This window comes from Silene latifolia, chromosome Y (assembly GCF_048544455.1).
Source record: "Silene latifolia isolate original U9 population chromosome Y, ASM4854445v1, whole genome shotgun sequence".
Taxonomy (NCBI): domain Eukaryota; kingdom Viridiplantae; phylum Streptophyta; class Magnoliopsida; order Caryophyllales; family Caryophyllaceae; genus Silene; species Silene latifolia.
Window position 1 is genome coordinate 10,341,595 of NC_133538.1, and position 144,179 is coordinate 10,485,773.

The 144,179-nt window shown below is 36.8% G+C and overlaps 6 protein-coding genes, 1 long non-coding RNA gene and 1 other non-coding gene across 8 annotated transcripts in view; 4 read left to right on the top strand and 4 right to left on the bottom strand.

Annotated features, from left to right (window-relative positions):
• Positions 1–27,037: 27,037 nt before the first annotated feature.
• LOC141636352 (small nucleolar RNA R71) lies at positions 27,038–27,144 on the bottom strand. Its single transcript, XR_012540971.1, has one exon. It is a non-coding gene; the product is annotated as a small nucleolar RNA R71 (small nucleolar RNA).
• Positions 27,145–28,023: 879 nt separating this feature from the next.
• Positions 28,024–29,137, top strand: LOC141627583 (uncharacterized). The gene is made up of 2 exons (XM_074440819.1): positions 28,024–28,146; positions 28,262–29,137. Exons 1-2 carry the CDS (start codon positions 28,024–28,026, stop codon positions 29,135–29,137), a joined length of 999 nt encoding a protein of 332 aa, XP_074296920.1.
• A 7,803-nt stretch (positions 29,138–36,940) lies between these two features.
• On the top strand, positions 36,941–71,789 carry LOC141627584 (uncharacterized). Its single transcript, XM_074440820.1, has 8 exons — positions 36,941–37,054; positions 45,582–45,773; positions 45,871–46,008; positions 46,059–46,505; positions 46,575–46,958; positions 47,235–48,431; positions 52,105–52,180; positions 71,593–71,789. The coding sequence occupies exons 1-8, from the start codon at positions 36,941–36,943 to the stop codon at positions 71,787–71,789; spliced, it is 2,745 nt and encodes a 914-aa protein (XP_074296921.1).
• A 12,340-nt stretch (positions 71,790–84,129) lies between these two features.
• LOC141627585 (uncharacterized) lies at positions 84,130–84,639 on the bottom strand. The gene has a single exon (XM_074440821.1). It carries the CDS (start codon positions 84,637–84,639, stop codon positions 84,130–84,132), a length of 510 nt encoding a protein of 169 aa, XP_074296922.1.
• Positions 84,640–87,510: 2,871 nt separating this feature from the next.
• Positions 87,511–88,230, bottom strand: LOC141627587 (uncharacterized). The gene has a single exon (XM_074440822.1). It carries the CDS (start codon positions 88,228–88,230, stop codon positions 87,511–87,513), a length of 720 nt encoding a protein of 239 aa, XP_074296923.1.
• A 5,142-nt stretch (positions 88,231–93,372) lies between these two features.
• LOC141627098 (uncharacterized) lies at positions 93,373–97,018 on the top strand. Its single transcript, XR_012536659.1, has 3 exons — positions 93,373–93,901; positions 94,190–94,318; positions 96,632–97,018. It is a non-coding gene; the product is annotated as an uncharacterized LOC141627098 (long non-coding RNA).
• A 13,213-nt stretch (positions 97,019–110,231) lies between these two features.
• LOC141627588 (uncharacterized) lies at positions 110,232–117,723 on the top strand. The gene is made up of 4 exons (XM_074440823.1): positions 110,232–110,316; positions 110,475–111,206; positions 111,380–111,996; positions 117,640–117,723. Exons 1-4 carry the CDS (start codon positions 110,232–110,234, stop codon positions 117,721–117,723), a joined length of 1,518 nt encoding a protein of 505 aa, XP_074296924.1.
• Positions 117,724–140,811: 23,088 nt separating this feature from the next.
• Positions 140,812–144,179, bottom strand: part of LOC141634236 (uncharacterized) — an 8,991-nt gene continuing 5,623 nt past the window's right edge. The window contains exons 4-6 of the mRNA XM_074446469.1: positions 142,029–142,194; positions 141,800–141,905; positions 140,812–141,320 (exon numbers count right to left, since the gene is read on the bottom strand). Of these exons, the coding sequence (XP_074302570.1) occupies positions 141,128–141,320; positions 141,800–141,905; positions 142,029–142,194 (465 nt within the window). The 3' untranslated portion in view covers positions 140,812–141,127. The remainder of the gene's footprint in view (positions 141,321–141,799; positions 141,906–142,028; positions 142,195–144,179) is intronic.

A 144,179-nucleotide genomic window follows, 5' to 3' on the forward strand; every position in this document is an offset into this window, starting at 1 on the left:
AGCCACTCCCGCAAGTGACTCCACTCAGCCGAGAACGCATCTCGAGAACCAGAGACAAACAATCACAATCACAGTCGTCACAATACAATTACGATATTAAACAATCATTCTCAACACATCAACAATCATCCCATTATGGGACTAATACTGAGTAGGAAATCCTACCTAGAGAGCACAACAGTCAGACGGTATCAACAGCTGTATCAAAAAGCCTCTTCTACAAAACCTCCTCCTATCATACAAACACATAGACACTACCAAATCACAATCTACACAAAAACCCCCAAATCCCCATATTAGGGTTTAACCAACTTTAAGGAAAAACTATAAAAACGGTACATAGATCTTACCCTCGAAGCAAGGATCTCAACGGTATAACGAAAGGTGATATCCGACCTTCCAAACTCCAGGATTTGCTAACAATGCGATTAAAGTGATGAACGTACTTTGCTTTCTCTCTTGACAGTAATTTAGGTTTTGAAAAGTGTTTAAGAACAATGACGGAAAAGATTATATACCTTAATCGCATAATTAACAAAACCCGAGAAATAACTCCCCGTAAACCGGCTACTCGATCGAGTAGCTACGGTACTCGATCGAGTGCCCCCTTACTCGATCGAGTATCATAGTTACTCGATCGAGTACCCAACAGGTCAGAAACTATTTTAAAACGCAACTCACCCTTACTCGACAGAGTAAGGCCTACTCGATAGAGTACCCAGAGACTCATAAAACTGTAGTATTATAGTCTTCCCACCTTAAAAAGAACTTCGTCCCCGAAGTTCAACCCATACTAAAAACCAACCATACTAACTCGATCAAGACACAACAACGTGACTAAGAACTCAAAACAAAACTCCAACCAAACATGAACTCGTAACACCAACTCCACTAACTATTCCTACCTCCACAACATGGCTCACGATATCGTATAAACTCCATTATATCTCTCTCAACAGTAACTCCATATACTACCAACTAGCTCCGTAATATATCATCCACTAGCAAATCCAATATCAAACTACCCATAACATCAAACGGAATGTAACATTCTACCACCCTTAAAAGGAACTTCGTCCTCGAAGTTTACTCACACTCATAACATCATCATCCAACCGTCAGCACTACATAAAATATTCTCACACTCCGAAGCATCACACTACTACAAGCACGACCATGGCCTTTTAACAGTATCAACCACAAAACAAATCCCTCCTTTACGCTACGCTAAAACTCTACTTCCAAATATATTACAACATGCATAACCATGAAACTCTCTTTTATCGCATCCTACTCCTCTTAAGATAAATGTTACGTCCTCGTAACTCAATAATACTAAATCTTTAGCTATATCTTCTCCATATTGTCATCACCACGACATGTCAAAGATAACCGCCTATAATCTAGACACTCTCCCTTCCTATATCCACGGCTCTCTTACTTAAACAGTTCTCCCACCTCAATTCACTCGGCACACCACCTAACCTATACCACAAACCCTTAGCTTAACCCAAAACTTCACTTGTTCCCTATTACCGCCAAAATGACCTAATCTTCTATACGTGCACCATTTCCATACTCATAACTCACTATCCACAATTATGACATACACTCACACTAGATCTTCGATTTCTTTTCTTTTATTACCACAAAACTCATTCATCACTTAACATGATACTATTCTCCAACACCCTATACTCACTGTCCCAAATAGAGATTATGAACCACTTACAGCTTCCATATCAGTACAACACCTATTCCACAAATCACTTGTCATGACTATGTCTACCGATACCTCATCCTAAAACAAGATCAAAATTACTGTAACAACTTCTCACAACTGTGTCCCATCAACAGAATATCACTATACCATGACAACAACGGAAACATGCACAACTATCTTTCATATCATACTCTACCTTCATTCCCAAACCGAAACTGGTCAGAAACATCAACAAACAAAACAACAGTCCACTTGTTCAACCAAAACTCGCAAGGAACAATAGCAAACAAACAACAACGATCTATGTATGACTGGTATGTACTTTCGAAATTCAAATCATAATCATCCTGCCTACTCCACCACAACCGGTGTCGGCATCGTAACACCGCCACCAACAGCCACACCGCAGTGCGAAAATACCCACATCACAACACTAAATACCGTGCCCGGATCACCACCCGAGGCACCACGACCACATCGATAGACATCACAACTACATACAATTCCATAAACACTGACTCGGCAATAATTTTTCGGACAAGAAAACTTACTCAAATCCACTTTACTCAATCACAACGCAACATATTATATGAATAAATGGATAAGCACCTCATGAGCATTATTCCTACCATTTCACGGAATACATATGTATTATAAATACACATACAATTATAACTAACCATGCTAGATCAATCAAATTATTACCTTTTTTAATATCGTTCAATTAGATTAGCGTACCCAACATGCATTACAGAACATTCAAATAACAACTCAATGATAATCACACCATACCACGTCTTGTGAGGTCAAAACCTCACACAAACATTTATATATATATATATATATATATATATATATATATATATATATATATCCCAGACCCATAATCACATTCAACCAGTCAATCCTGATCACGTAAGTTACCACCTGATAAAAGTTACCTCTCACCCGAGCTTAACTCGTATACACCTCATAACATATTCTCCCATTCGTATATCCATCACCGTCTGCCAAATGCAGCCACACCATTAATACTCAATTACTAACAACCGCCTCATATAACCACATCTTATACTCTTTCATAACCATATTTATCAATCTGGTCTCTACTAAATCAACCTCTTTAGAATTGCTACCTTTCTAATATACCACCACCCTTAACCACTAGTCACAAACCATGACACTACCACTGTCCGGACATCAAACCTCTTCACTCATCTCTAAACATCACGATTTCTTTCCTATCTTTGGTTAACATCCCAAACAACGAACATCGAATCCATGAATAAAATTACCCCAACATTCTTCCTAATACTATCCTTAATTGTATCATCATCTAACTCTCCACCAAAATCCCATATCATGCAGATATTCTACCAACTTCTTACTTTCCTTAATTTCTCAAAACTCAAGACTAATCATGTTGTTCCGAAACTCCTATATAACCATTAATTCAATTCCTCATGATAGTATCATGCATTTCGACGATTCCTTACTTTTATATCACATAACTCCGGTGAACATTTCCTTAGTTTTACTCCCCTCATTCTTTTCTTTTTACACTCGACAAAAGCAATTAACCATTCAACTCCTTATTACTTCTTCCTAACTTTTTAGTGCTCCGATCACCTTCTCATTGCTCCAAAACTCCAATCTCATTATTTCTTATCGATATTATCTCACTCTTCCTTACCATGGGTCCCTTCTCATCACTCCACTCACTCACACTTGCCACTAATTTGTCCATAGAATCAACGTTTAATATTCAAACAACTACATCTCCCTTTTTATATCTCTAGAGATCAAAATTCTTTTTATACCGTTAATTGCCCAAGGAAATCACACATTAGTTTCGTCCCTCGATAACACAAATTTCCAAACTCAGTCACTATCTGCAAATCCACGTCGCGACATGTCTCCATTAAGTTCACTCAATTCCTCTGAAACGACCTTTAATTACATATATTCTTAATCAAAACTATTCCTAACCATCTCCCTCCATAAATCGTTATACGTCTCAGGTTGCTACTATCCACATCCTTTCTTTCAATCTTTTCATTCTCACGTTCCTTAAACTTACATCATCCCTTGCCCACATTCACTTACATTTTCATTACTCAACATACAATCATGTCACTCATCTCGTCTTACACAACATGCTCTAAGCCTCAATTAAGCCTTATCAAACTCCCTATTCTTTTTCCTCTACCTATCACAACACATATAACTCATGTCCTCCCCACCGAACTCATACTCATCATAGATGTCACTCTTTACATCATAAGATTGGGTAACTTACGCTTCAGGACCAACACATACGTAAAACAATGCATAAAGAAATAATTTAACACCTTTGTATTAAACATAATATGCAACGAAAGTCAAAAGATAAGCACATGACCCGAAACATGGGTCACTAGATCGAGTACAGGCCACTCGATCGAGTAAGTGACGTACTCGATCGAGTAGGTGAAGATCAGAAGAACGTAAAACAAATTACCAGGGCCACTCGATCGAGTAACTGACGTACTCGATCGAGTACCCCCCTACTCGATCGAGTACCAATGCTACTCGATCGAGTACCTACACATTTCTCAGCACTGCCCAGTTTTCGTAAAACAACCATAACTCACTCATTTCTTGGTCGTTTTGGGCGTGTGACCTATCGTTAGAATCGTAAAAGAACAAGCTATCACCTCCAATTAGAATTACATTAAAATCATTTATGCATCTCAAGTTATAACAGTTTAAAGACAACCTCTTTATAATCGAAAAAAACATAACTACTTGATTTTACTTCCAAACAACTTAAACGACAACAAGGTAAACAAAAACAACCCAATACTCATGAAACCAGTAGTCCCAATCACATATTACTATTTTCGAAAGCAAAGCAACAACATTCATCATGCACTACCCACATGCTTTTATTCTATAGCCTTTCGTAAGACAAATCATACTCATACATTACAAATCCAATTCCATGTTACTAATACATCAATATTACAAATACACTTCGTCACCTAAACATATTCATAATCACAAAATTCGTATTCTCATGCTATTGCCACTCCATCTTTTCCAATCAATTTATCCATTTCAACCACATTCTTCATGCAACATATACATATGATCAATAGTAGGCATGTATATGAAATCATTATATAAAATTACACAAACAAAATTATGTATAATCATATCACATATGAACTACTCCCTTTTTCCACCACATTACTCATCATTCTCATACACTTTTCTAACAATTCCAACCAACATTGTAAACCAACTATCATGCAACATGCTTTCAATCAACAACAGTTCTATATACTTCACCAACCTTTCATTCACAAACTCGACCTTCTACTCCAAACATCCAACAATTACAACATACATCATCACATTCTCATACGAGTCAACAAGCATCACATACGACCTTGACATACACCCCCATGTGACCGGTTCAAAATTGTAGGGCAAGTTCGCGACTTTAGGACGTCTCCCAAGCCTTTGCATTAGTTCCTACAACCTTTACCCCGGGTTCATTTTAATTGACTCCCTATATTCATTAGATTTATTGGTTACAGGTTTCAGGATCGTCGCTCTGATACCATTTGTAACACCCCCATACTCCAAGTGCCTTACCAGGACCACTCAGGTATAAGGATGCCACCATCTCGGTTACCCGAGGCATGATATTCATAAGACAATAACGAAACAACTTTAAATAATATAAGTTTAGTGAAAGGTTACAACTGAAACCAAATACCAAAATACGATACATGTTCTCAAAACCAACTGTCATCAATTAATCGAAATGTTATAAAACTAGCAAAGCTACAAAAAGACTTCTATCGTCGACGGTGGCACATCCCACTATCCCAAAGTCTAACTCAAACTCCGCTCACCATTCGCTCACCATCCCCGAATGGATCACCGCGGGTTTTACAAACAACAACACGGGGTCAGTACTAATCACACAATCTATATTTATATTCACAATACGTTAAACAGATATTCACACCGTCACACACAAAATCACACCAGTCCCATCAATCTCAATCACCGACTGTCCACTGGACCAGCCCTGCCAGTGGGGGACCGCAGCCGTTCCCACCTAAGCCCCGCTCATCATACCGAGCGATAACCTTGTCCATTAATGTGCACATCCCTCCTGTGGCGGGTTCCACAGGAGGCGAAACTAGGGCGTGAAGCCACTCCCGCAAGTGACTCCACTCAGCCGAGAACGCATCTCGAGAACCAGAGACAAACAGTCACAATCACAGTCGTCACAATACAATTACGATATTAAACAATCAATCTCAACACATCAACAATCATCCCATTATGGGACTAATACTGAGTAGGAAATCCTACCTGGAAAGCACAACAATCGAGACGGTATCAACAAATTTGTATCAAAAGCCTCTTCTACAAAACCTCCTCCTATCATACAAACACATAAACACTACCAAATCACAATCTACAAAAAACCCCCAAATCCCCATATGAGGGTTTAACCAACTTTAAGGAAAAACTATAAAAACGGTACATAGATCTTACCCTCGACGCAAGGATCTCAACGGTATAACGAAAGGTGAAATCCGACCTTCCAAACTCCGGGATTTGCTAACAATGCGATTAAAGTGATGAACGTACTTTGCTTTCTCTCTTGACAGTAATTTAGGTTTTGAAAAGTGTTTAAGAACAATGACGGAAAAGATTATATACCTTAATCGCATAATTAACAAAACCCGAGAAATAACTCCCCAGAAATGGCTACTCGATCGAGTAGCTAAGGTACTCGATCGAGTGCCCCTTTACTCGATCGAGTATCATAGTTACTCGATCGAGTACCCAACAGGTCAGAAACTATTTTAAAACGCAACTCACCCTTACTCGACAGAGTAAGGCCTACTCGATAGAGTACCCAGAGACTCATAAAACCGTAGTATTACACTGGGTGCATGAAAATTTTTACATGCATAAAAATGATTACTAGGTGCATGAAAATAACGGGCTCTACATGCACGAAAACGAGTTCTAGGTGCATGAAAATTTTCAGATACGAGAAAATGAGTAGTCGGTGTATGAAAATTAATAAAATGTATTTTGCCTCGATTTGCGTCAATAATTTATAATATTTGGACCAAGAAATATGTTTTCTAGCCATAAAATTCAATGCCGAATCCAAATATGTCATTATTTTTTTAAAAAAAATTCCGTAAGATGGAGTTCTCACGGTTCTCATTATGTTGGTGGTTCTCTTAGGATCCCAAATATATATATATATATATATATATATATATATATATATATATATATATATATATATATATATATATATATATATATATATATATATATATATAGAGAGAGAGAGAGAGAGAGAGAGAGAGAGAGAGAAGAGATCAACTAAGGCCAACATATGTATTTGAGTCCATAAGTCCTTCTAAGGGCCATTGGATCAAGGCAATGGAAGGCTAGGATTTGATGTCAATATGTTGCTACAAATTAATCCCTCCACCTTTTCTCTAATTAACTCATCAATTCAATAAAACAACCTCACTAATCATTCATCATCTCATTATCACAACTCCTCCTCCTCCTCTCTACATCTCACTTTTCTCTCTTCTCTAAAAAAAACCCAAAAATCCCAATAAACCAAAATCCAAATAAATCACCCACTCCTTTCATCTTCATTCACCACCACCCACCACCACCCCACCCGACACCAACTCACCACCCACCACCCCCGCCGCCGCCACCCCACCGCCGCCACCTCGGTTTTTTTTTTTCGTTTGGTGTTAATTTTTATGTTTTGAGTTGTTTTTTTCATTCATTTTTTTTTGTTGTCTTTTATTTTTTTTAATTTGTTACTTCTCGTTTTTTATTCATTTTCTCAAATCTCTTCTTGTTATACTTTTTTTTTTAAGATTTCGGGTTTTAAATCTCGTTTTTTTTTATGAGATACTTTTTTTTTAAATCTCGTTTTTTTTTATGAGATATTTTTGTTGTCTTTTATTTTGTTTATTCTTGTCTTTTTATCTATTTTCTCATTTCTCGCTTTTTTTACATTTTTTTTCTTAAGATTTTAGGTAAAATAAATCTCATTTAATAAGTTAATTTTAATATTTTGAAAAAATAACTTTATTATCTCGTTTTGTGGTGGTAGTTTGGTGGTCTAAAGTTATACAAAAATGGACTAAAGTTATACAAAAATGGACTAAAGTTATACAAATATGGATTAAAGTTATACAAATATGGACTAAAGTTATACAAAATTGGACTAAAGTTATACAAAAATGGACTAAAGTTATACAAATATGGATTAAAGTTATACAAATATGGACTAAAGTTATACAAAAATGGACTAAAGTTATACAAAAATGGACTAAAGTTATACAAAAATGGACTAAACGTATAACTCCACTCAGTAAATGTATAACTTATACTCAGTAAATGTATAACTCTAGTAACGATATGAGTAACTTCTACTCAATGAATGTATAGCTCCAGTAGGAATGTGTGTAAATTTTGTATAACTTTAGTCAATTTTTTGTATAACTTTAGTCCAATTTTTGAATAACTTTAGTCCTTTTTTGTATAACTTTAGTCTATTTTTGTATAACTTTAGTCATTTTCTGTATAACTTTAGTCCATTTTTGTATAACTTTAGTCCATATTTGTATAACTTTAGTCCATATTTGTATAACTTTAGCCCATTTTAAAATAACTTTAGTCAGTTTTTGTATAATTTTAGTCCTTATTTATATAACTTTAGTCAGTTTTTTTATAACTTTAGTCCTTATTTGTATAACTTTAATCCTTATTTGTATAACTTTAGTCTTTATTTGTATAACTTCAGTCCAAATTTGTGTAATTTTAGTCCAAAATTGTATAACTTTATTCCATAAGAGTATAACTTCAGTCATTTTTTGTATAACTTTAGTCCAAATTTGTATAACTTTAGTTCAAAATTGTATAACTTTAGAACTATAAATTCAAATTTGAAACAACACATAAGAAGATGATATTAAAAAAACCAATAAGTCAAAAAAGTACAATAAAAAAACCTCAATAACAATAATAAAAAATTAACCAATAATTAAAAAAAAAAACAAATAACAAAAAAAAAACCAAAACCAACAAAACAAACTTGAATGGTTGTTTAACTTCAATTTATACAATGTATAACTTTAGATGTTAATAGTGTAACTTTAATGTAAAAAGTGTATAACTTTAGTCGTAAATAGTATAACTTTAATGTTTTAAGGGTATAACTTTAGTCGTAAATAGTGAACTTTTATAAAAAAACAAAAAACAAAAACAAAAACAAGTTAAAAATAAACCCTTAAAAAAAACTCTTAACTAAAAAACAAAAAAAAACAAAAAAAACAAAAAACCAAAAACCAAAAACAATATATACAAAATCCGAAATAAATGATCACTGAAGTTACACATAAGGGCATTGAAGTTGTACACAATGACCACTGAAGTTGTACGAAATCTGAAATAACAAAAAAAATTATATATCGTGTGTATAACTTTAATGCACACAGTGTATAACTTTAATAGACAAGATGTATAACTTTAGTTCAAAATTTGTGTAACTTCAATTTATACAATGTATAACTTTTAGACATTAACAGTATAACTCTATTTTGATTATTGTATAACGTTAGCCCAAAATATGAAACTTAAAAAAAAACTTTAAAAATAACAAATAACCAAATACCAATAATAAAAACCAAATAACAATAATAACAATAATAAAACAAAAAAACAAATAACAATCACAAAAAAACAACACCCTCAAATCCTAAAGCAAATCTAAAATCTAAAAAAAAAAAAAAACCAAATGAAAATTTTTTAAAAAAAAAAAAAAACAAATCTGAAATTTGAAATTTGAAATTTGAACGAATATAAGGACTTTGGTGACCCGGTTTAGGGCTTCGTTTTTGAAGGGGTTCCGGGTTGGTTTGGGTATGGGTATGGACAAATCTAGGTCGAGGGTGGTGAGAGGAGTCAAGTGGTGGTTCTGGGTGGCCGTGAGGGTGGCTGTAGGTGGCGGGAAATGGGAGAGAAAGAGGGATGTCGGATTGGTTGTGGTTGTAAGGGTGACAACACCAACGACAACGACAACACGAACGACAACTCCAACGACATCAACACCAACACCAACGACAACGACAACACCAACGACATGAACACCAATGACAACACCAACGGCGGGAAGGAGGAGGCGGCGAATCTGGAGGGGGCGAGGGGAAGGCCGGTTGTTGTTGGGTTGTTGGTTGTTGCTGGTTGTTGTTGCTGGTTGTTGTCGTTGTTGTTGGTTGATGGAGGTTGGTGGTGTTGTTGTTGGTTGTTGTTGGTCGTTGTTGTCGCTGGTGTTGGGTTGCGGGTGGAGGAAGGTGGTGGGGGTAGAAGGAGGAGAGGTGTGGAGGAAAGGAGGTGCGGGATCTGGAGGGAGAAAGGTGGTACGGGTGGCCGTGGGGTGGTTGGCGGCAGGAGGAAGGACGGAGGTGAGGTGGTTGGCGGCAGGAGGTGGGTGGTTGGCGGCAGGAGGAAGGACGGAGGGAATATTGGTGGTGTTTTGTTTTTGTTTGGTTTTTTTTTGTATGGCTTTTTTTGTATGGTTTATGAAATGAGAGAAGTGAGATAGAGAGAAGTAGTGTGGTTGTGATAATGAGAGGAGAGGAATGATTAATGAGGGGAATAATTGAGTTGAGGAGGAAATTAGAGTAATAAGCATTTTGTTTAGTGAGATTAGTTTGTAGCCTTTCATTTTGATTGAATCTCATCCCTCCATCCACTATATCCAAAGGTTTCTATAAAGACTTAGGGACTCATTATATATGAGGGCCTTAGAAGAACCCTTTTCTCTCTCTCTCTCTCTCTCTCTCTCTCTATATATATATATATATATATATATATATATATATATATTTAGGATCCGGTGAGAACGATCATTCGGTGAGAACGGTGAGAAAGAGATAAAAGTCTAAGATCACACAAAAATCACCCCACATCTCTCATCTTCATCAACACACTAACACTGCCTAACACCATATTCACAACCAGCCATCGCCGGCAGCCACCACGACCAATGCTGGCCACATCACCAACCGCCCCATATGTCACCAACGACGTCACCGATCACCGCTAACAATGCCGTCGACCACGACCTACCCTGCACAGCCCCCAGTATATTGTCGAACTGACGCCTACCCCACAACCGAACTTAACCTATTTGGCGCGTTTTTCCGACCAGAAACCACCTCCTTCCAACTCGTCCTTTCCACCGTCGTCGCTATCAAGTTCTCAGCTCTTCTTTTTTAGATCAATCAATTGCGAATAGTAAATCGTAATATTGGCATAATCAGAGGAATTTAATCCTAAAATATCATTTTCGTCTGATTATAGAATGGTGGTTTCGATGGTGACGACATGACGTCGGCGTTGATGGCGAGGAGACAGACAAGTGGTGCTGAGGAACGAGCGTGGGAGCCGACAACTGTCACCATGTGGTTTGGCGTGGTGTTTATCGGCGAGGTGGGGTGATGGTGGGTGGTGTGATAGTGAACTGGGAATGATGGTGGTGGACGGTGGGTGCTTGTGTAAAATAAAAGAATGGAGCTGTTGAATATGAAGTATGGGTAAATTGCTGCAAATATTCGGACATATAAAATATGTACAACATGACTTGAGTAGACTATTCCAAGGACGTACAAGTATTTTTTTTTCACTCTCTTTTAATAGATGTGTCTCACTTTGTATTTATTGGAACTTGGAAGTAGTATACTAGATTAAGTGTTTTTCATATAAAAATATAATTAGAAAGTATTTGCTTTTTGAAACATAAAATATAGTATGAGATACCTTAGTTATATTATTAGACGCATTAATCTTGTGTTGGGGAAAGTGTACCTAGGAACAAAAAAAATTGTATCTGCATTGTTATAAAACGTATCTAAAATTTAATTCAAAGTGTACCTATGATAATTTAAAGTGCACCTAGCAACTGTATACTTTTATAGGAGTTCTAGATACATTTTATAACAATGTAGATACATTAATATTCCATTAAATTTAAAATTTAGGACACATGACAAGTTATTTAAATTTAATATAATATATATTTTATACTTATAATTAACGTACCATTTTATTTTTGTAAATATTTTTTATATTTAAATTTAAATAATTGAAGGTAAAATTTCACTTTAACTATAACTTATCCTCATTTCCCGCTCAAACCCATTTTTTAATTAATCTCTTACCATCTTTCGACGTTTCATTTCTCGTTTATAAATATCCGACATATTTAGGCGTGACTGACGAATGTCGGTGTCGGACACAGGACAGCTGTTAAGAGGAGTGTCCTTACTACCTAACTATTAGATATATTGAAATATATCTTAGCTACACTTTATACTATTATAGGCACGCTTTTTACATAAATTTCTAGATACAGCTTAAAACCGTGACGATATAATTTTTTTAATCCTAGGTACACTTTTCTGTACAAATAATTATACACAAGTATAATAAAACAGGGAATGAATCTTGACAAATCAAAGTAATCAATTAGAACCAACATTTAATTCGCGCTCAACATCCACTAATTCACGTGAATAAGCACACCAAATTCAACTTTGCCATTTAATTATCAGGTCCATTATCTAGCTACTCAAGTAAATCAGGATAGACTAGCATCAGCAACGACCGACGGGTCCACTAACAACTGCCATCACCCACACGCCCAGATCTAATAGAACCAGCAACCACCGACGGTGATGATCAGAACAACAAAAAGTAATGAAGAAGGATAAAGTGAAAAGGCGATGAGATATATTGATGACCGTTGAGAGTCCAGGCTGGTTGTCAATGATCCGCCAGAATCGACGGTGATCGGCCTGAGTTATTCCGGCAACAGGTGAAAAGAGTGGGGATAAGAGTTGATGGGAGGGAGGTTATGGATTAAGGGGGGCGAATACAAGGTGTCATCGGTGCATCGATGATGCCACCGTAGTCCGTGGTGTGGCCAGTATTGTGGTGGGACCGTCGACAGTGAGGTTGGTGGTGGAGCCACCGACAATGAGTGTGGTGGTGAGGTATTAGAGAGGACGAGTGGTGAGATTATGTTGAGGAGTGGGGATATTTTGTTTTAATAAAGACCATTAGATTGTTTTGATCCTATGGATGATGTGTGTTCTCACCGTTCTCACTGAGTGATCGTTCTCACTGGATCTTGACTCTCTCTCTCTCTCTCTCTCTCTATATATATATATATATATATATATATATATATATATATATATATATATATATATATATATAGGGTTGGGGTCGAGTGCGAACTAAAGTACGGTGCGAACCGTACGAACTAGCTTCAACTTTTTTTTTTTTTTTTTTTTTTTTTTTTTTTTTAAATATTTAGATACACTTTATTTCTTTACTAGATACACCTCTTATTCACATATATTTTATAACATATGTAGATACACTTTTTCCACCCTAAAATTCTAAATGCACTTTTATACTTTTTTTAACACTAATTTTTTTGGGAGTTTTAAGGCTACTCCGAGATACATTTTATACTATTTGCGGATACACTTTATATTATTAGTGAATACACTTTGTGGAAATTGCAACAAGTTTTAACACTAACTCTCGGATACGTTCTATATTTTTTGCGGATACATTTTATATTTTTGGCGGATACACATGACATTAAAGCTAGATACACGTCTTTTCAAACCCAGATACACATGTCATTAAAAGTCGGATACTTGATACAAATGATATAACTACTAGATACACATGTATCCCGCAGTAATGCCATGTGTATCCAGGCCGATATTATGTGTATCTAGGTGGTATTTTGCGTATCCACCGCCACCACTGCCTTACCACCGCCACAACACTAGCCTCTCTGGACAACTCCAATCCACCGCCACCACCACAGCAGCAACTACTACCACTACATAGAAACACCAATGCTGCCAACACCACCGCTGCTTCCAGCCCACCACCACCGCTATACTACCACCACCACCATCGAGAAACACCACACCCACTAGAGACATCACCATCCCCGCCATCAGACACGCACATCAGCGACATCACCATCACTCACCCCACCTATGACCCAGATCCACGCCAACAACCTCTCGCCATTACACCACCACCACGAACACCACCGGCCACCTCCAGTCCAACCCCAACAGTGACTAACACCACCTGACGACCACGACCAACCCCACCCTCAAGCAACTCAAGACAGACCCCGCAATGACGACATCAAAGACGCCCCTATGCTACCAGATCCATGCCAACAACCTCCCGTGACTTCTCTGGCAACACTCCTCTATCGCGTTTCAATTCTATTCGCTCCTCTGCCCCTCCCTAATACACGACAACACCTCCACACACCACGCTCTTCGATCAAACTCCGAGGATCCACGGCGCACCACCCTCCTTTCCCGGCCTCAGAAACCGACAACAATTCCAACCATATTCAAGATCCATGTTTCTTTAGAGAAATTCGAAATTTAAGAGCTAGATCTACAACAAACTAAGAACAAATTAAAAAGACTAAAACCTTCACAGAGTTGTCGGAATGTGGTGGCCGGAGAAATAGCCGTAAGATCTGGAAATTGGCTGGTTCATGGCGGCGAGGTGGTGGCGGCGAGGTGTTGCTCGTCGATGGCGTCATAAAATGAAGAGGTTGGTACGAGAGAAGAAAGTCGCATGTGAGGCTTGTTGTCGGAGATCTGGTATATGAATGGTGGCCGGACCTCCTTTTCCGGCGAGAGTTTATTGCGGGGAAGGGGAGGAGATTAGTAGAGGAGGGTAGTTGAATGTCAGGTGGTGTATAATAGTCTTTGTTGAGAAAGGAAAGGTGGACCTATCTTTCATAAGGGGGTGTTTTAAATTAGTTCGTACAGTTCGCACCTAACTATAGGTTCGCACGAGATCCTATTTCTATATATATATATATATATATATATATATATATATATATATATATATATATATAGAGAGAGAGAGAGAGAGAGAGAGAGAGGAGTTCTTATGAGTCCTCCTCTTCCGTTGAGTCCCTAAGTCCCTCTAAGGGCCATTGGATGGACTCAATAGATGGTTGAGATGGATGGAGAGGAAATTGATTAAGGCGTACCAAAAAAAAAGGAAAAAAAATGTGGATGGTTGGATTAATATGGATGGTTGAGATTGAAAATAAAAAAAAATTATCACTAATCAATTTTCTATACACTAATTAAATTTTCTTTCTCTCTCTAGCCCTTAATTAATCAGTTTTGAGTTTCAGATTTTATGAGTGTAAATGTAATATTGTATGAGTTTTATGAGTGTAACTTTGATTTTTTTTTTTGTTGTGACGGAAAATTTGATTTTTTTGGTGACAGATTTTATGGCGGTTTTGTATACAAAAAATTGAATTTATACAATTTTAACATTTTACGAGTGTAAATGTAATATTTTTTTAGTGTAATTTTGATTTTTTTTATGACGGAAATTTTGAATTTATATAATTTTAACATTTTATGAGTGTAACTTTGATGTTTTACGAGTGTAAATGTAATATTTTAAGAGTGTAATTTTGATTTTTTTATGGCGGAAATTTTGAATTTATATAATTTAACATTTTACGAGTGTAACTTTGATGATTTACGAGTGTAAATGTAATACTTTAAGAGTGTAAATTTGATTTTTTAGGCAATTTTCTATATAAAAATTTGAATTTATATAGTCTTAAAATGTTACGAGTGTAAATTTGATGCTTTACGAGTGTAAATGTAGTAATTTAAGTGTAAATTTGAAGGTCTACGAGTGTAAATTTGAAGGTTTAAGAGTGTAAATTTAATGCATTACAATTGTAACTTTGGTCCTTTAAGTATAACTTTGGTCCTTTAAGAGTGTAACTTTCGTATGAGTGTAACTGTAGTCCGACCACCGACAAACACCACCACCGTCCTTCACCACCAACTCACCCTCATAAAAAGGTAGACCTATTAAAAAAACATGAAAAATAAAGCAAGAAAACTAGATCTGAAACCAAAAAAATTGAGTACAAGTGTAACTCTGAGGTAATACGAGTGTAACTCTGATGAAATACGAGTGTAAATCTTAAAAAAAATATATAACAAGACGAATTTAACAAGCCGAGATTAAAAAAAATATATAAAACAAAAAGAGATTTGAAAAAATATAAAACTAGTGTAACTTTAAGGAAATACGAGTGTAAATTAGAGGAAATATAAGTGTAAATTTAAAGAAATACGAGTGTAAATTTAAAGAAATACGAGTGTAAATTTAAAATCAGATCTGAAAACACCACATTTACACTTCATAATGCGAGTGTAACTTTGATGGAGTACAAGTGTAAATTTAAAGAAATATGAGTGTAAATTTAAAGAAATACGAGTGTAAATCTGAAAAAAAAAATCTTGAAAAATGAAAAACGAAGCCAACAAAACCAGATCTGAAACCTAAATCAAAAAAATATATATAATAAGACCATTTTTTATAAGACGAGATTTGAATAATTATAAAACAAGACGATATTTGAAAAAAATACCAGATTTGTGAAAAATTGAAAACAACAAACTCCAATCTGAAAAAACAAAAAAAAAACCAAAATATAAACAACAAAAAAATCAGAGAGAAAAAAACAAAATCTTAAAATGAAATTAGAGATGCACAAAATCTGCAAACATGCGAAAACTATAGAAAAAAAAAACAAGAAGAGAGAAGACGGAGGCCCCCTTGTTTGCCTCTTTATTTCTTCTTCACCAGATCTGGACTGCCGAGGCCGAGGGTGATTGTGGGTGTGAGTTGTTGTTGCAGCCGAGGCCGAGGTGTGGGTGGTTGTGGGCGTGGGTTGTTGTGGGTGTGGTACGGAGTCTCAGATCTGGAAATGGTGGGGATGGTGGAGGTCGGGATGGTGAAGACGAGGGAGTGATTGTTGTTGTTGGTGGTGGTGGGTGTAGGGCAGCAGGTAGTGCGTGGTGTGCGTGAGGGAGAGTGGTGGTGGTAGTCGGGTTGGTGGTGGTGTGTGTCGGGTTGTGAGAATGGTGGGCAGGTCATGGGTGGCGGAGAGGAGCGTGGTGGTGGGATGCGTCGTGCGTGGTTGTCGGTTTATGGTGGTGGCGGTTGGAGAACGAAAATAGAAGGTTGCCGGGTTGCAGATCTGGGGCGGTTGTCGGGTTATGAGGTTGTCGTCGTTGGTGTTGTGGTGGCCGACGGAGGAGAGGGTGAGGGTGGTGCGTGGTGGGTCGTGGGCTGCGGTGGTGAGGTAGGTCGGGCGTGGGGTTGTGGTGGCGGATATGAAGGAGGAGGCGATGGGGGAGGTCGGGGTAGGATGAGATGTGTGATTTTTTTTTTGGTTTTTTTTTTTGTTTTTAGAGAGATGAGAGGAATAATATTTGTGTGATAGGAAAGAGAAGTGAGTGGAAAAAGAAGGCTTATATAGTGAAATTAGGGTTTGATTAGTGATGGTAGAGAGGGAAAGTGATTAATTAGCATCAATCCCCCCCTTTTAGCATTAATCCCCTATTTTTTCCTTTTATTCTAAGCCTTCCATCTCCCCCATTCAAGGGTTTTAAAGAGGACTTATGGACTCAATGATTTTAGGTGGACTCACTTGATCCTTCTTCTATATATATATATATATATATATATATATATATATATATATATATATATATATATATATATATATATATATATATATATATATATATATATATATGTTGGGATTCATTAATCTCATTTGTTTACATATTGAAAATGTGAATAATTAATTTAGTCATAAAATTAATTCAAGATCTTATGCATGCAAAACAAATACAAGAGTAAGGAGAAAATCGGTTCCTTACATATGATATTTCGGATATATGGGCACTAGTAATACCTTAGCTAGTTCTTGAGCTTTTCTTATGGATGAACAAGATTCAAGTGTAGAATCTCTCCCCAAGGATTGTACCAAGATAATACCCTTAATAGTTTAAATTAATATGAGACTAGTATTAATAAAAACTACCTTAAAATAGACACAAAATAATTTGTATTTTGCTCTTGAAAATTTCGGTCAAGAGAAGGATTTTATGAGCTCTCTTGTTCTCTCAAAAAATGTAGAGTAAAAGGAACCACTAGTAAAAATATATCATGTATCTTTTTACAACTTATAGAATGAATAAAAAAAATGTAAGAGAAAAAACTCTTCTTTTTCTCTTTGGGAAACCGGGTAGCATGGGAGGAGAGGAGCCAATGCATGAGCTTATTTTCTTCCCAAGAATAATAGGTTTGCATGGCTATGAAATAGGTCATCATTGTGTTTCTTTTGAATAAATAAATTAGACAACACAAACCTAATACTCCCTCCATAAAACCGGTTATTACCCATAAAAGGGAGGTCCATTTTATTTTTGTCATTTGTCAATTGTGACATATATGACATGTTACTTGACATGTTACATTATAATGTATTTTTAACATATTAAAAATCATCATATAATTAAATATGTCACATACAAAAATAATTAGTAATTCATAATTACTTGTACCAAAATGGGTCATATAATTATAAACTACAACAACTTGTATTTATAATAAATTATTCATTCTATTTTTAATTGTTTCATAAACAATAAATTAATCTAATTAATAAAATTATTCAATTACTTAGACCGAATCTTATTTAATCAGATTACAATAAGACACGTAATTTTACTCGCAAAATCACTCGTCAATTTTAAAGAATTTAATTAACCCGTATCGTCATACGATTAATTAAATAATCAATTAAGAGCATTATCCTATAGGTATGACCTTAGGGGATCAACTGGTCACCAACGTCGTACGACAGTAATGTCAAACTCTAATCAGCCAATCATTACCGATATGTGTGGACCAGTTGAATAAGAAGTATTACTTTCCCTCATGTATTCTTAATATGAGATTTAAATATGTGATCTCAGAATGATCAACAATGTGATCGCATTATTGTCGGGGACACTCCAACAATCTCCCACTTGTCTGTGCGTCACCAATTCTCTTATCCTATTACTATCTCCCACTCAATGCAAGGTGTCTTTTAGGTCGTATTTGCAAGTGATCATATCGAGAGTGGTTTCCTCGATATGGAGAATAACTGATTGACCGGAATTATCTACCATAGATAACTTCTGAGCGTGGCCACGCATTTCCAGTTCATTACTCCTCGAGTGACCCTAAGATATTGTTATAACCCTGACAAGGGGTGGACAATTCCTATCGCACTATTCCCTTCGACTAGCCACAACTCATCATAACCCAAAATAAGCCCTTTTAACCCCATTTACGAAGGTCATAGGAACATAAATCAAAGTTACTCTGAAATTGTGCCACCTTGAGCGAACATTCTTTAGTCAAAAGAATCGACTCATTAGAATACTACAGTAGCTCTTGCCACGACCAGGCCATATAATTTGCTAGAACTCCATAAGCGGTCATTAGGCCCGACAGAATGTTCCAAACTGTCTGCCTATGTGATCGACTAGTCATCTCTTATGACGCTATGGCACTTGAACTTGCCATCAATCGCATCACACTTTAGTCACTTCGAGACGTCACCTCATACAACTGACTATGGGCGATTACTATGTCAATTTAGTTCACTTTAATGGGGTTCAATCTTGTCTTTATAACCCATTTGAATATGACAACGTAATGAAAAATTAAAAGACAAATGTGATTATGCATATGAACAAATAAAACAACTCTTTTATTTCATATCAAAATCTAACATAAAACTGGCATGCGTTTAAGTCCCATAGACACAACATGTCCATCATGTTTAGCCTGCGATAAAGGCTTGGTGAACGGATCAGCAATGTTATCATCCGTCCCAACCTTAAAAATCGCAATTTCCTTCCTTTCAATGAAATCTCTAATTACATGGAATTTTCTAAGTACATGTCTAGATCTATTACTAGACTTGGGCTCTTTAGCTTGGAAGATTGTCCCATTGTTGTCACAATAGAGAGTAATGGGATCATTGGCGGTAAGTACTACATTTAACCCTTCCAAGAATTCCTTGATCCACATAGCTTCCTTGGCAGCTTCTGATGCTGCTATGTACTCAGCCTCCGTTGTAGAATCCCCAGTCACAGCTTCCTTGAAGCTTCTCCAGCTTACGGCACCACCATTGAGCATGAAAACAAATCCAGCCTGTGATTTTATGTCATCTCTATCTGTTTGAAAACTGGAGTCCGTGTAACCCTTAACACAGAGCTCGGAGTCACCTCCAAACATTAAGACAAAATTCTTAGTCCTTCGCAAGTACTTAAGGGTGTTCTTGACGGCAATCCAGTGACTCTCACCTGGATTTCCTTGATATATACTCGTCATGTTCAAAGCATACGAGACATCTGGACGAGTGCATATCATGGCATACATGAATGATCCAACGGCGGAAGCATAAGGGATCAACTTCATGCGTTCAACATCTTTGGGTTCGGTGGGTGATTGAGACTTGCTCAATGTGGTCCCACTAACCATAGGAACCAAGCCTCTTTTGGATTGGTCCATGCTGAAGCGTCGAAGAATATTATCAACATAATATTCTTGACTTAATGCCAATATCCTTTTGGGTCTATCTCTATAGATCCGGATACCTAATATGCATTGTGCTTCTCCTAAATACTTCATTTGGAAATGATTTCCTAGCCACTCCTTGACGGAAGACAACATAGGAATGTCATTTCTAATAAGTAGTATGTCATCCACATACAATATTAGGAACACAACATTGCTCCCACTGAACTTCATGTATAAACATGGTTCCTTAATACTTCGAGTAAAACCATTTTCTTTTATGACATGATTAAATCGATGGTTCCAACTTCTTCATGCTTGCTTAAGACCATAAATGGATCTCTTAAGCTTGCATACTTTGTTAGGATTTTTAGGATCCACAAAACCTTTGGGTTGTATCATGTACACCTCCTCTTCTAAATGCCCATTCAGAAAAACGGTCTTGACATTCATTTGCCATATTTCATAGTCATGAAATGCGGCGATTGCTAACAGTATCCGAATTGATCTTAGCATAGCCACGGGGGCAAAGGTTTCGTCATAGTGAAGACCATGAACTTGAGTAAAATCTTTTGCCACTAACCTAGCCTTGTAGACATCATCATGTCCTTCTATGCCATTCTTTACTTTGAAGATCCATTTGCACTGAAGAGGTCTTACCCCTTCAGGCAAATCCACCAAGTTCCATACTTGATTTTCATGCATAGAACTCATTTCGGATTTCATGGCTTTAAGCCATAAAGTTGAATTGGGACTAGAGATTGCAGCTTTGTAGGTGACGGGTTCGTCACTTTCTAAAAGTATCACACCGAGGGTCCCATCCTCTTCGATAAGTCGAACATATCTATCAGAATGGTGAGAAACTCGACCCGACCTCCTCGGTTTAGGAATAACAACAGAATTAGACGACGAACGAAGGAACGTCTTCTTGCGTCTCTACTTCGGTTTGTGGCTTTTGAACTTCATTAAGTTCAAAATTTCTCCCACTCTGTCTCTTAGAAATAAACTCACTTTCTAAGAAGACAGCCTCACTAGACACAAACACTTTATTTTCATGAGGTTTGTAGAAGTAATATCCTCGGGAGGTAATGGGGTAACCTACAAAGATGCATTTTTCGGATCGTGGGGCAAGCTTGTTGTCGGTCTTTGCCTTGACGTAAGCATTACATCCCCAAATCTTCATATAGGATATATTAGGAACCCTTCCTTTCCACATCTCATATGGAGTCTTTTCGGTTGCCTTTGTTGAACTATTATTCAATGATTTGATTGCGGTTTGGATTGCAAATCCCCAAAACGAGTCGGATAACTCGGTTTGACTCATCATGGATCGAACCATATCTAGTAGGGTTCGATTTCTCCTTTCGGCAACACCATTAAGTTGTGGTGTACCGGGTGGAGTGAGTTGTGACACGATGCCACAACCTTTCAAGTGTGAATCAAATTCATTACTAAGATACTCTCCACCATGATTGGATCGTAGTGCCTTTATCCTTTTGTTCAATTGGTTTTCTACTTCATTTTGAAATTCTTTAAATTTCTCAAAAGTTCCACTCTTATACTTCATTAAGTAGATATACCCATATCTACTTAAATCATCGGTGAAGGTTATGAAGTAATCATAATTTTCCCTAGCGGTGATAGTCATTGGTCCACATACATTGGTATGTATAAGTCCCAATAGTTCACTAGCTCGAGTCCCTTTACCACTAAAAGGATTACGAGTCATTTTTCCTAGGAGGCAACATTTGCATATACCATATGATTGAAAATCAAATGGTTTAATAACATTAGTGGAAACTAAACTTTTGATGCGATTCTCGTTGATATGACCCAATCGACAACGCCAAATGTATGATTCATTTGGATCACTTGATTTGAGTTTCTTTGATTGTATATTATGGATTTCCTTACTGGGATTAGAAGTTTCTAGAACATAAATGATTACAAGCACATAAGTTCCCTTGGATGTAGCCGCTACCCTAGCTCCATTCCCAAGACGGAGATCAACATCGCCCTTGCTCATCTTTTCTACGTTTCTTATCCCCTGTAAATGATTACAAAGGTGAGAACCGCAACCGGTATCTAATACCCACGTTGTGGTGGAAGTAAAATTTACACCAATAACATAAATTTCAGAAGGAATTTTACCGAGTGGAATAACAAGTCCATCCCTAATATTTTCCAAATATATGGGGCAATTCCTCATCCAATGTCCCATGCCATGACAATAATGGCATTCATCATCAACTTTGGCTCCTTTGCTAGTCCACTATCTATCTTGTTTCCATTGTTGAATCTTCTACATTTATTTCCCTTCCTTTTGAACCACTATCCTTTAGTTGCAAGAGCTTGCTTGCTAGAACTCCCACTAGTTTCGGCATCCCTTTCTTCCAAAGATAAGGATCTCATAGATTTAGCGAGATGGTCTTCCCGAGACACATTCACAAAAGATCTAGTCATAGTAGGAGGTATGGTGGAAGTAATGAAATTAAAGTTTCCATCGAAACCGATCCCAAAATGAAGCTCTCTAGTAGTATCGAGATTGGTTGGAGCAAATATCGTCAAATAAGTTATGACAAGAGTCAATGGTAATAGGTGTTGTTGCATTAGTAGGATCCATTGCGATATATAAACTACAAACATGGAGGTAAAGGAAATATTAACATTTGTCATTTGATCAAACTTGCAAACATTTTTAAACAACTTTTAAACATTTATATAGTGACCTCCACCCAACTATTATAAATGAACCCGAGATCCAAATTCATATCAATTCGGGCACGGTGAGCCGATTCATCCCTTATCAATATAACTCAGTGGATTAACACTTTAATCGATTCTACTTCTAGAACTCTCAGTCGATAAAATTACTCTAATATTTATCTTTAGCCCGGAACACATGCGACTATGGTCACGAATACTTCCGTTGAGCTCAATCCAAATTTCAATGTAATAACTGTTTATTACCCACTTACCCAACGTAACAAGTTTAGCACCCCGGTGAGCCGAGCCTACTTCCTTATGAAATTGGGATTCATGGTTTCTACTATTTGGTAAGGCTAATTATCAATTATTATTTAGTGAGAGGTCTTGCCAATTTCTTATCTATCACGTTTTAAGTGAACTAAAGCGGTGAACTACGATAATTATAATTGACACAGTCGATGACTCGATAAAATAAAATGCATGTTTAGTTATGGCGATTTAGCGATGCATGCAAACATATAAATAAATGCAAAACATAAAACATAAAATCCTAGTATGGCCTTCCTAAAAAAAAATTTAATTAACTATTACAAATTCGGAAACCAACTCCAATGGTCCCTTAAACTTCACTTGGCACGCATTCCATGGCAACACCGTCTTGTCGGAACGCCTTTCCTAATGGCACCATCTTCAAGGATCTCCGGAATTACAAGTAATAATTAAAAATTACATAACTTCCTATTATACATTTGTAATAAAAATTAAATCTATTAAATTACAAAATGCTGATACGAGATCACAATAATTACAACCGAATCGATATTCCCATACATTCCGGGTAATAACAATTAAAAACTAAGGCCATATTAAGTAAAATTACATAATTCAAAAATTATATAAATCAAAAATATGACAATCATAAATAAAATGCAGCATTAAAATATGTATGAACATGCTTAATTTTATACCAAATCGCCTTTAAAAAGCTAATATCGTATATTTTTCTCGGTTTTATGGATTTGTATGATTATTAACTATTAAAATCATGAAACATTTCATAAATCACATTTATGTTCAAGTTAATTATCCTAACCTTTTAGGACTCAAAATTTAGTCTTCATAAAAATTTCGACAATAATTCAACTTGAATTTCTAATATTGTTCATTTGGACTCAATATATATAAAATCTCCAAATTAAATTAAAATAATTTCAAATAATTTCAAAATTTGAAATTTAAACTCTTGAATATTCTAGAATAATTCCATGACATTCATAATATTCAAAACTTAGGTTAAAAATTTCGAAAATCTTCCGAGAAAAACATCGTTGCGGTTTATCGAAATTAACAAATAAAATCATTAAAGCATAAGAAAAAAATAATTTAATCAACTTTTCACTTTTAGATATGAAAAATGGGATAAATAAGCAACATTGGACATTTTTCTTAAGTCATGAAATATGTTTTAGCATTATAGGCTAATTTAAGTCACTATTTATTGTTTTATTTTTACTCAAAAATTCATAAATCATGCATAATGAGTTCAATCTGTCTATGATTTTTACACACACTGAGTAAAAATGCATGTGACAACATATTAAATTTTCATAACCAGATTCGAAATTTAACTCATATTAACCTAATAACCCTTTTAAATGCAACTTTAACTTATAAAATTCATATTTTATGCAAAATGACTTTATTTTACACGAAATTTAACATGCAACTAGTAGATTATATTTCTGAAATCATATCCAAAAATCACTGAAAAATTCGGACTATTTTTCGTCCAAAATTGACATTTTTCTCATAAAAATCACATTTTAATGCCAATAATATATATATTGAACAATAAAATCCATAAATCATCCCATATGACCTAAAATACATTTAGGAACAGAAACTTTTAACATGTGACAAAAATTATTTCGTGATTTATCTTCAAAAATCCTAAATAACAAGTTTTATTTGTTAACTAATTAACTCGGAAAAACAAACCCGATTTTGCATGCAACAACCTTGTGCTCTGATACCACTTGTTGGGATTCATTAATCTCATTTTTTTTACATATTGAAAATGTGAATTGATGAGTCATTCTTGTATACACTTTTATGCCTCCCCTTTATATTATTTGAGACGATTTCCGTGCTATTTTATGCCATTTACATGCTTATTAAGTTAGAATCTAGTTACTATCGTATTTTGGTGTTTAAATGCAGGAATCATGCATTTGTGGAGCAAACGAGCATACCGGAGCACCACGGAGCTGGCATATAGGACACACGCTGCATGGCACGGATTTCTAGGAGATAAAGACAAGATTTGACATGGGTTCGTTCGAAGAACCGAAGACCAGAAGCCAAACTCGACCGAGTTTCACCAAACTTGATCGAGTTTCGGCCTGAACCGGCTGACGTGTCTTTTATTTCCGGATATTCTATTTTACCTAATTTCTATAATATGTACTCGGACGAATTAATTTAAGTTACGCTTTTCATACCTGGAGAACGCTTAGAATAACTTTTTTAGCAGTAAGAAAACTTTCTTAGCATTCAGATCTAGAATTCTTTGCATCCGAATTTACGGTACTTTGTTTATCTTTATTTACTATTAATCAATTTAGTTTCTGTTCAATTATTAGTATCTCTTATTTTCTTTCATGCTTTCAATCATGTCTTCTATAATTATTATTGTTGTTGTTTTAATTAGTATGTGTAGCTAAATCCTTCATCTAGGGAGAAGGGGGATCTAGGTTGATTAAAAGGGGATTAATGAACTAACTATTAGTAAGACCGCTTAGGTTATCGTTTGATTATTGTTTTCTTCTAATTATTTGATTTAGGCTTGAATCTCTAATTAGTATAGCGAATTGATATTTCACCGACCGGGTTATATTCAATATAGGCTAGATAGGTAAAGGTTAATTATAGCGATCTCATGTTAATCTGAATCTAAAGGGAATAATTGAATCGATAGATCTTGTGACCTTAGATAACTTGGTTGACCTTCTAATTCACTAAATTGCATCCCCGGATAACCAACTTAGCGAACCCGATTCCCAAGACTTTTAATCTCTATTGTTTACAAACTTTATTTATTTGCTTAATTAGTCACTTAGATACAAACAATCAAAACCTTCAAGAAACTGTTACTTTTCAGACGGGCTTAATTAGTAAGCAAGCTAGACTTTACAGCCTCCCTGTGGATGCGATACCTTTCTTGCCACTAGCTATTGTTAGTAGTATCATAGGTTTTACTTTGATTTTGGGAAGACGATTTTTCCCTTATCAAATTTGGCGCCGTTGCCGGGGAGGCAACAATTTCCTGTTTGTTTTATTATTTAGTTTGTCTTTTGTCTCAGGGAACTTTAGTTCCTTGAGACCGTTTCTCACACTTCTCTTGTTAGTTTCGTTTATGCCCAGGTCTCAAAGGTCTGAACTTGTTTCTCCAGATCCAGAACCTGAGAGGACTTTTCGCTACAGACGACAGTTTGAAAGAGAAGTTGGTCAAGTGGAAGACTTGAGTACATTTGCGGTGATACTGAGCATTCACTTACTTCAGATAATCCGTCTTTTGAAGAAGACATTGACTTTTCTGATACTTCTGTTCCAGTTCCTACAACAATCAAGATGCCTACTTTAGCAAGTCACTATGAGCCAATTTTGGATTCCATTCCAAAGGGATTCAAACTTCCTACTGGTGATAAGGGAAGTTTTGAAATTCGTCCATCTTATATCAATCTGGTAGAGCGGAATATGTTTGGAGGAAGATCTGGAGAGGATCCTGCCAAGCATATGGAGAAGTTTGTCACATATTGTTGCTCTATTCCTTTGACTGCTGGGGTGACTCAGGATCAAGTGAAGCAAAATTTGTTTCCTTTCTCTTTACAAGATGATGCAGCGGAGTGGCTACGTGATCTGGATATGGAGTCTAATTCCATCACTAACTGAAATTCTCTAGCTCTTGCATTCTACAAGAGATACTTCCCTCCATAAAAGACGAATAATCTAAGGACTCAGATTACAAGTTTTAAACAAGGTCCTACTGAAGACCTTAATGAAGCATGGATACGCTTCAAAAGATTGGTACGTTCAGTTCCTCACCATGGCTTTCCGATTTGGTTCCTGTGTAACCAATTTTGTAATGGACTATATGATGACCACCGTGCCTTGCTTGATGCTTCTGCAAATGGGAGGTTCCAAAAGAATACTAATGATGATAGTGAATAGAAGCTGATTGATGATATGGCTACTCACACTGCTGAGTATGGTAATCCAAGAGGAAGTACTAGAGGTAGTGGAACTGATAGTACAGTTGCTGCAAAGTTAGATATTATAACTGCTGCAATTGCTGAGTTGCAGACGACCCAATCTTTGGGAAACAAGCAGACGATTAATGCTATGACTCAGCAAGAGGAATCTTGTGCTCGTTGTGGTTTTGATGGTCATATTGCTGTTGAATGTTTAGTACAATCGAGCAAGTTAATGCCTTCCAATCTTATAAGCAAGGTAATCCTTTCTCTAATTTCTATAATGAAAGGACTAGAGAGCATCCGAACCTCCAATGGTCAAGCCAGAATGTGCAGAAGCCGCAACCACAACAACAAAATTCAACATATACTATTCCTCAAAACCGTGGGAATCCAAGGCCGAATCAAAGGGGAAATCAGTTCAATAATCAAGGGGGTAATCAATTCAATAATCAACGTCAACAACAGTTTCAGCCGTTGCAACCTCCTCCCCCGGCTCCTAATAATGATATGGCCGAGTTGAAAGCTATGTTGCAACAAAGTTTACAGAATCAGCAGAAGCAAGCATCTCAAAATAACGAGCTCATAGCACACAACAAGATTCTAGATACCCAAGTTGCTCAGATGGCTGCCCAAAATCACTCTAAACAGCCCGGTACCCTTCCTCCATAAGGGAAGCAAGCTCATGAGCATGAAAATGTAGTTCATTTGAGGAGTGGCACTACCTATGAAGGTCCGAAAATGCCCGTTGAGGAAGAAGAGCATCCATTTATGCATTCTAGAGGATTGGTGAATTTGGAATTGAGCGACGATGAGAAAGATGCCAGTAATGATACTGCACTTCCTACGACAAAGAAGAACGAGGCAGAAGCTATTTTAGCTAAAACTCGACAGATTTCCAAAAAACTCGATCGAGTTTCATCTCAAATTGTTACTGATGTTACTGGAAGTGACGTGGGTCATGATACTGGAGTTTCAGATGAAACTCGATCGAGTTTTGTCTCATGTAGCTCCTGATGTGCCTGCTTCGTCGAGTTCTGCAAAGGAAGCCGTGCCAATTACTATTACACTACCTTTTCCGCATCGACAACAGAAGTCAAAACTTGATACGCGACTGAAGCGATTCATGGAAGTAGTGAAGAACTTGCAAGTGAGTGTTCCATTTACTGATTTGATCACTCAAGTGTCGGCTTATGCGAAGTTTATGAAAGAGATATTGACAAGGAAGAGTTCCTTTGATGAAGTAGAGACGGTTGCATTCACTCAGAAGTGCAGAGCTGCGATGCACGCTACCATTCTACCAAAGCTAAAGGATCCAGGGAGTTTTTCTATCCCTTGTCATATAGGTCATTTAGCTATTAGTAAAGCTCTTTGTGATTCTAGAGCTAGTGTCAATGTTATGCCATATTCAATATGTAAAAAGCTTAATATAGGTCAACTTAATATCACTAATATGACTCTACAGATGGCTGACCGTTCTCTACAATGCCCTCTAGGTGTTTTAGAAGACGTGCCAGTTAGAATAGGGAAATATTTCATTCCAGTTGACTTCGTTATTCTTGATATGGCTGAAGATGTCCACATCCTCATCATTCTAGGCAGTCCATTCCTTTATACCACAGGGGCCATTATAGATTTGGGGAGAGGCCGACTGACATTAGTTTTAGGAGATGAGAGGATCACTTTTGATTTAGAAAAAGCATTAAAGCAACCCATGATTGAGGAAACTTGTAATAGAATTGATATTATTGATTTGACTGTTGATGATTCTCTTTCTTTAAACTTGGATAGGGATCCTCTGGAGATTGCCCTACTGACTGATCAAGCTATTGAGACGGGCTCATGGAGTCCATAAGTTTTCTTAATAGAGAAGTTGCTAACTGGAGAGGAATGCAAAGAAAATAAGGTTTTGAGCTTAGGTAGCCCCTCAAAGGCTGCCAAGGTACAGAAACCTGAACTTAAACCCTTTCCCCCTCATCTTAAGTATGTATTTCTGGACACTTGTGAGATGAATCCTGTAATTGTCAATGCTAGCCTAACAAAAAACCAACTCTCTGCTTTGTTGGTTGTTTTAAGAACTCATAAGAAAGCTATTGGGTATAGCATTGACGATTTACAGGGTATTAGTCCTGATTTTTGTATGCACCGTATTTATTTGGAAGAAGGTCAAAGGCCTAGTGCGCAAGGTCAGAGACGGCTAAATCCTTCTATGCATGAGGTGATAACGAAAGAGGTACAGAAATTACTTGATGCTGGTATTATATATTCTATATCTGATTCAAAATGGGTTAGTCTAGTCCAGGTTGTACCTAAGAAGGGAGGTACTACAGTAGTTTCTAATGATAAAAATGAATTAATTGCTACTAGACTTGTGACGGGATGGAGGATGTGTATAGATTACATGAAGCTGAATTCAGCTACTAGAAAAGACCTTTTTCCCTTACCTTATATTGATCAGATGTTAGAAAGACTTGCGTGTCATAGTTATTTATGTTATCTAGATGGCTAATCCGGTTTCTTTCAGATACCCATACACCCTGATGATTAGGAAAAGACCACATTCACATGTCCATATGGTGTGTTTGCTTATAGGAGGATGCCTTTTGCCTTATGTAATGCCCCAGCTACTTTTCAGCGTTGTATGATGGCCATATTTTCTGATTACATAGAGTCTATCATGGAAGTCTTTATTGATGATTTTAGTATTTATGGTACTGATTTTGATGTTTGCTTGAGAAACTTGTCTAAGGTTTTGCAGCGCTGTGAGGAGGCTCATCTTTTACTGAACTGGGAGAAGTTCCACTTTATGGTGACTAAAGGAGTGGTGCTTGGTCACTTGGTGTCTGGACGTGGTATTGAGGTAGATAAGGCTAAGGTTGAGGTAATAAAAAAACTTCCGTACCCGGTTAATGTTAAAAGTGTGCGTAGTTTTCTTGGTCATGCAGGATTTTATCGCCGCTTTATTAAAGATTTTTCTAAAATTGCTCAACCTTTAACGAGGCTCCTTCATAAGGATGCCCCGTTTGTGTTTAATGATGAGTGTGTTAAGTCTTTTGATAGGATTAAACAAGCTCTTATTTCAGCTCCCATTATCCAGTCTCCTGATTGGGATCTACCGTTTGAAGTTATGTGCGACGCCAGTGATTATGCCCTTGGAGCTGTTTTGGGGCAGCGGAAAGATAAAGTGCTTAATGCTATTTACTATTCTAGTAAGACACTTGATGATGCACAGATCAATTATGCTACTACAGAGAAGGAGTTGCTTGCAGTTGTCTATGCTTTAGATAAATTCAGAGCCTATCTTGTGGGTTCTAAGGTGACTGTGTATACTGGTCATTCCGCTTTGAAGCATTTCTTAGCCAAGAAGGAGGCTAAACCGAGGCTTATTCGTTGAATTCTATTGCTGCAAGAATTCGACTTGTCAATTAGGGATAAGTCTGGTGCTGAGAATGTTGTTGCTGACCATTTATCTCGGTTGAGATTTGACGGAGGGGATGTGATTGATGATTCTTTTCCAGATGACCATCTATTGGCTATTACAGCAAATACTCTATGGTTTGCTGATTTTGCCAACTACTTAGTAGGAGGTATTCTTCCTCCTGACTTATCATATCAATAGAAGAAGAAATTTATGCATGATGTGAAGCGGTATTTTTGGGATGACCCGTATCTGTTTCGTGAATGTGCTGATGGTATTTATTGACGGTGTATCCCGGAGAGTGAAGTATATGCTATTTTATCTCATTGTCATTCTTCTTTTTACGGTGGTCATCATGGTCCGTCTAGGACCTTTGCTAAAGTAATGCAGTCTGGCTTCTTTTGGCCAACTATTCTGAAGGATGCTACTACTTTCGTCCGTTCTTGTGATGTATGTCAAAGGACGGGTAATATTACACAAAGGCATAAAATGCCTCAAACTGGGATCTTGGAAGTTGAGATTTTTTATGTTTGGGGTATAGACTATCAAGGGCCGTTCCCGTCATCTCATGGGAATCAGTATATCTTGATAGCTGTGGATTATGTATCCAAAAGGGTGGAAGTTGTTGCCACTCCTACTTGTGATGCTAAATCAGTTGTAAAACTATTTCAGAAGATTATATTCCCTCGGTTTGGAGTCCCTCGTGCTGTGATTTGTGATGGAGAGAAGCATTTTAATGAACGTCATCTGAATTCTTTGTTGAAGAAATATGGCGTTACACACCGTAAAGGATTGGGTTATCATCCCCAAACAAGTGGGCAAGTGGAGGTTTCTAATTGAGAGCTGAAATCTATTTTGGAGAAAGTAGTTAGCAAGAATAGAAAGGATTGGAGTCGTAAGCTTGATGATACTCTGTGGGCTTACCGAACTGCATTTAAAACTCCAATCGGTACATCTCCTTACCGTCTGGTTTACGGGAAGTCGTGTCATCTTCCAGTAGAACATGAGTACCGGGCTATGTTGGCCATTAAAGAGCTGAATATGGATCCCTCACTGGCGGGTGAGAAAAGATTGATGCAGTTGAATGAGCTGGATGAGTTTCGTCTGCATGCTTATGATAGTGCTCGAGTTTACAAAGAACAAACCAAGAAGTGGCATGACAAGCACATTTTGCAGCGGGAATTCCATGTTGGAGACAAGGTATTATTATTTAACTCTCGTTTGCGATTGTTTCCAGGTAAGCTCCGTTCTAGGTGGTCAGGACCGTTTACTGTTGCTGAAGTAAACAAATTTGGGTCGGTTATGCTGAAAATCGACAAAGGAGAGACTTTTAAAGTGAATGGGCAAAGATTGAAGATCTATTATGATGGTGCATTTGTTGGAGTGATAGAGGCCGTTGACCTCTTCACTATTGATTCCTCTTGCTGATGAGGTAATCCGGTCGTGTGGGACCGCTTAAACCAGCGCTACCGGGAGGCAGCCCGAATTTTATTGTATAAATTTTGTAATTTAGGATTTTAGTTGTATTTTAGTTAAGTATTTAATTGATTTAGAGTGAAGTGAGGGAGAGAATTTCATGTTTTTATTAAGTGCTTTTGCAGATTATTTGAGAAATTTGACGTAAAGAGACGTTGGGCACTTGGAAGACGTCCTATTCCAAACTTCGATCTAGTTTTAGTCGAACCCGATCGAATTTCAAACGGAAAATTAAAAAGAGTTTACGCCGTAGCAAAAGAAGTTGGTCAAAGTCAAACTCGACCGAGTTTCAAGAAACTCGATCGAGTTTCGTTCTGAACCGGGTTCCGTGTTTCCGTTCAGCGCTTATAACGCGAGAGCCATCTTCTTCTTCTACTTGCTATTTCGTCTTCCCTAAACTTCTTATCTCTCTAAATCTCTCTACTCCTTCACTCTAATTGCTTCAAATCATCATCTATCGTGTGTTTAATTGTTCCGAGGTTGATTGCTTGCTAATTTATTCACTCCTTTGTCTTCAACTTTGCTAATACTCTTGCATCTTGAGGTAAATTGCTATTTTTAGATTTGTTGTAGATGCTTATTCATGGTGTTTCTTGCTTCCTAATTGTTCTAAGTTCATTCTAATTGCTATTCCCTTGCTTATTTTACCCTTTATTGTTGAATTTAAGCCCAAAAACTGACAATTTCAGAATTAGGGTTCTTATTTTCGGGATTAATTTAAGCATTAAATTGGGGGATTTGTAGGTTTATTTGCTGGAAATCTTTAATGTGAATGTTATAATTGCAATTTCCCTAGCTTGAGCATTGTTTATGTGTGATTTTTCGACTAAAAATCGAATTTTCAGACGGTCTCCTGCTGAAGAACGAGACCCGTGTTTTGCTATTAAATTGGATTGTGATTGCTTTTCTTGAAATTGTAGGTATGACAAACCCCGAATCCAGCACTCGGAGACCTAGACGGAGGCAAGCACCCGCTTCCCCACCAATTGAAGTTGTTGAGGAAGATGAATATAAGGAAGAAGAAGAGGAGGAGGAGGATGATGAGATTGAGTATCCATTTCTTGAATTTCGAGATGCAAAACAGCGGCTCAAATTTCTTCGTTTAGCACAACGTCCGATGAGACCCACTCGGTGCGTTGACCGTTCTATTTTACGCACCTTGAGAATTGAAACTACCATGGACAATTTATTCAATGAAATTGGGTTAATTGGGTTATTTAACCTTCGTGAGCTTTCTTATCGTCCCCTGACCTTGGAATTTGTGAGTTCTTTTTATTATGATTCATTGGGACGTAGAGTTAGTTTTCGGTTGCTTAACCAAGAATTTGAGTTATCTTGTGATGAACTAGCTCAACACTTAGGTTGTGACCCTCATGAAGAGGGTAATATATTTGAGGTTCCTGTTGATGTTTATCCTTCTCGATTCTTTCCCCTCCTTACGGGGAATACCGATGTGGATACTAGTGCTATGCTTTTGAGTGATGTTCAACATGTGTGTTTGAAGTTGTTTTTGAGAATGTTGGGTCACTTGTTATTTGCTCGGAGGGATATGAGCAAATTACAGTCTCTGGAGGTTCTCCTTTGTGCTAGTTATTTAAACCCTTATCAGGAAGAACCGTTTGTCTTTAGTCTTCCTGCTGTTATTTGTGCTGCTTTGGAATGCATGACCAAAAGTCGTGCTGTTTTAGAATGTGGGGCCCTTATTACACGTTTAGCCCGGAGGCTTGCTGGGTTTAATGGGCGGGAGCCCTATGAACCTATGACTGAGTTGCATCCTCCTCTCTTTGATGAGGACTATTTGAGATACGGTATTCAGTTTATGAAAGTGTTGCATGGCAATGATTATTATTGGCGAGTTAGGGGTGAGCTTTATCTGTGGCTCCCTTTTGATAACTTGCCTCCTCTTATTCCTTTGGAGGATGTCCCGTTTCCTGCTCCCACTTATTTGCTTCCTGATGATATTTTGGCTCCTTTACCTACTGCTGCTATTGTTGGTACTGCTAGTGGCTTACGACGCCACCGCCGCCGTGATCCCATTCATGTCCTTCCTGCTGTTTTTCCTCCGCCTCCTAGTTCTTCTTTATATCTCGGCTACTCTTTTGATGCTGATACAGCCCGGGATGTACGAGTCCATGAGAGTATTATTTCTGCTTTGGCTACTAGGCGTTTGTGGGAGAATATGGAGGCTACCACACCTGCTTTGGCACGACCTTTCTACACACCTATTAGGCCAGATTTGTCGGTAGGTGGTTTTGGAGGGCCCACTGGTGCTCCCTTTGTTGATGTGCCTACTCGTGGTTATAGCTGTGGTGGTTATGGAGGTGCTGGACCTTCCTATTCTAGAGGTGATGGTGATGATGAAGCCGCTCAGTAGTGACAGTTGGTCACTACTTCTCCCTTTTCTGCAGCTGGTTTGGGGAAGCTCTTATACATACAGCTGGTACTATCTTTCCTTGTACTTTCTTCTATTGTACTTAGTTAGTTGCTTTTCTCCTTTCTTTATTTGTTAGTAGTGTCCTTTAGGTTGTTGTTGTTGTTGTTGTTGGATTTATGTGATTGCTCTGCTGTTAGCGTCACACTGAGGACACTGTGACATTTAGGTTTGGGGAAGGGTCTTTATTTGTTAAGAGACTATATGGGTTTTACTAGAGTCTAATGCATATTTGGGGAGTGGCTCATTGCCTCCCATATGTTGTCAAAGTTGAGATTATTCCTCTAGTTGGGATTGTTTATGTTTCTATGTGTATTGTTAGAATTGGTTTTGGTTATTGTAGCTGCGACTACCGTCTTAGCCTCACATGTCCATAACGTGCTTCGGCACAAGCCTTTTCTACCTAGCCCATTTACCACCCTTGTTGTCCTAGATACATGTACTTTTGTCTATATATGAATGCGTATTAGTTGGGGAAATTTTTATCACATTCGATTGCATGCATGTTTCATAAGTTGAGTGAGTGTACTATTTCTTTCTATCTCACATAAACTCACCCTTTACATATACTTATGAGTGAATGAGTGAATCCGCGAGAATCCGACTATATTTTTGTCTAGCAAGATTGAACGGTAATTGGATTTTGTCTACAATACACTGTTATGTAAATCTTGTGACTTGAGCTGCATTTTCTATTTTCCCGTGCCTTTGAATTTGTTTCATTGGTACACTTTGGTCATTACTTCGTTCCAGATATGGATAGCTTGGGATTTGTATGTGCTTTAGCATTAGCTCGGAGTTATTCCTTTTTACCTATTATATGTTTGCAATTGGTAATTTGTGATAATTTGCTTGAGGACAAGAAAAAAGATGGTTTGGGGAAGTTTGATGAGTCATTTTTGTATACACTTTTATGCCTCCCCTTTATATTATTTGAGACGATTTCCGTGCTATTTTATGCCATTTACATGCTTATTAAGTTAGAATCTAGTTACTACCGCATTTTGGTGTTTAAATGCAGGAATCATGCATTTGTGGAGCAAACGAGCATACCGGAGCACCGCAGAGCTGGCATATAGGACACACGCTGCATGGCACGGATTTCTAGGAGATAAAGACGAGATTTGACATGGATTCGTTCGAAGAACCGAAGACCAGAAGCCAAACTCGACCGAGTTTCACCAAACTCGATCGAGTTTCGGCCTGAACCGGCTGACGTGTCTTTTATTTCCAGATATTCTATTTTACCTAATTTCTATAATATGTACTCGGACGAATTAATTTAGGTTACGCTTTTCATACCTGGAGAACGCTTAGAATAAATTTTTTAGCAGTAAGAAAACTTTCTTAGCATTCAGATCTAGAATTCTTTGCATCCGAATTTACGGTACTTTGTTTATCTTTATTTACTATTAATCAATTTAGTTTATGTTCAATTATTAGTATCTCTTATTTTCTTTCATGCTTTCAATCATGTCTTCTATAATTATTATTGTTGTTGTTTTAATTAGTATGCGTAGCTAAATCCTTCATCTAGGGAGAAGGGGGATCTAGGTTGATTAAAAGGAGATTAATGAACTAATTATTAGTAAGACGGCTTAAGTTATCGTTTGATTATTATTTTCTTCTAATTATTTGATTTAGGCCTGAATCTCTAATTAGTATAGCGAATTGATATTTCACCGACCGGGTTATATTCAATATAGGATACGGTAATCAGATAGGTAAAGGTTAATTATAGCGATCGCATGTTAATCTGAATCTAAAGGGCATAATTGAATCGATAGATATTGTGACCTTAGATAACTTGGTTGACCTTCTAATTCACTAAATTGCATCCCCGGATAATCAACTTAGAGAACCCGATTCCCTAGACTTTTAATCACTATTGTTTACAAACTTTATTTATTTGCTTAATTAGTCACTTAGATACAAACAATCAAAACCTTCAAGAAACTGTTACTTTTCAGACGGACTTAATTAGTAAGCAAGCTAGACTTTACAGCCTCCCTGTGGATTCGATACCTTTCTTGCCACTAGCTATTGTTAGTAGTACCATAGGTTTTACTTTGATTTAGGGAAGACGATTTTTCCCTTATCATGAATAATTAATTTAGTCATAAAATTAATTCAAGATCTTATGCATGCAAAACAAATACAAGTGGAGGCCAAAACAGCCTGTAGGAGGGGTGACTATGGACCCAAAGGAGTTTCCTCCTTTACCTGGGGTGAATAATGCTGGGAGTATGGTTGGGGTAGTTGTCACTCCTACGGTGACTCCTGCATAGCAATGCCCTGGGTCTGTATTTACTCTTGCTAAGATTATTACACGTATGACTAGGCATGAATCCAGAGTGACTGGTGATCCAACATCAGGTTTTACAGTGAACTATAATGCTGAAATGGCCAAGGCTAGTGGTAAAAGAGGTCCAATGGTTACTGAATTGGTTGATAAAGGAGGAGGGGGAGGGGATCCCTGCTCTTCCAATGATTAATTTTGGAATGTGGAATGTTAGGGGCCTTAACAGTGAGACCAAACAAAAAGACATCAAATGGTTTCTGCATCAATCTGGTGTGGAACTGTTTGGGCTCCTTGAGACTAAGTGTAACACCCCCATACTCCAAGTGCCTTACCAGGACCACTCAGGTATGAAGATATTACCATCTCGGTTACCCGAGGCATGATATTCATAAGACAATAACGAAACAACTTAAATGATATAACTTTTAGTGAAAAGTACAATCAAACCAAATCCCACAATACGGTACAAGTTCTTAAAACCAACTGTCTCTTGAAATCCTGAAATGTCATAAAACTAAAAGACTACAAATGGAAGACTTCTATCGTCAGACGGTGGCACCTCCCAGCTATCCCAGTACTCAACTCAAACCTGCTCAATTACTGCTCACCATCCCCGAATGGATCACCGCAGGTTTACAAAACAACAACCGGGGTCAGTACTAATCACACAACTCAATATATATCATCAATAAGATAAACAGACAGCTTAACCGTCACACACACAACCACACCAATTCCAACAATCTCAATCACCGACTGTCCACTGGACCAGTCCTGCAAGTGGGGGACCGCAGCCGTACCCACCAAATCCCCGCTCCTCATAACGAGCGATAACCCTATCCATTAATGTGCACATCCCCTTCCGTGGCGGGTTCCACGAAGGGCGAAACTAGGGCGTGAAGCCACTCCCGCAAGTGACCCCACTCAGCCGAGGACACGCCTCGAGAACCAGAGACAAACAATCACAATCAACAACCATCACAATACAATTACTATATTATTCAATCAACCACAACACATCAACAATCATCCCATTATGGGACTAATACTGAGTAGGAAATCCTACCTGGAAAGCACAACTATCAGACGGTGTCTACAGCTGAATCAAAAAGCTTCTTCTACGAACCCTCCTCTTATCATAACATACAAATGCTACCAAATCACAAACTACTCAAAAACCCCCAAATCCCTAGATTAGGATTTAACCAACTTAAATGAAAGACAACAAAAAGGGTACATAGATCTTACCCTTGACGCAAGGATCTCAACGGTATAACAAACGATGAAAACCGACCTTCCAAACTCCGGGATTTGCTAACAATGCGATTAAGATGATGAACCTACTTGCTTTCTCTCTTTAACAGTAAATTAGGTTTTGCAAAAGTGTTTAGTATAATGACGAAGAAGGTTATATATCTTAATCGCATAATTAACAAAACCCGAGAAAAACTCCCCGTAACCTCAGAGTAGGCTACTCGATCGAGTACCCAAGGTACTCGATCGAGTACCCCCTTACTCGATCGAGTATCCTAGTTACTCGATCGAGTACCCAACAGGTCAGAAACTATTTTAAAACGCAACTCACCCTTACTCGACAGAGTAAGGCCTACTCGATAGAGTACCCAAAGACTCATAAATACGGAGTATTACAGTCTTCCCTCCTTAAAAAGAACTTCGTCCCCGAAGTTCAAACCACTACTAAACAAAGGTACTCCCTCAACACTTCCGACTCAACAACCGAAACAAAACTCAACATAAAACGTGTTACTAACCTAACTCATCCCGACACACATACCGACACAACATACAAAAAGGGTATGAAACTCTTAAAAACTCGTCGCGATCATCTCCTACCCCCCTAAAAGAAACAAGGTTACCTCCCGTAACCATACATACCTGATAAAAAAGAAAAGGGTAACGCTCTTTCATAGCTTCCTCTGGCTCCCATATAGCTTCCTGAGTCTCGTGGTTAGACCAAAGGATCTTAAGCAAAACTGTCTCACCACTCCTGGTCTTCCTAACCTTTCGATCAAGAATCTGCTTAGGCACCTCAAGATATGATAAGGACTCATCTAGCTCTAAGTTCTCTTCCTCTAACACATGTAACGGGTCACTTACATACTTCCGCAGCTGCGATACATGAAACACATTATGCACTCTCTCCAAATAGCACTGTAGTAAGCCGACGATATGCAACTTCCCCAACTCGCTCTAAGATCTCATAAGGCCCGATAAACTTCTGACTTAGCTTGCCTTTCTTCCCAAATCTCATAACTCCACGCATAGGAGACACTTTCAAAAGAACCTTGTCCCCCACTTGAAACTCTATGTCCCGACGATGTAGATCTGCATAACTCTTTTGCCTATCCTGAGCTGCCCTCATCCGTTCCCTGATCATCTTAATATGTTCCACCATCTCATGCACCATCTCTGGTCCTAAAACCACTGCCTCAGCACTATCGTCCCAATAAATCGGACTCCTACATCTCCTCCCATACAAAGCCTCAAACGGTGCCATACCAATACTAGTGTGATAGCTGTTATTATAAGAGAATTCTATCAAGTCCAACCTCTGTTCCCATCTACCACCAAAATCCATCACACAAGCTCACAACATATCCTTAAGAGTCTTGATTGTTCTCTCAGTCTGTTCGTATGTCGCAGGATGAAATGCTGTACTCATCTTCAAAGTTGTTCCCAATGATTCCTGCAACTCTTTCCAAAACCTTGATATAAATCTCGCATCTCTGTCAGACACTATGTCCTTAGGGACTCCATGGAACTTAAGCATGTTCTTTCGATAGGCCATAGCCAATTGTGCTTTAGTCCATGTATCTTTCATTGGAACAAAGTGAGCTGACTTGGTCAGTCGATCCACTATTACCCAAATCATGTTATTACCTTGTTGACTCTTTGGCAAACCCACGATAAAATCCATGGAAATGGATTCCCACTTCCACTCAGTGCCGTTAAAGACCGAATCTTACCTTGTGGTCGTCGTTGTTCCCCCTTAACTCTCTGGCATGTCAAACAACGGGCCACAAACTCAAATTGTCTCTTTCTTCATCCTAGGCCACCAAAACGTGTTCTTCAAATCCTTATATAGCTTGTCACCACCTGGATGTACTGAATACGGTGTGCAATGTGCCTCTGTCATGATAGTCTTTTTCAACTCCTCATCATTAGGAACACACCACCTACCGTCAAACCTCAAACTACCATCTGTGTGAATGGAGAATCGAGACACTGTCCCTTTCTCTACTCCAGCTCTCCACTCCACTATCTTAGGATCCAACGCCTGCTTACTTCGAATGTCATCATAAAAATCACGCTGCACTGTCATATCACCCATGGCATCTCCTTTCTGCATCATATGTATCCTAAATCTCGCTACCTCATCTCTCAACCTCATCAAAGATAGAGCTGTACACAGAGAATGTACACTCTTCCTACTCAAAGCATCAGCAACTACATTGGCCTTCCCTTCATGGTAGATAATTTTCATGTCATAATCGCCAATCAGCTCCATCCACCTCCTCTGTCTCATGTTCAACTCCTTTTGAGTGAAAATATACTTGAGACTCTTGTGATCAGAAAATACCTTAAAGATTGCTCCATAAAGGTAATGTCTCCATATCTTGAGAGCAAACACCACTGCACCCAACTCCAGATCATGAGTAGGGTAGTTCTCCTCATAAGGCTTCAATTGCCTAGAAGCATAGGCAATCACTTTACCGTTCTGCATCAACACACATCCTAACCCGTTCTTTGAGGCATCTGTATAAACCTCAAAGTTCTCGATCCCTTCAGGCAATGCTAAGACAGGAGCTGTGGTCAAACGCTCCTTTAACGTTTGGAACGCCGTCTCACAACTCTCATCCCAAGGAAACCTGTTCTCTTTCCTCATCAACGCTGTCATAAGTCTAGCTATCTTGGAGAAGTATTTCACGAACCGTCTGTAGTACCCAGCTAAACCCAGAAAACTCCTAATCTCAGCAACATTCTTTGGTGCTTCCCACTTTGTCACTGCCTCAATCTTCGCCGGATCCACAGCTACTCCCTCCTTAGAGATCACATGCCCCAGAAAAGCAACTTTCTCTAACTAGAACTCACACTTGGATAGCTTAGCATATAGCTCATGCTCCCTCAAAGTTTGCAACACGATCCTCAGATGGTCCTCATGCTCCTCCTTAGTCTTAGAGTAGACTAAGATTTCATCGATAAACACCACTACAAACTTGTCCAAAAACTGTCTAAAGATCCTATTCATCAAATCCATAAACACTGCCGGTGCATTAGACAACCCAAACGGCATCACCACATACACATAATGGCCATACCTCGACGTGAAAGCTGTCTTTGGTATGTCCACCTCTCTAATCTTCACCTGATGGTACCCCGACCTCAGATCGATCTTGGAAAAGACCGATGCACCACTCAACTGATCAAACAGGTCATATATCCTTGGCAAAGGATACTTGTTCTTCACCGTCACTCGGTTCAGCTCCCTGTAATCTATGCACAACCTCAAACTCCCATCTTTCTTATTCACGAAAAGAACTGGTGCTCCCCACGGCGATACACTAGGTCTAATGTATCATTTCTCTATCAGATCATCCAACTGTTTCCTAAGCTCCTCCATCTCCTTAGGACCCATATGGTATGGTGCCTTAGAGATTGACCCCATCCCTGGTTTCAACTCTACTGTGAAATCTATCTCTCTTCTCGGCGGCAACCTCGGAATCTCCTCTGGAAACACATCCTCAAACTCTCCCACCACCGGTATCTGATCAACTGTCGGACTCTCTATCCGGTCATCTCTCACATGGCACAAGATCAAAGGACATCCCTTCCTCAGGTAAGACTTCAAAGTGACAACTGCAATCAACTTAACTTTGGGTTTGACTAGAAACCCACGATAAGACACACTAACACCCTTAGGACCTCTTAAAGACACTTTCTTTTGATGACAGTCTATCTTAGCTTTATACTTTCCCAGCCAATCCATCCCAACTATCATCTCAAAACCGTCAAAAGGAAACTCTAGCAAGTCTACAGGGAAATCAACTTGCCCAACTATCATAGGTACATCCCTATATAACCTCCCACAAGATACAGACTCACCCGAAGGTATAAAAACTTGCTCACTCACAGACTCATATACCCTCAAACCCAACCGTTTAACATGACTCGAAGATACAAACGACTGAGAAGCCCCCAAATCAAACAAAACAAAGGTATGAATACCATTAACAAGAAAAGTACCGGTGATAATGTGTGCATCCTCCTCAGCTGGTTTCTTCTCCATCATGAATAACTTTCCACTGGTCTTCTGTCCACCTCCCCGGACAAGATCTTGGCCGATATGGTCGGCTTAGCACCCGACCCTTGATTGTTGTTGTTGTTCGTTGGTGGTTTCGATAAGAATTACCGCCGTTGCGGTTGCCTCCACTCGGTAGCTCGACTTCCCGGTTTGGCCATGACCCGCCCGGTCTATTGCTCGCATAGCTCGCGCAGGTCTCTGGAAAGTTCCCGGTGCACTTGTGCACTCATGTCTCTTGTGGCCTACACCACCACAACTATAGCAGGTCACTCCCTAACTACCACTAACACTTCCACGGCCACACCCAAAGGAAGCCCCTGCACTGAACCCTGACCCAGAAGAAAACCCTTTAGACTGATTGTGGTTGCCTTTATTGTGATTAGATTGGCCACCACCCTCGCTCTCAGACTTCCTTTTCTCACCACCCGACCTCTTCGAGCCATCTCCACCAACCTCTCGGCTCTCCCGACCTCTCATAAGCTTCCTTAACATCAGTAAGGACTCCCACGGGTAACTTATCCATAATCTTAGGGGTCAACCCCTCTCAAACCTCGGCAAATTCTTCTCACTCAAACCCATATCCTCGGATACCTAGACTTGTCATTGAACACTGTAGTACTCGGCCAGAGACATCTCGGCGGTCATCTTAAAACTGTCAAACTCTTCCCTCAACTTACTCCTCACATGCTCCGGTACAAACTCTTTTCTCATAGCCCTACGAAACTCTTCCCAAGGTATAGCAGGTAAACCTTGGTTCACATACAACTCCTTAGCACTCACTTTCACCGTATCCCACCACTTTCCAGCTGCCTCCCTCGGATAGAATGCAGCTGTTCCACTCTCATCTCATCGGACAAGAACCAAATCTAATATGTTCTCCATCTCTCTAAGCCAGCTATCAAGAAGGTTCGGCTCCCCAACTCCCTTGTACTCTTTCGGGTTAAACCTCGCTTTATAGAGGCTGATTTTAGAGTGATCAACCTCTTTCTCCTTATCCTTATCCTTATCTTTCCCCACAGTCTTTAAAGCCTCAGTAAGAGCATCCTGATGCTCCAACATCTTAACGATGTCATCTATGTTCATAAGCTCAGCTCTCGCATACAACGCATTCTTCTTGGGCGGCATCTTGAAACTATAACAGAAAAATGGGTGGATATAAACATACGCGCCAAAACCTCAAAACACGAAAACAAGCTGCCCAGACCCTACTCGATCGAGTTCCCAAACATACTCGATCGAGTAACAGGCCACTCGATCGAGTGCCCACTATACTCGATCGAGTGCCCCAACCTCAGACCCCAAACAGACCTTCTGATCTCTAATATACTCGACCGAGTAGCTAGGCTACTCGATCGAGTGACCCCCTACTCGATCGAGTGCCCGAGGTACTTGATTGAGTGCCCAAAAACACGATTCTGGACTCAAAATCGTCAAAAACCCACCCGATCAAGTCAGTCCCACTCGATCGAGTCACGCTAACTCAGAAACGCTACCCGCAAGCTATATCATATGCTAACATGCTAAAAACTTTATAAAACCAACATTATATCATAACTAAGCATATAATGCTACGCATCTTTTCATACGATCTACGAAATCATTATATCATGTTATTAAACGTCACATTGTAAACACCCAACATGTTTTCGTTCCAACTACAATTCTACATATATCATCAACCTTTCTTTCACATTCCCAACTTCCTACCGCAAACACCCAACAGTTACACACACTTCATCACATTCACACACCGGCTAACCAAACAACGCATTCGACCTTGACATACACCCCCCATGTGACCGGTTCAAAATTGTAGGGCGAGTTCGCGACTTCAGGACGTCTCCCAAGCCTTTGAATTAGCTCCTACAACCTTTACCCCGGGTTCATTTTAATTGACTCCCTATGTTCATTAGGTTCATTGGTTACAGGTTTCAGGATCGTCGCTCTGATACCATTTGTAACACCCCCATACTCCAAGTGCCTTACCAGGACCACTCAGGTATGAAGATATTACCATCTCGGTTACCCGAGGCATGATATTCATAAGACAATAACGAAACAACTTAAATGATATAACTTTTAGTGAAAAGTTTAACTGAAACCAAATCCCACAATACGGGTACAAGTTCTTAAAACCAACTGTCATCTCTTGAAATACTTTGAAATGTCATAAAACTAAAAGACTACAAATGGAAGACTTCTATCGTTAGACGGTGGCACCTCCCGGCTATCCCGGTACTCAACTCAAACCTCGCTCAATTACGCTCACCATCCCCGAATGGATCACCGCAGTTTACAAAACAACAACCGGGTCGACTAATCACACAACTCAATATATATCATCAATAAGATAAACAGACAGCTTAACCGTCACACACACAACCACACCAATTCCAACAATCTCAATCACCGTCCACTGGACCAGTCCTGCCAGTGGGGGACCGCAGCCGTACCCACCAAATCCCCACTCCTCATAAAGAGCGATAACCCTGTCTATTAATGTGCACATCCCCTTCCGTGGCGGGTTCCACGAAGGGCGAAACTAGGGCGTGACGCCACTCCCGCAAGTGACCCCACTCAGCCGAGGACACGCCTCGAGAACCAGAGACAAACAATCACAATCAACAACCGTCACAATACAATTACTATATTATTCAATCAACCACAACACATCAACAATCATCCCATTATGGGACTAATACGAGTAGGAAATCCTACCGGAAAGCACAACTATCGGACGGTCTCTACAAATTTGAATCAAAAAGCTTCTTCTACGAACCCTCCTCCTATCATACAACATACAAATGCTACCAAATCACAAACTACTCAAAAACTCCCAAATCCCTAGATTAGGGTTTAACCAACTTAAAGGAAAGACAACAAAAAGGGTACATAGATCTTACCCTTGACGCAAGGATCTCAACGGTATAACAAACGATGAAAACCGACCTTCCAAACTCCGGGATTTGCTAACAATGCGATTAAGATGATGAACCTACTTGCTTTCTCTCTTTAACAGTAAATTAGGTTTTGCAAAAGTGTTTAGTATAATGACGAAGAAGGTTATATATCTTAATCGCATAATTAACAAAACCCGAGAAAAACTCCCCGTAAACCGGCTACTCGATCGAGTACCCAAGGTACTCGATCGAGTACCCCCTTACTCGATCGAGTATCCTAGTTACTCGATCGAGTACCCAACAGGCCAGAAACTATTTTAAAACGCAACTCACCCTTACTCGACAGGGTAAGGCCTACTCGATAGAGTACCCAAAGACTCATAAATAGGGAGTATTACACTAAGGTTAAGCCTGAGTCTCTAAATAGGGTTGCTGGTAACGTTTGTCAGAACTGGAATTACATTACTAATACTGCTTGTCACTCAGGTGGTAGAGTTTGGATTCTTTGGAAACATAATAAGTTGGATGTTGTTCTCATTGATATGGATGCACAATTTATTCATGTCTCTGTTACTAACAAGCTAGATGGATCTCAGTTTTTTGCTACTTTTGTTTATGCTTTTAATAAACTAGAGGATATGGTGCCACTTTGGAATGCACTCATTTGGTTTACTGGGTGTGCTAGGAGATTTCAATAATGTTATGTTTGCTAATGAAAGAATTGGGAAAATTGTGAAGGATGAGGAGATGCTACCTTTTCGGAGTACTGTGGCTCTTTGTGACCTTCAGGATATTAAGAGTACTGGGGCATTCTTTACTTGGAACAACAAGCAGCCTAGTGAGACCAGGATTTTTAGTAGGATTGACAGGGTCTTGGTAAATGTTGAGGGGTTAATAGATGGCCTGATTGGTTTGCTCATTTTCAGCCTGAGGGATCCTTTGATCATTGCCCTTGCCTTGTCTCTAGTGGGGGTGAATGCCAAGGGAGGAGAAAACCTTTCAAGTTTTTTAATATGTGGACTAAAGTGCCAGATTTTCAGAGTATAGTCTTGACAGGGTGGAATACTGCTTTCAATGGTACTGCTATGTTCAGAATTGTGAAAAAATTAAAGTTGCTGAAATCTAATCTCAAAAGACTGAATAGGGGGTTGTTCTCTAACATTGAAAGGAATGCTGATGTTGCCTATAAACTCCTTGTGGACTGTCAGTTGTCTCTGCAAAAGGATAAATCTAACAAAGAACTTATGGATAAGGAAAGAGAGTTGAGACAATCTTACTATATGTTGGCTGCTGCTAGAGAGGATTTCTTGAGGCAAAAGGCTAACAGTGATTGGGTTAAGGATGGTGATACTAACTCAGCTATGTTCCATCAAGTTATTAGTTAAAGACATGTTCATAATAAGGTTTTACAAATTGAGGATAAAAATGGCATACTTTGTAAGGATCCTGATGAAGTCTTGAATTCCTTTGTTGAGTATTATGAGGAGCTTATGGGTACTAAAGGTAATCCTACCCCTGTCCTTGAGCACATTATCAGGCAAGGACCTCTTGTGTATGAGTCTGAATGGGAAGATCTATGTAGGATACCTACTGAACAAGAGATTAGGGCTACCTTATTCTCTATCCCTGAGGACAAAAGTCCAGGCCCGGATGGTTATACTAGTGGTTTTTTTAAGCCCAGCTGGGATATTGCTAAAGGGGACATCTGCGAAGCAGTTAAGAATTTTTTTGAGAATGGTGCTCTCCTCAAGCAAGTTAATTGTACTACTCTGGTTTTACTCCCTAAGGTGGACAATCCTGTGAGTGTTAGAGAGTTCAGACCTATTGTATGTTGTAATACCTTATATAAACTGATCTCTAAGCTCCTTTGTGCTAGATTGGGTGACCTTCTTCCTAGGCTGATTAACCCTGCTTAGTGTGCATTTGTTAAAGGCAGGAGCATACTTGGTAACATTTTAATTAGCCAGGACTTGGTTAGGTTATACACTAGGAGGAGCATTTCTCCCAGATGCCTTATGAAGATTGACCTCAGGAAAGCTTACGATTCTATTGAATGGGTATTCATTGAACAACTGATGACTTTCTTAAATTTTCCTCCTCAGTTTATCAAGCTTATTATGGCCTGTGTCAGCACTACCTCATTCTCTATTGCTCTTAATGGTTTCCTGCATGGGTTCTTTCCTGGCAAGAGGGGACTGAGGCAAGGGGATCCCATCTCCCCCTTACTCTTCACCCTTTGTATGGAATACCTGAGCAGACTCTTGAATGTTGTTACTACCTTGCCTGGTTTTCACTTCCATCCTCTATGTAAACAAATGAAGTTGTCACATCTGATGTTTGCAGATGACTTATTGCTATTTTGCAAAGGTGACGTTCAATCCATCTTCATCATTATGGAAACTTTCAAAAGATTCTTCTCTGCTTCTGGTCTGTCTATTAATTCTGAAAAGTCTGATTTCTATTGTAATGGAATCAGTCAGACTGTAATCCATAGGGTACTCCAGGGCACTGGTTTTAAGAGTGGGCAGCTTCCTTTCAAGTATCTTGGGGTTAAGATTTCACATAAGAGGCTTACTAAGATTGATTGTAACATTTTAGTGGATAGGATGATTGCCAGAATACGAGGTTGGAATAGCAGAAAAATTTCTTATTCTGGTAGGTTGATTTTGGTCAAGTTTGTGCTCTCTACTATCCACAATTATTGGTCCCAAATTTTTGTACTTCCTGCTGGCATTATGGATAGAATTCAGGCCCTCTGTAGGACCTTTCTTTGGGAAGGTACTGATACTTATTCTAAATCTCCTTTGGTTTCCTGGAATGTGCTATGTATGGACAAAAAGCAAGAAGGTTTGGGGTTAACAGATAGCAAACTCTGGAATTATGCAGCCATTGGAAAATTAGTTTGGTGGATTGCAAGTAAACAGGACCATCTTTGGATTAAATGGGTGGATCACATTTATCTAAAAGGTACCCCCTGGTTTCATTATGAACCTACCAACTACAGCTCTTGGGCTTGGAGGAAGGTTTGCCAAATTAAATCTATGTTTCAGAGTGGGTATATTAATGGGTTATGGCAAGGTGATGCTAAGGATTATACCATAGTTGAGGGTTACAAATGGTTACAAAGCACTGCAGGGACTAAAGTTCCATGGTTTACTGTTGTCTGGAACCGTTATAATGTTCCCAAATGGAATTTCACAATGTGGTTAGTGCAGCATGAACGGTTGCTCACTTTGGACAGACTAAGGAAGTGGGGAATGGCTGTACCTTCTGAATGTTTCATCTGTGGACAAGCATCTGTAACACCCCCATATTCAGAGGAGCCTTAACTAGGCCTTCCTTAGCATATAAGGGCGTTACCATCTCGGTTGCCCGAGGAAAGTAACTATCAAACATCAATAAAAGAACCATTAAGTGGTATTACAAGTGATTTAAACCAAAATACAATACAAAGGTACAACTCAAGGACTACTCGCTATGACCATCATAACTCGTGAAGACTCATCCCTGCCCGGACTCCAGCTATCATCAACACCAACACCTGCTAAGACCGACTGCTCACCATAAGGGATCACGGCAGACACATAACAAACAAACAACCACACAAGGTCAGTACTGAGACAAGACGAGACAACTACAAACGACAATACAAGCAATGACACCGGTCCCAACCGCAACCTCAACAATCCAACCAAACTCACATCGATCGTCCACTTTGGACCCGATCCTGCCGATGGGGACCGCAGCCGTTCCCACCTAAGCCCCGCTCATCATACGAGCGATAACCCTGCTCATTAATGTGCACATCCCCTTTCGTGGCGGGTTCCACGAAGGGCGAAACTAGGGCGTGAAGCCACTCCCGCAAGTGACCCCACTCAACCGAGAACGCATCTCGAGAACCATCAACAGCCATCACAACCACAATCACAACACACACAATTACTATATCAAACAACCACAATACTACCACAACGACCGACACACTAGACCATCCACGTAAACCGAGTAGGCGAACCTACCTTTAAGCAACCGCAACCAATCCATGCGACGGATAACATATCCAAATGACCAAGCAAAGCCTATAACCACCATACAAATATCTATTACTACAAGCAAACCCTAACTATAGAGACAAAGGCACGGATGATGATTATGACATACCTATTAGGGAGAGACAAGGCAAAAGACCGCTACCCGACTCAAGGGACGCCCTCCTAAGGCATAAGAATCTTCAAGAGGCATCCATGGTGGTTTTGAGGTGAAAGGGAAGGGAAAGGAGCGACTGAAGGATAGGAGGAAAGTGGCGGAAGTGATATGCGGATTTAACAAAACGCGATATAAAACCCTCACTGAAATCCCGGCACTCGATCGAGTACCCAACCTACTCGATCGAGTGGCCCCCTACTCGATCGAGTAGCCTCTACTCTATCGAGTACCACTCTTACACGCAGCTCATACAGGTTTTTGGCATACTTTTCTAAGACTACTCCCGTTCCCAAGGACAGTCAAAGATGGTCAAAGGGTACCTAAAAGGGCGGGTATTACAGTCTTCCCCCCTTAAAAAGAACTTCGTCCCCGAAGTTCAACTCACCTCTCCCGCTCACGACATGGAAACAACACGACCTTACTAAACTTCCCGGCCAAACCATTACCTCCTGAAAATACCATCCCCCCCCATGTCATCATCATCACCGACCACATTTACACCTATCGACTCTTGTCACTATCATGCAAGCTTTATCATAGTCAACCGTTATTTTACATATATATAAAGCATTCATCCAACTCGCAACGCGAATCGTCGCTCACGATTTCCCAACATACATTAACAATCACAAACTCACAATCTAAAACATGTCTCCATCAACTTTCTTGTGGTACAACTAATGTCACCATGTTACTTGGCAACGTGACTCGAGTACGATTTATCACCCTATAACTATTTTTCATGACCGTCTCTTGCAACATACAACCCCTTCACTTTAAATGACTAAAGTAGTTCGTTATATCTCGGAAATTTTGTAATCAAAGCAAAACATAATACCGACAACACTATAAGCAAGCAAAGCATTATTCAAAGATAGCCTTTTTATTTCGCGACATTACTCTTCCCCTCTAAAAAGGAACTTCGTCCCCGAAGTTCACCACCCAACATCAACACGTATTACTTATTATGGCATCAAAACATGAAAGAAAACCACATTATTATGGACATTACTCACTAACTGTATACTTGTTAAAGTAAAATCACACACACGCCACCGGAATCACTAGTCACCGTTGATAACATATATTAATATGGTAAGCACAAATGTACGAGAAGCTACAACTCCGATAAACTGATCGTAATGAGGCGTATACAAAATAAAAGTAACAAGAAATGATTACCGCCTTACTAATCGTGACAAATGCGCTTACAAAACTGCAATCGTGACTTGTAACATATGAAATTAACGGTTCAAAGGTGCTACTACACACTAATAACCACACTAAACAATAAACTTGCAATTATAAAACAATTGAACATTTTTAATTTTCAAAAACCTCCTCAGAATAAAGTGCTACTCGATCGAGTAGGTAGCGGTACTCGATCGAGTGCCATGCTACTCGATCGAGTGTCTAGGCTACTCGATCGAGTGGCTTACAGGTCAGAAACTTTTCCCTCTTCTCATCCTGTAGCTACTCGATAGAGTACGGGGTACTCTGTCGAGTACCTACAGGCCAATTCCTCATAAAAACTCACACGAGTTAACACCCATGCGCATACTTGTCATATAAAATCGAGTCGGGTCGACTCCCCGACTTCAATATCCTGCAATCGCTTAGAGTATCAAATTCGGCCTTATGGCCAATCATACAGATCCAACTAAGTCTCAAAACAAAAGGAAACAACTACCAAAGTCTAACAACAATATCACCATCTAACATCAACTACTATCAACAAATATAAGAACGAGGAGTATCACTCCTCCTGCCGTCGCTAAGCCTCTACATCACCTCATCATCACCACCACCCGAAGTACCTGCTCCCGATGTCCCAATCCCCGCATCCACTCCTGCTCCTGCTCCTCCCGCTCTCGGGCGTGCATACCATGGAGTCAAGCCGCCGTAAGGGAAGGACCGAGGTGTCCCCACGTCGATCGCTCCACCCCGTAGGAATGGAATACCCCCGAGTAGTCCCCAACTCCACTCCACCAAACTGGATGCGGTCCCTTCAGTGCCTATCCCCGAGCGTACGCCATCTCGTGCATGTTCCGGAGTGTCAAGGTAGATGACACTCTCTCCGCTAGGTAATTGGATCGCGTCTCCGGGGTGTCGAGGTAAGGGTAGTACGGGAAAGGCTGCTGCTGCGCTCGTGCTCGGGCCGTGGCCTGACTCCGAGGCCCTCTCCCTCACTCGACGGGGCCCCCTCACCACTCTGGGTCTCTCCACCCTCTGGACCTCCGCATTCTCGCCCTTCGTCGGCTCCGGCATCTCCTGGAGGATCGTGCCATCAATGAGATAGGTCTGCAGCCGGTGGGGGGTGTATCCTCATCCTCCTCCTCCTCCTCCTCCTCATCGTCCCCATCCACATCCACCACCGCTAAAGGCTCAAGGGCTCTGTGGGTGGGAGGTGCTCGAGAGCCGGAATCTTCATCCAACTCATGCCATACACTCTCCATGCTAGGCTACCGTCAGCCAAGGTTCTCAACCATTTCAGGTCGAGATAGTATTCACGATCCATGGTAGGCACAGGGGTAACTAGAGGCACGTACGCTGAAGAAGCCTCAAAGGAGGTTAGCTTTTCACCAACCGAGTGGCAATAGCACCACATCTCGGTATCGAGAAGTAGAAGAAGCCATCAAGGCAAGAGCAAAGACAAACTATGGAAGGAGCGTTGAAGACCACTTTCTTGGTCCGCTCCGGGTTCGTGCACGACATCGAAGTAAGACCTCATGGTTGTTCAACTTACTGATATCCTTTCTATCATAGAGGAGGTTTGAAAGAGAACGGAGGAAGATTCTCAAGGTGATGTCTTTGAACGTCGTTAATCAAGATATTGCTCGAGGTGGGAGCTTGCTTCCCGATCAAGCAAGGCATTAGGCGGACGCCGCACTCAGTGGAATGTCGGTGATGGAGTCCTTGGGAGGCTTGCCAACCCAAGGTGAGAGGCAAACAGTCCATGGTCAACAAGAAGTGGTATTCATCAATCTAAACTGACAATCGACCCTGGGTCATAGTTAAAAGAGCTCATGAATTCTAGGGTAAGAAAAGGGTAAGTGTGCTTCCTTAGCCTGTACAAACCCGTAAACCCCAAGGTCTCGAAAATATGACGGACATCCGTCTCTATTTCCAACTCTTCTAGCACACCGGTGTCTATACACTTTGTGGGTCTCATCTTGCGTTTTTGTAAAGCTACAAAACGCTCTCTTTGCTTAAAGTCAACGAAAACAACAGATGGGTACTCGAAATGCGGGTACTACCGGTCCACTAGCCTCCCCCCTCTCAAGTGGATCAACCCTTCCCCGTTTACTCTGACGGGTTCCAAGGTTTAGTCTCGGCATCTGCTTTAGACATATGTTCAAACAATTTATATAAACATGCAAGCATATACTTCATGTAATTTGGGTTCTATATACTTAGTAAGTCTACTAATTCATCAACCAGTTCCAAATATGAAGCACATAAATCATGTCACCAAACTTAGTTGCTCACTAGATACACACAAATTTTCCAACCATTCTCGGATGTGAAGCACATATTTCACGTTGTTACTTTGGGTATGGAAATAAGTATACATGTTCTTTAGCGCTTTATACGATTTCAACACACAAGTTCATATTATTACTACTCATAAGGCATAGGGGTGAAAGTAATTATCATGATGGCCGCATATGTTCAGCGAATTTGAATACCCTATCACGCTTCTAAGGGTTGTTCTAGTACATTGCTAGTTACATGTTACTAGTTCAAGAGAATGAATAATTTATGACAAATCAATATCACCCTTCACCATTATGTAAAACAACTCAATCAAAACTTTCGAGATTTTCTTTACAAATTTGTGAAAATTGTGTCATGTATTCATCAATCATTGTTCCTATTATCATATTGAAGTTTAATTCATGCTTATATTGTCAATTACAACATCAATTTTCTAATTCTAAGTCACGAATTTCCCATAAGGCACTTTTAAGACGGAGTTTTAAGGCAACTTTCTAAGGGTAAAATCATCAAAATCTATCTTTCAACATGTTATAGTCAAGACTTAAGGCTCAATACTACCATTTATCCATTGTAAAACAACCAAAAATCGTTTTCAATTTTGGAAACCCTAGAAATTTCGGGTTCAATTTTGCAATTTCTAATCTAATTTACAGCAATTAACCACCAACAAACATAGCAAGAAAGCATGTGAATCATGTTTCAACAATTAAGAGCACCAAATTGACCATTATAATCGAAAATTTCAGATTATTACTCTATTTTAACACATTTAAAGTAACAAATCACATAAATTAAGAAGAATCACATACCTTGATTGATTAGTAAAGTAAAGAAACGAATTAAACAAGAAAATCAACCCCTTAATCACTATTAACCCAAGAGAAAGAGAGAATCTGAGAGGAAATAAGGAATTGAGAGTGGTTTAGGTGTAAAAGTGTCGAGATATAGAGGAAATAGAAGAAGAAATAGAAAGATGAAGGGTTTTAAGAAAACCCGTAGGAATTATCGCAAGACAAGAACCTACTCGATCGAGTGCCTTGGGTACTCGATCGAGTACCACCCTACTCGATCGAGTAGGAGCTAAATCGTCGAGTGTCTGCAGGAATTTTCCCACACTCCGACGTTATAGTCTCCTAACTAGATCGAGTAAGGTCTACTCGGTCTAATACGCACTTGCACTCGGTCAAGTATAATTAAGTGCTCGATCATAGGTACGAAATAATTTGAAGATTCCTGCAAAAACAACATCGCGTGTCGATTCCAACTAAGTTCGGAATTCGACACAAATCATCACATTCAATCACGTTTTATAACCATCGTCACACAAACTACAACTCTCCAACAACTAAGAGACATATCACGTTACGTTATACAAATTACCCAACTCGGTCTACATCACACCGAGTTATGTATAAATCTAGCCGTGTCATTTTATTACATTTAAACTTACTTTTCATGCCATTACTAAACTCGTGTTTACATCAACTTGAAACGTATAGTTCACATTAATTCTCCATATTCACTTATCACATAATTATATACTTTGCAAATCACTTAATCAATTATGCCTTACATGTTATTCTAAGCAATCTATTTTGCATAATTCAAATATTTCGCAATGGAAAAATTCCAACTAGCTAATAAGGCATATACACATTACCATATACCGTGATTCGAATCATTACTCATCCATACTATAATTATCATTAATTTTATGACAAACACTTACATGTTCGCTACTCATATTACACATTCAAATGCACACTTTCACGCATCTCCGTGACGTATAATCTCGTCACATAACTCCTAGCTATCCTATAAGCTCACTAATCATCCAACGAGCTTCAATAATCCCGTCACTAATTACCATACTCGGCCCAAACATTACTATCACACCTCTATTAATTCTAACAAAACTTAACCGGAGGTAGCTCCGGCACAATTAACATACATAGCGCACATAGACACACGGACTCCACCTTCCCATCCCATGTGATCGGCTTAAGTGTCATGGGGCCAAAATTTTGAAATGAGGGCGCCTACTCACCCAAAATCTAGCATCAACCGGGGCTCCCATTACACATACACCAGGTTCATTTTATTAGACTCTCTACATTCATTATGTTCATTTGTTACAGGTTCCAAAATCGTCGCTCGATACCACTTTGTAACACCCCATATTCGAGGAGCCTTAACTAGGCCTTCCTTAGCATATAAGGGCGTTACCATCTCGGTTGCCCGAGGAAAGTAACTATCAAACATCAATAAAAGAACCATTAAGTGGTATTACAAGTGATTTAAACCAAAATACAATACAAAGGTACAACTCAAGGACTACTCGCTATGACCATCATAACTCGTGAAGACTCATCCCTGCCCGGACTCCGCTATCATCAACACCAACACTCGCTAAGACCGATCGCCACCATAAGGGATCACGGCAGACACATAACAAACAAACAACCACACAAGGTCGATGCGAGACAAGACGAGACAACTACAAACGACAATACAAGCAATGACACCATCCCAATCGCAACCTCAACAATCCAACCAAACTCGCACATCGATCGTCCACTGGACCAGCCCCAGCCAGGGGACCGCAGCCGGTCCCACCTAAGCCCCGCTCATCATACGAGCGATAACCCTGCTCATTAATGTGAACATCCCCTTTCGTGGCGGGTTCCACGAAGGGCGAAACTAGGGCGTGAAGCCACTCCCGCAAGTGACCCCACTCAGCCGAGAACGCATCTCGAGAACCATCAACAACCATCACAACCACAATCACAACACACACAATTACTATATCAAACAACCACAATACTACCACAACGACCGACACACTAGACCATCCACAGAAACTGAGTAGGCGAACCTACCTTTAAGCAACCGCAACCAATCCATGCTGACAGATAACATATCCAGCGACCAAGCAAAGCCTATAACCACCATACAAATATCTATTACTACAAGCAAACCCTAACTATAGAGACAAAGGCACGGATGATGATTATGACATACCTATTAGGGAGAGAAAAGGCAAAAGACCGCTACCCGACTCAAGGGACGCCCTCCTAAGGCATAAGAATCTTCAAGAGGCATCCATGGAGGTTTTGAGGTGAAAGGGAAGGGAAAGGGGCGACTGAAGGATAGGAGGAAAGTGGCGGAAGTGATATGCGGATTTAACAAAACGCGATATAAAACCCTCGCTGAAATCCCGGCACTCGATCCAGTACCCAACCTACTCGATCGAGTGGCCCCCTACTCGATCGAGTGCCCTAGCTACTCGATCGAGTAGCCTCTACTCTATCGAGTACCACTCTTACACGCAGCTCAAACAGGTTTTTGGCATACTTTTCTAAGACTACTCCCGTTCCCAAGGACAATCAAAGATGGTCAAAGGGTACCTAAAAGGGCGGGTATTACAGCATCTGAGGATCATCAGCACCTGTTTCAGTTTTGTCCTTTTACTCAACAATGTTTTCAACTCCTATCTTGCTGGTTGGGCCTGGCTCCAAGTATTTTGATTAAACCTGAAAGTCTGCTGAGACAAAGATCCTTATCTCTGTATGTTAGGAAAGTAAGTTGTGCTGCTGTGGTTGGTCTCTATTATGGCATTTGGCGTTGCAGAAATGTTTGCAGATTGGAGAACGTTGTTCCTACTCCTGCTATGCTGTTTATAAAAATTCAAGAAGACTGTAAACGCAGAATTCAGGGTTGCTTCCAAGGTTCATTGACACAAGGTGATAGGGAATGGAATAGGTTGCGTAATATAAGTTTATAACTCTTACTTGTGCATAATGTATAGGTTTTTTGGGTAAGTTCGTATGATACTAGCTTGGTGTAAATGGTTATGATTGACTACTTTTTTGAGATTAATGAAATTCACATTTCACCAAAAACAAATACAAGAGTAAGGAGAAAATCGGTTCCTTACATATGATATTTCGAATATATGGGCACTAGTAAGGTCACCTAACTTAGCTAGTTCTTGAGCTTTCCTTATGAATGAACAAGATTAAAGTGTAGAATCTCTCCCCAAGGAGGTACCAAGATAATACCCTTAATAGTTTAAATTAATATGAGACTAGTATTAATAAAAACTACCTTAAAATAGACACAAAATAATTTGTATTTTGCTCTTGAAAATTTCGGTCAAGAGGAGGATTTTATGAGCTCTCTTGTTCTCTCAAAAAATGTAGAGTAAAAGGAACCACTAGTAAAAATATATCATGTATCTTTTTACAACTTATAGAATGAATAAAAAAAATGTAAGAGAAAAAACTCTTCTTTTTCTCTTTGGGAAACCGGGTAGCATGGGAGGAGAGGAGCCAATGCATGAGCTTATTTTCTTCCCAAGAATAATAGGTTTGCATGGCTATGAAATAAGTCCTCATTGTGTTTCTTTTGAATAAATAAATTAGACAACACAAACCTAATACTCCCTCCATAAAACCGGTTATTACCCATAAAAGGGAGGTCCATTTTATTTTTGTCATTTGTCAATTGTGACATCTGTGACATGTTACTTGACATGTTACATTATAATGTATTTTTAACATATTAAAAATCATCATATAATTAAATATGTCACATACAAAAATAATTAGTAATTCATAATTACTTGTACCAAAATGGGTCATATAATTATAAACTACAACAACTTGTATTTATAATAAATTATTCATTCTATTTTTAATTGTTTCATAAACAATAAATTAATCTAAGTAATAAAACCATTGAATTATTTAGACCGAATCTTATTTAATCATATTACAATAAGACACGTAATTTTATTCACAAAATCACTCGTCGATTTTAAGGAATTTAATTAACCCGTATCGTCATACGATTAATTAAATAATCAATTAAGAGCATTACCCTATAAGTATGACCTTAGGGGATCAACTGGTCACCACCGTCGTACGACAGTAATGTCAAACTCTAGTCAGCTAATCATTACCGATATGTGTGGACCAGTTGACTAAGAAGTATTACTTTCTCTCATGTATTCTTAATATGAGATTTAAATATGTGATCTCAAAATGATCAACAATGTGATCCCATTATTGTCGGGGACACTCCAACTATATATATATATATATATATATATATATATATATAGAGAGAGAGAGAGAGAGAGAGAGAGAGAAAGAGAGAAAGAGAGAGATAGGTTCACATAAGTCCTTAAAACAAGTTTAAGTCCCTAAGTCCCATTTCATATCATTGGATTAATCTTACATTCTTTCTCACGTTTTTCATTCTCATTCATTCTTAATCATTCATCTTCTTCTTCCTTTTACATTCCTTCTTCTTTTTCTTCTGCATTCTTTTTTTTAAGACCTTAATATTGCTTGCAACAAAATAATAAAGCAAAGAAAATAATTGGGGAAAATCGAAAACCATTGTTAAGTATTCATCTTCTTCGTTGTGACATATAAAGCGTCTTTGGGTTTTTATCGAATATATTGAACAATATTGACAGTGAACATGGACGATATGTGAATTGTAGAAGTCAACAATGATAAGTCCATTCTTTTTCTTCATTGTTGTTGTTTGTAATTTTTTTTGTCCTGTTTATGTAGATGAGATCTTGAAATTTTAGTGGAAGATGAGTAATTTGACGTGAAATCACTTGATATGGAGGAATGGAGTATTATTATTAATATTACGGCGTAGATAAAGTTATGGGTAATTTTTTTGGTTAAAGTGGCAGAACTAATGAAGTGAAGTTACACTAAGAGGGTAGAAGTTACACATTTTTTTGTTGTGTGACAATTGTCGTTAAAGTGAAACAGTTTTGGTGTTGAAATCACAAAAGATTAGGGTTGAAGGTAAACAAAGCGATTATTTTTTTTGAATTTTTTTTTTCCTAATTGATCATTTGTTGAAGTTAAAATGTTATACCAAAGAAATTACAGTTACAGCTTATTAGAGTTACGTTGTATGTTGTAATTAATATTTTTTATTTGCAACTTATTCAATTTGACTACAACTTTGTTGAAATGCAGTTGGCAAAATAGTCTCATAACAGGAATTAATGGAGTTATACTAGTTTAGCATTGAAGTTACACAATTATGTCTTTGATATTACACCAGTTTAGCATTGAAGTTACACAAGAGGGGTACACACTATAAGCTTAAAGTTACACAATTTAAAAATTGAAGTTACACATTATATATCTAAAGATGCACTCTTTACCAATTGAAATTACACATTATACAATAAAGATACACACTTTAAAAATTAAAGTTACACATTATACACTTAAAGTTACATTCTTTAAAAATTGAAATTACAACAAAATTAAAAAAAAGATATCAATATGATTCCTTCCTTCTCTACCGTGCCTTACCTACATCCACCCATTTTCGTGTATACGTGCCAAATTACAATTAAAATCCCAAATGAGCAACCCTTCGACTTCTCACGCATCTCGTCCCAACCTTTACTTCTCTTGTCGCCATTAACCACAAGCGACAATTTCACTAGCGTGCTTCTTAGCAATCGAAACAAGTTAAGCGCTAATTTGAGCTTTTAGATTGGGAAGAATAGCTTTGAAGTGTCGTACTAAAAATATGCAGAAAACTATTAAAACTAATAATTAACGTCCAAATCAAACGTTAAGTGAAACTATAAAAAAGGTGAGTGAAACTAGAAAAGCGAAAATTCATTCCTGGGTAAATTGAAAGCAGTTTCATAAAAGGTTACGTAAATCTTCATTCGGATTCCGATTAAAGCGAAACAAAATCTTAAATTTATTATTTTTTCGAGCCCGTCGCAGTGGTACTATTTTTGTGTACCATTAAGTTTTCGAAATTTTCAGCACTGGTAGTTAATATTTTCATATATTAGTATCCAAATATTTTGTCAAATAATTAGCCATTTTAGCAAATATAAATCTAAAAAAGAGAACATAAGATACTAGGAAGCTTCCTTTGACCCTTTACAATGATTAAATTCAACTTAATTGCAATTTATACGAAAATAGAGATTGAAAACAGAACCCAAATTTCAATTAGAAAAACCACATGAATCAAGTTAAATACAAAACAAATGAATATTCAAGTAGATGAATCAAAAAGTAGTAAAATCGAAAATATAATAGAAAAAACGGATGAAAACACCTAAAAATATAGAGAACAAGAATTAAGAACTTACATTAAACAAGCACACAAAAACTTACCGAAGAAAAATCGGTAAAAAATTAAGTTGATTATATAGATGAATGAAGGTTGAATACGATTTGTAGAATGCGAAAAGCAAAAGAGAGAATGCAAAATATTTGAATATGGATTTTTTTTATTAAAAGTGTGAGTAGATGAGAGAGGAAGTTGTGGGAAAGGGATTAATTATACTGCATAGGAAAATGAGGTATGAGAGAGAAGAGTTTTTACACTGATACACATGATTAGTTGATGGGAAGTGTGTTTTTTTCTTTTAATCTTAACCCTCCATTTTATTAGATCTAATGGTGTATAATAGGACTTATGAACTTAACTTAAAAGAAGGGACTTACATGATCCTCTCTCTCTCTCTCTCTCTCTCTCTCTCTCTCTCTCTATATATATATATATATATATATATATATATATATATATATATGTAGAAGAAGGATCAAGTGAGTCCGTCCTTTTTCATTTAGTCCATAAGTCCTCTTTAGGACCCTTAAAAAGATAGGATGGAGGGTTGAGATTGAAAGGGAAAAAGGGAGGATTAGTGCTAAAACTAGGGGATCAATCCTAATTAATCACTTTCCCTCACTACTATCCCTAATCAAGCCTTAATTTCACTATAAAACCCTTCTTTTTTCACTCACTTCTCTCTCATCTCACAATTATCCTCCCCCTCATCTCTCTAAAAACCAAAAAAACTCAATTCCTCTCAAAAATCCAACAAAATTCAAAAACCAAATAATTCAAAAAAAAAAATTCCCCCTCTTCCTCTTCCTCACCTACCCGACCCCACGACCACCTCCACCGCCACCTACCCACGCCCACCGACCGCACCACCACCGACCCACCACCCTCCTCTCATCCTCACCACCACCGACCCACCACCCTCACCACACCACGACATATGACCGCACCACCACCACTCACCCCGACTCCCACACTCCCACCTTCACCCATGAACACCACCACTCACCACCGCCACCTACCACACGCCCATTTTCAGACCCACCACTCCCACACTCCCACCTTCACCCACTTTCAGATCTGTGACCCACGAACACCACCACTCACCACCTTACCACCCCTCGCACTACCCCTAAACACCGCAGCCCTACCACCACGTTAACCACCCGACACTCTTCATCAGCCCTTCACGCCTCCTCCATTACCACCACCAACACCCAAACAAACAACACCCTTCTCGCCACCACCTCGAACTTCACTAACCCAGCCACCTCCTTTCTATTTCTCTCTGTTTTTCCAGATTTGAACCCCACCGCTGTCTCCACCAACCACCTCAACTACCACGACCCACGCCTCACCACGACGCACCCTCCACCATCAACACCGCCCACTGCCGCCAGATCTGACCACAACCCGACCCTCCCTCCTTTTATGTCTTTAGATCTGACCACGCACCACCCTCCCTCCTTTGATTTTGGTTTTCTATTTTTTTTTTTTGAAGGATTCGTCTTTGTTGTTTATTTTGTCTGTTCGTTTGTTTTCTTTTTTTTTTTAGTTTTTGTCTTTTTTTTTTAGTTTTGATGAGTTGTGAATGAGTGAGTGTTTGTTGTTTTTTTTGTTTTTTTTGTTTCTCCTTTCTTCCAGATCTCGTTTCAATGTCGGGTACCAGTTAACGTTATTCGTGTTTTGTGTTTTATTTCGAGATCTAATTATTATTATTATTATTATTATTATTGTTGTTGTTTTTCAGATCTATTTTTGTTTTAGTTTACAATTTTTCTTTTAGAATTTTTTTGTTTTTGTAGATCTATATTATACACTCGTATTTCTTGTGTTTTTAGTTTTTTAATTATTTTATAAAATATTTTATTGGTATTGTAGTTTTTTTCGAGATCTAATAATTATAATTATTATACTCATATTTTTTTACATTTACAATCGTACTTCTCCACATTTACACTCATATTTCTTTACGTTTACACTCATAATTGTTTACATTTACACTCATAATTCTTTACATTTACACTTGTATTTCCTCACATTTACACTCATATTTTTTTACATTTACACTTGTATTTCCTCACATTTACACTCGTATTTCTTTACATTTACACTTATATTTCTTTACATTTACACGCATTTTTCAGATTTACACTCATATTTCTTTAGAATCACACTCGTACTTCTTTACATTTACACTCGTAATTTTACATTTACACTCATATTTCTTTACATTTACACTCATATATTTGTACATTTACACTTGTTAAATTTATATAGATTTGCACTAATATATTTGTGTGGATATAAGTTGGTGGTGGAGGGCGACGGTGGTGGTATTTGTTGGTAGTCGGACTAAAGTTTTACTCGTAAAGAACATAAGTTACACTTATAAAGGACCAAAGTCACACTCAAAGGACCAAATTTACACTCTTAAACCTTCAAATTTACACTTAAAATACTACATTTACACTCGGAAAACATCACATTTACACTTGTAAAATGTTAAAGTTATATAAATTCAAAATTTCCGTCACAAAAAATCAATTTTACACTCTTAAAATGTTACATTTACACTCGTAAAACATCACATTTTCACTTGTAAAATGTTAAAATTATATAAATTCAAAATTTCCGTCACAAAAAAATCAAATTTACACTCTTAAAATGTTACATTTACACTCGTAAAACATCACATTTACACTTATAAAATGTTAAAATTATATAAATTCAAAATTTCCGTCACAAAAAATCAAATTTACACTCTTAAAATGTTACATTTACACTCGTAAAATATCACATTTACACTTGTAAAATGGTAAAATTATATAAATTCAAAATTTCCGTCACAAAAAATCAAATTTACAGTCTTAAAATGTTACATTTATACTCGTAAAACATCACATTTACACTTATAAAATGTTAAAATTATATAAATTCAATATTTCCGTCACAAAAAAACAAATTTACACTCTTAAAATGTTACATTTACACTCGTAAAACATCACATTTACACTTGTAAAATGTTAAAATTATATAAATTCAAAATTTCCGTCACAAAAAAAACAAATTTACACTCTTAAAATGTTACATTTACACACGTAAAACATCACATTTACACATGTAAAATGTTAAAATTATATAAATTCAAAATTTCCGTCACAAAAAATTAAATTTACACTCTTAAAATGTTACATTTACACTCGTAAAACATCACATTTACACTTGTAAAATGTTAAATTATATAAATTCAAAATTTCCGTCACAAAAAATCAAATTTACACTCTTAAAATGTTACATTTACACTCGTAAAATATCACATTTACACTTGTAAAATGTTAAAATTATATAAATTCAAAATTTCCGTCACAAAAAATCAAATTTACACTCTTAAAATGTTACATTTACACTCGTAAAACATCACATTTACACTTGTAAAATGTTAAAATTATATAAATTCAAAATTTCCGTCACAAAAAAACAAATTTACACTCTTAAAATGTTACATTTACACTCGTAAAACATCACATTTACACTTGTAAAATGTTAAAATTATATAAATTCAAAATTTCCGTCACAAAAAAAAACAAATTTACACTCTTAAAATGTTACATTTACACTCGTAAAACATCACATTTACACTTGTAAAATGTTAAAATTATATAAATTCAAAATTTCCGTCACAAAAAATTAAATTTACACTCTTAAAATGTTACATTTACACTCGTAAAACATCACATTTACACTTGTAAAATGTTAAAATTATATAAATTCAAAATTTCCGTCACAAAAAATCAAATTTACACTCTTAAAATGTTACATTTACACTCGTAAAATATCACATTTACACTTGTAAAATGTTAAAATTATATAAATTAAAAATTTCCGTCACAAAAAATCAAATTTACACTCTTAAAATGTTACATTTACAGTCGTAAAACATCACATTTACAGTTGTAAAATGTTAAAATTATATAAATTAAAAATTTCCGTCACAAAAAAACAAATTTACACTCTTAAAATGTTACATTTACACTCGTAAAACATCACATTTACACTTGTAAAATGTTAAAATTATATAAATTCAAAATTTCCGTCACAAAAAAAAAAACAAATTTACATTCTTAAAATGTTACATTTACACTCGTAAAACATCACATTTACACATGTAAAATGTTAAAATTATATAAATTCAAAATTTCCGTCACAAAGAATTAAATTTACACTCTTAAAATGTTACATTTACACTCGTAAAACATCACATTTACACTTGTGAAATGTTAAAATATATTTCCGTCACATTTACACTTGTAAAACTCATACAACATTACATTTACACTTCTGAAATCTAAAACTCAAAACTGATTAATTAGGGCCTAGAGAGAGAAAGAAAAATTAATTAGTGTATAGAAATTTGATTATTGGTAATTTTTTTTTGGTAATTTTCAATCTCAACCACCCATCTTAATTCAACCATCCACATTTTTTACCTTTTCTTTTTAATAGCCTTTAATCAAATTCATCTCAACCATCCATTGAGTCCATCCAATGGCCCTTAGAGGAACTTATGGACTCAATGACACATGTTGGACTCATTAGAACTCTTCTCTCTCTCTCTCTCTCTCTCTCTCTCTCTCTCTCTCTCTCTCTCTCTCTCTCTCTCTCTCTCTCTCTCTCTCTCTCTCTCTCTCTATCTCTATATATATATATATATATATATATATATATATATATATATATATATATATATATGAGTCCATATCACGCACTATACAAAATAATATACGAGAGAGAGAGAGGGAGGGCAAGATCCGGTAAGTCCACCTATATATTTGAGTCCATGAGTCCATAAAACAATATCACGAATTTTTTTTTTCGAATTTTTTTTTTCAAATTTTATTTTTCGAAATTTTTTTTTCATATTTTTTTTTTTCGAAAAAGTTTTTTTTTTTGGTATAAACTGTGATATTGTTTAATATAACGTGTGATATTGTATTACAAAACAATATTACAATTTTTTTTCTTTTTGATTTTTTTTTTTCATAAACTTTTTTTCTCAGCTGTGATATTGTTTATTATAACGTGTGATACTGTAAGCTATGATATTGTGTAGCATAACGGGTGATATTATATTACAAAACAAAATCACGAATTTTTTTTTTTTAGTATAACTTGTGATATTGTTTAATATAACGTGTGATATTGTATCATAGACTCACGGACTCAAAAAGATAGGGTGGACTCATGTGTTATTGAGTCCCTAAGTCCCTCTAAGGGCCATTGGATGGACTCAATGGATGGTTGAAATGAATTTGATTAAGGGCAATTAAAAAGAAAAGGAAAAAAATGTGGATGGTTGGATTGAGATGGGTGGTTGAGATTAAAAATAACAAAAAAAATTACCACTAATCAAATTTCTATACACTAATTAATTTTTCTTTCTCTCTCTAGCCCCTAATTAATCAGTTTTGAGTTTCAGATTTCAGAAATATAAATGTAATGTTGTATGAGTTTTACAACTGTAAATCTAACATTTTACGAGTGTAAATGTAATATTTTAAGAGTGTAAATTTGATTTTTTGTGACGGAAATTTTGAATTTATATAATTTTAACATTTTACAAGTGTAAATCTGATGTTTTACGAGTGTAAATGTAAAATTTTAAGAGTGTAAATTTGATTTTTTGTAACGAAAATTTTGAATTTATATAATTTTAACATTTTACAAGTGTAAATCTGATGTTTTACGAGTGTAAATGTAAAATTTTAAGAGTGTAAATTTGATTTTTTGTGACGGAAATTTTGAATTTATATAATTTTAACATTTTATAAGTGTAAATTTGATGTTTTACGATTGTAAATGTAATATTTTAAGAGTGTAAATTTGATTTTTTGTGACGGAAATTTTGAATTATATAATTTTAACATTTTACAAGTGTAAATTTGATATTTTACGATTGTAAATGTAATATTTTAAGAGTGTAAATTTGATTTTTTTGTGACGATAATTTCGAATTTATATAATTTTAACATTTCACAAGTGTAAATTTGATGTTTTACGAGTGTAAATGTAATACTTTGGTCCTTTGAGTGTAATTTTGGTCTTTTATAAGTGTAACTTTGGTCCTTTACAAGTGTAACTTTGGTTCTTTCGATTAAAACTTTAGTCCGACTACCAAAAAACACCATCAACGTCGTTCTCCACCGCCAACTCATATCCACAAATACTATGAGTGCAAATTTATATAATTTTAACTGAGTGTAAATGTACAGATATACAAGTGTAAATGTAAAGAAATATGAGCGTAAATGTAAAAAATATGAGTGTAAATGTAAAGAAATACGAGTGTAAATGTGAAAAAATATGAGTGTAAATGTAAAGAAATACGAGTGTAAATGTGAAGAAATATAAGTGTAAATCTGAAAAATGCGTGTAAATGTAAAAAATATGACTAAATGTAAAGAAATATGAGTGTAAATCTAAAAAATGCGTGTAAATGTAAAAAAATATAAGTGTAAATGTAAAAGAAATATGAGTGTAAATGTAAAGAAATGTGAGTATAATAAATATATTTATTAGATCTAAGAAAAAAATCATGATAATACGATTTTGAAATATATAACAAGACGATATCTAGTATAAAGGAAAGAAAACTAGGATCTAGGAGTGTAAATGTACAGAGATACGACTGTAAATGTAAAGAAATATGAGCGTAAATGTAAAAAATATGAGTGTAAATGTAAAGAAATACGAGTGTAATTGTGAAGAAATATGAGTGTAAATCTGAAAAATGCATGTAAATGTAAAAAATATGAGTGTAAATGTAAGGAAATATGAGTGTAAATCTAAAAAATGAGTGTAAATGAAAGAAATACGAGTGTAAATTTAAATAAATATGAGTGTAAATCTAATAAATATGAGTGTAAATTTAAAAAAAGACGAGATCTGAAAAATGAAAAAGAAACCCAACAAAACCAAATCTGAAAAAAATATATAATAAGACGATTTTTTTTATAAAACAAACACCCACAACAAAACAAAACACTACCTTTCTATATTATTAAAACACACACAAAAAAAAAAAAAAAAAAGAGAACCAAAAAAGTAAACGACACAAACACCAATAATAAAAAAAAAACAATAAAATGATGGAGTCCTCATCATCAACAGCTACGACAAACAATTAAAATGATGAGTCCTCATCATCAACAACTACGACAACAATAAAATGGTGGTGGTTGTTGTGGCGGCATTGGTGAGACAGAGAGAGGAGCGGAGTCGTGATGGCGTTGGCGGGACTGGGCTGGAGCAGATCTGGGTTGTTGTCGGGGGTATTTGAGGTTGTGGTGGAGGGAGGAGTCGGGTAAGGACTTAGTGGTGATGCGTGGTGGATTATGGCGGCGTTGATGGTGGTTGTGGGCGAGGGTGGTAAGGTGGTGGACGGAGAAGGAGAAGCGGGCGAGGTTGGATGGTGGGTCTGGATGGCGGCAGGCGGCAGGTGGGGTGGGGTGGTGGAGGTGGTGCGTGGAAAGAGGATGAAAGACGATGGTGGTGGTTGGTGTGAGACGGAAGTGATTTTTTTTTTTTTTTTGTGTTTTGATTTTATTTGGGTTTTAGTGAGAAGATTATTGGGAGGTTTTGATTTTATTTGGTGGAATGATATTTGTGTGATAGGAGAGAGAAGTGGGTGGAAAAAGAAAGGTTATATAGTAAAATTAAGGGTTGATTAGTGAGGTAGTGAGAGAGAGAGTGTCTTACATTAGCATTAATCCCTCCTTTTTCCACTAATCCCTTCCTTTTTTCCTTTTAATCTCAGACCCTCATCCCATCTTTTTAAGGGTCCTAAAGAGGACTTATGGACTCAATGGATTTAGGTGGACTCATTAGATCTCATTTCTCTCTCTCTCTCTCTCTCTCTCTCTCTCTCTCTCTCTCTCTCTCTCTCTCTCTATATATATATATATATATATATATATATATATATATATATATATATATATATATATATATATATATATATATAGAGAGAGAGAGAGAGTCAAGTTCTTATAAGTCCACCTAAGTATTTGAGTCCCTAAGTCCTCACTACATCCCTTAGATCTTCCACTATAGATGGTTGAGATTGAAAGCAAAAAAACAACTTAACACTAATTAATTTCCTATACACTAATTAATCCACTTTCTCTCTCTAGCTTTAATTATACATTCACTAATTGATTATTATACACAATTAACACTATCTTTAATATTCTTATGCTTTCAAGTTGATACAAATTTTTTTTAGAGAAAAGTTTATGACACTTGTACTGCTTTACAAATGTAATTTTAACAGAATAAAGTGTAACTTTAACAAAAAAAAAGCGATTTTGACGGATATTATTTTGAAATTTCAAATTTGGAAGCAAGTTTACGACAAATTTTGCGTTTTACGACAAATTTGAAATTTTGAAGCAAGTTTACGACAAATTTTGAGAAATATTATTTTGAATTTTTCAAATTTTAACACAACTCATTGTAAATTGAGTGAGTTATAAGTGTAACTTTAGTCCATTAAAGTGTAATTTTAGTCCATTAAATTGTAATTTTAGTCCATTGAGAGTGTATCTTTAGTCCATATTAAAAGTGTAACTTTAATCCATTGAGAGTGTAATTTTAGTCCATTGAGAGTGTAACTTTAGTCCATTGAGAGTATAACTTTAGTCATTGAGAAGGTAACCTTAATAAAGATAAGTGTAACTTTAATAGAGATAAGTGTAATTTTAATGGATAAAAGTGTAATTTTAATGGAGAAAAGTGTAACTTTACTAATAGAGAAAGATGTAACTTTAACAGAAAGAACTATAACTTTAATAGAGATAAGTGTAACTTTAATAGAGAAAAATATAATCCATTGAGAGTGTATCTTTAGTCCATATTAAAAGTGTAACTTTAATCCATTGAGAGTGTAATTTTAGTCCATTGAGAGTGTAACTTTAGTCCATTGAGAGTATAACTTTAGTCATTGAGAAAGTAACCTTAATAAAGATAAGTGTAACTTTAATAGAGATAAGTGTAATTTTAATGGATAAAAGTGTAATTTTAATGGAGAAAAGTGTAACTTTAATAATAGAGAATGATGTAACTTTAACAGAAAGAACTATAACTTTAATAGAGATAAGTGTAACTTTAATAGAGAAAAATATAACTTTAATAGAGAAAACTGTAATTTTGATAAGTGTAACTTTTATCGAGAAAAGTATAACTTTAATAGAGAAAAATGTAACTTTAATAAAGAAAAATGTAACTTTAATAGAAAAACTGTAATTTTAATAAAGAAAACTGTAATTTTGATAAATGTAACTTCAATAGAGAAAAGTGTAACTTTAATAGTAAAAAGTGTAACTTTATTAAAGATAAGTGTAACTTTAGTTTTACTAGAAGATTAAAAATCAACAAAAAAAAAAGGTAAAAAATGAGATTTGAAATAAACAAATCTGAAAAATGGTAAAACATATCACAATTTAAAAAATTTAAAAAGTAAATGAACTATTAAAACAAAAATCACAATTTCTTTTTTCATAACTAGATCCAAAAAAACGAATTTAAAAAAGACGAGATTTTAAAAAATTTTAAACAAGACAATGTCAAAACTTAGAAATACTACATATGAAAAAAAAAAAACTTTGTAAAACATCCAACATCTATTTAACAATTAAAGGAGATCTCAAAATCCTTCAAAAAAAGGAGATCTCAAAAAAAAAAAAAAAACGAGAAAACGAGATCTGCCCACAACAACCAACACTCTCCTCCACACACGGCCACCGTAATACCACCGTCCCACAACCACGGTAGATGGTAGATCTGGCGGCAGTAGCAAGAAGCGAGAGGTGAGGGGGCGGCTGAGCTGCCGTGAGTGGTGTTGTTTGTTGTGGGTGGTGGCGAAGGGTGATATGGTGTTGTGGATGGTGTTTGTTGAGGGAGGTGGCAGAAAAAGGAGGGAGGAGGGAGGCGTGGTGGCAGCAGGAGGAGGGAGCGGTTGGGGAAGGAGAGGTAAGGAGAAAAGGAGGAAGGAGGAGGAGGTAGGCGGACATGGTGGTGGCGGTTGCTAGCGGGTCTGAGTGGTGGCAGACGTCGGTAGTGGGGGAGGTGCATGGTGTGGTGGTGGGTGGAAAGAGGTCGGGGGAGAAGGTGGGTGGTGGTTTCGGGTGAGGGGGTGGTGGTGAGAAATGAGAGATTTATTTTATTGGATTTTTGATTTATTTGGGATTTAGAGAGATGAGGGAATGATAATTATGTGTGAAGAGAGATAAATGGGTGGGAGAATAAATTAGATATAGTAGATTAGGGTTTGATTAATGTGGATTAGTGAGGGTAGAGAGAGAGAGGCTCATTAATTACCTATTAATCCCCTCTTTTTTTCTTTCCATCTCAACCTTTCATTTCCCTCATCTAAAGGCTCTAAAGGGGACTCATGGACTCACACTTAGAGGGGGACTTACTTGATCTTAACTCTCTCTCTCTCTCTCTCTCTCTATATATATATATATATATATATATATATATATATATATATATATATATATATATATATATTCTAGATTTCATGCCCGGCCGTTGGCCAGGTAATATCAAAAATAATTTCTGAATATTTATCTTGAAATTGTTGCTTTAAAAACATTTTTATAACAAATATAATAGAAGAATTATGTTTTATCATGACTTTTATGCAAATCATGACAATTGGAAATTTAATATTTTCCGAATTTGAACCGAAATCGGTGCTTCATAATGCAAATTGTCCCGAGTAGTGTAACCAACTACTACTATTATATTTTCAATTAATCTTTCTTGGTCAATGTTATATTAAATTTTCAATTTTGTTTAGATTTCTAAGTCGTATTGCTTTCTTATGCAATATCTTATATTGCGTATCTGGCTAAGTTCTCGAACCATAGCCCATAGGTCGCAGGACTCTGAGAGTAAGAAAGCGTATACTACTTAGAGATTTACCTTACCTATAACTTATGCAAGGTTCCTAAATATGATAAGGATTCTTTGTAGTTTTTATGTAGGAGCTGACTATCTGTTGTAAATCCAGACAATATAAGACACCTTGGATTTATGTCGTTTAAGTTCTGTTCCCCAAAATTCATTAAAAAAATGATAATCTTTAATAAATTGTTAAAAAAATGAAGTTGATGTTTATTGGTGTAAAAAGCCCGGTGCCACGAAATTTTTGAGAACTAGGACGGGATCGAAATTAATTTTGTTCTTTGTATTCAATAAGTATTGCATGACCGAATAATTCAAGGAAGGGCGCACTGCAGGGAGGGCCCTTTTAAGTAGATGACTTTTCGGGTCGTTGTAGCGGGACTTCTTTGGCAAATCCAAAGAAGGTTTTCCTGTACGTTCATCAGAAAATATTTCTAGATCCCAATACACCCAATGCCAAATAGCTGCTAAAAAGCACAAACCAGAAAACACAAGAGAGAGCCAAAAAAGGATCTTTCGTGTATAATCCTGCATAATCTCGAGCATAATATAAGTTACGCGAAGAAAGTAGACGTTAAGTTAAAGTGTTAAAGTAATGGCAGTAATAGCCTGTTAGTGAGTGATTTTGTTCTTTCATTCCAGGCGAACAAGAGGCTTCGAGAAAACTTGTGTTTTCTGAATTATATCAAGCCAGTAAACAAACATCGGAGCCGTGGATCTTTGAACCCGAGTATCCGGGAAAGAGTCGAATATTTGATGGAAGAACAGGGGATCTTTTTGAGCAACCTGTTATAATAGGAAATCCTTATATATTGAAATTCTTCATTCAGAGCAAATAAGTTAATGAAAGTTCAAGGATCGAGAAAGCTTTGGTACGCGTTAGATTGAGAAGTAAAAGCCCTTCTTGAAGCATCTCATTCCACGTGCTCAGTCGAAGGAATATTGAGAGCGAGGTAGTGTCGAGGAGCTGCCTTTCCTATGTATTCATCTTTTCGCGGATAATGTAGTAAGATTAAGGAAGTAGCGTAGTACAATTCTTATGAGTCCAAGTTCCTAGGCTACGTTCCTCAATAAATCCGATTCGTACGGATTCTTCCCCCAACTAACGACGAGATCCTGGCCTGGTCGACCCGATCATGATATTTTACTCATGATCTGGCCTGGTGGGCCGCTATAACTATCCAAGAAGACACTCGAAACTGGAAAGATAAACAAACCCACCCGGTAGACTGCCAAGCTACAAGTCTTACGACACAGGAACGGGATTCTCTAAAAAGCCAAGGTCGTGAGTGGCCAAGAGGGCCCACTTGGAGACCAATAAGTTGATTCGAGATCTCGCTATCAACCTCTTGGCCTAAAAAAAGTAATCTTTCTCGATAAAGTCGGTGTCAAATCGTCTTGCACTTTTCTCAGAAAGTACTTAGATTGTTCGGGAGCTTTCTAAGACTAAGTTCAAGCTGGGCCCGGCTAGAACATCTGCCAGAGAAAAAAGAACGAATGGATCTTGTAGGATTCTCAAGAAGTTCTTCGATTTCTTCCGAAAGTCCGTCAAAGACAGAGATATCAAAAACAGCGAAAAAGGCCCATTGAAAACAGTCCACAGTGGTAGTAGGACCTTAACAAGGCCATCATCAAAGGCTTCGATCTATTTTACAGGGCTTAAAACCCTCTATTCTTTCTTTTTCTTTTTTTTATAGATTTTTTGTTTTTTCAAAACTTCATGTTCTCGAGTTGCAGAGAACAATCCCATAGTTTGGGCTCCTAGAATATGGACCCCCTAGAGCTTTCTATTTTATTGTTTCTACTAGAAGAAGCCAGCGGCACAGGTACCGAGCTTTTATCCCATTTAGATTTCCTTTTATTCTGGGGAGGCTCTCAAATTTAATTTATTAAAAAAATTAATATCGGCTAATGATGTCGTTTCTAGTCTATCTCTTTCTATTTCTAGATATGGAAAGTTAAAAAATCATCATATAATAATCCAGAAATTGCAATACAAAAGAAAAAGGGAGGTTTGTGATGATTTTTCAATCTTTGGCGGAGCGAATCCGGAAAGATTGCCTCAGTTCGGATTGTTCTCTGCAACTCGAGAACATGAAGTTGGAATCGCTAAAAAGGGCGTTCTAGTGCGTTGTAGATTCTTATCCAAGACTTGTATCATTTGATGATGCCATGTGAAGTCGTTTTCTTTAAGATAAGAAATACAACAAGTCATTTTAATTAAAATCTTTATATAAAGAGAATTTCAAATTAAAGAAAAGAAAGAGGTTTATCTAAAAAATTCGCGATATAACTAGGAAGACGTTTCAAATACCACACGTGAGTTACGGGGCATGCCAATTTAATATATCCCATTTGATACCTTCGTATTCGAGAATCAACAAATTCGACTCCGCGAAAGGGGAGTCGGCGTGGCGTAAATTGAAGATTGCAGGAAGTATAGAAAAATTCCCTTCTGGGGTATTCCGAAGGTGTAACCTAGGCAACGAATAAAAGAGCCCGATACTTCAACTAGAGGAGCGACCGGAAGCAAGGCTGTAAGGCGGAGCGAATCCGGAAAGATTGCCTCAGTTCGGTAGAAGCTGTTTCTAGGAAAGGTTATGGTTCTCGGGTATCTACTCAATTAATCCCCCAAACCGGAGATCGAAACCAACCAAAAGGGTACCAGAAAGACATCCATGAAGATCTGTTCCTCCGCCAAAAATGGGAATGGGCTAGGTTTATGAACTTATAATCTAGAATCTGATGATCGAGTCGATTCCACGATTATAAGTTCATTCCATACCGGAGAGATTCTTTTTTCAGTATCCCGTTCAATGATGGAGGTTCTTTTGGGGTAAGGGATCTCCGGATCACCAGCTAAGGCCCCTCAATGACCGCTCAGTGATAAAGGAGGTAGGGGTGCAGAGACAGCCAGGAGGTTTGCCTAGAAGCAGCCACCCTTGAAAGCTTACGTTAGAAGTCGGAAGAATATGCCGGGGCTAGGGTGAGCTGAGGGGGGACAGCGTAAGTGAGCGAGCAAGGACAGGTGGAAGTTCCCTCGATCGAACAAAGAAAGGCATAAAAACATTCCTCCTAGAGTAGCTGTTAATACAGATAACAGAAACTCTGTGAGAGCCAACGTCTACTAAACTTTCATGTGTTAAGCATATAGCGATCACTTCTTCTGAGCCAGGATCAAACTCAATAATCGATTGCACTCTTTCAAGGGTGGCTGCTTCTAGGCAAACCTCCTGACTGTCTCTGCGGTCAAAATATGCGGAATTTCTTACTTTTCGTGGAGGATTAGATCCAGTAACTGGGGGTCTCGGGAGATCCTTTCCCTGAACCCATACGGGTTTCCGCAGGCCTTAGTGTAACCGGTTTGTCTGGAAAAATCCGTACCCATATTTTTCCCCCACGGCGCGCTGCCAATTTAATATATCCCATTTGATACCTTCGTATTCGAGAATCAACAAATTCGAAGCCCGCTCTAAATAATCCCCCTTTTGCCGGATTATTACCGATGTAATCATAAAAAGCTAATTTCTCAGGAATTTTTGTAAGAAAGAATATTACTGGAATATAGAAAGATCGGCCCGCCTTGGATGGTTAAAAATGGAAAGATAAAGTATGATTTTGAATGGTTTGCTGGGGTGGTAACTCATATCACGGGAGGAAACTTTGCGCAAAGTTCCGCCGCCAACTCGATAACAAATAGGCTTCTTTATATCACCTGCAAGATAAGGCCAAAAACTTGATGGGAGGTGCTAGATTGTTACTTTCGAGTCAAACCAAGCAAGGGCTACAAATTACAATGGAAAATTTCAAATTACAAGGGAAAGAAAGAGGACAGATTGTGGCACCATTCGGGGTATTTCTGTAAGTCCTAGAAACGGCAGGATGCCGCGAGCCGGCTGGCAAAGGGGGGTTCGAAAGCGCGTTCCTGTGTCGTAAGACTTGTAGCTTGGCAGTCTACTGGGTGGGTTTGTTTATCTTTTCAGTTTCGAGTGTCTTCTTGGATAGTTATAGCGGCCCACCGGGCCAGATCATGAGTAAAATATCATGATCGGGTCGACCAGGCCAGATCATGAGTGAATAGAAAATCGAAGGTAAAAGAGCTACTGAAAAAGATAAAGAGTCTGCTGCCCCTTCTTTCTAGTACAAGGGAAGAGGCTGTTCGTTCTTAGTTAGATACGCACGCTCTTTCTTGTGTTTTTTTCCCGCGATATAACTAGGAAGACGTTTCAAATACCACACGTGAGTTACGGGGCGGCGACCTGGTCGAATTAGGAGAAGCTGTAGGTATTATTGCAGGTCAATCCATTGGGGAGCCCGGTAAATCAATCATTTGTCCTTGTGGATCGGACAGTAATCCTCTCATACCTGCGGCGGGTCCACCAGCAAATTAAGCAAGTTGAGCGGGTGAAGTCGCAGTTCAAAGAAATGCAGTGGATGAAGTTCTCGAAGAAAGCCTAGGCGGCATTCTCTCTCTTATCCAAAAGCCTTTCTAGGGTGTTTGGATTAGAAGGATTGAGTGCCTTCCTTCTTTTGATGGGCTTTCATGCCATCTGTGAATGGACTTCGAAAATCTCGTTCGGTTGTAGACGATGCTAGCTTTTGATCAGAAACCTCAGGTGGAATAGTTGGCTTTTTCTACAGCTGCGTATGCGGGCTTCTTTCCCAATTACACTCTTAGCAGAAGTTGAATTTTCTAATATCACTGTTCTTATATAGTTTGAAATTTAAGTTGCAATAGATGGCTAATATCTAACTTTTAATTAGCGTGCTCTTAATTTCCAAATAACATGAATGTTCAAGTACTAAAAAAATCGTAAACAAAGCATTTGACTAATTAATAATCCTAACTATAATGGAGCTGCAAGTTTAAAAGGGTGTATAATTCATGTTTTTACCTAATTATTTTGCGGATTTCAAGATGATTCTTTGACGTTTTTTCATTGCATCCCGTAGTATTTTTGTTGAAAACTTAACTTTTGTGAAATTGTAAGACAATTGTTTTTATAACAATGCTAATATTTTTGTATGACGATAATACAAAAAATACATACAAAGTATCTTTTTCGATATATTTATGATTTAAGTTTGTGAATTACGGTTGCAGTAATGCAATTAGTGGCGTAGCCAATAACGGAAATTAGTGAGTGCAAACGGGTAATGGTATAGAAAACTCGAAAAAAGTCCAAATTGTTTTACTAAAACCTATGAATGTTCTTCAGCTAGCGAATCTTTACCAGTAAATAAATTCAACGTCAAAGTTCCAAAGTTATGCTCATAAAAAAAAAAGTGTTAGGGAGTTCACGGGTTGTACTGAAAGTCGATACCACTATAGTTAAAAACAAATAAAAAAAATGAAAATTTTAAAAATCGGTACAAAAGTAATTTTTACATCAAACTTTTGGTAGAATTCATAGTGCCAAAAAATCGAATATTGGCCAAATTGATAAGTTGTCCAATCTCTTATGCACCTTGATCATCAATAGTGATTTTGTCCTCCACTATTGAACAATTTGTTTATAGTAATATATTAATACTATCATCCTATTCTAGAAAAGTTTTTTTTTTATATTTTAGAAAGGCATTTGATAAATTATTATCATACATGTCACACCAAATTAATAATAATATATACAGAGTTAAAAATCACAATAATCTATACAGAGTAAGAAACAAAAGAAGAATAAAAATAATGTACAATGTTGAAGCTATTGTCGTGTGAATATATATATATATATATATATATATATATATATATATATATATATATATATATATATATATATATATATATAAGAGATCATGTAAGGCCATGTATATGTATTGAGTCCATAAGTCCTATTATGAGCCATTGGATGGAGGGAGATGGAGGGATAAGATGAACCCACCCAAAGTCATTATAGAAGCTAATTAACACACTTTACTAATCCACCCTAATTAACCACTCATTTACTATATATTTGTTTTCTACCCACCCATTTCTCTCTCATCTCACACATTTCACTCTTCTCTTCTCTCAAAACCTCAATAAAAAAAACCCAAAAAATCCAAATAAATAAAAAACCCAAAAAATCCAAATAAATAAAAAAAAAACCCAAAAAATCCAAATAAATAAAAAAACCCAAAAAATCCAAATAAATAAAAAAAACCCAAAAAATCCAAATAAATAAAAAATAAAAAATCCAAACATATCAAAAACCCAAAAAATCCAAATAAATCATTCATTTCTCTCTTCCTCATTCACCACCACCCACCACTATCCCACCCGACACCACCCACCGCCCACCGCCACCGCCGTCGGTAAATTATATAAACTCATTTTTTTTTCCAGATTTTGCGTCTCGGTTTCTTTCGTCACTTTTTTTTTTTTTTCAGATTTTGTGTTAAATTTGTTGTTTGTGGTCGGTTTATTCTATTTGTTAGTTTTTGTTATTTATTCTTTTCAAATATCTTATTATTATACGTTTTTTTTTTAAAAAATTCGGGTTTTAAATATCGATGTTTTTGGTGATATACTTTTTTTCATCTAAGATCTACTAAAATATTTTTCATAAAATTTGTTGTTAAAATTTTTATATAAAAATGATATAAAATGACTAAAGTATACACAGTTATGGACAAAAGTTATACAAAAATGGTCTAAAGCTATACAAAGATTGACTAAAGTTATACAAATAAGGACTAAAGTTATACAAAAATTGACTAAAGTTATACAAATATGGACTAAAGTTATACAAATAAGGACTAAAGTTATACAAAAATTGACTAAAGTTATACAAATATGGACTAAAGTTATACAAATAAGGACTAAAGTTATACAAAAATTGACTAAAGTTATACAAAAATGGACTAAAGTTATACAAAAATGGCCTAAAGTTATACAAAAAATGGCCTAAACCAACCGCAGCACCACCACAACGAACCCCACTTTTCCGGTTAGATCTAAGAATAATTTTAAAAAAAAAAACAGATATGAAACCGGTTTTGGTGAAGACAAATCTGGAAAAAAAAAGGAGAAAGGGAGGTGCGGTGGTGGGGAGATGCGTTGGGGTGGCAGTGGAGGGAGGCGGCGTTTGAGGTGGGTCCGCGCGAGAGGTTTTGAGGTTGGTGGTGAGTGGCGGTGGTGGTGTGTCGTGGATAGAGGGAGAGGAGGTGGTTGTGGGTTTTTTTTATTGTTTGGTTTTGTTTTATGAGGTTGGTGGTGAGTGGCTGAAGGTGGGTTTTTTTTTATTGTTTGGTTTTGTTTTATGAGAGTTTTTTGTTAATGTTTATTTAAGAGGGTGGGAAGAAAATGAGAGTGAAAGAGTGAATGTGAGAAATGAGAGAGGATGAGTGAATGAGGAAGTGACTTGGGAGATTAGAATGGTGAAAGAGTTATACAAGATTAGGAGGAGTTATACACGATTAGGGAGGGAGATTAGGGAGGTTCATTTGTGACCCTTGAATGAGATGTAATCTCATCCCTCCATCCCTTCCATCCTAAGGTCCTTATAAGGACTTAGGGACTCATAAGATGTAAGGGCCTTATGAGAACCCTTCTCTCTCTCTCTCTCTCTCTCTCTCTCTCTCTCTCTCTCTCTCTCTCTCTCTCTCTCTCTCTCTCTCTCTCTCTCTCTCTCTCTCTCTCTCTCTCTCTCTCTCTCTCTATATATATATATATATATATATATATATATATATATATATATATATTAGATTGAAATTATATCTTAACTTCTGTTGGGGCTACGTTTCCAATTATTTCCCATTAAGTTAGTGGGATGATATATTATTTTAGTTGCGGATTTTTTTCTTTTTATTTTTTCAATAGTTTAGAATTAAGTACTAATATAGCTACGGAAATTTTCCATGGTACCCTTAATTTTGTCATATTTTTCATGGTACCCATGCTTTTAAGAATCTGCCTATGGTATCCTTGGGGTTCCATTCTTGTGCCCATGGTACCTTTAATGTAACGGTCGTTAAATGGAGGTTAAGTTTTGATGATGTGACAATAAATTAGTACTTAAAAATTACGGTAATTTCTCATGGTACTCTTAATTTGTCAGATTTCCCATGGTACCCCTACTTTCCATTTTTACTTCCACTACAACAAATCCCTTGCATTCTCGACGCTTTATGGTCGACGTTTTTAAAAGCGTCGGCCCATTTTCCGCCCAAATATCCATTTCAAGGATATCATAATCATTTTTATTGAAAAAAATGGCTTAACGCTCTCAAAACATTTCATTTCCGCGCCTTACTTTTCTTTATTTTTTTCCCCAATAACTCAGACCGTCGTTGATTCATCTCCCCCAAACTTTTTCCCCAATTTTTTCATTCATCTCCTTCCTCATCAGTTGCCGACCTATAATCCATCTGCTACCCAATTCATTTTTTTCCCCAAAAATCCCAATTAATTAGTTAACCTAAACGTTATTCATCTACTGTCCATCTTTCTCAATTATCATCCCAGTGAATCACGCCCCTCGTTAATCATCGTCATCAGCTAAATAGGTAAGTAATTAATCAAAACTTTATGAACTCTTCTATTTAATTTCTTGCTTTCGATCGTCTTTTGTAGATGGAATTAGTTATTTCGTAATAATTTTCATTAATCTAGTTTGTTGTTTCTATGAAATAAAGGGATATAGGATTCTGACAAATTCATGAATATGCTATTGGTAATACCCACGAGTAGGGTGACTTTTTTTTTTATTTGGTGTTTTTATGCTTTGTTAATTGCAAATTTTGGCTCAAGTATGTAAACTGAGTACCCAATTTAAGATCCAGCTTAATGCATAATACTTTTCATAACTATACTCACATATTTGCTTGATCTGTTGCAGACTATTGGCCTAATAGATGTGCTCAGCCTTGTTGGGTGGCTTTCTATAGCATATTCCGAGGTTTTAAATCGTTTATGTGCTTCAACAGTTCTTTTCCATTCCCTTATCACATGAATGTTCTTATGATTGTCATCTATTTATATGCTTACTGCGAATAGTCATTAAAAAAATATTCGTATGCGAATGTCACATGTTAAGGAGAAAAGTGATGTCAAAGAGTTGTAGTTCAATAGATATCCATTCTATTCTCATGTACTATTTGCATTATTTACGGGAATGCTTAAAAAATCAAAATTGAATTTCAGAACTTAAATATCTAATAATAATGCGATTTGAAAATTAGGAGTCGAGGAAGGAGCATATCAGCGTAGGAATAGGACACTAAACTTGTTTCCTCTAAGCCTAAGTATCATCAGTTTCGTCAATTTTTCAGCACTAAACCACTTCGGCATTTTGCGTGAGAACTGAGAAAGTATTTGATTTTTTAGTATCCTGTAAACTGGTCCAAATCCACCTTCACCAAGTCTTTTTGCATCCGAGAAGTTACCGGTTGCCTTTCTTATGGTCTCTATATCAAACTGCTGAGCATCATTAGTGTTTCCACCTCTCTGGCTAACTATAGGTGAATTAGCAGTGAATAATTGTTTTAAGTATTTTGGTGGTAGGAGAAATCCCCATAAAAAGACGGGATAAAAACCAAACTACACAGTCGATTTTTAAACCTTTATCAACATTTAGTAATCATGAAATATACTTGTGCATCAATAAGGATGTAGTGTTCAGCTGAAAATTGTAATGATATTGTTGAACTGTTTCAACGCAGCGTGGTCCGAGTTCTAAATTTGTTTTAAGGTTCCCTTTAGAATTATTTGAAGTGTAGTTATATAAAGAAAGATTATTTTTATCCAAGCGGTTTATTCAGACATCTTAAGCATGAAGGGATATCTCCACTCAATATGTTATTATTCAAATGCAAATAAAATCCAAAGTAGACATTATTAAAGCATGGAATATATCCCGTGAGCTTGTTGTACGAGAGATGTACAAAAGAAAGACTTGTAGCATTGGCCAAACAATTTGGAATCGGCCCTGATAAGCTATTATTTTGAATTTCTAAGATACTCAGACACTTAGTATTATCTTTTCTAGTATTATCCCCTGCTTTTTTGTTTCGGAAATTGCATTCAGGTGGAAATTAGACCATCTAAGCTTTTCTAAGAGTATGTGAGGTAACTTATGTTAAAATGCTGTGTGTTTATGAATTAGTTTTGTTTGTTTGATGTTATTTAATATAAAGAAATAGCAGGATATTCTTTTCAGGAACTCAACTTGACTAATACATTATTATCCATCAATTCTTGGCGATAAATCCTAGTGTGCAGCAAAAATGGTAGTATACAATTATCCATTAAGTTTTCATTTATAGGAACTTTAATTTTCAATCCACTTGTATGATTTGTAGATGCATCACTATAGATAATTCATAGTTTTTCAGCATTTTTCTAACCTCTTATGCTAAAAACTACCATAAATAGTTGATTAACTGAGTTTTTATTTTGCCTGTTTATGAGCTAGCTAAGCAACAAGTACGCAATTTTTAGGGACAAATCTTTATTAATTAGTCTCTCTGTCCATTCACTTTACCTTTTTTTGAGGGAGTATTTTAATCAAAGGTAAACAAATAATCGGGATTTACAGAGTATATGAAATGTTATATTAGGAGCTATGCTTTGTCACCTAGTAGTTTGGAAATTAGGGAGAAAATGGTCTTTTTGAATGTATTTCTCAGTTCTTATCATGTGTTATATCATATATGTGAGTAGTGACGTATTACTTATGGATAATGTTCTTTTACAACATTACTACTTTTGATGTTCAAAATCAGTGTAGGATATGAGAAATATTGCACATGGTCAGCCATGAGAGTATGACAAAGATAAGTGGCTACTCAACCATGAGTCGATCGATGCTTGTTAGCATCTGCATGTTCTAGCAGCAATTTGTCATCATAAACCATTTTTACATTTATGTGCATAATGCAATCTTGACAACTATGTTAAAACATAAGTCAAGTTTATTTTTTATTTTTTATTTTTTTTTCTTTTTATGTCAGGATCTTTATTGAGCTATGTTGTTGATATGTCGCTGTTATGCTGCCGGTGTAATTGATCTTTTTTTTCTTCAATTGTAAAGGTCATCACACTTAAGTGTATTGTAATTGATCTTGTTTTCTTCAATTGTAATTGAAATGGTTCTATGCCAGGATTTGGTTAACATCAAAATAGGATACCCAACATTAATGGAGGGCGATAAGAGGATCTTACTCTACAAGGCCAGGATGCTGATGTAGCCTTCTATGTGTTGAGCATCATTGATTCTAGTCTCTGCTTGGCTGTGCTTGGTATACTTAGGCATAACAGTTCTTTATCGTTAAAAACATTGTCTATTACCTCGGTTTTAGTGAATTTTTTTTCCTTAAATAGAGAGTTACATAGCCTTTTGGATGACATTTCATCTTACTGACATTTCAGGGTCAGAGTGGCACTCAAGAATATGGAAAAAATGGAAAATATAGAAAAGCTTGTTCTAAGTTTGACTAAGGACAAAGAAGAGCTGCAAAGCAAGTTGAATGAGACGAATAGCATCTTGTATAAAATTTTGGAAGGTATGAGTTCTGGAATGCCGTCGCCTGAGATAGTGCTTGCAAAATCGAATGCACGGGTATTTTTATGTTTATGTTGTCTTTAAATTTAATACATGTACCTGCCTTGGAGCTGTTGCCTTGGAGCTGGAACCTTGTATGATGTTGTTGGTAGGTTCGTATATGCTGGTTTCATCTATGTTGAACGGTTCTTATAGGAATGTTGGTAGTTTCATATATGCTGAACAATTGATAAAGATATGAAGTTTGAGGCTATTATGTTCGTATTATGGTGCCAAACTTGTCTTGTTTGATTCATCCTGCAAATTTTAAATAAGAAATTTCCTAAGTTACATTCCGGTGCAACTTCAACATGCTATTGTTTACCAATTCCTTCCTATATACCCTTGTACAATCTCAATGTACTAGACATAAACTGGCAGGAAGTTGTACCTAAGCTAGTCCATGCAACTATAGCATTCACATTCACAACAGGCTAAAAGTTTTGCGTCTGTGGATTCATGTCAGCTATACTTTTTATTAAGGAGTGTTGTGATTTCATCTTTTCGTTATTAGTAGTACAACTTCCCTACTTGATTGACTTGATGATATTTACTTGCATGTAGATATTGGACTCAACAAATGGTGGCGGTGCATCGAGATGAAAGGAGCAAATCTGGAAATAACTTTTTGGAGTAGTTTAGTCGCACGTTTAGGCTTGGATTTATTCGATCTTTTGGGGATATTTTATTATTTTTTTGTGAAAACATTTCTCTCGTTCGGATGAAATAATTACAATAGTTCTTTTGAATTTTGAAAGCATGCAATTTGATAATGGAATTTTAATTTATGAAATAAAATTTTGTTTTGCATATGTTCTAGTCAAATTAATGATTATATACTCGATGATGTCATCTAGTAATCTATATGATTTAATTCAATCGTATTGACAAAAATAGTAGTCATAGTGAATTTTGTGCACGAAAAGCGTCGAGAAATTTCTAAATTGCGACGGAAAGAAGTGTAGAGAAACACTAACGCTTAAAGGCGTCGCGGCTCTTGACACCTAAAAGCGTCGACAAGGTTGACGCTAAAAAGCGTCGGAAATTCCTGACGCCCCAAAACCCCATGCTTTTTAAAGCGTCGAGAAATAAATTGCCGACGCTTTTAAGCGTCGATAATAGCCAAAAAAAGCGTCGAGAATGCAAGGGATTTGTTGTAGTGTTCATATTTACTAATTCATTGTCACATCATTAAAACTTGACGTTTATTTAACGGTTGTTACATTAGGGGTACCATGGACAAAAAAATAGAACCTCAAGGGTATCATAGGCAGATTTTTGAAAGCAAAAGTACCATAAGAAATCTGACAAAATTAAGAGGTACCATAAAAAATTTCCGTAAAATTTATTTATTACTCAAATATTAAGATCTAATAACTAAAGCACGTTGTTTCTAAATCTACCCTCACTTGTTAATGATTCCACTGCAACTCAAGTTAACTTTTGTTAGCCAAACTTCACCTTTGTGCTCATAATATTCATTGTACTTGAGATAAAGCACCCGTTGCCATTCTAAAGGAAATCTAAGGCTATAGATACACACGCATCAAGAACATACTACAATATAAATTATTTGACGTATCGTGTAATTCGTAGTTTTATTAGCATATGTATCTAAATTTTTTTTTTTTGAAGAAAACCCGGAAAGGTATTAATATATTAAATTAGCATCACGTTCCGCCATACAAAGCACTTCCATTGGGATCACGGATTCCCAACTACGATGACCCTCACTCCAAGGTCCAAAACGAGCTAAATTATGAGCGACCTTATTATTGTTCCTACGCGTAAAAACAAAAGATAAACTCCTAACAGAATTACAAATCGACAAAATGTCTTCATAAACTAAAAACAGGTCACTCCGTCCTTTGGCCTTCCTCTGTAGGTCATGTACCACAACCGCGCAATCGCTTTCCATTTCAATGTCTTGATGTCCATGCTTCACTGCCTCTGACAAGCCGTGCCACATTCCCAAAGCTTCCGCCATCGTTGCATCCATCTCGCCTCGTCGTTGCGTGACTGCACACCATAGCATCTTACCCTGGTCATCTCGTCCAACGCAACCCCATCCTACACCAATCCCGTCTAAAACAGTGGCATCGACATTCACCTTTATTACCCCGATCCTTGGTTTCTTCCCCCTCTCAGTATCCCCCCTCATCAGCTCCTCCTCCACCCCTCCCGACCCTGTTTGTCACGGCTGCTCCCCTCTCCATCATTTCCCATATCATGTCCTTTACACGCCTTACCACTCTATCGGTGTCCCCTCCCCCTCCATCAAACACAATCTTGTTGCGGTCTTCCCAAATCGCCCAACATCCTGTGATAAACTCCACACACTCCCTTGTACCCATATCCTTCAACATCTCTTCCGCCCAATCTTTAATATTCCCAAACCCGACTCCCTAAAGTCTCTCCACACCCAAGCCGTCCCAAATATCCCCCACCCCACCACAATCTCGGATTGCATGAAGGCAAGTCTCCATGCAACCATGACATCGTGGGCAAGTTACATCCGTCAATTCCATCCGGGCAAAAATATTGTTTCTCGTGGCTAGCGCATTAGAGCAGAGTTGCCAAAAGAAGACTTTGATTCGTGGCAGAACCGGGGCATTCCAAATTTTGTTCCACAACCGAGAGCTATGGCGTGTTTCAAACGGCCCTACTCCATCGTTTCCTTCTCCCACCAGGCAGCGGTATGCCGATCTTGCTGTATAGCTTCCGTCCTTCTCCAAATCCCAGCACCAGTCATCTTGCGGTTTCGACATGCTAATTCTGATTTGTTTTATACGGTCACATTCAAACGGCAAGAAGATGTTTGCGAGCTTCTCGTGATCCCAGTCACTCCCATCCTCCCTTAGAAAATCACTGACCCTGAGATCATCCACCTGAGAACCCTTCGGTGAGAGAACTCGCCTCGTTTGAGTTCCTGGAATCCAAGGGTTAGCCCAAACCCAAGTCGACGTACCATCCCCAATACGTTTCCTAGCTCCCAAAAGTATGACCTTTCGCGCATTCCACACCCCACGCCATGTATAACTTGGGTAAGGTCCTAGCTCTGCTTCCATGAGGGAAGTGTTCGGGAAATACCTACTCTTCATGATTTGGGACATAAGGCAGTCCGGATTAGTTAAGATTCGCCATACCTGCTTGCCCAACAAAGCATCATTAAACAGTTCGAAATCCCGAAACCCGAATCCCCCTTCCCCTTTAGTTCGACACATCTTCTTCCAGGCCACCCACGGGATTTTCCTCTTGCCATTCTCCGAACCCAACCAAAATCCCGAGACAAGGGACCGTAACTCATCGCAAAAGTTTAAAGGAAGCTTGAAGACACTCATAGTGTAGGAAGGAATAGCTTGGCCAATGGCCTTGATTAAAATTTCCTTCCCCGCCTTACTAAGCAATAAGCCTTTCCACCCCTGCAATTTTTTACTAATCTTGTCACGGATATTTGTTGTGAGCTTTCTCTTAGACCTCCCCACAGAAGTAGGAAGCCCCAAATAGCGGTCTTGCTCATCCACAACACGAACGTTCAGGACCCTGTTAACCGTATGTTTGCATTGCAAATGGGTACCTTTACTAAAATAAATGGTCGTTTGATCAAAGTTAACCAACTGACCTAAGGCTCTTTCATATTTCTTGATGATATCCCGTACCTGGGTTGCCTCCCTTTCATTCGCTCGAGCAAAAATGAGACTGTCGTCCGCAAAGAACAGATGGGAGATAGTTGGGGCCGTGAGAGCAACTCGAACTCCTTTAATATGGCCATTAACCGCTGCTTTGTGGATCAAACCCGAAAAAACTTCCGCACAAATAATAAACAAATACGGGGATAAGGGATCCCCTTGTCTTAATCCCCGCTCTGGCACAATAATCCTCCAGTTTTCCCCATTCACCCCAACCGTATAAGTTACCGTCTTTACACACTCCATCACACGCCCCACCCAACCTCTATCAAACCCCATACGTTTAAGAACTGCTTCAAGGAAAGGCCACTCTACCCTATCGTAAGCTTTCGACATGTCCAATTTAAGAGCCATATGTCCACCTCCACCTCTACTATTCTTCATGTGATGAAATACTTCAAAGGCTACTAGCACATTATCAGTAATAAGCCGCCCAGCAGTAAAAGCGCTTTGGTTAACATAAATCACCTTATCAAGAAATAGCTTCACCCTATTTGCCAACACCTTGGAGATAATTTTGTATAAGACATTACAAAGACTAATAGGGCGAAAATCCGAGCACTTATCTGGGGCCTTCTTTTTGGGGATAAGGACAATCTTCGTGTGGTTAAGCTTAGCTGGTAACTCACCACCATTCAACACGCGCAGAGCCGCGCCTATCACCGATGGTCCAACTATGTGCCAGTACGTTTGGTAGAAGAGAGCGTTCATTCCATCTAGACCCGGTGCCTTTAATGGGTGCATTTGATTGAGAGCTTCGACAACTTCATCCCCCCTATATTCCTCCGTGAGAATTGAGTTCATATCGTCCGTAACCCTACCCTCCACAACCTCCAATATCTCCTCAAAGTCCTCAGGCCTCGTCAACGCGAAAAGGCTTGTGAAGTAGTTTGCAGCATAGTTAGCCATCTCGCCAGATTTCACATAAACATGGCCGTTATCGTCAATTAATTTCTGGATATGGTTCTTAGCTTTCCGCTGGCTTGCTTTTCGATGAAAGAACGTTGTGTTTTTATCGCCATCTTGGAGCCAAATTGCCCTAGACCGTTGTCTCCAGAAGAGTTCTTCTTGTCGGATTAACTCCGCAATTTCCTTGATCACCTTACGCCTTTCTCGAACTTGAGCCTCACACCTATCACCTTCATTAAGCCTTTGCAACCTATCACGCTTCTTTTTTAAATCCCGCACAACTTTCCCAATGCTCACTCCCTTCCAAGCCGTTAGCTCCGCAGCGCAGAGTCGTATATTTGACATGACATCAGCTGCTCCACCTCCCCATGCCCTCATAATAGCTTCCTCACATCCCTCCACCCCAACCCAGGCTTGCTCAAATCGAAATGGTCTCACGGTTTCTCAGCCTCTTCACGCCGTATAGCAATATGGACACAAATGGGAGCATGGTCCGACCATTCCCTATTAAAATGGAACAATTTAGAGAAAGGGAAAAGGTCCAACCACCGCCCTGTCACCATAGCTCTATCCAACCTGCACTGTCTATTATTCGACCCGGCTTGCCCATTATCATAAGTATAAGCATACCCCTCATATGGGATATCTTGCAGTCCACACTCGTCCACAACATCCCGGAAGTTATTCATCTGCCACTGTTGTCTAGAGCCACCTAACATCTCATTCGCATAGTGAATTTCGTTAAAATCCCCAATACAAATCCATGGGTCCGGTCCCTCTTCCGCTAAAAGACGAAGTTGTTGCCAAGACAAGTGACGATCCTGTGTAGCCGGCCAACCATAGAAGCCCGTCAATCTCCATCTTAAATCATCATGCCTCACCGTCACGTCAATATAGTGATTGGTCACGGACCTCAGGCTGCAGTTAACTTCCTTTTTCCATAAAAGCGCTAATCCCTCTGATCTCCCCTCACTATCTACTTCTAACCCATCGTAACCATCCAGACGACGTTTAACTTTCCTCATATTTTCACTATTCAGCTTCGTTTCACAAAGAAAGATAAAAGTCGGGGCCACCCTCCGGACAAGGTTTTTCAGACCGCCTACTGCATCGGGGTTGCCCAGCCCCCTGCAGTTAAGGCTCAATAGTTTCATTGTGCCCGGCGGGGTTGAGCCACGTCAACCACCGCCTCAGGTATGATGCCCCCCGGCATAAGTTGTACACGTTTTGCAGCAGACCCCTCCCCCTCCTGCATATCAGTCCCGGCTCTCTTTGTATGGACAACCATTCTCCCATCCTTTCGCTGATTAGTTCCCGTTTCTCCCCTTTCCCTTATATCATGTGCCAACCTCCTCCATGTGCCTACTGTTTTCAACCCCTTCCCCTCTGTATCAGTTTCCTTTCTCACCCCATCTACTCCCTCCAGCAGCCCTGCTCCCTCGCCGGTTCATATACCCACCTCCAGCTCCCCTCCTTCCTTATCACAATCCTTAACCAGACCCTCCATGTCATCCTCACCAAGGGAAGCCATATTATTGGGGTGGGCTTCCTCATATTGCACTGCATCAGTATCTGGTTTTTTCCCCACTTTGGTATGCGAGTTCTTGTGTTTGATAGTGATTGCTTGGAGTTTGCTAATCATCTCAGCTACTGCATCCTCCTCTCTTCGTTTGTATTCCGCTTCAAAAGATCCACTTAAGTCCCTCGCACTTTTCGCTTTTGGTTCCGCTTTAGTCTTGATTACTTTCCATGGGGATGCTCTCAAGCTTTCGTCATAACGGAGCTCACCCTCAGTATAGGGGCCATCATCATAGTCCTTCTCCCCGTGCCCTAGAATTCCGCACCCATAGCAAAATGTCGGAAGCTTCTCATACTTCACTTCAAATTCGATCATTCCACGTGATGGCATCTTGCATCGAACCCTCGGTACTAAGGGTTTCCTGACATCATGTAGAACCCTAATCCGTACCGCTCTCTCCATCTCTGGGAACGGTGCCTCATCCACTATGACAAATTCACCCAGCTGCAATCCCAAACGACGGATATTATCCTTATTCGAACGTCCCCTAACCGGTAGGTCATACACTCTCGCCCACAGCGGAATAAGGAACAAAGGCGTTTCAGTTAATTTACCTTCGTCGCAGGGGTCATTAAAACTCCAAATAAACTTGTCGAAGTGCCATGGCTGGCCCTCGATCACTCTTGCTTTATCAGTTTCATCAGCAAATTTAAAAACAAAGATTTTGTTTTTAACATCAATTAAATTCCCAACTACCGTACCTTTCGAGCAACATAGGCGTATCATAGTATCAATAGCGGCTTTTGCGTTAATGGCTTTTGTCGTCCAAATCCTCCCCACGAGTAGATGCTGTGATGGAGCCTCGGTACTCGGCTCCCCACCAACGTCCCATACGAAATAATCCTCCTTATCTGCCATTAAACCCTTTCCACGGTCCCTTAAGGGATCGTATAAAACCCTACTATGATTCTGCCCTTGCGACGTAGCAGGCATACTTGAGTCGAGAGAAACAAAATATACCGAAACAAAGAAACTAGGAGATGGAATGATAATCGAAAGAAAGAGAACGTACAGATCCCACGATCGAAATCGAGGGATTTACCTTCAGAAAACAAGGAAGTAGCAAAGACGTAGCCTAAACGGACACCCTCATAGGAAACCCTAGAGAGAGTTTAGGTTTTTAATACCTTTAAATACTTGTTTAAACAAGAATTTGCACATATGTATCTAATTATTTAAAGACTCCTAGAACATCATATATTACAAATATATAATCTATCTAAAGTTGAATTAATATTTAAATTTTATTCAACAAAAGCAATAGCCAATGAAATCGCTCTAAAGTAATAACTAATGAAATCGCTTCAAAAGTTCCTCTTTTAAGTATATATACTAGATTTAATGTCCGTGCGATGCACGGGCCTATTTGTAGTGTTCTATCATGTACTCCGTATAATGTAGTAACAAAAAATGTAAAAAACCTATAATGCAAAAGAGGAGAAGGTAGATGCCTCAAAGTGATCCACAAAAGATACATGGAATATTGCTTTTTTTTTTATATCGTATGTTATTGGGTGATTTTCTTTTATAATGTTATGGGGTGATTTAAAAGTATTTCCCACCATATAGTTAGATGTAGGATTGGATAACCCATAGGAAAGGTATGGAAATAAAAATACAATTGAATTTTCCTTGTATATTGCATTGTAAAAAATAAATTCCCTATATATAGTTTCTTTGATCACTAATTATTTTTAAATTTCAATAAGTGATGAATTATTATTATTATTGTTGTTGTTATTATTATTGTTATTGGATAATTAGTTTATTCCCTACATATAGTTTTATTTTGTTGGAGTTTTTAAACTCAGTTAATTTCAATAAAGAGATAAGAACTTTCAACATTTTAACTTTTTCCTCATTCTAACAGCAGGACACCCTTAAATTGATATCGTCATACCCTGAATTCCGTAATGCGACTTGCAATTACTCCTCGCATATTCCATGACTCTAGCTCCTTATAGCTTTAATTTTAATGTAGTTGTCGGCCGGTTTCGACATGTCAAGGCATGATATATGTAGTATTACTTTGTACAATTTACCTCTTTGTAGCCTTTTCCCCCTTCAAACTCTTTCATATTATCCAAAAAGGTATTTTGTTACTTGGCCGACTTGGTTATAAGATTGAAATTGTACGCAAAAAGTTGGACTATTGAGCGAAGATAGGCCTTATTTTTTGAACGATTCCTTGAAGATTTTCATAAAAACCAAAATTTACGTGAATACTCAATTAAATATCAGTTTGTTAATTAGATTTTAACAAAAAAAAAACGAATGCAGAATTAAGATTTCATAAGATTAGATTTTAGAACTAACAAAGCACTACACAATCAACTAAAAAAGGACTATGTCAATGAGGGAATAGTAGGATTATTTGAATACCTAAAATTAAAAGGCGAAAATCGAAATATATATAAACGTCGTAGTCTTTTAATTGTGTTAGAATTAGAATTGTCTTCACGTAATGTCGAGCCTTAATGATTAATAATCAAGTCGGATTTAGCTCTCGCATATTAAGGATTGTTATAGTATTATTTTAGATTTTAGATTAGGATTTTTAACAATAATCATCTCCTCACAAGATTCGTCTAATTATATTATTATATCTTAGACCCATATAATTCTGCAATTATATTTATCTTATCTCGTAGTATAGGTAGAGTTGTTCGTAAAAATGAGTCTTTAATCACCAAAGTCATTTAGAATAATTTTACGCTCTGTAATCTATACATTATAATTATCGATCCACACCACATGCATGATCTTCATGCAAAGCCTATATATAATCTCATAAAATGTGGTCATTACTCATTAGATAAGAATTTAAGTCCATTGAGGCATATAAATGATGCCTTTAAAGAGATGTAGTACGTATTTACTGAAGGATGCATGACAAAGCTTAGCATAAGCATATACATTTAACTACAATAAAAACTTAAAAAGGCATTAAATATCTAACGTTTTCAAATAATATGCTTGTTATCAACTTACTTATTTACCAAAGCTAAATCAAACTAAGAAACCATGTTCACATACTATATACAAACAACAGAGGTACTAATTGCAAATTAATGTATAATGACAATTCATATACCTCATACAAATAATAGGGGTAATAATTGTAAATTAATTTATAGTGACAATGAATATTAAAAACTTCTGTTGATTATAAATAGCTGTAGAAATTTTGTCAATGCAACAAATGATATGTAGAAAGATTTCTTGGCATAAGATTAGTAGTTTAGTACAACTTGACCCACTATAAGAAATCATAGAGATAGAGTGAGTTGAAGTTAAAAAAAAATAAAATCCTTTATACGTGTTTTATTTTTTCTTTCATGTTTTTCACAAACCTACCTTCTCGCATCGACATTGATAATTCTGGCTTTCGAGTATGTATGATTTCATATCCAACATTATTAACACACGATAATGTAAAATCTTTTCTTGCGAAATAATAAATCAAGGATAAGAATCTTCATAAACACATTATATGAATAGACATTGATAATTAAGAAAATCGAAATACCTCTTATTTAAATACGTATCGTACACTAATTTACGAAGTATGTTCATAAAAGTTACTATCACATCGTACATTCCTACCTCATTATCCTTAATACGCAATAATACTCAAATATGATGCGAGTCGACGTAGTTATAACCTGCAATAAGAACTTACATATTAGAAACTTGTCATTCAAAGAAAATACGTAATAAGCATTTATATGGAGCTACATTAAAAAAACATGATGCTAACTAAATCATAAATTTATATGAACAACTAAAACACTAAAAAAATAGTCACCCGTATAATTTTCTTTAGCCTACAAAATATGTGTAATATATAGGACTAGGTTGTTGTAAACTTGTAGGACTCTATAATATAATATTGATGGATTTACCCTAATTCGATCTCTTAAATACATTAGATGTTAAAATACGATCATAGACTACTATCATAATTTAATTAACATATTTTAAAATAAATAGGTAGTTATACAAAGTTGGACTCTCTGTAATCGCTCGAAAAAAGCTTCATTTAATAATATAGATAGATAGATATTGATATATACTCCCTCCTATTCTAGATAAACCTCCCTATTCATGGGGGTACTAGAATTAAGGAGAGAGATTAAAATAAGGTAAAATATTGTAGTGGAGTTTGGTAATTGGAGATAGGGAAGGTATTGTGGGGTATTATTGTGGGTGAGGTGATTAAAATAAGTATTGTTGTGAGGTAAGTTGATTAAAATAAGTATTGTTGTGGGTTGAGGTGGGGTATTGTTGTGGGTTAAGGTGATTAAAATAAGTATAAAACTTTACTAAACAAAGAAATAGGAAAATTCTTGTGAATAGGTGAAAAAGAAAAGAGGGAAGTTTATGTAGAATAGGTGGGAGTATTACATTACTTTACGCTGTTCTTTTAAATCCTAACCCCACCCCTCACGGGTAGGGATGGCAATGGAGCAGATCTGGATAGGGTCCGATAGGATCCAGATCCATATCCGCCACACCAACATTGAATCCATATCCGACCCATATCCAGTGGATCCAAATTTTTCAGATCCATATCCAGATCAATTTTCAAATAAGTGGATCCATATCCAACCCATATCCACGGGGTCCGAAAAATTAGGATCCATTATCTTACCCATCAGGGTCCGGATCCACGGATCTGAATAGGGTTCAGTATCCGTTGCCATCTCTACTCACGGGTTAAACTTTCATTTCTCACCTTTTGCACCAAACTCCGCAACCACTAAACCATACCACCACCACCACCATTGCCGCCGGAGCACCGACATAGATCTCGCCGGTGTAGCTCCGAGGCCATCATCGCCGGCGCCATTCTTATTTATCTCTCATTTCCTTCCGGCATAGTTCTCATCATCGTCCTTATCGAGATTGTCAAGGGTGAAGATGGTGGTGGTTTTGTTGAGGCGATCCGATCTATTTAATTGTGCAAAGGGAGGGTGATAAAAGATTTGTGAGTGATGAAGCATCGATTGTCATCTTTTAATTAAGGATTTGACATCGTCGATACTGATGAAATCGATCGGTGCCGATAGGTAATTAAGATTTTTCATTTGAAGTTTTGGATGATTATTAATTGAAAGGCAGCAGTGATTGGTGTCAGATGCTCAATACTAAATATTATTTGAAGTTTAAGAACATCATCATTTGCTACAATGGCGCCACACTGATCTCTCTTCATCTATCTCAACATCATCATTTTTAACAAGGTACTACATACAATTCAATTATCTATTCGAGTAGTTAATATGCAATTCAATTGATAATTCTCAAATATGCAATTCAATTATCTATTCGAGTAGTTATCATATATGCTAAATATGGTAATTGCTCAAAATAGTGCTTTAATTTGCCTGGTGATTCTTTGCAACCATAGTTCATAGGGGATTTTGTGCCTCTAAGACAAGAGGGTTGCATACTTATTGTCGAGAGTCTAACTTTATTAGGCGAGAGTATTTCGGGTGCATACTTATTTTCTTCTCTTCTCCCGTATTCAGGATCAAAAGCAGGTAGATCTGTGCTAATTGATGATGGGGCACTACCTTGGATAGTACAGAATGCGAACAATGAAGCATTATCTATTAGACAACACATTGAATTGGCACTATGCCACCTAGCTCAACATGGTAAGCTTCCTATGCACCTCGACTTTTACTGATGCTTACACTTTGTCCTAAACTCTTAAAACCTTTCCATTTCAAAATCTCAGAAGCGAATGCTAATGACATGATTAATGGTGGGGCCCTCTGAGAACTAGTTCGTATCTCACGGGACTGCCCTCATGATGACATACGAAGTCTTGCATGCCGCACTCTTGGTTATACTCCCACTTTTGTGTCGGAACTCAGGAGGCTTTGTGTTGACAATTAAGTTCTTCTACTTCGTATATATAATCACCTTGCACAACATAGGCTTAGGATTTGTTAGTTTTAGGTTAAAATATTGCATTTTCTTCACTCTTTGGCTAATTTTGTGATAAATCATGGTGTTGTAAGCGAAAAATTAGGTTATAATCGAAAAAACTAGGATTTCTAAAATCCGAATTTTAGATTTTCATTAGGTGTGTAATTAATTTTTGTAAATCAATTTGAAACTTGGGCAGAAATACCATGTGTTTCTAGAAGGTAGCTGAATCATATGTGAGTGTTTAGTCTCATGATAATTAGGACTTTTGACAGGATAAGGTTGTGGGTCATTATCCTTTGATTTGCTAATTTTGGATTGCCTTAGTTTTTGATAGTGTCATTTTGTCTAGACTGAAGGAGGGTAAACTAAGATTATTATTCTCTCTTTTTTTCCTATGTATTGTCTTCGTCTTGTGCCTCCATTACACACAGAGTACTCTAAATAGTTGAGAATTCATGATTGGTCTACACTCAGTTTCATGTTTAAAAAAACACCTTATTTTTCCTTTTTCCCGAGGAAAATACATCTTTTAGTTTAAGATTCACGGTGCCATTTTGTGCATTTTGATGCTTTTTGTTAGCACGGGGAAACTGCGTAGTGTGGAACACCAAGTAGTGACCAGCAAAGATCAATCCCGGATTTCTAATGATTTTTCCCTTCTACGGTTCTACCAGAGAGCACTTATGTCCTAAATGCAAAACACCCTCCAATATACCGATGTGTTCCGTATTCTGAACTTCTTAATTTGTTTCTGGCAGCCTATATTGGAGAGATTGACAGCGTGTTGGAAAGTGTAAGATTTAAGATGCTATAAATCTCTCTTAAATAATGAGTTATGGCAGGTGTTGGCCTATGTAGAGCCGTGTCTTGAATCATTGGTGCGCATGTTGAATTGGAAATCTTAAATACCATTAATGGATCTCATATTACATGATAGACTATCTCATACGGCATAAGATAGACCATTTCTCCCTTTCTGTTTCATATATAAGCTTTTGTGTTCGTTTTTTTATCCCATTTTGAATGCTTGCGGCATCTTTGGAAGGGCAACTGGTTATAAGACTTCCTTTAGGGGTTGTTTAAATTATATGCAAGATATGACAAGCTGCACCAAGTCACCAACTATTTGGTTCTAGGAGTTTGAATTGTATTATTTTATCAGACTTGGTGCAGGCCATCAAAACCAAATGATCTCACGCCAACATCTCCTATTTCATTAAGAGTGTTGTCATAATTTTTTTTATAAGAGTGTTTTCATAACTTAAACGAGTGTAAATGTTTGTATCTAACAACTTAAAGGAGTGTATATAGATAGCTAAAGGTATGTATCTAGTAACTTAAAAGGAGTGTATCTAGATAGCTAAATGTATGTATCTAGTAACTTAAAAGGAATGTATCTAGCAACCTAAACGAGTGTATCTAGCTAGCTAGAGATATATATCTATAAATTTAAAGGAGTGTATCTAGCTAGCTAGAGGTATGTATCTAGCATCGGACCATCTTGCCTCAATTCTATGCTGCTGACCAACTAGTGCTTAAGATTTTGCCTACCTATGTTTAATGTCTTCACTTTGACCTACCCCACTTGCCATAAATACTTATCAACGGTTATGGTTTTATTGTACTTTTATTAATTAACGGCTTAATTATCGATCAACTCATTTGATGGTCCATATTTAAACTACACTGGCCGGCTAATTACATGTTCTGATCTATCTCTCGCTAGCTACCTTGTAGACTTGATAAATAAGTGAAAATAGTTGGTTAGTTTGGGTGTGTCATTTCTTAGTAAGCTCACTCGTCTCGATATCGGACCATCTTGCCTCAATTCTGGATACTTTTGCTTTAAAGAATATTTGGCAAGGTTGTTATGCATATATGTTATGCACCTTGTGAAATTGCTTCTCATTCATATGCTTTGATGACTCGAGTGTTGGCATGGCTAGGAGTACACGGATTAGTTGTGACTTTCAAGTATGAATAGTTGCAAGTGTGTCTATGTTATAAATTGCTGAGTAGATTACTAATTGCAGCTGGCTAAGGGATGCATAATTTGACAAGGGAATCAGGTGTACAAGGATGGATTTTGGTGAAACGAATTTGGTGCTGCGAGATTGCTCATGGAATGCTGGAACAAGTAATTGTGTAGGTCTGATGGCTACATGATACTCAATATTTGGTGTACTTGTGCTGAAGGGAGCTTCGTGTTAAAATTTTAGGTGGAATTCCTTCAACAGCTATATATACGGGCATGCTGTGTTGAATGGTTGTTATAACGGGTTAACCGGTTAAGCGTAGTTCATTGTTTTTGTACTTCATGAGTTTGGCTTCTAAACTTTGTTACTTACAGGGGTTATTTGTTTTAGTTTTTGATATGGTTTGTGCTAGTGGAGTTTCTTTTTGTAAGAAACAATGTAATTTTGTGTGGTTTTGAATAAAATTTTCTACTTTTCACAAAAGGAAAGTTGCTCATTTGGAATTTGGGTTTATTGAGTATTAAGATTATTGTTATCTATCAAGTGCAGTAGTTGATACTATATGATAGTCCAGCACAATTATTGAGGCGCTTAAAAAACATTGGTAGCCTAAAACGATGCTTCGAAAGCGCTTGTAATGCATTATTATAGTGCGTTAAAATTGCGGCTCTCGTAAGAATTTGCGTTTTTCTTGCTTGTGTTTCCCTTGTTGGCCAAATCCATGGTTCAAGCAAGAGCAATACCTCAACTTTTAATTTTTTTATTTTCTGTATATTACAAACGTTAATTAACTTTTTACTAAAATATCATGTGTATCTACAAGTTAAAAGTTTATATCTAAGGTGCCAAATATGTGTATCTAGGAAGGTAAATTTATGTATCTTGTAACTTAAATGTATGTAACTAACATAACTGAGTGTATCTAACTAACTTAAACGAGTGTATGTATCTAAATAATGGTATGTATCTAGTAATTTAAAGAAATGTATTTAGTAACTTAAAGAAATATATCTAGCAATTTAAAGAAGTGTATCTCACTAGCTAAAGACATATATCTAGAAACTTAAAGGAAACTTAAAGGAGTGTATCTAATTAGCTAGAGATATGTATCTAGCAACTTAAACGAGTATATCTAGCATGCTAAAACCAATAATTGCCACCAAACTAACTAGTAATCCATAACTTAAAATTAGTGAACTAAAAGGAATTGATGACATATTTGAGTAGGACAGACATTTTTTTAATACGAATTTTGCAATTTTGCTAAATATTTCTCATGCATTCAAGTAAAATGCGGACAATATAGCGATACATATCATAAATCGTAGGCATCAATGGCCAGCAGCACACATTGCCGCAATGAACTACAAATCCACCACTGTCAAGACCGCCATCACTAGTAGACTTGACTTTCGCCGAAGGGATGATTTCTAATTCGAAAATTTATGGGGATGAAGTGACGCGGTGTCAGGTAGCTCGCCAGCGTTATGGGTGATGTGGATCTGGATGGTGCATAGACGGCGTCCGGATGATACAACACAGGCGAAATTGATAGAAACGCGAAGAGGAGAGAACACGTCGGCGCGGGTGAAGAAAACAGAACATTAAGGCCGCTGACATCGCCGGCGTCGTTGGTCTTCGCCGGTGACGGTAGTTGGTGGAGGTGTGGAGATGCAAGAGATAAGGAGGGAAGTTATGGTTTAATAGATTGGGGGTACGATAATGGATTGGGAGGATTTTTAGAGTAGTAGCAGAGGGTTAAAGAGGACCGTAGATGTGTCTTAATCTAAGGCTAATATTGAGTTCGTACAGTTCGCACGGGATCCTGGTTCTATATATATATATATATATATATATATATATATATATAGAAATGGGATCAAGTGAGTCTCTTAGTATAGGTGAGTCCCATGAGTTCCATTCAAAACCTTTGTATCAAAAAAATTGAAGGGTTAAGATTAAAACAAATTAAAAAGTTGTGATATAAATACAAATAAACCATAATCACACCCTACCTCCCATTTCATTTCCACTCTTCATTTCTTCTCTCTAAACTCTCTCTATCTCTCTAAACCCTAAAATTTCATCACCACCTTCTCCTATTTTCGCCGCCACCGCCCTTGCCACCACCATGCTTCTCCTCCCGCCGCCTGACATCGCTCCTCCCGCCGCATCTTTTTTTTAAAAAAAAAAATTTGTTAAAGGAATCATTTTTGTTGTTTATATGTTTCTACTCCCGCCGCCTCACTTCTCCCATGTCGCCGTTTTTTTTTGTTTTTGTTTTTCCTAGATCTGAAAAAGGAGTGGTTGTTGTTGTGTCGTGGGGTTTTGGTGCGTCATGTGCGGCTTTTGGCCGAGGTAGGTCGTGGCTGCCGCATCTGTCCGTTCTTTTTTTTTTTCAGATTACGGTCATGTGGAAGCGTTGGTGGCGGTTGTGGCTGCCGCCTCTCTCCCTACTCCTCTCTTTTTTTTTGTCCAGATCTACAGTGGTAGTTGGTGGTGGTGGTCGTGGGTCATTACTCATTTGTGGGGATATGGGTGGTGGTGATTTCGTGGCCCTTTTCTATATTTTTTATTTTTTTTAAAGGTGGCGCTTGGTGGCGGTTGTTGCAGGCGGGACGTCATGGTGGCGGTTGTTGCAGGCCGGATGTCATGGTGGCGGGTGTGGTGGCTGGTGGTTAGAGGCGGTGGTGGTGTTGGGGCCGGGTGGTTGGAGGAGATGAGGGTGGTGGTTTTTGGTGGTTATTAATATAAAGTTTCAGCGGCATGAGTTAAAGTTACGCTTATACGCATTAACGTTACGCTCTTATGGACTAAAGTTACGCTCTGATATGGACTAATTTTAGAAGGACTTATATGACATAAATTCAAATTACAATCCTAAAAAAAATAAAGTTTTAAAAATTACGACTAAAGTTACAATCGTAAAATATTAAAGTTACCTTCATAAAATTTATAAATCACTAACATTAATTAAATTCAAATTTTTATATTAGAAATTGTCTAAAAAAACTAAAGTTTCAATTTTTAGCATTAAAGTTTCACTAGTAAAATATTAAAGTTACATTTATAAATTAAATAAATTCAAATTTTTATAATAGAAATTGGCTAAAAAAACTAAAGTTTTGATTTTTAGCATTAAAGTTTCATTCGTAAAACATTAAAGTTCCATTTATAAATCAGTAAAATTAAATAAATTTGAATTTTTATATTAAAAATTGTCTAAAAAAAATTAAAGTTTTATTTTTTAGCATTAAAGTTTCACTCGTAAAATACTAAAGTTATACTCAAAAATCGATTTTATATATTTAAACGAAAATTTTATAACATAAATTTAAATTTTTATTTATAAAATAACCTTAAATATTAAAGTTACAATTGCAAAGAATTAAAGTTACATGATACGTGCATTTTATATAGTCCCTTTTGGCCTTTTTATGCACATATTTCTATACTATTATCGTAGTTTTATGCTACGAACTGGCCCGAATATGCTACTTTGGTTTGTTTTGTTCAATTTGCAGAAATGGACCAGAAACTAGTGAAATCAAGCCTTTTACCGTCCGTTTTGCATGCATTTGGAGGAAGAGTGAATTTGGAGCGGAAATGTAGCTGTTCTTGGAATGCATGAAGCCGTTTGGGAGCTAAAAGACAAGTCAAAGCTGAAACTAACGAGATTTTGAGCTGCTGAAGTTAGATATCACTCGATCGAGTACTTTATTGGTCGATCGAGTGGTTTTAGATCAAATAATAGGTCGATCGACTACTTATTCAAGTCGATTGAACAGTGTCTATTTAGTGTTTACTCGATCGAGTATTTATTTTGCTCGATCGAATGGTTTGATTCTGATTCTGCTCGATCGAGTGGTTTCTCTAATGGGCTCGGGCTTTTTAGTTTTAATTCGTCATTAGGTCAAATAAATTCCTATTTTCTATAAATAGGAAAGGGGGACGTCATTTGTAACCCCCCAGATCTCTGATAATCGAATACACTGTTTTCGTTACTTTTCTCCTGTTACTTTGTTCATCTCCAATTTCCGGATTTATTTCTGTAACTCTTTCTTTCCCTTACCTCTTTAATTTAATTAAATTAATGTTTATTGTTCTTCTTCCCTTTATTCTTGTTCTTTATTTATTCATGTCTAGCTAAATTCTCCCTGCTAGGATTAGGGAATTCGATGAATGAATATTAATTGCTAATTAGGTTTACGGATTTGTCGTTGTTGTTTTAGTCTATGTTGTTAATCGCTGCTATAATTGTATCCTGCTAGTTGAATCTATGCAATTAGCCTTTTAATTCTGGTAAGCCTTGACCTAGACCGGAAGGTTGGAAGGGGTGAGACCTGCAGTGAACAATAGAGTGCTTTAGTGAGGGCGGAAGCTAAGCTAATATTATTTTAGGGCGAATTGAGACCGGAAGGAGATATTCGTTGCCCCTTAGACCGACACATCGACTAATCTGTAACCTTAACTGCAATTAATCGACGTTCATTGATGAACCGACATCCTAGTTCCCTCTTTCTTCTGTTAATTTCTCTTATTCATTTTTGTCTTTCCGTTAATCTTCAGTAGTTTAGAAATCAATTAAAACCCCATCCTGTGACCTTAGACAGACCGAATAGACAAGTAGATAGTGACCGCCTCCCTGTGGAGATCGGCCCTACTTACCGCTGACTTCTGTTAGTAGTAGCTAGGTATTTATTTTTGATACTGAAACGACGGTATCATTATACTCATAAATTAAAGTTTCATTTATAAAACATTAAAGTTTTTATCTTAAAATTTTAAAATCTCAACCATTCAACTTAGACGATCAATGGCTAAGATGAGGACTTAGTAGACTCACCATTTTAGGTGGACTCATTTGAACTCCTCTCTCTCTCTCTCTCTCTCTCTTATTATATATATATATATATATATATATATATATATATATATATATATATATATATATATATATATATATATATATATATATATATATATATAGAGAGAGAGAGAGAGAGAGAGAGAGAGAGAAGAGATCAACTAAGGCCATGTATATGTATTGAGTCCATAAGTTCTATTAAGGGTCATTGGATGGTGAAAATGGATGGCCAAGATCAATCCCAAAAAAGTTTGTTTAATAGCTAATCTCACCATCTCTGTAATACCCGCCCTTTTAGGGACCCTTTGACCAGCGTTGACTGACCTTGGGAGCGGGAATAGTTCTTAGAAGTGCATGCCAAAGCCATCTTGGGTTACGAGTTATGAGTGGTACTCGATAAAGTAGAGGCTACTCGATCGAGTAGCGTAGTTACTCGGTCGAGTAGGGGGTCACTCGATCGAGTACCGAGTTTTCAGCGAGGGTTTTATATCGCGTTTTGTTATATCCGCAATTCATTTCCGCCACTTTCCTCCTATCCTTTGGTCGCCTCTTTCTCTTCCCTTCATCATAAAACCTCCAGGGAAGCCTTTTGAAGGTTCTTGTGCCTTAGGAGAGCGTCACTTGAGTTGGGTAGCGGTCTTTGCCGGGTTTCTCCTTATAGCTATGTCATAATCATCATCCGTGTTCTTGTTCTTTACAGTTAGGGTTTGCTTGGTAGTAATAGATGATTGTGTTGTGGTTATAGGCTTTGCTTGATTGCTGGATATGTCATGTGTTGGCATGGATTGGTTGCAGTTGCTTAAAGGTAGGTTCGCCTACTCAGTTTCTGTAGATGGTCTAGAGTGTCGGTTGTTGTGGTTGTATTGTGGTTGTTGTGTGTTGTTGATTCATTCAGATGGTTGTTGTTGTTGTTGTATTGTGATTGTGACTGTTTGTCTCTGGTTCTCGAGATGCGTTCTCGGCTGAGTGGAGTCACTTGCGGGAGTGGCTTCACGCCCTAGTTTTGCCCTTCGTGGAACCCGCCACGGAAGGGGATGTGCACATTAATGGGACAGGGTTATCGCTCGGTATGATGAGCGGGGATTTGATGGGTACTGCTGCGGTCCCCCACGCGTAATGGTCCAGTGGACAGTCGGTGACGGAGATTGATCGGTGTGGGTTGCTTGTGCGTGGCTGGTTGTGTTACATTGTATTGCTAGTTGTTGTTTGTTTTGCTGTGTTTTATCTCAGTATTGACCATGTGTGGTTGTCTTCTTGTTTTTTGTGTCTGCCGTGATCCCTTATGGTGAGCAGTCTGTCTTAGCAGGTGTTGATGTTGTTGATAGCTGGAGTCCGGGCAGGGATGAATCTTCACGAGATTCGATAGCTTTAGAGAGTAGTCTTTGAGTTGTATCTTTTATATCGTTGTTGGTTTTAATTTACTTGTAATATAACATAATAGTTCTTTTATCGACATTTGATTATTACTGTCCTCGGGCAACCGAGATGGTAATGTCCTTATATGCTAAGGAAGGCCTAGTTAAGGCTCCTTTGGATATGGGGGTGTTACAAAGTGATATCAGAGCGAAGATTTTGGAACCTGTAACAAATGAACTTAATGAACGTAGTGAGTCTAATAAAATGAACCTGGTGTATGTATAATGGGAGCCCCGCTGATGCTATGTTTTGGGTGAGTAGGCGCCCTCATTTCAAAATCTTGGCCCCATGATACTTAAGCCAGTCACATGGTACGAGAATGTGGAGTCCGTGTGTATATGTTTGATGTGTGCTAATTGTGTCGGAGCTACTTGTAGTTGAGTCTTTGTTAAAGTTAATAAGGATGTGATAGCTGTATTTGGGCCGTGCATGGTAATCGTTGGTAGAATTAGTGAGAAAAGATGGTGTTAATGCGTGGGAATGTGAAAGTGAATGCTATAATAGAAGAATGAATATGTTGATGTTTGCTATAAGTTGATGATAACGGTAGTCATATACGAGTTTGTAAACTCTACCGTAATTACAATGAAGATAGTTATGGAATTGTTGAGTTATAATACGAAACATAGCATATAGTAATGTGTATATGCCTTGTTATTGGTTGAAATTTTTCCGCTGCGTGACAATCGATTTGTGTAAGATGATTTGCTTATGATTGAATTTGAAACATGATAGATTAATTTTTTATGAAGAGTATGCATTTATATAATATATGAAAGAATGAGTTAATGTTAATTATATGCTTCAAGTTGAAGTGAACACGAGTTCGGTAGTAATGTGTAAAGTAAGTTTAAGTGTAATATGATGACGTGATTATGCTTATGAATGATTCGGTAGAAGGTAAACCGAGTTGGGTAATTTGTGTAGCGTAAGGTGGGATAAACCTTATTTGTTTGACGATATGGTATGCTTTAGTAATAATAGTAATGCGGGAATGAGCTTGATAATTAGTGCCGAATTCCGAACTTAGTTTGGAATCGACACGCGATGCTATTTTTGCAGGAATCTTCGATTTACTTCGTACTTCTGACCGAGCACTTAACCATACTTGACCGAGTGCGAGTGTTTACTAGACCGAGTAGACCTCACTCGATCTAGTTAGGAAGCTATGACATCGGGATGTGGAAAAATATCTACAGATACTCGACGAAATAGCGCCTACTCGATCGAGTAGGGTGGTACTCGATCGAGTACCCTAGACACTCAATCGAGTAGGTTACTGTACAGTGAATCTTACAGGTTCCTTAAAACCCCTATTCTTTCTATTCTTCTCATTCTTCTTCTATATTTCGAAACCTAAGCCTAATTCCTCTCAAAAGCTTTCCTCATTTTGTGTTGGTTGTGATTCTTGGGGTTGTTTCCTTTGTTTGATTTCGTTTCTTTACTTTACTACTTAATCAAGGTATGCTTTTCTTCCTAATTTACATGATTTATTGATTTGAATGTGTTAGAATAATGGTACAATCCGAAATTTTTGATTCTTATGATCAATTTATTGCTTTTAATTGTTGAAAGATGATTCACATGCCCTCTTTCTTTGATTGTTGGTGATTAAGTGCTGTAAAATAGGCTAGAAATTGCCAATATTGAAGCCGAAATTTCTAGGGTTACAAAAATTGAAATTGATTTTTGATCGTTTTACATTGAATAGATGATGGAATTGAGTATTATACATTGTTTATATCATGTTGAAGGATGGATTTTGATGATTTTCATCTTAGAAAGTTGCCTTAAAACTCCGTCCTAAAAGTGCCTCAAATGGAAATTCGTGATCTATATTTGGAATTTGGTGTTGTATATGACTGTTTAAGTAAAGGTTGGACTTCAATATGATAGTAGTAATGATAATTGATGGAAAATATGCCAAAATTGTTACAGCTGTAGAGACCGTCTGACAAGTTTAATTGAGTTGTTTGTTTCTAACATTGAGGGTGATGATGATATGTCCTAGATTACTTTTCCATGAGCTTGTACAATTGCCTCACATGTTATTAAGAGTGTTATGGAGTAGCCTTAGAATCATGCTAGGTTGTTGGAATTCGTTGAGCATGTGTATTCACCATGATAAATTTTTCACAACTATGGTTTATGAGTAGCTATAAACTGAGTTTATATATCAAATTGAGGAAACTGTTGGTGAATGTGTGTACCTAGCTGAATATTCAAAGTTTAATGGCATGAATTATGTGCTTCACATGTCGAGCTTGTTGGTGAATTTGTGTACATAGCTGAGCATGAAAAATCCAATTGCGTCAAGTATATGCTTTACATGTTTATGAAAGTTGCATAAATCATATGCCGACACAGATGCCGAGACCGAACGTAGGGACCCGTCAGAGTAAACGGGGGAGGGTGACACAGCCTGAGATTGGTGAGGGGAGTGGACCCGTGGTAGCCGCGGTTCCGGAATACCCTTCTGTTGTGTTTGTAGATTTCAAACAGCGAGAGCGTTTTGTTGTTTTGCAAAAACGCAAAATGAGACCGACGAGGTGTATAGATACTACTTTGTTGGAGGATTTGGGATAGAGACGGATGTCCGTCACATATTCGAGACTCTGGGCTTTTTGGGTTTGTATAGGCTGAGGAAACATACATACCCTTTTCTTACCTTGGAGTTTATAAGCTCCTTTAACTATGACCCCGCTGCCCAAACCGTTGAGTTTCGGTTGATGAACACCAGTTTCCCGTTGACTATGGATCTTTTTGCATCTCACCTTGGGTTGGCCAAGCCTCCCAAGGATTCTATCACTGATATTCCTGCTGAGTGCGGTGTCTGCCACCTAATGCCTTGCCTGACTGGAAAGCCAGCTCCCACCTCAAGTAACATGTTGATTAATGACGTTCAGCATGTTACCTTGAGGGTCTTTCTCTGTTCTCTTTCAAACCTCCTTTATGATAGACCGGATATGAGTAAACTGAACAATCATGAGGTGTTGCTTCTGATGTCTTACCTCAACCCGGAGCGGGCCAGGAAAGTGGTCTTTAATGCTCCTTCCATGTTCTGTGCTGCCCTTGCCTTGATGGCTACTGCCTCGTCCCGGTACTTGAGTTGTGGCGCTATCGCCACCCGGTTAGCTGAAAAGCTAACCTCCTTTGAGGCTTCTTCGTAGTATGTGCCTCTAGCTACCCCAGTGCCTACTATGGACCGTGACTACTATCTCGACCTGAAGTGGTTGAGAACTTTGGCTGACGGTAGCCTAGCCTGGAGAGTGTGGGGGATGAGCTGGATGGGGATCCCGGCTCCTGAGCACCTCCCACAGATGGAGCCTTTAGAGCCGGCGGTTGTGACTGTAGACTCCGATGAGGAGGAGGAGGAGGACGTCGATAGACCTCGCCAGCTGCAGACCTATCTCATCGACGACACGATCCTCGAGGTGATGCCCGAGCCGAAGAAGGGCGAGAACGCGGCGGTAGTGGTGGAGGAGAGGCCCAGGTTGGGGAGAGGACCCCGTCAAGTGAGAGAGAGGACCGCGGAGACTAGGCCACGGCCGGTAGCACCACAGCAGTAGCAGCACCCTTTTCCGTGCTACCCTTACCTTGACACCCCGGAGACGCGATCTAGCTACTTGGCAGAGAGAGTGTCATCTACTTTGACACTCAGGAACATGCACGAGATGGCGTACACTCAGGGGATAGGGACCGAGGGACCGCATCCGGTTTGGTGGAGTGGAGTTGGGGACTATAGTGGGGTCTTCCACTCTTATGGGGTGGATCAGTCTGCTTGGGGGACGTCTCAGTCCTTTGCCCTTGGCGGCTTGACCCCGTGGTACGTGAGTCCCAGAGTAGGAGCGGGGGTTGATGCAGGGATTGGGTCATCTGGAGCGGGCACGTCTGGAGGCGGTGGTGGTGATGATGAGGTGATGGTTGAGCAGCAGCAGCAGCAGGAGGAGTGATACTCCTTGTTTCTATCTTTGTTTATGGTCGTTGGTATTAGATGTTGGTAGTGTTGTTAGACGTTGGTAGTTGTTTTCATCGAAACTTTGATTTTTGGACTTGTATTGTTAGCCATAAGGCCGGATTTGCTAGTTGACTTTGTTGCAGGATTGGTTGTGGGGGTCGGGAAGTCATCCCGACTCAAGTTATGTGACGGCTATGTATATATATCTTGGTTTATGACAGGTTTTATAAGGCATTTTGGTCTGTAGGTACTCGACAGAGTACCCCGTACTCTATCGAGTAGCTGCAGGAAAGAAGGAAATAAAGCTTTCTGATCTTTGGGCTACTCGATCGAGTAACCAAGACACTCGATCGAGTAGCATGGCACTCGATCGAGTACCACTACATACTCGATCGAGTAGCACTGTTACAGGAGGTTTTCGAAAATTAAAAAGGTGCAGTTGTTTTATAATTGCAAGTTTGATGTTTAATGGGGTTATTAGTGCGTAGTAACACCTTTGAACCGTTAATTTCATATGTTGGAAGCCGCGCTTCGGTTTTATATGCATGGTTGTCACAATTAGTGAAGTGGTGACGGTTTCTTGTTGTTTTAATATTACATATGCCATATTACTATCTATCGGTCGAAGTTACATGTTTTCATACATTTGTGCATACGATATTAACATGTTTATCGACGGCGGCTAGTTATTCCGGTGGTTTGTGTATGATTTCTAATTTAACGAGTATATGCTTAGGGCGTAATGTCCATAATAAATTATATGGTTCTAATTTATGTTAGGATGCAAGTAATAGGTAATATGTGTGGTAATATTTGTGGTGAACTTCGGGGACGAAGTTCCTTTTAGAGGGGAAGAGTAATGTCGCAAAATAAAAAGGCTGATTTTTGAATTAATGTTGTCGTTCGTTTATAATGCTTTGTTGTTTATTTACAAATTTTCTAGTACTTTGATCACATTGTTTATATGAAGTGTAAGTGGTTACTTTAGTTCATTGAAGTGAATGTGATAGTATGTTTCAAAGGACGGTCATAAGGAGATAGTTGTGGTGCAAGGTGTCGTAATAGAATCGCGTTGTTGAGTAACATGATGGTATTAGTTGTGCAGCATGAATTTGATATGAGATATATTTCGGGTTGATAGTTGATATCATGTGATGGGTAATCATTGTTTGTGTTGGTTCGCATTGCGAGGTTGATGTTTTATATATGATAGCTTGTAAGGGTTGAAGTATACATATAGAGTGACAGTTGATGATGATAATGTTTGTATGATAGTTGCAAGAGTCGATATATACATGTATGAATAGAGCATTAGACGGTGATGATGATGACATGGGGGATGGTATTTCAGGGGAGTAATGACTTGAATAGGAAGAATGGTGATGTCGTGTTTTTCCCGTGTCTTATGCGTTGAGATAGGTGAGTTGAACTTCGGGGACGAAGTTCTTTTTAAGGGGGGAAGACTGTAATACCCGCCCTTTTAGGGACCCTTTGACCAGCGTTGACTGACCTTGGGAGCGGGAATAGTTCTTAGAAGTACGTGCCAAAGCCATCTTGGGTTACGAGTTATGAGTGGTACTCGATAGAGTAGAGGCTACTCGATCGAGTAGCGTAGTTACTCGGTCGAGTAGGGGGTCACTCGATCGAGTATGTGGGGTACTCGATCAAGTACCGAGTTTTCAGCGAGGGTTTTATATCGCGTTTTGTTATATCCGTAATTCATTTCCGCCACTTTCCCTTCCCTTCATCATAAAACCTCCAGGGAAGCCTTTTGAAGGTTCTTGTGCCTTAGGAGAGCGTCACTTGAGTCGGGTAGCGGTCTTTTGCCGGGTTTCTCCTTATAGGTATGTCATAATCATCATCCGTGTTCTTGTTCTTTACAGTTAGGGTTTGCTTGGTAGTAATAGATGATTGTGTTGTGGTTATAGGCTTTGCTTGATTGCTGGATATGTCATGTGTTGGCATGGATTGGTTGCAGTTGCTTAAAGATAGGTTCGCCTACTCAGTTTCTGTAGATGGTCTAGAGTGTCGGTTGTTGTGGTTGTATTGTGGTTGTTGTGTGTTGTTGATTCATTCAGACGGTTGTTGTTGTTGTATTATGATTGTGACTGTTTGTCTCTGGTTCTCGAGATGCGTTCTCGGCTGAGTGGAGTCACTTGCGGGAGTGGCTTCACGCCCTAGTTTTGCCCTTCGTGGAACCCGCCACGGAAGGGGATGTGCACATTAATGGGACAGGGTTATCGCTCGGTATGATGAGCGGGGATTTGATGGGTACGGCTGCGGTCCCCCACTGGCGTGGTGGTCCAAAGGGACGATCGGTGACGGAGATTGATTGGTGTGGGTTGCTTGTGCGTGGCTGGTTGTGTTACATTGTATTGCTAGTTGTTGTTGGTTTTGCTGTGTTTTATCTCAGTACTGACCTTGTGTGGTTGTCTTCTTGTTTTATGTGTCTGCCATGATCCCTTATGGTGAGTAGTCTGTCTTAGCAGGTGTTGATGTTGTTGATAGCTGGAGTCCGGCAGGGATGAGTCTTCACGAGATTCGATAGCTTTAGAGAGTAGTCTTTGAGTTGTATCTTTTATATCGTTGTTGGTTTTAATTCACTTGTAATATAACATAATAGTTCTTTTATCGACATTTGATTATTACTGTCCTCGGGAAACCGAGATGGTAATGTCCTTATATGCTAAGGAAGGCCTAGTTAAGGCTCATCTGGATATGGGGGTGTTACAATCTCTCTCCTCCTTCACTAATCCACTCTAATTAATCACTAATTTACTATATATTTGTTTTCCGCTCATCCATTTCTCTCTCATCTTACACATTTCATTTCTCTCTTCTCTCAAACTCTAAAAAAAACCCAAATAAATAAAAAAAACCCAAAAATCCAAATAAATAAAAACCCAAAAATCCAAATCTTATCTATATAAAAGCAAGAGACAATACTCATCAGAGAGCACGCCACGTCATTATTACATTTTCTTTTTATTTTATTTTTTTTCGAAAATTGACATTATGGTGGGACCCATGTGCGTGCAACGTATTTAATTACTGAGATATCCGTCTTTCAAAGCATGCGCTTAAATCCGTCTCGCAACAAATTCTATAAAGTCATCTTACGGAATACTTCTTCAAATTAACATTATGATAAAATTTTATACATTCCGTGTTAAGAAATTGAATAATAATTACGCAGAATTAATTACAAAAGCGAGTTACCGTAATTGAATTACATAATTACTAAACCAAAATTAAAGAATAAAAATACATAATTTCAGGAAAAAATATCACTTATATACGAATCGAAAATACATTGAGATGAATTACAAAATGAATAACAAGTATTTTTCTTATGAACGATTTTGCCTTGTGCAGTAAATTTGTTCGCGACGTTATTATTTTGTGGCACTTTGTCTATGTCGAGCAGAGTCTGGGACAAAACTTGGCAACTGCTATTGGACGACATCCTTCATAGGCAACGCACTATTCTTAACAATCAAGGTGTGTCTTCATTTAATAGTAAACATTTACCGCTATTTTAATTAGAACAACTTTAAAACAATTCTTCATATTTCGCATTCTTACCTTCATCTATTCTATGAATTGATTGTCACAGATATAAAATCACATAGATAATATTGCAACTTTTTTAACCACAGATTTACAGCTTACCGATGAAGAGTTGCAAAATTATGCACTTATTGATATTGAAAATTCTCTTCAAATAAATGGTAGTTTACTTCGTCGATTTGGGGGAATGCCGTTCCGAGACATGTCTGCAACGACACATCATCGAAATAGTTTAGTCATGGATGCGTTGTCGTACGATAGACAGTCCTTGAGTGAAGAACATGAGATTCTGTTATCTTCAGTGACTGGTGAGCAGAGGTTAGTGTATAATGAAGTGATGGAAGCTGCTTTAAATAACAAAGGAGGGGTGTTCTTTGTTTATGGATATGGTGGAACTGGGAAAACTTTCCTTTGGAGAGCTTTGTGTGCCTGTTTCAGGAGTAAGGGCGATATTGTTGTGGCTATTGCGTCAAGTGGAATTGCAGCAACATTGATACCAGGTGGTGTAACAGCTCATTCCAGGTTTGGAATTTCCATTAATGTAACGGAGGATTCCATATGCTCCCGAATTAAGCCCGGCAGTGATTTAACTGAACTTTTGATACGTGCTAAACTCATAATATGGGATGAAGCACCGATGCCTCATAGGCATTGCTTTGAGGCCCTTGATAAAAGTTTAAAAGATGTAATGCGTGTTTTGGACGTGGGAAATGCTGAAGTGCCGTTTGGTGGGAAAGTTGTGGTATTCGGGGGTGATTTTAGACAGACATTACCGGTTGTTTCAAAAGGAATTAGAGCAGATGTTGTGGCTGCATCCCTGTGTTCATCGTATTTATGGTCTTTCTGCACGGTTTATATATTTCTTTCTTTAAATATCAATATTACCGTTTTATGTGAGTCTTAGTTAAATTAATTTTGTCGTACTATATTTATATAATTTAAAACGTATACCACTTATAGGTACTTAGATTGACCAAAAATATGTGATTGCAAGTTGGTACTTCAACTGACAATGTTGAGGAGTTACGAAAATTCTCCGAATGGCTCTTGGAGATTGGAGATGGTATAGCAGGCGGTGAAAATGATGGAGAAGTTGATCTAGAATTACCAGCCGACTTACTAATTCAGGATGTGACGAATCCTATTAAGACATTAGTAGATGTCACTTATCCGGATCTGCTAGCACAATTGTGGAATCCGGAATATCTCCAACAAAGGGCAATCCTGGCCCCTACTCACGAGATTGTTGAATCAGTAAATGAATATGTTTTGTCGCTTATTAAAAAGGATGAGAGAATTTATTTAAGCTCCGATGAGGTGTGTAGTGATGCCAGAGGTACAGGTGACGGTGACATTCACTCTATTGAATTCCTCAACAGTATTAAATGTGCCGGACTCCCGAATCACCAGTTGAAGTTGAAGGTCGGTGCTATGGTGATGCTTCTGCGAAACATTGATCAATCACGTGGGTTGTGTAACGGCACGAGACTAATTGTGATTGATCTGGGGGCACGCGTGATAAGATGTACTGTCTTAACTGGTAGTCATAAAGGTTATAGAGTGCATATTGCTCGACTAACACTTACTCTATCGGGCACCTGTAGATTTCCGGTACGTTTCAGTAGAAGACAATTCCCCATCGTTGTTTGTTTTGCAATGACGATAAACAAGAGTCAAGACCAGTCTTTATCTCAGGTCAGCATCTATTTTCCAAGGCCAGTGTTTAGTCATGGCCAGCTTTATGTCGCACTTTCCAGGGTCATTCGAAAAGAAGGCTTGAAAATTTTAATTTGTGACTCAGATATGCGTACTTCTACTACGACTACTAATGTAGTGTATCATGAAATTTTTCAATTTTTAGAATAATTTGCATTTGTTAAAGTTGATTATTAGATTATATTTCTTTTATCCGAATGTAAAGTTTTGTATGTATGCATTTTTTATTTACAAGAGTAGATAACGTTATTTCCTTATAAACCAGTGCATGTCAACACATGTTTTTAACAAATTTAAACATTAATTATGTACATCGTTGATTTAGACCATTTAGATAGGTACAATAGAAATGCAAAAATAAATATACATTAAAAAAAATTATCCCGGCCCAAATACATACCCGTGCAATTTTGCACGGGTTTAAAACTAGTAAATAAAAAAAACCCAAAACACCCAAAAAAATCAAAAACCTAATAAATCAAAAATCCAAACAAATAAAAAAGTTCTCTTCCTCTACACCACCACCCCACCCGACACCACCCACCGCCACGACCCACAGTCTCACAACCACCGCCGCCGTACCATTTTTTTTTTTTTTTAACGTTTTGATGTTATTTTTTATGTTTTGAGTTGTTTTTTTTCATTCGTTATTTTTGTTGTGTTTTTTTCATTTGTCATTTTTGTTGTCTTTTATTTTGTTTATTATTGTATTTTTATCTATTTTCTCAATTCTCGCTTTTTTTTACATTTTTTTTCTTAAGATTTTGGGTAAAATAAATCTCATATAATAAGTTAATTTTAATTTGTTGTCGTTTTTTCATTTGTTATTTTTGTTGTCTTTTATTTTGTTTATTCTTGTCTTTTTATCTATTTTCTCAATTCTCGCTTTTTTTTACATTTTTTTCTTAAGATTTTGGGTAAAATAAATCTCATATAATAAGTTAATTTTAATCTTTTGAAAAAATAACTTTATTATCTCGTTTTGTGGTGGTAGTTTGGTGGACTAAAGTTATACAAAGAATGGACTAAAGTTATAAAAAAATGGACTAAAGTTATACAAAAATGAACTAAAGTTATACAAATATGGACTAAAGTTATACAAAAATGGACTAAAGTTATACAAATATGGACTAAAGTTTTACAAATATGGACTAAAGTTTTACAAATATGGACTAAAGTTATACAAAAATGGACTAAAGTTATACAAATATGGACTAAACGTATAACTCCACTCAGTAAATGTATAACTTATACTCAGTAAATGTATAACTCTAGTAACGATATGAGTAACTTCTACTCAATGAATGTATAACTCCAGTAGAAATGTGTGTAATTTTTGTATAACTTTAGTCCAATTTTTGTATAACGTTAGTCCATATTTGTATAACGTTAGTCTATTTTTGTATAACTTTAGTCCATTTTTGTATAACTTTAGTCTATTTTTGTATAATTTTAGTCTATTTTTGTATAACTTCAGTCCATTATTGTATAACTTTAGTCCATTTTTGTATAACTTTAGTCCATTTTTGTATAACTTCAATCTCATTTTTGTATAACTTTAGTCGTTATTTATATAACTTTAATCCATATTTGTATAACTTTAGGTAATTTTTGTATAACTTTAGTCCATTTTTGTATAACACTAGTCCTTATTTGTATAACTTTAGTTCTTCATATGTATAACTTTAGTCCTTCATATGTATAACTTTAGTCTATATTTGTATAACTTTAGTCCAAAATTGTGTAACTTTACTACAAAATCGCATAACTTTAGTCCAAAATCGCATAACTTTAGTCCAATATATAACCGAAATCCTAAAAACCATCAATACTAACTTTAAACCAACAATACTAGATCTGAAAAAAAAAGCCATTATCTAAATATCAAAATGTAATATAAGACATAATTGAAATAAAAAAAATATAAAATAAGTAAATAACAACATAATAAGTAAATAACAACACACAACAAAATAGTATAAATTGTATAACTTTAATTTTTGAAGAATATAACTTTAGTCGTAAATAGTATAACTTTAATGTTTTAAGGGTATAACTTTAGTCGTAAATAGTATAACTTTAATGTTTTAAGGATATAACTTTAGTCGTAAATAGTATAACCTTAATGTTTTAAGGGTATAACTTTATTCGTAAATAGTATAACTTTAGTTGTATTTACATATAATTTTGAAAATTCAAAATAAAAAAAGTGATGAAAGTTGAGAAGAAGAAAACTAGATATGAAAACTAATAATAAAAAAAACCAAATAACAATAACAAAAAAAACCCATAATAACAAAAACCAAAAAAACCCATAATAACAAAAACCCGTTAATCTATCAAAAAAACCCGTAAATCTAACAAAAAAACCAAATATAAACAAAAAACCAAATAACAATAACAAAAAAAAACCCTAGAAGTAAATCATGATTCATCAAAAAAAAAATTAATAATGAAATACAATACAATAACAATAATTGAAATAAAAAAACGTCAGATCTAAACATTTAAATATTTAAATTTGAAAAATTTATATATAGAAGTGTATAACTTTAATGCACACAGTGTATAACTTTAATAGACAAGATGTATAACTTTAGTCCAAAATTTGTGTAACTTCAATTTATACAATGTATAACTTTAGACATTAACAGTATAACTCTATTTTGATTATTATATAACTTTAACCCAAAATATGAAACTTAAAAAAAACTTGAAAAATAACAAATAACCAAATACCAATAATAAAAACCAAATAACAATAATAACAATAACAAAACAAAAACCCAAATAACAATCATAAAAAAACAACACCCTCAAATCCTAAAGCAAATCTAAAATCTAAAAAAAAAAAAACGAAAAATGCACGTGGTACCCCTAAACTTTACCACTTTGCACATGGTACCCAATATTTTAAGTTTGTGTACATAATACCCCTCATGTTTGATTTTTATGCACAACGTGCCCTTTTTGTCGCTATAAAAAAATTCAAATGAGTATAACTCCTAGACCGAAATTCAGATTAAAAAAAAATGGACGAAAAAAAAGAACGAAAAAAAGGAGAAAGGAAGAGCAGGGAGGGAGAAAGGAAAAAGGAGAAAGGGAGACCGGTGTCGGTGAGGCGGCAGCAGGGAGGGAGAAAGGCGGCGGCAAGGAGGGAATAGATCCGGTGTCGGGTGGTGGTGGGCGAGTTGTGGCTACCGGCAGAGGGTGGTCGGGATGTTGTCGTGAAGGCGTGTGGTGTGAATGGTTGTGTCGGGATGTGGTGGTGTCAGGCGACGGGAAGAAGGGAGTGATGGGGTGGTGGTTGCCGGTGGGGTTGTCGGTGTTGTTGCTGGTTATTGTCGTTGTTGTTGTTGGTTGATGGAGGTCGGCTGGTGTTGATGTCGTTGGTTTCAGTTTGGTTTTTTTTTTTTTTTTTTTTTTTATAGAGAGTGGGAGGAAAATGAGAGAGAAAGAGTAATGTGAGAAATGAGAGAGGATGAGTGAATGAGGAAGTGAGTTGGGAGATTAGAATGGTAAAAGAGTTATACAAGATTAGGAGGAGTTATACAGGATTAGGGAGGGAGATTAGGAAGGTTCATTTGTGACCCTTGAATGAGATGTAATCTTATCCCTCCATCCCTTCCATCCTAAGGTCCTTATAAGGACTTAGGGACTCATTAGATATAATGGCCTTATAAGAACCCTTCTCTCTCTCTCTCTCTCTCTCTCTCTCTCTCTCTCTCTCTCTCTATATATATATATATATATATATATATATATATATATATATATATATATATATATAGGAATGGGATCATGTGAGTATGACTCATATATTTGAGGATTGAGGATTAATACTAGGCTGTCGATCTAAGAGATCCAACGCTCCCTATTATTTGCGGATCATTAAGGGTAAATTTGTCATTTCAACGTGCGCACATATATACCCCTTCCCCAAAGAAATTCATTCATTCTCGCTTTGATTTATTTCTCTCTCTACCTTCTCTCTGTGTTTTCGTTCCCCAGAAACTCTCAAATATTCCCTCAATCACTCGCGCTATACAAGATCAACGTTCGATTCGTTGTTGTTTTCGTCATCTCATTCCATTTTCCATCGATACAATTTATTCTTTGTTTGCAATTACAATTTCAGGTTTGTGTTTGATTAACTTCCTTTTTCAATTTTGTTAAAAATTCATAGTTTATAATCATATTTCTTTTCTTAGAACTATTCTTGATGCATTTTTGTCGTTCATTCGGAATTATGTAGCTATTCATCCTGATTTACATGCTTTATTTGTCATTATTTGTCATTTCCCCTAAATTAGGTTTAATTTGAATTTCATATGATTTATTTGTCTTCTTTTTCATACATCCACGTTTAAATTCATAGTCTTTTTCTTGATGTAGTAGTTGTTGATGTAAAGCTTTTAGCTCCTGGAATTAAATGAAATGAAATCAAGTGTTTTTGATTTTCAATCTTGTTGTTTCTGATTTGTTCCTTTGTTTTAATTTGGTTACTTATTAGATCTAAAATGTGTGCTACTTGATTATTTCTTGTGTTTCTTTGTCTCAATCATTTGTATACCTTCACTTATGAACGGAGTAATCGATTTAAGAATCTAGGTTTATCTATTCTCCTTTTAATTGATGACTTTCTTTAGTATTATAACTATATTAAATTGCTACCTGGTTTATTAATGAGACTAGACTAGTAATGCTTGATTGTTGGTTAATTGTGTTTATCCTTAAATCGATTTACGCTTCTTTTTTGCTAGGCATGTCGAATCTGCACTAGAGTTTGACAATCGGTTCACGATTATTCATCTAATTTACGCTCAGAGTTATTTATCATCATTCATCAGCTTATGAATATCAGGACAAATCATGTTCGACTACAATGGAGGAGCCGAGAAGTGAACAATACAGAAAAAACTATTGTCTTTGGAATTTGATCACAGCTGCTTGAGAGCAGCTTAACATAATTTATTAGTAGCAAATTGGCAATGTGTCTGACTAGCATTGTTAAATGTTAGTTGCTTCTTGCTTTTAGATCAAATCGTCTTGAGATATTTATGTGAAATCGGTATAAATTTTGAAAGTCTAGTGTTACACTCGGATTGTACGTTGAACTACGCTCTTTTATGTACGACTGTACGAGTATTTTATACCGTACTTCTGTTTTTTGCAATGCGTCTCCTGTTCTGGGAAGCTAATTAGTTTTTGCTGGCTGTTTTGAGCAATGCGTCTACAGTTGAACTACACTATTTTAGGTATACAAATAAATCATGGAAACTCTGGTTAGTGTAATGATTGGTGAATACGCTTTCTAGAGCAATCATAAAGAATTCACATATTTGAGTAGTCTAACTATGTTAATCTAATGTTTCTTTCTAGAGAAAGGATCACTGCAATAATTAACTATGCTATATGGTGTACATATATGATAATGATTTAGTGAGAGCTTTTGTTAATTTAGAATGTCAATAGCGACCAAGTTTATTGGAAGAAGCATGTCATTCTGTTTGTGTGTATGAGATAATGCTATTGCAGTGCAGTAATGAAGTTACTGAGACCAAGGCAGAGGCAGATGCTTTACTACAGTGGGCATTAAGCCTTGCTCAACTTCATATCTGATATCACTACAATAAGTACACCAGTATTATTCTAATGGTTTAACTGTGTTTTTGGAAAATGATCTACTGGCTGGTAATTGTGTCCTATTCTTTTTAGCAGGTTGAAGGGATTTGGTCAACTACATGATCTTATCATCTGAACTCTTGTAATGGTGTTAGTGTCACAACTTGAAGAAGACTCCAAATATTTAAGTCACAAGAGTTTTTTTACTCAATTAGCTAGTTACTATGGTTGTAATCTAAGTATTTGCTACCGAAATTTTAACAATGACCCTTTTCTAAATTAATAATTTGGCAGTTTCTCGTCTATTAGCTCAAAAGGTAGAGCATTGTGTTATTTCACAAGATGTGGGTTCGAATCCTACATAGACAAACAATGCAATTGTATAGGTTGAACTTTCGCAAGATCATACTTCACCCAAAACAATATCACAGTTATAAAGATTGTTTTCATCCGTCAACTTTTGTGATATTAAGAAACAGTATCACAACCATTACCATATAATATCACACTTCACCCCAACCAATATCACAATTATAAAGATTGTTTTTATCCCTCAACTTTTGTGATATTAAGAAATAATATCACAACCATTACCAAATAATATCACACTTCACCCAAAACAATATCACAAATAAAAACATTTGTAACTGCAACCATTACCAAAGAATTTCACCTTCACCCAAAACAATATCACAGTTATAAAGATTGTTATCATACCTCAACTTTTGTGATATTAAGAAACAATGTCACAACCATTACCAAACAATATCACACTTCACCCAAAACAATATCACATATAAAATAAATTGTTTACATCCTTCCAATTTTTGTGATATTAAGAAACAATATCACAACCATTAGCAAAAAATACCACCACCACCACCACCACCACACACCCACACCTCTGACTAACATCTCCCACCGCCGGCAAGCATTCCGGCGCACCTCTAACGTCCCTAACCACTTCACTACGCATAACCACTATCACGCTGGATGCCGGCGTAACTCCGTGAGAAAAGATTCATAATTCCAGCAAGCACGCAAAATCAACTTAGCAATTGAATCGAGACACCAATGGCTTGTCGCCCACCTCAATCAGAGCTAACAAAAATAATTCCTACTATTGGATTTTAGTTACAATATCATAATTTATGTAACACAATATCACAATGCATCCAATACAATATCACACTTGTTTACTGCAACATAAATAACACATGTAAGATGAAGAATAGTAGACCCTTTGAAATAGCACAAAAATGCAAATGAAATTGTACTTTGAAGTAGCACATTAACAGTAGCCTATGTGGGACTTGAACCCACATTCTTTGCGCATTGCACAATGCTCTACCGATTGAGCTAATAGGCTTTTATGATGGGGTGTTATAAAATGTAGCCACAAAGTATAAGAAAAAATGTTCATATTATTAGTTCTACATACAACAAACTAACCCAAATTGCTCCAGTTCTATCACATATATAATTTGCATACTCCTTACACATACGATCTTTTGTCCATTATGACTCAGAGGTATTAAAGATTATCAAGATAGAAAATCAATCAACTACCACCGGATGAATGCGATTTCACCATCCAAATCGAACAGAGGACATTGTGATAAAACAACAACAGTTCTGTATTGAGAAACAATATGACAGGTCATTTCCATCAAAGGAACACGGGTGATACTATGCAAGATGTTAATTCTAATCGAATCCGGGAGATACCTATTTGCTGAGGATATGATAGGTTCTCAGGCGGTTTAGCAAAGTCTGCAATGTTGGCTATACTGATGCCCCATTTGAATGTAGGAGCCCAAAAGTGAACTCGCACTTAAAAAGACGTGGGAGAGATCAATAAGACATGCACAATCGCAATCGGATTAGGATACTCGAAAAAAGATTTCAACCAAAGAGGCGATTGAAAGTCCTGTAATCATGTTAGAATAAGTCGTAAAAAATCACCAATATGCTCACTGAATCACAATTTGCCACACACAAAAGCAAGGTAGCCACTCAATAAATAAACGGTTGTCTAGTAATCATAACACCGTCAGGCATCATCACATCAAAGCCTAAAACTAGGCTCTAGCTCAAGCATCATCATCTTCATTACATCAGAAACTCTGACAAGGCTCTTGCTTGGTAAAGCTCATTGACATGGAGGCCACTACTTGGCCAGAACCGGTTTTTACTTTATTGTACCCCGATATTAGCCAATAGCCATGTTACAACAGCATATAAGACTGCCCACCACCTTTTGCTCTCGAATCAACTCAGGTTGTTCGACTACTTTTTTTTTGTATCACCATTTCATCGTTTTTCTCTTCTTTTTATTAGCAGTCTTTAACTTCTAGAGGCCTTTTTACGTCGCCGAATATCTTAGGATTATTCAAATCACAAGCCAATTTTCCGATATTGAGAAACAATATGACAAAGTTATTAGAAATAATGTATGAAGATTGAGTACCACTAATCTTCACATAAAATATCACATCGTACAAATAATAGTATCACAAGGTTTTCGTAAACAATCACCTATCGACAATTACTCATTCTACTCATTCAAAACTCACATTTTCATTACTCATCCTCAATCGCATTTTCACTATCGAACAATTACTATCAAGCAATTACTCATTATACTCATGAGAACAATTTTGAACCCTAAATTTCACGATCGAACAATTAAAACCCTAATTTATGAGATTGAAACAATACGAATCCCTAATTTTCAAAATCGAACAATTTTGGAACCCTAAATTTCACTATCGAACAATTAAAACGTAATTTACGAGATTGAAACAATACGAAACCCTAATTTTCAAAATCGATTAATGTCGACCACTAAATTTCACAATTGAACAATTATAAACCTAATTTACGAGAATCAAACAATACGAAACCCAATTGTATTGAAGATATTCCTAAATTCAAAAATTCCAGAGCATTAAGACAAAAATGGTACCTGAATTATGCTCAAAGCGCAATTGTATTGAAGATTGATCGCTATTCCTTCGTAATTTTGATTGATTCGCTAATTTAATCTCTTGTTTTTGATTCAGCTTTAGAGAGAGAAAGTGTGGAGTAAATAAAAATGTCGTTCGTTATGATTTTTTGAAGAAGGTCTGAGTGTGTTTTTTTTACTCTATTCGCAAGTAATACTCTTTAGAATAACGTGTGATATTTCATTCGTTACTCAATCCTCAAATATTTAGTAGTTCTCACCGGATCCCGACTCTATATAGGAATGGGATCATGTGAGTATGACTCATATATTTGAGGATTGAGGATTAATACTAGCTGTCAGATCTAAGAGATCCAACGCTCCCTATTATTTGCGGATCATTAAGGGTAAATTTGTCATTTCAACGTGCGCACATATATACCCCTTCCCCCAGCAAATTCATTCATTCTCGCCTGATTTATTTCTCTCTCTACCTTCTCTCTGTGTTTTCGTTCCCCAGAAACTCTCAAATATTCCCTCAATCACTCGCGCTATACAAGATCAACGTTCGATTCGTTGTTGTTTTCGTCATCTCATTCCATTTTCCATCGATACAATTTATTCTTTGTTTGCAATTACAATTTCAGGTTTGTGTTTGATTAACTTCCTTTTTCAATTTTGTTAAAAATTCATAGTTTATAATCATATTTCTTTTCTTAGAACTATTCTTGATGCATTTTTGTCGTTCATTCGGAATTATGTAGCTATTCATCCTGATTTACATGCTTTATTTGTCATTATTTGTCATTTCCCCTAAATTAGGTTTAATTTGAATTTCATATGATTTATTTGTCTTCTTTTTCATACATCCACGTTTAAATTCATAGTCTTTTTCTTGATGTAGTAGTTGTTGATGTAAAGCTTTTAGCTCCTGGAATTAAATGAAATGAAATCAAGTGTTTTTGATTTTCAATCTTGTTGTTTCTGATTTGTTCCTTTGTTTTAATTTGGTTACTTATTAGATCTAAAATGTGTGCTACTTGATTATTTCTTGTGTTTCTTTGTCTCAATCATTTGTATACCTTCACTTATGAACGGAGTAATCGATTTAAGAATCTAGGTTTATCTATTCTCCTTTTAATTGATGACTTTCTTTAGTATTATAACTATATTAAATTGCTACCTGGTTTATTAATGAGACTAGACTAGTAATGCTTGATTGTTGGTTAACTGTGTTTATCCTTAAATCGATTTACGCTTCTTTTTTGCTAGGCATGTCGAATCTGCACTAGAGTTTGACAATCAGGTTCACGATTATTCATCTAATTTACGCTTCTGTAGTTATTTATCATCATTCATCAGCTTATGAATATCAGGACAAATCATGTTCGACTACAATGGAGGAGCCGAGAAGTGAACAATACAGGAAAAAACTATTGTCTTTGGAATTTGACTGTTGCAGTTGAGAGCAGCTTAACATAATTTATTAGTAGCAAATTGGCAATGTGTCTGACTAGCATTGTTAAATGTTAGTTGCTTCTTGCTTTTAGATCAAATCGTCTTGAGATATTTATGTGAAATCGGTATAAATTTTGAAAGTCTAGTGTTACACTCCTGGATTGTACAGTTGAACTACGCTCTTTTATGTACGACTGTACGAGTATTTTATACCGTACTTCTGTTTTTTGCAATGCGTCTCCTGTTCTGGGAAGCTAATTAGTTTTTGCTGGCTGTTTTGAGCAATGCGTCTACAGTTGAACTACACTATTTTAGGTATACAAATAAATCATGGAAACTCTGGTTAGTGTAATGATTGGTGAATACGCTTTCTAGAGCAATCATAAAGAATTCACATATTTGAGTAGTCTAACTATGTTAATCTAATGTTTCTTTCTAGAGAAAGGATCACTGCAATAATTAACTATGCTATATGGTGTACATATATGATAATGATTTAGTGAGAGCTTTTGTTAATTTAGAATGTCAATAGCGACCAAGTTTATTGGAAGAAGCATGTCATTCTGTTTGTGTGTATGAGATAATGCTATTGCAGTGCAGTAATGAAGTTACTGAGACCAAGGCAGAGGCAGATGCTTTACTACAGTGGGCATTAAGCCTTGCTCAACTTCATATCTGATATCACTACAATAAGTACACCAGTATTATTCTAATGGTTTAACTGTGTTTTTGGAAAATGATCTACTGGCTGGTAATTGTGTCCTATTCTTTTTAGCAGGTTGAAGGGATTTGGTCAACTACATGATCTTATCATCTGAACTCTTGTAATGGTGTTAGTGTCACAACTTGAAGAAGACTCCAAATATTTAAGCTGCGAAGAGTTTTTTTTACTCAATTAGCTAGTTACTATGGTTGTAATCTAAGTATTTGCTACCGAAATTTTAACAATGACCCTTTTCTAAATTAATAATTTGGCAGTTTCTCGTCTATTAGCTCAAAAGGTAGAGCATTGTGTTATTTCACAAGATGTGGGTTCGAATCCTACATAGACAAACAATGCAATTGTATAGGTTGAACTTTCGCAAGATCATACTTCACCCAAAACAATATCACAGTTATAAAGATTGTTTTCATCCGTCAACTTTTGTGATATTAAGAAACAGTATCACAACCATTACCATATAATATCACACTTCACCCCAACCAATATCACAATTATAAAGATTGTTTTTATCCCTCAACTTTTGTGATATTAAGAAATAATATCACAACCATTACCAAATAATATCACACTTCACCCAAAACAATATCACAAATAAAAACATTTGTAACTGCAACCATTACCAAAGAATTTCACCTTCACCCAAAACAATATCACAGTTATAAAGATTGTTATCATACCTCAACTTTTGTGATATTAAGAAACAATGTCACAACCATTACCAAACAATATCACACTTCACCCAAAACAATATCACATATAAAATAAATTGTTTACATCCTTCCAATTTTTGTGATATTAAGAAACAATATCACAACCATTAGCAAAAAATACCACCACCACCACCACCACCACACACCCACACCTCGACTAACATCTCCCACCGCCGCAAGCATTCCGCGCACCTCTAACGTCCCTAACCACTTCACTACGCATAACCAGCTATCACGCCAGATGCCGGCGTAACTCCGGCGAGAAAAGATTCATAATTCCAGCAAGCACACAAAATCAACTTAGCAATTGAATCGAGACACCAATGGCTTGTCGCCCCACCTCAATCAGAGCTAACAAAAATAATTCCTACTATTGGATTTTAGTTACAATATCATAATTTATGTAACACAATATCACAATGCATCCAATACAATATCACACTTGTTTACTGCAACATAAATAACACATGTAAGATGAAGAATAGTAGACCCTTTGAAATAGCACAAAAATGCAAATGAAATTGTACTTTGAAGTAGCACATTAACAGTAGCCTATGTGGGACTTGAACCCACATTCTTTGCGCATTGCACAATGCTCTACCGATTGAGCTAATAGGCTTTTATGATGGGGTGTTATAAAATGTAGCCACAAAGTATAAGAAAAAATGTTCATATTATTAGTTCTACATACAACAAACTAACCCAAATTGCTCCAGTTCTATCACATATATAATTTGCATACTCCTTACACATACGATCTTTTGTCCATTATGATCAGTAGGTATTAAAGATTATCAAGATAGAAAATCAATCAACTACCACCGGATGAATGCAAGATTTCAGTCATCCAAATGAAACAGAGGACATTGTGATAAAACAACAACAGATTCAGATTGAGAAACAATATGACAGGTCATTTCCATCAAAGGAACACGGGTGATACTATGCAAGATGTTAATTCTAATCGGTAATCCGGGAGATACCTATTTGCTTTGAGGATATGATAGGTTCTCAAAGCGGTTTAGCAAAGTCTGCAATGTTGGCTATACTGATGCCCCATTTGAATGTAGGAGCCCAAAAGTGAACTCGCACTTAAAAAGACGTGGGAGAGATCAATAAGACATGCACAATCGCAATCGGATTAGGATACTCAGTAAAAGATTTCAACCAAAGAGGCAGATTGAAAGTCCTGTAATCATGTTGGAATAAGTCGTAAAAAAATCACCAATATGCTCACTGAATCACAATTCGCCACACACAAAAGCAAGGTAGCCAGTCAATAAATAAACGGTTGTCTAGTAATCATAACACCGTCAGGCATCATCACATCAAAGCCTAAAACTAGGCTCTAGCTCAAGCATCATCATCTTCATTACATCAGAAACTCTGACAAGGCTCTTGCTTGGTAAAGCTCATTGACATGGAGGCCACTACTTGGCCAGAACCGGTTTTTACTTTATTGTACCCCGATATTAGCCAATAGCCATGTTACAACAGCATATAAGACTGCCCACCACCTTTTGCTCTCGAATCAACTCAGGTTGTTCGACTACTTTTTTTTTGTATCACCATTTCATCGTTTTTCTCTTCTTTTTATTAGCAGTCTTTAACTTCTAGAGGCCTTTTTACGTCGCTGAATATCTTAGGATTATTCGAAACTGTCAAGCCAATTTTCCTGATATTGAGAAACAATATGACAGGTTATTAGAAATAATGTATGAAGATTGAGTACCACTAATCTTCACATAAAATATCACATCGTACAAATAATAGTATCACAAGGTTTTCGTAAACAATCAGCCTATCGACAATTACTCATTCTACTCATTCAAAACTGTCATTTTCATTACTCATCCCTCAACTGCATTTTCACTATCGAACAATTACTATCAAGCAATTACTCATTATACTCATGAGAACAATTTTGAACCCTAAATTTCACGATCGAACAATTAAAACCCTAATTTATGAGATTGAAACAATACGAATCCCTAATTTTCAAAATCGAACAATTTTGGAACCCTAAATTTCACTATCGAACAATTAAAACGTAATTTACGAGATTGAAACAATACGAAACCCTAATTTTCAAAATCGATTAATGTCGACCACTAAATTTCACAATTGAACAATTACAAACCTAATTTACGAGAATCAAACAATACGAAACCCAATTGTATTGAAGATATTCCTAAATTCAAAAATTCCAGAGCATTAAGACAAAAATGGTACCTGAATTATGCTCAAAGCGCAATTGTATTGAAGATTGATCGCTATTCCTTCGTAATTTTGATTGATTCGCTAATTTAATCTCTTGTTTTTGATTCAGCTTTAGAGAGAGAAAGTGTGGAGTAAATAAAAATGTCGTTCGTTATGATTTTTTGAAGAAGGTCTGAGTGTGTTTTTTTTACTCTATTCGCAAGTAATACTCTTTAGAATAACGTGTGATATTTCATTCGTTACTCAATCCTCAAATATTTAGTAGTTCTCACCGGATCCCGACTCTATATATATATATATATATATATATATATATATATATATATATATATATATATATATATATATATATATATATATATATATATATATATATATATATATAAGAAGGATCAAGTGAGTCCACCAAAATCCATTGAGTCCCTAAGTCCTCTTTAGGACCATTAAAAAGATGGGATGGAGGGATGAGATTGAAAGAGAAAAAGGGAAGATTAGTGCAAAAATTAGGAGATTAATGCTAACTAAATACTTTCCCTCACTACCTTCACTAATCAACCACTAATTTTACTATATATTATTTATTTTTCATTCACTTCTCTCTCATCTCACACAATTATCATTCCCCTCTTCTCTCTACAAACCAATAAAATCAAATAAACTCAATTCCTCTCAAAAATCCCACAAAAATCAAAAACCAAATAATTCAAAAAAAACACACCCACTCCCTCACCTACTCGGCCCCACCCACCACCTCCACCGCCACCCACCACCCCACCCCGACCACCCTCAACTCCCTCCTGTCCCGACACGCCCCATCTGCCACCACCACACCCTCACCTCCCTACTCAATCCACCACCACCACCACGCACATCACCACACGACAAACCCCACCCTCCCATCCCAAAACAGCCCAGACCCACCACAACTTCCGACCACCACCACGACAAACCCCACACTACCATCCCACAAAAAGCCCAGCCGCAACAACCACCACCCAAAAACCAATACTCCTCCACATATGCATCACCCGTCCACCACCACAACGACTAACACCACGACACCCCAATGCATCACTAGATCCGCCTCTCTTCCTCCATTAAACCGGATCTCGTGCCACCACGCGCTCCTCCACTCACCACTCACGGCCACCACCGCGCTCCTCCTCTTTTTCCTCTTTTTTTTTTCTCAGTGATTTTGAAATAAGAAGTAGGTTGTGGTTGGGGTTGAACATTCACGTGAATCTGTGTAGTTTTTGTTTCTATTTTTTTTATCGTTTTCTTTATATTTGGAAATGAGGAGTGGTTGGTGGGTGGGGTTAACATTCACGTGAATGTGTCGACATTTCATTATTATTTTTTTTAATTTTTTTAGATCTAGTGTGTTGGTGATGTAGGTGGTTTTTTTTTTTGGTTTTTTGTTTTTTTCCAGATCTGAAGGTTAATGTTGTTGGTGTAGTTTTCGTTTTTTTTCAGATCTAGTTTTGTTGGCTCCTTTTTTCATTTTTGTTTTTGTTTTTTTCGAGATCTCACAAATATCATTTCGAGATCTCACAAAAAAAACACTTGTAAATCAATTAGAAGCTTGTTCCTTTAATCTTTTATTAAAGTTATATTCATTTTTCAAATTTACATTCGTAGATCTCATAAAATATATAGTAGATTATTGAAAAAAAAATTGTATTATCATGATTTTTATTCTTAAATCTAATAAATATATTTATTATACTCATATTTCTTTACATTTACACTCGTATTCCTTTACATTTACACTCATATTTCTTTACATTTACACTCATTTTCAGATTTACACTCGTATTTCTTTACATTTACACTCGTATTTCTTTACATTTACACTCATATTTCTTTACATTTACACTCATTTTTCAGATTTACACTCGTAGTTTTTTACATTTACACTTGTATTTCTTTACATTTACACTTATATTACTTTACATTTACAAGCATTTCTCAGATTTACACTCGTATTTCTTTACATTTACACTCGTATTTCTTTACATTTACACTCATAATTCTTTACATTTACACGCATTTTTCAGATTTACACCCTTATTTCTTTACATTTACACTCGTATTTCTTTACATTTACACTCATATTTTTTATATTTACACTCGTATATCTTTACATTTACACTCGTTAAAATTATATAGATTTGCACTCATATTTTTTGTGGATATGAGTTGGTGGTGGAGGACGACGGTGGTGGTGTATTTTGGTGGTCGGACTAAAGTTTTACTCGTAAAGGACAAAAGTTCCACTTATAAAGGACCAAAGTTACACTCAAAGGACTAATTTACTCTTAAAATACTACATTTACACTCGTAAAACATCACATTTACACTTGTAAAATGTTAAATTATGTAAATTCAAAATTTCAGTCACAAAAAATCAAATTTACACTCTTAAAATGTCACATTTACACTCGTAAAACATCACATTTACACTTGTAAAATGTTAAAATTATATAAATTCAAAATTTCCGTCACAAAAAATCAAATTTACACTGTTAAAATGTTACATTTACACTCGTAAAACATCACATTTACACTTCTAAAATGTTAAAATTATATAAATTCAAAATTTCCGTCACAAAAAATCAAATTTACACTCTTAAAATGTTACATTTACACTCGTTAAACATCACATTTACACTTGTAAAATGTTAAAATTATATAAATTCAAAATTTCCGTCACAAAAAATAAATTTTACACTCTTAAAATGTTACATTTACACTCGTAAAACATCACATTTACACTTGTAAAAGGTTAAAATTATATAAATTCAAAATTTCCGTCACAAAAAATCAAATTTACACTCTTAAAATGTTACATGTACACTCGTAAAACATCACATTTACACTTGTAAAATGTTAAAATTATATAAATTCAAAATTTCCGTCACAAAAAAATAAATTTTACACTCTTAAAATGTTACATTTACACTCGTAATACATCACATTTACACTTGTAAAACTCATACAACATTACATTTACACTTTTGAAATCTGAAACTCAAAACTGATTAATTAGGGGCTAAAGAGAGAAAGAAAAATTAATTAGTGTATAGAAATTTGATTAGTGGTAATTTTTTTTGGTAATTTTCAATCTCAACCATCCATCTCAATCCAACCATCCACATTTTTTTCCTTTTCTTTTTAATGGCCTTTAATCAAATTTATCTCAACCATCCATTTAGTCCATCCAATGGCCCTTAGAGGGACTTATGGACTCAATGGCACATGTTGGACTCATTAGAACTTCTCTCTCTCTCTCTCTCTCTCTCTCTCTCTCTCTATATATATATATATATATATATATATATATATATATATAGTCGGGATCCGGTGAGAACTACTAAATATTTGAGAATTGAGTAACGAATGAAATATCACTTGTTCTTCTAAACAATATCACTCGCTGAGAAGGTAAAAAAAATCAAAACACAAAACCAAAAATCGCGTTGAAAAAAAAAAAACAGTGTAAACATTTCATTTTTCTACTTCACTTTCTCTCTCTCGAATTGAAGAAAAAACGAACAAAACTACGGATTAAATTGGTGAATTGATCAAAATTACGAAGCAATAAGAATTATTGTTCGATATAATCGCGTTTTTCTTTGAATTCAGGTACAATTTTTGCTTTTTCCTTTCCGATTTTTTCAATTTAGCATTATTTTTGGGAAATAATTGATATAATCGCGTTTTTCGTATTATTGCTTATGTTTCGTACAATTTTTGCTCTAATCCTTCCGATTTTTTCAATTTAGCTATATTATTGGGAATTTAGGGTTTAAGATAGGTGAAGATTGATGAAATCTGGAGAATTAATTAGGAAATTCCATAGTTTAGAGACGGATTTGACGCGAATTAGGGTTTTGGATGGTAATCTTGACATGATATGCGAGCTTGTATAAGTTTTGTCAGTTTGTTGAGTCATTGTATATGTTTTGTCAGTTTGTATTCATGGTGTCTTGCATTTTTCTGCAGATATGCGAAAACCTGTTGTTTAATTAACACCGCCTTTGTTACTTGTAGATATGCCATTCTATTTCGTCATGCCCTGCCTTAATCTCCAGGTATTTTTAATCATTTTTACAATTTTTGAGTTTTAGACTCTTTGTAACTGGGGCTTATCTCTTTAAACTTTGTAATTCATTGATACAGTATGAATATTCGTCTTATTCGGCATGGCTGGTACGTATAGGAGTAACCTCATTGCTTCCTATTTTTGTGAGTAATTATACTAACTGCATAATGTCCCTGCTTCCATATCATCTCTTCATTCTTTAAGAGGTTATTTTAATCCTACTTGCTCTTCTGGTTTGTTTTCATTGTTTGTTTCATAATTGTCTTCATTTCACTTGTGATTAATGTTGTCGCCTCATTATAAGTAGGACTTAATTTTTTAGTTTTACTTGGATTTGCCAATAGTGTTTATTAAGCTTTGAAGTCTTTTTGTGTGGCTAGAATATTTGGATTCTCACGTCTATGTATTGCTTATTGTTATGAATGCAGGTTGCGAACTTGTTGGTTGGAGATGTCTCGTGGCAGTAAGCATGCTATTCATTCTTTACCTTTTTTTAAATCCTGCTATAAAACTTAACTTTTCTATCAAAGAAAAGAAAACTATAATCTAATCTGGACCAGTTGTTGGAAAATCATATTAGGATTCCTACGTAGTTGACAATAATTAAGCATTATTTTTGTCTTGTTCTGTTGTTTTGCCAAGCATTACACAAGACCCAATGGAAATGGTATGTTATGCTTCTAATCTATGTCGGGATTGTCTTAATTAATCAACAAGAGCCCATAATTTAAAGCAAAAACTTTGACAATTGCATGGAGTTGTATTTTTGTTTAGTAGCTTAACATTATCTTAGTTTTGTAGCAATGACTTGTTTGCTCATTAGTTTTAATTAGTAGAATAATCATAATTAGTCAATTATGAGTCAACAATACTAAATAAGTCGAAATATGACGTAGACTACTTCTTTTATCCAGGATGTTCGTATCAATTGTTAAGAGGCTACGGGTTTTGAAGACTTCTGACCTCCCTACACTGCGCCAAAAGTCAAAGCATTTTAGAAATCTGTTACGATTCACTACTTAGCAAGTTACTCAGTTGAAGGATATTAAAGCTAGGTCAAGGGTAATCTCGAAAGATGAATCGAAGGAGAACCGTAATTCAGTCTAAGATTTCAGCTTGGGAGCTTTGACTGTGGAGGAAATCAGGCAGACGTCGGTTTCTTCAACGCCAAGAAAGTCACGTGGTCGCAGTCCGGATGATATGCCTATCATTGGTAGTGTTGGAAGCTACTTGAGTCGTATTGGCCAGACTATTATTTTCCTCTAATCACATATTTGATTTTCATATATTTAGAGTGTTATGCCAGCAATCAATAGTTTTTCTTATACTTTGTGGCTACATTTTATAACACCTCATCATAAAAGCCTATTAGCTCAATCGGTAGAGCATTGTGCAAAGCGCAAAGAATGTGGGTTCAAGTCCCACATAGGCTACCGTTAATGAGCTATTTCAAAGTACAATTTCATTTGCTTTTTTTTTATTGTGCTATTTCAAAGGGTCTGCTATTCTTCATCTTACATGTGTTATTTCTATTACAATAAACAAGTGTGATATTGTATTGAGTACATTGTGATATTGTATTACATAAATTGTGATATTGTAACTAAAATCCAATAGTAGGAATTGTCTTTGTTAGCTCGAATTGAGGTGGGGCGACGAGCCATTGGTGTCTCGGATTCAATTGCTAAGTTGATTTTGTGTGCTTGGTTCAATTATGAATGTTTTCTCGCCGGAGTTACGCCAGCATTTGGCGTGATAGCTGGTTCAATTATGATAATAATCTTTATAACCGTGATATTGTTTTGGGTGAAGTGTGATATTCTTTGGTAATGGTTGTGATACTTCACTATCAGAGGGTGATATTGTAAATATGCAGTTACAATTTTTTTTATCTGTCATATTGTTTTGGGTGAAGTGTGATATTGTTTGGTAATGGTTGTGATATTGTTTTTTAATATCACAAAAGTTGAGGGATGATAACAATCTTTATAACTGTAATATTGTTTTGGGTGAAGTGTGATATTCTTTGGTAATGGTTGTGATACTTCACTATCAAAGGGTGATATTGTAAATATGCAGTTACATTTTTTTTCTGTGATATTGTTTTGGGTGAGATGTGATATTGTTTAGTAATAGTTGTGATATTGTTTCTTAATATAACAAAAGTTGAGGGATGAAAACAATCTTTATAATTGTGATATTGTTTTGGGTGAAGTGTGATATTATTTCTTAATATCACAAAAGTTGAGGGATGAAAACAATCTTTATAACTATGATATTGTTTTGGGTGAAATATGATCTTGCGAAAGTTCAACCTATACAATTGCATTGTTCGTCTATGTAGGATTCGAACCCACATCTTGTGAAATAACACAATGCTCTACCTTTTGAGCTAATAGACGAGAAACTGCCAAATTATTGATTTAGAAAAGGAGTGCGCCATGGATACTAGCGATGCCGTAGGAACCAGTTCGCATATCGCTCCCCTTAACTTATCTATCATGTATGCTTACTCCCCACTTCTTTGATGCCTACCGCTCCTCACTAAGTCAGCTTTTCTTAAGATCTAATGTTCATGACCAGCGTCCAGCTTATTAACACCTCAAGTAAACTATGGTAAAATATTACTCCTTACTTATTTGAAACTCGCCTTTTGTGAATATATATGTAGATTGTTCGGACTATTATTTCCTTGCTAGATCAAGCTTCAACCTCCACAACACAACTTCTCACCCTTCTAGAGCTGCGCACTATGTTTTAAATATTTTGCTAGAAAAATGTTTCAATCATCATAGATTTGGCTACAGCTAACTCGAAATTACACAGCATACTTAACAAAACTAGAATAGAAGCACAAACGTAACAAACATGCAGCTCCAGTAGTACACAGATGATGAAAAACGATCTACTATATTTCCTTAACTAGTTATCGTTTATGCTCCTAACGTTCCAATTGTCGGTTCGCAAAAACCTATTTAATCGCATATAGCCGTTGAAAAATGCACATACCTACCTAAACTTATCAACTCAAGGTCCAATAATGGAAGTTGAACTACACAATGTGCTTAACAAACCGGCCGTACAATTCAACAACTCGCAAAAATTTAACTGCATATCGACATAGTTCACTAAATCAACATTTTAAACTACACATTGTATTTAACAAACCAGCAGTAGAAGTAACTAACTTGCGAAAATTTGACGGATACATGATTCTAACTATACATACTCGACTTAGTACGCTAACTCAACCTTTCTGAAGTTCCAATATCACAATTCTAGCCACCAATTCTACTTAACAATCCATTATTAGATCACAATTCCACAACACTCATCAAAATAATACAAAGATTCTCAAGTTTTAATTATCATAAACCATATCTCAACAATTACAATCAAAGAAGAACAATGCATCGCCTTGTGAAAATTCAACACAATGATTATGAGATATCACACATTCTGCTAAACAATATCACACATTCTGCTAAACAATATCACACGTTCTGTAAAACAATATCACAGTTTATGCATACCACAACAATCCTCTTTTGCTAATGAATTTGACAATTCAGATTACAAGCATCATATGTTGGTAAAATTCGTAAACCATCAATATGACAACTTAATCTTAGGGCATAATAAATCTTAAAACATCAAATTAGAATTAATATGCACATAAATTTAAATTAGGTACAAAAATTATAAGAAACGCAATAAGATGACTACTAATTGGAAATATATGTACAAAACGAAAATAACATGTGATTAAAGTTGAAATTACAAATTAAAGAGAACATAAAGCTGAAATTAAAAACAATAACGTACCTGACATCGGGATTATGATTGAAATAGTATGATAATTGATCAGAAATAGAAGAATAAGTTGAGATTGAGCTGAAAACCTAGAATCATGAAAGAAACATAACAAATTTAGGGAAAACAGTAAATAAAGCTGAAAATAACAATAAAGCAAGATGAAATTGAAAATATAGAAAGAAATTAGGAGAAACGTAATAAGATGGCTACAAATTGGAAATATATGAACGAAAAACGAAAAAAAACATGTGATTTAAAGCTAAAATTACAAATTTAAGAGAACATAAAGGTGAAATTAACAACAATAACGTACCTAAAATCGTGATTATGATGGAAATAGTATGATAATTCATCAGAAAATAGACGAATGAGCTAAGATCGAGTAATCAGGAGCAAAATTTAGGGGTTTCTATGGGAAAAAAGTGAAAAAAGAGAGAAGCTAGAGAGATAAACGGTTTTAGGCGAGAATGACGACTTTAGTTGAAGAAAGGAGTTTATATAAGCGCTGTGAAATGACAATTTTACCCTTAATAATCCGCGCTCAATAAGGGACGTTGGATCTCTTAGATCTGACGGCCTGTATTAATCTTCAAACCTTAAATATATGAGCCATACTTACATGATCTCATTCCTATATATATATATATATATATATATATATATATATAAAGCAAAGTTCTTCTAAGTCCACCATATGCCTTTGAGTCCCTAAGTCTTCACTATAGCCCTTAGATCATCCAATATGGATGGTGGAGATTGAAACCAAAAAGCACCATTAACACTAATTTTCCACTCTCTCTCCTACACATTTTAATTAATCACTAACAACATAATTAAAAACTAATTCACTATATATATTTTCCACTCACTCACTTCTCTCTCATCTCACACATTTCACTACTTTTCTCTCTCAAAACCCCCAAAAAAAAACCCAAGAAAAAAACCCAAAAACCAAACAAATAAAAAACCCAAAAAATCCAAATAAATCATTTACTCATCTTTTCCTCATTCACCATCCACCTACCACCACCCACCGGACACCACCACCGCCACCGCCGTCGCCACCACAACCGCCGCCGCCGATCCGACGTCATTTTTTTAATTTTTTTTTTTTAAATACTTGATGTTTGTGTGTTCTTTTTATTATTTTTTTTTTCTCCTTATATCGTCTTGCTATATAATATTGTTTCAAATTTGTGAGTTTTTTTTTATTTTAATTTTAGATCTACTAAAATAGATCAATTTTCATTGACCCGTTTTTTTTTTTCATTTCCGTTTTGTTTTTTTTTTTTCAATTTTGATGTTTTGGTTTTTAGTACTAAATCTATTAGTTATGAAATCTCATTTTTTACTTTTTTCTTGTTGATATAACTTTGTTAATATCCGTCTTGTTATATATTTGCCAAATTTCGTATTTAAAATTTTCTTTTGGTATTGTGTGATTTAGGATCTATTAAAATGACTTTATCGGTTAAAATTACATTTTTTTTCCGTTAATATCACACTTTTTTCCGTTAAAATTAAACTTTTTCGGTTAAAATTACACTTTTTACCGTTAAAATTACACTTTTTTCCGTTAGAATTACAGTTTTTTTGGTTAAAATCACAGTTTTTTTCCTGTTAAAAGTATACTTTTTTCCGTTAAAATTACACTTTTTTCTGTTAAAATTACACTTTTTTCTTTAAAATTACACTTGTCTTCATTAAAGTTACATTTATCTCTATTATTAAAGTTACACTTATCTCTACTAAGGTTAACTTCTCAATGACTAAAGTTACGCTTTTGGACTAAAGTTAGAACAATTTGGACTGAAGTTACACAAATTTGGACTAAAATTACACAATTTGGACTAAAATTACACAATTTGGACTAAAGATACACAAATTTGGACTATAGTTATACAATTTGGATTAAAATTACACTTTTATGGACTAAAATTACACTTTCGTGGACTAAAATTACACTTTTGTAGACTAAAGTTATACATTTGTGGATTAAAGTTACACATTTGTAGACTAAAATTACACTTTTTTGGACTAAAATTACACTTTTGTGAACTAAAATTACACTCATAAAATGATAAAAGATGCACACACTATCAATTTTTACTAAGTTACACTTTAGCGGTTTTGACGGATATTATTTTGAAATTTGTAATTTTAAGGAATGTTTACGAGAATTTTGCGTTTTACGAGTTTAACTTCAGTTTTTTTTGAGTGATTTTGACGAATAATATTTTAAATTTTTGTAATTTTATCACAACTCATTGTAATTTTAGCATTTTACGAGTGTTATTTTAACAACAAAAAGTGTTATTTTAGTCCAAAAAAGTATAATTTCAGTCAAATGAGAGTGTTATTTTAGTCCAGGAAAGTGTTATTTTAGTCCAGGAAAGTGTAATTTCAAATTAATGAGAGTGTTATTTTAGTCCAGAAAGTGTAATTTCAAATTAATGAGAGTGTTATTTTAGTCCAGCAAAGTGTTATTTTAGTCCACGAAAGTGTAATTTTAATCCACTGAGAATGTAATTTCAGTCCATTGAGAGTGTAACATTAGTCAAATGAGAATATAACCAAGTCCATTGAGATAAATAAGTGTATTTCTAATGGATATAAGTGTAATTCTAGCAGAAAAAAGTGTAATTCCAAGGATAAAAAGTGTAATTTTAGCAGAAGAAGTGTAATTCAAACAGAAAAAAGTGTAATTTTAACCGAAAAAAGTGTAATTTTAACAGACAAAAGTGTAATTTTAAGCAACAAAAGTGTAATTTTAGCTAACAAAAGTGTAATTGTAACAGACAAAAGTGTAATTTTAGCTAACAAAAGTGTAATTTTAACAGAAATAAGTGTAACGTTAATTTCAATAGAAGATAAAAATTAACAAATAAAGAGAATATGAGAAAAATAAATAGATCTAGGACACCAAAAACACCAACAACCACACTAATTCCCAAATTTAAAAAACAAAATCAGAAACAAAATAAAACAAAAATACACAAAAGAAAAAAGGTGAAACGAGATTTGAAAAAATCGAGTCACCAACACATTCAACAACATCACCAACAAAACAAAATAAGAAACAACCGAAAAAAGAGAAAAAAAGGTAAAAATCGCAGGAGGAAAAATAAGAAAAATAACAAAACAAAACAATATAATAAAAAAAATCATAAACGAAATCTGGGAAATGAAAAAAAAAAAAATAACAATTTCGAAACAGGGGAGAGAAGAAAAAGGAAAAAAAACACCCACATATCAAAATTTGCTAAAGAAAATAGAAAAAGAAAGTGTAGATCTAGTGGGTGTTACCATATGACCAACAACAATAAATAAAAAAAAACAAATAAAGAGAAACAAGAGACGTGAGAGAAGAAGAAAAAAAAAACAAAGAGAAACAGATCTGGAAAAAAGAAAAAAAATGAGAAGTGGAAGAAAGAGGGGCGGCGGTGGCGGCGGTGGCGGCGGTGGGGCGTGAAGCAGGGGAGGTATTTGTGCGTGAGGCCGTGAGGGTGAGTGGTGGTTGTGTGCGTCGGTGGTGCGTGGGAGAAGAAGCGGCAGGGGGTGGTGAGTGGTGCCTGGTGGTTGGGCCGGTGGTCGGCGTGGGGGTGGTGCCGGGCTGGAGAGGAGGGTGGTCGTGGCCCGTGGTGGTGGGTGTGCTGGGGTGGGGTGGTGGGTGGTGACGGGTTCGGGTGGGTGTGGTATTTGGTGGTGGGTGGGAGAGGAGGTAAATTAATTGGGGTGTTTTTAATGGATTTTTTTTTGGGTGATTTTTAGAGGTTTTTGATTTATTTGGATTTTAGAGAGATGAGGAAAATGAAATTGTGTAAGAGGTGAGAGAAATGGTTGTGTGAAAAAGTGTATATATTAAATTAGTGATTAATTGATATAGGTTAGTGATTAATTAAAAAGAGTAGAGAGAGAGTTAGATTAGCTAATTAATCTCCCTTTTGGAGGTTTGATCTAAGCCACCCATTTTCCTCATCCAAAGGCTTGGATGAGGACTTATGGACTCAAGAGTGTAAGACATGGACTCACTTGATCTTTACACTATATATATATATATATATATAGTTAGGATCAAATGAGTCCACATACCTTAGGTGAGTCCATGAGTCTTAATCTTAGCCATTAGATTATAACAAAATCAATGGCCAAGATTAAATCTGAAAAAGAAAAGGTCTATATAAAACCCAAAGAACTCTAATTCTATTCATTTTACCACCATCCACTTCTCTCTCTTCCTCCATTTCTCTCTCCGTCCCTCTCTCTACCTCCAACAACCACCGCCGCTCAGCCGCATCACCCCTATAACGCCCATCTTGCCGCCTCTGCTCCTGCCACATCCCCTGCCTCGCCGCCTCCATCAACCTTCCCTCGCCGCCACCAACAACTCACCTCCTTTCTTCTTTCCTTCACCTTCGGCCACCACCTCCTAAAAACCACGAACCACCGCCCTCTCTCCCTTCTCCTTTCTCTTTTTTTTTTCCAGATCTGAGTGGTGGTGAGTTTTTTTTTTTTTTGTTTTTTTCGGCTGTGGTGGCTGTGTTACAGCATGGTGGTGAGTTACTTTTTTTTTCGGCTGTGATGGTGGTTACGGCAGGTAGTGAAGGAAGATCGGGAGTCAAAGGTTTTTTTTGGTGAGACTTTAGGGTTTAGGGTGGTGGTTGACGGTCGTGGGGGCGGTGGTGGGTCTGGATTTTTTTTTGTTTTCTTTTTAATTTTATGGTTAGTTGTGGTGGTGGTGGTGGTGGTGGTGGTTGTTGTGGTGGTTGTCGTCGACCTCTCCTTCTCTCAGCCGCCCCTCTTTTGTTTCTCTGTTTTTTTTTTTGTTTTTTTCCTGTTTTTTTCCAGATCTGGTGGGTGCGTGGTGATTATCGGCTCGATGGCGGTGGATTGATTAAAGTTACACATATCGTCTATTAAAGTGACATCGTTGAAGACTTACAGTTTCGCCTTCAAGCGACATCGTTAAAGACTTACCGTTTCGTTTAAAAATTATATAGATTAAAGTTACACTCATGTAGCATTAAAGTTTCACTCTTGGACCATTAAAATTACAATCGTGTATTAGAGAAATTACATAAATTTTAGTCACGAATACATTACCTTTAAAAACATACTAGGGAGTTTAACTAAAGTAGATTGTATTTTGTGGGATACATCGGGTCACAAATTCTCGAAGACAAATGATATTTTACGACTAGGGTACGAACGTATTCTGACCCTATTGAACATTGGAAAGTTCAGTAAATTTGCCGAAAGTCTAGGAAACAGTTGAGAAGGGTTGGCCACCCTGCTATAGCTAACGTTAACAAAACCTTTAAAAGCTAATAACAAAAAACGCCGTTGCTGGGGATCGAACCTGGGTCACCAGCGTGACATACAGGAATACTTACCACTATACTACAACCACCTAACCAAATGTGTTTGATATGGTGGTTGCTCACCTCATCCCTTAACCATGAGGTCAGGGGTTCGATCCCTGCCAATGGAAATGGAGCAAACACTTTGGCCAGCCGTTTACCTCTTCGTGAGAGCACGCGCGGCGAGGGGTTTATACACTGTTGTCGACGATGGACACCCCGATTTACACAAAAAAAAAAAAAAAAAAAAAAAAACTATACTACAACCACCTTGTGTTCTACAACTGGGAGTATTTAACTTTTAACTAGGAGTTGGTTTATTTTCATGTACTCACGTGGAGTGTAGACAAATCAAATAAAATCTCTACTTCTCTAGTAACTATATTTTTCATCACAAAATCTCATTGAAGACGGGCACTATCCATCACAAACTTGTGACGGATACCGTTTTTTCTCTCAAAATGCCCATTGAGAGGTGAGTGGGAAGCACATGGAGGGTGCCCCACCTTATCCCCTCTCCTTTTTTGTGAGAGGTCACAAGCTTGTGACGGGATTAGCCCGTCACAAGCAAGACTAACTGATTTTTCATATACATCCTAAAGAATTTTAAATATTTTCTTCATCTATAAATAGCGTCAAAATGGCAAATGCGAGATTTAAATTTAAAAGCAAAACGTAAGAGTATTAGACATCTGAATATTTGATACACCCTTTTCCCCATTTTCTACATGTATCACAATGAGCCTTATATTTTAACACAAATTCTCATTGAAGACATGACATATCCGTCACAAGCTTGTGACGGATACCACTTTACCTCACAATGTACCCACTTTTTCTCTCTCTGCAACACTATTCATGTGGTCCCCTTTCTCCACTAACCCATTTTGTTACCATTTTATCTCACAAAATATCCGTCACAAATGGTAACCCGTCACAAGGGAGACCAATTGATATTTTAATGCTGACGAGGTTACACTTATCACATTTACATCTTATAAGTCGTTTTAAAGACAAAGTACTTGTCATAGACAAAATAAGATTTTCATTCTCCACAATTTTTTTTTTTGTGTAAAGGAAACCATACGAGCGAATTTAGTGCTGATGGGTTCCAATCATTCTCCACAGTATTAATTTGGTTTTTTTGTTCATTTTTATAGAAAACAAAAAAAATACGTATAATATTAAACAAATTTATGATCAAGAAACACTTAAAACAGCAATTATTTATGTAGCAAAATGCACCATTCAGAAGTTAATTACATATTGATGCGAGCAAAATTAAGTTGAGTATCGGCCAAATGCCATGCTGCACTGTATGTGCGACTCGTGCATAAGAAGCAACAAACAATACACAACTCTTTCTCAGATTTCGTTTTTTTTCATTCCCATACCTCCATCAACCATGTGTAAGGTTAATTAAATAAAAATAAAAATCATGGCACAATACCGTATTTTGAAAATATCTACTCCGTATCTGCTTGCAAAAAGGAGCACCTTGTGAAGATGAGATGCACAGCTTCGTGCCTTGCGTCTTTATCCTAATGTGCCCTTGTCGTCCATGTTCAGCTTCGTGCTTTTCAAAGCTAAGCATAACATTATTACATGTTGGAACTTCAAAAGAGATTACTTCATTTATACAGCTTTTCAAAGAAGAATGTTCCAAATGAAGTCCAGTGAATATCCAAGTTCTATAACCAGTCTAGTGCTGATCAGCTCCAAATGACGACCCACCACGACAAGATTGTTGACATTTCCAGTGCATTCAGTAGATTTCATACACCGAGCATCTGGGAAAGAGGGCATTAGAAATGCCATCTTCCCAATCCGATATACTTATAAATGTTCAATGCACACTACTTTACATCAAAACGGGGTTTAAGTAACCGTATATACATATCCTTAAATGTAACAGAGGAAAGATGAGCAGCTAAAAAAGGCTCGACATATAAACAAATGATTAAAATCTCTCTTTTTGTGGTTTTTCTTTTCCTTTAAAAATCGGAGTATTTGGCTATTCACTAGAATTGTATATTTCCAAAATATACAAAGAAAGTATGGTCAAAAAAGGAACTGAAGGACGGGTATGAATAAGATTATGATGGCACTAGCTATGCTCCTCTCCCATCTTATTCTATTGTATGAAATACACACGAACCACCTCAACAACGGGTGTGCCTGGCACATAGGACACTTCCCCTTGCCCTGAAGCAAAACATTCGCACAATTTGTACATGTGCACATATGCCCACATCTGCGATATTGGAGGAAACAAAGACGTGAGAAGAGCTTGAGACAGAAAAATAGTGCTCGAATGAGATTCAGCTTTCCATCATTACACAACATTACAACATTTTCTGGATGCCTAAAAGCTGCCTCTCCTAAGGCCTAAGGGGGGCCATGTGTGAAAAACGCAGATTACGAGTGACAAAATAAAAAATGCATTTACAAACTTCATAGCTCGATTGATAACTTGTCATATAAGAAACTGCATGCTGTTTAACAAATCATTTTGTCATTCCATCATACTACAAAGCCAATAAAATCTTGAATTTGGCTCCATTGGATGAAAGCAATATTTCAGTTATGGTGATTGCAAATTGATGTCAATGACACAAAATAGCCCGTTTGAGCTTGTGATTGGTAAAATCTGTCAACCATAGTGATTTACTATAATCCGTACTACTGAGTAAGCCATCTAAGAACTCAGATATTATGCTAATAAAACATTACCTGTACAACAAAGAGTCGATGTTGGTGCTAGAACATATGCAGCAGACGCCTTTTCTTACACTATCCCATTTGAAACTATCTTTAGGCAGTATGTTTTCAAGCGATTCTGTTAATAAATACAGTAAGAAATAAGGTACCAATTCAGAATCAGGCATTTGTATCAAGAAACAAAATCACAGATACCTAAAAAGTAGCACACTAACAAGGAATTTAAAACTTAAAAGCGTACCTGATGGGTTGTTTGATCGATTTAGAGCAGCTGAGACCTCCTGTCTTACTGATCGTTGCAGCTCAACTTGCATATCCATGCAAGCCTCTAACATCATCTGCATGTTATTCAGTCTTTGATGTAGCCTAGTCATGTCGATCCTCAAATCATTGATTAATTCCCATTTCTGAGCAGATACAGCAATAATCAGAAGCACAAACATTGAAACAAGACTGTCTCACAGGATTATTTTGTACGACTACTCTATCAATAAATATCAGTTTAATGAATGGGTAAATGGGTCTGTATCACACGTTTGCCCTCTGCTTGGATAAACATTGAAATCTGAGAAGTGAATGGGAGTGAAAGGAAGGGAAATGGAGACAGAAATTTCCCTCCAAAATTTCCTATGTTAAAAATTTTTGGAGATCAATCCCTAATAGCGATTATTTGGAAGAATTTGTTTTAGCTTGTATGATGAAAAATGGATCCTCCAAATCCTTCCAGTTCAAATTGCTAATAAAAAGTGGGATTTCGCCCCTTTCCCTTGATCTCTCCATCCAAACAAAAGATTTGTATGTGACCGTCTCTTGAGAGACTACCTCAATAAAAAAAATGTAAGCCTATTTAATGTTAAAGAAATATACGGTATATTCTAAGGTAAAGACATCATGTCCGAGCACGGTGATGCGTGCATTTTATATAGGTATTTCGTACTTTATTTGCACGCATTTCTATACATTTTGTGTGGTGTTTAGCTACAAATGTCCCCCGAATTGTCTACTTTGGTTTCTCTTGTATTATTTACAGGTATGAATCGGAAAGGAGCATAATCAAGCCTAAAACATGTCCCTATACATGCATTTAGGAGATGAGTTGAGTCGGAGCCTTAAGACTACTATTTTGAGATGCGCAAAGAAGTAAGTTAGCTAGGCGAGCAAAGGAAGAACTTCAAATTGCTAGTGCCTGCTTTGAAGAGCCATATCTCGAGTTCTACAACAGATTTTCAGGTGGTTCCAATTGGAGATGAAAGCTTGTCCTCTTAGCTTTCCAACGCCACCGGAAACGCCATGTTTGCCCAAGTAACGAAGAAATGGTGCGCGAATCAGGAATTGTGCGCTGGAAAGTACTCGATCGAGTACAATTGTGTTCGATCGACTTCTTTTTCTACTCGATCGAGTAGTGCCTATTTAATAAGTGTTCGATCGAGTACCTTCGATCGAGTACCTAAAGTACTCGATCGAGAGGTTTTAGCTTGGTTTTGCTCGATCGAGTGATATAAAAGTCCTCGATCGAGTATTTAGCTATTATACTCGGGATTTTTATCCTGTGACAGGTTTAGTTTTGTTAATTTTCACTTCCCTATATAAGGGAGTCATCATTAGGTCTAAACATCTTTTTTTTCTCTCTTTTTTCTCCCTTTTTGCAACCGGATACTGTTGAATGTTATTTTGCTCTTTCTTCCAGATCTGAACTCTTGTAATCTCTCTTCCCTTTTATTCTAAGTATTATTTCTCTTCCTTTAATCTTTATATTATGTTTACCATTTCTTTATCTCTCTCTCTATGGTTTTAATTACTATTATGCATAACTAATCTCTTAATGCTAGGATTAGGGTAGTCATGGTAGTATAGCAATGATGCGATAGTTGGTTTAGGAGAATTAATGTGAGAATTGCTTCATTAACAATTTTATTATAATCGTTTAGTTGAATGCATGCTTCTAAACCCGTTAATTTGGTTAAGTTCAATCCTAGATCGGAAGATTGGAATGAATAGACCTGTTATGAGCAATAGACTACACTAGTGAGGGCGGAAGCTAAGCTAGTTGTACTTTAGGGCGGATAGCGGACCGGAAGGACCTTTCCTTTACCCTTCTCACATTAGATCGATTGACCTACCTTTAGCTGACTTGTGAATCTATCATGATAACCCGACATCCTGGCATCTCTCTCTCTTTATTTTCTCTCTACCATTGCTTTTACTAGTTTAGTTCAAATATTCAAACACCCATCTTGTGACACCAGACGGACTAGAATTAACAAGTAGATAGTGACCGCCTCCCTGTGGAGATCGACCCTACTTACCGCTGACTTTTGTTAGTAGTACTTAGGTATTTATTTTTGGTACTGAAACGACGGTATCACACGGTGTTTCAAGGTCTACTTATAAT

Excerpts from the sequence above, each read along its gene's own strand:
- LOC141627588 (XM_074440823.1), top strand. The coding sequence starts at position 110,232 with ATGTCGAGCAGAGTCTGGGACAAAACTTGGCAACTGCTATTGGACGAC. Across the intron at positions 110,317-110,474 it reads CACTATTCTTAACAATCAAG|ATTTACAGCTTACCGATGAA; the intron begins GTGTGTCTTCAT and ends TTTTAACCACAG. Across the intron at positions 111,997-117,639 it reads CGGGCACCTGTAGATTTCCG|TGCAGTAATGAAGTTACTGA; the intron begins GTACGTTTCAGT and ends ATGCTATTGCAG.
- LOC141627584 (XM_074440820.1), top strand. The coding sequence starts at position 36,941 with ATGACTAGGCATGAATCCAGAGTGACTGGTGATCCAACATCAGGTTTT. Across the intron at positions 37,055-45,581 it reads GTCCAATGGTTACTGAATTG|AACTGGAATTACATTACTAA; the intron begins GTTGATAAAGGA and ends AACGTTTGTCAG. Across the intron at positions 48,432-52,104 it reads TCATCTGTGGACAAGCATCT|AGGAGGTTTGAAAGAGAACG; the intron begins GTAACACCCCCA and ends TTTCTATCATAG.
- LOC141627583 (XM_074440819.1), top strand. The coding sequence starts at position 28,024 with ATGCCCGTTGAGGAAGAAGAGCATCCATTTATGCATTCTAGAGGATTG. Across the intron at positions 28,147-28,261 it reads CTACGACAAAGAAGAACGAG|ATGAAACTCGATCGAGTTTT; the intron begins GCAGAAGCTATT and ends CTGGAGTTTCAG.
- LOC141627587 (XM_074440822.1), bottom strand. The coding sequence starts at position 88,230 with ATGAAACTATTGAGCCTTAACTGCAGGGGGCTGGGCAACCCCGATGCA.
- LOC141627585 (XM_074440821.1), bottom strand. The coding sequence starts at position 84,639 with ATGAGGGGGGATACTGAGAGGGGGAAGAAACCAAGGATCGGGGTAATA.